Source organism: Microtus pennsylvanicus, chromosome 3 (assembly GCF_037038515.1).
Source record: "Microtus pennsylvanicus isolate mMicPen1 chromosome 3, mMicPen1.hap1, whole genome shotgun sequence".
In the NCBI taxonomy this organism is placed as follows: Eukaryota; Metazoa; Chordata; class Mammalia; order Rodentia; family Cricetidae; genus Microtus; species Microtus pennsylvanicus.
This window is the reverse complement of record NC_134581.1, coordinates 99,018,616-99,121,633: the sequence shown is the minus strand read 5'-3', so window position 1 is coordinate 99,121,633 and position 103,018 is coordinate 99,018,616. Positions and strand designations below refer to the sequence as shown.

The following is a 103,018-nucleotide window of genomic DNA, read 5'->3' as shown; positions in this document are numbered from 1 at the left end:
TAAGTCTGAGGCGAACCTGATCTACAAAGCAAGTTCCAGGACAGCCAGAGCTATACAGAGAAACCCTGTCTTGAAGAAACAGACAAGCAAACAAGAACAAACAAAAAGAGTTTTTGAGGGGCTGGAAAGATGCTCAGGTTAAGAGTAAATACTGCTCTTACAGAAACCCCAAATTCGGTTCCCAACTCTAGGGGGGTCCAACACCTGGCCTCCACCTGCACTGCAGGCATGTGCCCTCCATATGCAAAACGTACATATACACATAGGTAAAAATTAAGAAATAGGCCAGGCGGTGGTGGCACACGCCTTTAATCCCAGCACTTGGGAGGCAGAGGTAGGTGGACCTCTGTGAGTTCGAAGCCAGCCTGGTTTACAAGAGCTAGTTCCAGGACAGGCTCCAAAGCTACAGAGAAACCATGTCTAGAAAAACCAAAAAAAAAAAAAAAAAATAGAAATAGTTCATTCAAAGCACTTCTTTGATTTTATTTTTATGAATTCCCATGTTTCCAGTATATTCCAAGCCATCTCTGCATCATGAAACCTGGAGCCTGACCTCCTATACAGCTGCCTACAACAAAAGGACACTTGGTAGGGTGTGGACCAGCTCCTTTTCCGTCCCACCCACTTATCTCTTCCGCCCAGTTGCTGCCCTCTGATCCCTTTGCTCTCCAAGGTGGGACTGAAGGTAGCTCCCCCAGGCCTGGTTATGGTCACAGCCAGGTTCCTTTCCCAGCATATGCACTGCCTTCTCACCCCTTCCAGTGGCCTGTGGATTTACGGCCTGAGTAAAAGGCTAAAAGGTGTCCGTGCAAGTGTGAGTGACAATCCCCTGTATCCCTGGCACTAGAGACTAGAGACAGGTGAATCACAAATTCAAACTAGTCCTTGGGTAAGTAGCCAGTTGAGGCCAGTCTAGGACAAGAACCTTACCTCAGAAGCAAACCAACGGAAAATGTTACAGGGGCTCAGTAAAGTAGTTGCCACAGATCTGAGTTCAGTGCCCAACCCCCAAGTAAAAATCGAGGTGGATGTGGGCCAGTCACACAGCTTTGTGGGTAAAGGTACTTGCTGCACAAATCTGGCAACCTGAGTTTGATCCCTAATACCATTAAAAGGTAGAAGGAGAGAAGAGACAGCACAAAGGTGTGCGCTGACCTCCGCACACACACTGTGGCCCTCGTGTCCGCGCGGGCACCCGCACACACAGGACAGTGACACAGGTTGTTTCTCCGGTGTATTCCGGACTTGCCCGTCAGTTCACTGCAGATAAGCACACACAGGGATGGCTGCCACCCCCACAGCGCAGCTCCTCCCCTCCCCCTTCCGGAGCAGAGGCAGAAGGCAAGAACAGCTGGGCCTTCTCCAGCAACCTCCTCCTCAGTTTCTGCTCGCTGAAAAGCAGGAACACAGCTCTGGTGAGGGAAGTGGTCTAGGCAGCTCCTACCTCCATTGGCTGCTCAGATGCAAACATTTAATCAGCAAAGATGAGAACAGGAAGCAGGGCAGGAGACAGCGAAGCTATGCCAGGGACACAAGAAAGACAGCACAGGCTAAGTGAGAGCCCCTGCCAGGCTCTGCTCAACTCCTGAATTATCTATTCAACCCTAACTGCCTCTCTAAGCTTCCTTGAGTCCTGCTGTCCGGGGCAGTTCCTGTTGGCTTTTATTTATTTATTTATTTATTTATTTATTTATTTATTTATTTTCTTCCTGAGACAGGATTTCTCTGTGTAGCTTTGACTGTTCTGGAACTTGCTTTGTAGATCATGGTGGCTTTGAACTCACAGAGATCTCCTGCCTCTGCCTCCCAAGTGCTGGGATTAAAGGTATGCACCACCATGGCTAGGGAGCTGAAGTTCCTAAGCAAAAGACTGACAGAGACAGATTGTGTGCTGAGGAGCTTCTGCAAGGCTGTGGGCCTGAGGAGCAGTTCACAGAACCCTGATGGAACAAGTGAGGACGGTCAAGCCTGCCCCAGGGCTGGGTGATTATCCCCCTCCCCAGACTAAGGAGGCTGGGTGATTATCTCCCCCCCCCCCCCGACTAAGGAGTGTACATTTCTCTCCAGCAAAAGGTTATGTTAGGTGTGGAAATGGTTTGCCCAGTCAGGAAATTCTTGAACAGCCAGGAATGATGAATGGGGAGGCCACAGCCACTGTGCCAACCCAGAAAGCCTGCTGGTGCAGCAGGGGAAACCTGGACCACATTCACCTGTGGCCCTGAGTAGGTCTGAGCAGATTAAGACAGGCCACTGACTTGGTTAGGGTGGAGAGATGTAGGGTGGCTCCGTGAAGGAAGCAAGGAAGCAGCTGATACAAATGGACTTTTTTTTTTTTTTTTGGTCTGTTTGTTTTGTTTTCGAGACAAGGTTTTTCTGTAGCTTTGGAGCCTGTCCTGGAACTAGCTCTGTAGACCAGGCTGGCCTCAAACTCACGGAGATCCGCCTGTCTCTGCCTCCCGAGTGCTGAGATTAAAGGTGTGTGCCACCACCGCCCGGCTTGGATGGAACCTTTCTGTGCTGTTTTAGACCTTGCTTATGTTTGACTTTGGTGTCTTCCTAGTTGTGAATTCCTGAGATCACCTGGCACTTGCTGAGAACAGGTGACAGCAGACTTTCAGAGTGCTTCACCACGGTTGTCTTTGTAACCCCACAGTTTGTTGTGCGATGGGGGTTTGGGATGTTGCCTTGTCTCTAGAGGAACAGAATTTACATGCGCGTGTGACTATATATAATATACACATACATATATAAAGGAAATTATTAGAATGGCTTACAGGCTATGGTCCAGTTAGTCCAGCAATGGCCATCTGTCTGAAAATAAGGTCCAAGAATCCCGCAGTTGACAAGACTGGATATCTCAGCTGGTCTTCAGTGTGTGCTGGAATCCCAGAGAAGTAGGCTCTAATGCTAGTGAAGGAATGGACTTGCCAGGGAGAGTGAGGGCCAGCGGGCAAAGACAGCGAGCTTCCTGCTTCCTTGTCCTGTATAGAGGCCGCCAGCAGAGGGCACGGCCCAGATTAAAGTTGGATTTTTCCCACTTCAAAGATCTGGATTAAAACTGGGTCTTCCACTGGGCGGTGGTGGCTCACGCCTTTAATCCCAGCACTCGGGAGGCAGAGGCAGGTGGATCTCTGTGAGTTCAAAGCCAGCCTGGTCTACAGAGTTCCAGGACAGCCAGAGCTGTTGCACAGAGAAACCCCCATCTTGAAAAGCAAACAAACAAAAAATCCCTCACAGGTGTGTCAGTCATTTAGGTTTTAGTTGACTACCAAGAAAGCATCACAAGTCCGCTCCTTGTCAAACTGACACAATCATATCTCCTTATGGCTTGCTTGATTTTCAAGTAAAAACAGTAACCAGTCATAATTGTGCTTAATATGATATAGCTATCCCTCATACAATCGAAAAAGTATAAATTTAGAATGGGTGGCAATGTCCCTTAAGGTACATATTTTTTAGTATCTTAAACTTAAATGATAATTATTGATATTCTCTTAAGTAGTGCTACATTACACAATAAAGAAATCATGGAAAGAAAAGACAGATATCTGCACAAACACATTCTTAACAAACTGCAACAAAAACAGTCATGTCATACAATCTTTTCTTTTTCTTTTTTTTTTTTTTTTTTGGTTTTTTCGAGACAGGGTTTCTCTGTGGTTTTGGAGCCTGTCCTGGAACTAGCTCTTGTAGACCAGGCTGGTCTCGAACTCACAGAGATCCGCCTGCCTCTGCCTCCTGAGTGCTGGGATCAAAGGCGTGCGCCACCACTGTCAGCTGAGTTAATATTCTTAAAGAATTCTCTGTTACAGGCCAGGCCATTATGGACATTGCTTTGTCTCTACTGCCCATTCTGATAACAGTCGCCCTGCCTTTGGTTATCTATGGCTCCCAGCTGCCCCCTGCTACTTCATGGCCCAATTAAACCCATGGTACTTAATCCATCCAACCCTAAGGTGTGGTACAAGTGGGAGGGCAACCACAAAGCTCTTCAAACGCCCTGGCGCCCCTCACCATTTTATGTCCTGTGGGACTAGTGAAGGCCATGTCTTCTGGGCCTTCCCATTGAGGAGGATTAGGTTTTACACAGCGAATCCATTGGAGCGTTGCAATTTCCCTGAGCCTAAAATCCCCTCATCAACGCTAAGCCAAGGGAGATCAGGCATCTCCAGCTCCTTTTCAGTAGGCCAGCTTTTGGCAAATACTTCAGCCAACCATTCAAGCAGACTTTTGACGCCTTTTTCAACTGTGGGAGCTTCCATATTAAACCTAGAATCTCCACTCAGAGGGTGCATATTAATAAACTCAGCTCGATCTAGTTCCATGTTCATTCTCTGGAGAAGTCTTTGTTATGCAGATGACATGAAGCTAACCACTGAGTGTTTTGCAGATTAGGAAAGCCATGAGAGGGGGGCTGGAGAGATAGCTCAGTGGTTAAGAGCATTGCCTGCTCTTCCAAAGGTCCTGAGTTCAATTCCCAGCAACCACATGGTGGCTCACAACCATCTGTAATGAGGTCTGGTGCCCTCTTTTGGCCTGGAGACATACACGCAAACAGAATATTGTATACATAATAAATAAATAAATATTTAAAAAAAAAAGGAAAGCCATGAGAGACAACCAGGCACAATGGTGCTTCTGACTGCCTTGCAACCGGTTCTACTGGGGTCGGGTTAATTAAAAGAAATAAATCCAATGCTGAGCATTGTGGTGCTTTTGGAAGGTAGAGGCAGGCAGGTCCCTGAGTTCTGAGGCCAGCCTGGTCTACCCAATGAGTTCCAGGACAGCCAGGGATACACAGAGAATGCTGTCTTGAAAAACAAACAAGAAAAGAATCCAAAAGGTACCCTAAAAAGGTGAAAAAGGACATGCCTAAAGGCCCCAAAGTTATTGAATGGAAACTCCCAGTGCCAGGAGTGGACTTCCTGTAAGGGTTACAACCCTGAAGGAAAAGGTGTCCCGGCAGTCAGGAGCCAAGGGCGACCACAGTGTCACCTTTGCACACAAACCTCACACACGCAGGAGAGTGGCTGCCTCTGTTTGGGGAGGAAGCAGCAAGGCTTATATAGGGTTTCTTGGGGCAGAGAGTTCGAGGGCGGAGATTTCCAGGGTGGGAATTGGTAGGATTTCAAGTCATGCGCTTGGGACAAGGCCAGGGACAGGTGGAATTTCGAGCTCAGGGGTTGGTGGGTTTTCAAATCTGGAAGTGCGCTCAGACTATTTACCCTACACTCTTTCCCTGTGAGTTGTTGATGGGAAAGCCCCTGAGGTTCCACAAGCCGAAGTCTTTGCTCCTGCTGTCGGTTGTATGCCAGGACTAAACATGACACCCTATTGCTGAAGACACCGCAGTTCGTGCTCCGACTGTAGGCCATGGGGAAACTAAGCTGGGACTGGACTGCAAGCTCCCATCTGCTGCCTGCTCACACAGTGCCAGAAGGGGCCACATGCAGGCTGCTGGTGGGGTACTGTCCTCAACATTCCTGAGTGGCTGTGGACCCTGTGTGCTGAAATACTGACGCACAAGGCAGGATGGGCCTGATTGTGCAGTAGTTGCTCAGTCAATATGGGCAAGAACAATTGGACTTAAGGCCAGCTCCACAAGAGACGTACAAGTACGTCTGGTACTGTAAACCAGACATCTGCGTCTGGGGAGGTGACTTGTATGGTTCTTCTAGACGGATGTGATGTGCCCGTCAGACGGCCTTCGAAACGTGTGATGACACCATAGATCACTGTTGTCACCCTCCACTCATGACTGTGAAGCTCCTGAGAACAAGTGACTTCCTGCGGCGTGGTGGCCTGTTTCTTAGCCACAGGTGGACACCTACAGTCACCCCCACCGAGGCTCAGAGGTCTTTGCGGAAGAGGGGCAGACAGAACGGAAGAGCAAGGGGTCAGGTCGTGTTACAGTTTTCTCAGAGATTGAAACATCCCATCCTGCCACTAGTTAAAAAGGAAGGTAAACAACCCAAACCAGCCTCAGGAAGTCCCTTAAACTGACCAGATTCACTAGGCCCCTCCTTGCTAGAGGAAGCAGAGCCATGCAGCAAAGATGTCTCTGACCAAATGGCTTCCAGAAGTAGCAACAAGCTGGGCTGCCTGGTAGAGGTTTAGACCAACTAAGGTACCTGGAAAGGGTGCTCTCTGACCTGGGAGATTCCTGCAGGCTGTGCAGTGTGAGGGGGGAAGAGAGGGAGGGAGAGAAGGAGGAAGAAAGGACGGACCTGAGTTCCATCCCCAGCACCGCATAAAGGCCCCAGCATGGATGAGTCTGCCTGTAATCTTAGTCCTGGGGAGACAGAAACTGAAGGGTCCTGGAATTCATTGGCCAGGCAAGTCTACCCAAACATTGAGTTCCAAGTTCAGTGAGAAATTTCATCTCAAAAAATAAAAGGAAGGGGCTGAAGAGATGTCTCTGTGGTTAAGAGCACTTACTGCTCTTCCAGAGGACCCTGGTTGATAACTCCAGTTCAGGTGATCCACTACGCGCCTGACCTGTGCAGGCTCCTGTGTGCACAAACACGTATACATGAAAATAGTGAATGTATGGAGTGGTGGTGCACACACACCTTTGATTCCAGCACTTGGGAAGCAGAATCATGATCTCAGAGTTGGAGGCCATCCTGGTCTATAAAGTGAGCTTCTAGAAAGCTAGGGCTTTGTAGAGAGACCCCGCCTCAAATACAAACAAAACAACAAGGAGACAAAACCAGGGAGGAACAGGAAGACAGGGATGATAAGAGCAAGTGAGACAGACAGTAAAGTCTGCTCACGTCTGGCCTCTAGGAACATGGTGGCTTGCCATGCGTACCCAAGGCTTTTGTCACTTGCATCCCATGTAGCCTCTCTCTTGGGCTAGACCCATAGTGACTGTAGCTTTTCTGTGCTCTTGGCATCATCCAATGCCCTGGGTGGCTCTGCTGCCGCCTTGGCTTCCCTCCCCCCCTGCTTCACATGGCCCTCCCCTCTCAGAGACTCCCCAAATGCAATCTTCCCTCTCTTGGTCACACCAATCCCCAGACTTTCCTTTTAGTCTCTGTGATGCTATAGTCCTTGCTGTGTGCATGCAGTCCAAGCCAGCATGCTGTGGACCATGCCAAACACTGGCACAGGCTTGAACAGAACCTTCATCCCTTGGACCATGGCTACATCAGCCTCTAAGTGTCTGTGTAGCTCAGTATTCCTCTGGTGATGCTTGAATGCAGGGCATCCAAAGCACTGGTCTCAAAGCAAAGCATTTCAACTGAATTAGAATTGGTTTTTTTTTCAATGTTTTATTTTCACTTGTATGTATATATCTGTGCAAACACACGGCACAAGCATGTGGGTCTGTCTTAGGGTTAATATTGCTATGACGAAGCATAGCAAAACATGACTGGAACAAGTTGGGAAGGAAAGGGTTTATTTGGCTTACATTTCCACATGGTAGTCCTTCATTAAAGGAGGTCAGGACAGGAGCTCAGACAGGGCTGGAGTCAGGAGCTGATATCAGCAGAGGCCAGGAGGGGTGCTTTCTCGTGGCTTTCTCAGCCTGCTTTCTCTCCCTCTCTCTGTTGTTGTTTTGTTTTTGAGACAGAGTTTTTTTGTTTTTGTTTTTCTCTGTGTTGCCCTGGAACTTGCTGTGAAGACCAGGCTGGCCTCAATCTCAGAGATCTGCCTGCTTCTGTCTCCTAAGTGCTGGGATTAAAGGTGTGCACCACCACTGCCCGGCTTCAGCCTGCTTTTTTATAGAACCCAGGGTCACCAGCCCAGGGATGGCACCACCCTCAATGGGCTGGGTCCTACCCAATCAATCACTAATTTAAAAAGTTCATTACAGTTGGATCTTATAGAGGCATTTTCTCAATTGAGGCTCCCCCTTTTCAGATGACTCCAGCTTGTGTCAAGTTGACATAAGACTAGCCAGTAAGTGTGGAGGTCAGGAGTGGGTGTAAGATTTCCCTGAAACTAGAGTTACAGGCAGTTGTGAGTCACTTGAACACCGCAGCAAATGCTCTTTAACTGCTGAGCTGTCTTTCTGGCCCCAAAGTTTAAAAGCAATTTTTATTACACACGTGTATGAGTGCACCTGCACCACATATACATGTGGAGTAAGCGTTCCCTGGAGGTGGGTTTGAGGTTTCAGATGGCTAAGCCAGGCCCAGTGTCTCTTTCTTCTGCTGCCTGCTGATACAGATAAAGAACTCTAGACTCCTCATCCAGTATCATGTCTGCCTACAGGCTGCCATGCTTTCTGCTATGACAATAAAGGAGTAGATCCTTGAGCGTAAGCCAGTACTGGTTAAAAGTTTACCTTATGGAGCTTCTGTGGCCATGGTGCCTCTCACAGCACTAAAATCCTGAGGCAGAAGTTGGTACCAGGAGTGGGGTGTTCCTGTGATAGCTGAGTTGGTACCAGGAGTGGGGTGTTCCTGTGATAGCTGGGTTGGTACCAGGAGTGGGGTTTCCTGTGATAGCTGGGTTGGTACCAAGTGTGGGCTGGGGCATGATTTTGTTTGGGGGAATGTGAGACACTTTGGGACTCTGGACTAGAAAAGCGATTGGACATTTTAAGCACGGCTTAATGAGCCATGCTAGTAGGAACACGGAAGACAGTGGTTCTGAGGATACTTTGAACTACAGAGGTCAAGTTCAAGAGGTTTCAGAGGAGAAGAATATTTGTATGTGGTTTAGAGATAGTTCTTGCATTATTTTGGTGAAGACTGGTTGTTTTTTTTCCCATGATATTTATTGAGCTCTACATTTTTCTCTGCTCCCCTCCTTGCCTCTCCTCACCCCCATCAATCCTCCCCCAAGGTCCCCAGGCTCCCAATTTACTCAGGAGATCTCGTCTTTTTATACTTTCTACTTCCCGTGTAGATTAGATCTATGTAAGTCTCTCTTGTCCAAATTGTTGTCTAAGTTCTCTGGGATTGTGTTTTGTAGGCTGGTTTTCTTTGCTTTATGTTTAAAAACCACGTATGAGTGAGTACATGTGATAATTGTCTTTCTGTGTCTGGGTTACCTCACTCAAAATAATGTTTCTAGCTCCATCCATTTTCCTGCAAAATTCAAGCTGTCGTTATTTTTTTCTGCTGTGTAGTACTCCATTGTGTAATGTACCACTTTTTTAAAATCTATTCTTTGATTGAGGGGCATTTAGGTTGTTTCCAGGTTCTGGCTATGACAAACAAAGCTGCTATGAACATAGTTGAGCACATGTCCTTGTGGCACAATTGAGCATCCTTTGGATATATACCCAAAAGTGGTATTCCTGGGTCTTGAGGAAGGTTGTTTCCTAATTTTCTGAGAAATCATCACACTGACATCCAAAGGGGTTGTACCAGCTTGCATTCCCACCAGCAATGCAGAAGTGTTCCCTTTTCCCCACAACCTCTCCAGCATAAGTTGTCATCAGTGTTTTTGATCTTGGCCATTCTTTCAGGTGTAAGATGAAATCTCAGAGTTATTTTGATTTGCATTTCTCAGAAGACGAAGGATGTTGAACATTTCCTTAAGTGTCTTTCAGCCATTTTAGATTCCTCTGTTGAGAGTTCTTTGTTTAGGTTTGTACTCCATATTTTTATTGGATTATGTGATCTTTTGGTGTCCAATTTCTTGAATTCTTTGTATATTTTGGAGATCAGACCTCTGTCTGATGTGGGGTTAGTGAAGATCTTCCATTCTGTAGGCTGTCGTTTTGTCTTGTTGACCATGTCCTTTGCTTTACAGAAGCTTTTCAGTTTCAGGAGGTCCCATTTATTAACTGTTTCTCTCAGTATCTGTGCTGCTTGGGTTCTATTTAGGAAGTGGTTCCTTGTGCCAATGCGTTCAATATACTTCCCACTTTTTCTTCTATAAGGTTCAGTGTGGCTGGCTTTATGTTGAGGTCTTTGATCCATTAGGACTTGAGTTTTTGTGCATGGTGATAGATATGGGTCTGTTTTCATTTTTCTACACGTTGATATCCAGTTATGCCAGCACCACTTGTTAAATATGCTTGCTTTTTTCCATTTGATATTTTTTGCTTCTTTATCAAATATCAGGTGTTTGAAGATGTGTGGATTGATATCTGGGTCTTCTATTTGGTTCCATTGGTCCTCCTGTCTGTTCTTATTCCAGTGCCAGGCTGTTTTCAGTACTGTGGCTCTGTAGGAGAGTTTGAAGTCAGGGATTGTGATGCCTCCAGAAGTTCTTTTATTGCCCAGCATTGTTTGGGTTATCCTGGGTTTTTTGCTTTTCCAAATGAAGTTGAGTAGCGTTCTTTCAAGGTCTTTGAAGAATTTTGCTGGGATTTTGCTGGGCATTGTGTCGAATCTGTCAATTGCTTTCGGTAAGGTTGCCATTTTTACTATGTTAATTCTACCTACTCAAGAGCATGGGAGGTCTTTCCACTTTCTGGTGTCTTCTTCAATTTCTTTCTTCAAAGATTTAAAGTTCTTGTCATACAAGGAAGACTGGTTGTTTTGAAGAAAATCCTTGTCTGAAAAGTCTTAGGATGAATTGCTTTGGAAGAGATTTCAATACAGCCTAGTGTTGACTGTGTGTGTGATTATTTAAGCAGATCTATAATGAAAAGGAGCAATCTGAACAAGGGAAAATAGGAAATGTACAGTTTAAGCAGGAAAGAGGCACCAGGAAGTGTGATTAGATTAAAGAAAGAAAAGGCTGAGCTAAGTGGGATAAAGGGAGTGGTGACCTCAGGGCGAGATCCCACCCAGCTAAGTCTCCAGTTTGTGAACAGAAAGTAAAGAAGGGCTTCCGGCCAGGTGTGGTGGTGCACACCTTTAAACGCAGCCCTCAGGAGGCTGAGGCAGGTGGATCTCTGAGTTTGAGGCCAGCCTGGTGTACAGAGTGAGTTCCAGGACAGCCAGGCTTAGGTAGTGAAGGAATACATGGAAAACAAAGAGCTGGTGAAAATGTCTTTCAAAGAGGGGACCATGTTCCAGCCCCAGCAGTCAGGAGAATTTAGCATCCTCGGCTATCTGGTTCTGGCTTAAGAGTCAAGGATACAAGAAAGGAGTTTTATGGAAAGACCCTGTCCCTCTTACCCCCATGACTAAAGAAAGCCACCTGAGGTCAGGCATATGTCAGGGGGTCCCTGCATGGAGACCTAGAGAACTGTGCATGAAGCTATGAAGGTGAAGCCTGAATTGCCTTGAAGACCCCAAAATGTAGGAGATTCTGGAGTTGTAGGATACCTGCCAAGGAGAGCTGCTAACAGGGAGTGGAACCAGCCCAAGAGAAAGAAAGAAAGTGTGTTGCAGTCAACAAAGCTGAAAGGAGTTGGAGAGGCAGAGTTTGGCATTTGCCCAGCTGGTTTCCTGTCCAGTATTTCCTCACTATGTTCCCTTTCCACCCTTTTGGAATGGTAATGTATATCCTGTGCCATGCTATGTTGAAAGTATGTGATCTGTGTTTTTTTTTTAAAAAAACAACAACAAAACTGATTACAGTTAAGAGATTGCCATGAGTCTCAGAAGAGACTTTGAACTTTTTTTTTCTCTGAGACAGAAAGATTTCTCTTTGTAGCCTTGGCTGTCCTGGAACTCGCTCTGCAGATCAGGCTGGCCTCCAAGTCACAGAGAGCCGCCTGCCTCTGCCTCCTCAGTGCTGGAATTAAAGGCGTGCACCACCACCTCCCCACTTTCTTTCCCTTCTTAACATAATCTTGCTGTGTTGAGCAAGTTGGTCTCAAACTCCTGGACTTAACTCATCCTGCCTCCACCTGTGTACCCCAGGGCCCACTTCTCATAAATATGCAGATTTGTATTTTAATTTTCAAACATTGCTGCTTGGCCTGGAACTTACTGTGTAGACCAGGCTGGCCTCAAAGTCACAGAGATGCACCTGCCTCAGCCTCCTGAGTGCTGGGATTAAAGGTCTGTGACACCTGCCCTGCCTTCACATGTATGCATCGGAGGGAGAGGTCAAGCTGGGTGTCTTCCCCAATGGCTCAGTCTTATTTATTTATTTATTTCTGTGTGTGTGTGTGTGTGTGTGTGTGTGTGTGTGTGTGTGTGTGGTGGAACCAATGCCAAAGTGCACTCAAGTGGAGGTCAGACACAATTTTTCGGAGTCTATTGTTTCTGCTGTGTTCAGGAGAGACCCGTCTCAAAAAGTGAGGTGGAGGGCCAACAAGATGGTTCCGGGAAGAAAGGCCCTGACTACGAAGCCTGATGACCTGACTCCATTCCTGGAACCCACACTGTAAAAGGAGAGTGCTGATCCCCAAAGCTGTGTGTCCTCTGACCTCCACAGGCATGCTGTCGCATGCACCTGCACACACACAATTAAAATATCAAAACGGCTAGGCGGGGAATGGTGGTGAGTATCTGCAATTTTAACACTGGGGAGGTAAGGCAGCCACACAGAAAATAAAAGAAAACCAAGTATCGAGACAGGGCCATACTGTGCAGCCCAGGCCAGTCTAACTTTATAATCCTTCTCCCTTGACCTTCCCAGTTCTGTGTCTGTAGATGCCTTGGGCGTTTGTGCCTCTCATGTGAGTGTGCAGGTGTGTGGGTCACACTACAGGTTACCTAGGGGAAAACTCAGATGGCCAGGCCGTGTGTATGTGTCTTTCCTAGATGAGCCATCTAGCTGGCTGCCTTGTTAAAAAAATTACTTGGGGCCGGGCGGTGGTGGCGCACGCCTTTAATCCCAGCACTAGGGAGGCAGAGGCAGGTGGATCTCTGTGAGTTCAAGGCCAGCCTGGACTACAAGAGCTAGTTCCAGGATAGGAACCAAAAAAGCTACAGAGAAACCCTGTCTCGAAAATCCAAAAAAAAAAAAAAAAATTACTTGGTTTTCTTTTTTTTTTTTCTTTTTTTTTTTTTTTGTGGTTTTTCGAGACAGGGTTTCTCTGGTTTTGGAGCCTGTCCTGGAACTAGCTCTTGTAGTCCAGGCTGGCCTTGAACTCACAGAGATCCACCTGCCTCTGCCTCCCAAGTGCTGGGATTAAAGGCGTGCGCCACCACCGCCCGGCTATTACTTGGTTTTCTAAAGTTAAGCTGAAAAATTTTTGTACGTGTATGTATATGGGTGTTTTGCCTGTGTGTGTGTCCTATGTATGCCTGGTGTCCTTAGAAGTCAGAAGAAGGCATATGATCCCCTAGAACTGGAGTTAGTGATGGTTGTGAGCTGCCATGTGAGTATTGGGAATTAAACCTGGGTTTTCTGGAAGAACAGAGCCATCTTTCCAGCCACCATTCTCCCCTTCTAAAATGCAGTTCATTCTTGCTTCAGACTGACTATATATACAATCCATGTTGGTTTTGTTTGTTTTATTGAGACAGGGTTTCTCTTTTAACAGTCCTAGCTGTCTTGGAACTCAATCTGTAGACCAGGCTGGCCTCTAACTCAGAGATCCTCCTTCCTCTGTCTCCCGAGTGCTGGGATTAAAGGCGTGCACCACCACTGCCTGCCTACAATCCACCCCAAAGAGGAAACACTTCTTACCTTCTCAGGCTCTGGAGGGATGCAGAGATACTGAGGGTGGCTCAGCCTCAGCACAGTGTTAGCGGTATTAGTGAGAATTTCCTCTGGTTTGTCGGATAACCGAGCAGCTAAGGATGTTTGCAGCCAAACCCAATGACCTGAGTTCAATTCCCAGAATCCACACACAGCTCGTGGGAGGTGAGAACCAACCCCTGGAAGTCGTCCTGTTTTCTGAAACCACTGAAACCACACCATGCCTGAATGTGCGCCTGTGTGCGCACACACGCACACACACACATAAATGTAAAAGAAAATCTAAAGTAAAACATAATTAAAAATAATCATTTCTGCAGTGATTTCTTTTTATTTGGGGCACAGCCAAGACTGAGTGGAAAAGGGGGGCTCTGGACATGAGGCTGACTCTCCAACTGGGATTGCTGGCAGCAAGACAGGCTGGGCACTTCCAGGGGCTGGATTCTATTCTCCCCTGGAGAAACTGAAGCCAAACTGACTTGGCTAGGTAAAGAAGGGCTCACAGTTCCTGAGTTGGGTTTAGGTGGGAGTCCTGGGCCACCCCACATCTGCCACACAACCTCCTGGGCTGGACGCTTTTCCTTGGAACCAGCCAGCAACTGGAACAACGGGTGCCATATTTCTTGTACCTGGAGGTAAGAGTGAGGGAGTAGGGTGTAAGAAACCACCATTTAGGATGCAGTGGGGAACTAGAAACCACCAAGAGGAAAGCATTTTCCTCTCAATAGGTGGCTGTTTTTCTTTCCCTAGTTCCCACACCAGCCGAGTCCAGTCTGACGGCCCCACTCCCAACACCTCTGGGTTGAGGACCTGATGCCACAGGCATTGCAGAGAGGGGTCCCATCTTCGGCATCTCTCCAGAGTGGAGTCCTCTGGGTCCTACAAGAAGCACAGCGCCTGGGCTCTGGAGTGTCAGAAGTCAAAAGGCACAGGGTCAAAGGTCAGAAGTCAGTTTCAGAGGCCTGTGTGGGGTGGAGAATTCCAGGGGTGGCTTCTGTTAAGGCTTCAGTAGCTCTGCGTCTGCCTTGGGTGTTGGCAGAAAGAAAACGGGGAGAGCTGGGCACCGGGACAGATGGTGAGTCAGATGGCGTCTCTACCGAGGAGGAAGCTGGGGGTGGGGTGACTCAGTGCTGGGGGGGCTCTGAGCAGGTCTAAATGAGGAATTGGGATGAAGAAGGGGGCATGCAGAAAGACAGAGGATGTGAAAATGGCACCCTCGAGATATTTCTAGCTCACACCATCTTTGCCTCTCACCAAGGGCCTCGTTGCCTCCTGGGTTGACAAGGGCTTTGGAAGGGCTTGCAGGGAGCTTTTGTAAACAGCTTCTGCCAGGCAAGCTGCAAAAAGAACAAGACGTAGCATTGAGTGGATCTGTAAGGTGGTCCCCAAAATGAATACTTCCCAGGGCCTCACAAGCCCAAGCAAAAGTCACCATTGCCTGTTTCCAGTCCTCTCTATCTTTTTTTTTTTAAAAAGAATTTTATACAGTAATTTTAGATATATTAAATCAAATAAATTAAATTTAAAGTAAAGTAACATTGTCATAGAAAAAATAAAAATTAACAAATTCTTTCTACTTTTATTTTTCTGAGACAAGGTTTCTCTGTGTAACAATCCTGGCTGTCCTGGGATGCATTTATAGACCAGGCTGGCTTCGAACTCATAGAGAGATCCACCTGCCTCTGCCTCCCAAGTGCTGAGATTAAAGGCATGCAGCACCACCACCCGGCCTCTCTGTACTTTTGAAACAAGGTTTTAATAACCTGCCCTGCTTCGGCCTGCACTGTCTCTTGTTTTTCTTGCTGTTAAGACAGAGTCTCTCTGTGTAGCCGAGGTTGTCCTGGAATGTGCTCAGCCTCGTAAGTGCTGGGATTGCAGGTGTGTGGCATCACACCTGGCTGGAGATAATGGTCTCTCATGGATCCCAGGGCTGTGTGCATGCTAGGCAAGCATTCTACCCACTGGGTCACAGCCCCAAACTAAGATTCATTATCAAGGTTAACAGGCATCCCTCAGGGGCATCTGATGTCAAAGACCTGGTTTTATATTCCACTAGCAGCAATAAAATAATTAATATTGCATTTAAGTCAGGTATGTTATATTCCTGTAATTCCAGTCCTAAGGCGCTGAGGCTGCAGAGGGTGAAATTCTGGGTCAGCCTAGTCTACATAATGAGACCTTGTCTCAAAAATTGAAGAAAATAGAAAAAAAAACCCAACAACCAAACCAAGTAATTGAATAAAAATAAGCTGGATGCAACTCAGCAGTGGTGGCGCACGCCTTTAATTCCAGCACTCAGGAGGCAGAAGCAGCGGATCTCTGAGTTCTATGCCAGTCTGGTTGGTTTACAGAGCAAGTTCCAGGACAGCTTAGGGCTGTTACACAGAGCAACCCTGTCTCAAAAAACAAAACAAGATGGATTCGGTGGTGCCCACAGGTAATCCCAGCACTAGGGAGGTGGAGGTGGCAGGATTAGAAATTCAAGGCCATCCTGGGTTATATAAAATCCTGCTTCAAAAAACAGCATGAACAGAATCCAATTCAGGGCCTTTGAAGTAGCTCAGTAGATAAAGGGATTTGCTGCCACATCCAATAACCTGTTTGAACCTTGGAACACACACAATGGAGAGAACCATCTCCTGCAAGTTATCTTCTGACCTACACACAGACACACACACACATGCGCGTGCGCCATGGTACATGCGTACTCCCAAATAAATAAATTAATAAAAATAAAATTTTTGCATGTGTGTAAATTCTAAGTAAGCACAAATAATAAACCTTTTTCATATTTATTACGTCTGTGTGTGTATGCTATAGTGTATGTCAGTGTGTGTATGTGTGTGTGTGTGAATGGAGGTCAGAAGACAGCTCTTGGGAGTCAGGTCTTTTCTACAACACTGGTCCTAGGGATGGAGCTCAGGTCGTCAGGCTTGGCTGCAAGCTCCTTTACCCACCAGGCTGGCCTGAAACTCACAGAGCTCCGCCTGCCCCTCTGCTTCTCGAATGTTGGGATTAAAGGTGCCCAGCAATCTGTGTATTTTTTTGAGCTGGGTCTTTAGCCCAGGCTAGCCAGCTTGCTTCCAACTCAAGGTCCTCAACTTCAGCATCCCAGGTGTTAAGATTACAAGTTTTTCTCTTTGGGGTGTGTTTTTGTTTTTAAAGTGGTTTTTGTTTATTTGCTTGCTTTTTTTTTCCCCAGACAGGGTTTTTCTATGGCATCTGGGTTGTCCTGGAACTCTCTCTCTCTCTTTTTAAAAGATTATTTATTTATTTATTTGATTTGTACTGGTGTTTTGCCTGTATATACTCTATGAGGTGTCGGATCCCCTGGGTCTAGAGTTACAGACAGTTGTGCTGGGAATTGAACCCAAGTCCTCTGGAAGAGCAGCCAGTGTTCTTAACAGCTGAGCCATCTCTCCAGGCCCAAGGCGTTTTGTTTTTTTAATTTTTTTTTTTTTTTTTTTTTGAGCAAGGGTCTAGCTATGTAGCCAGGCTGGCTTTAAATGTGCTTTGGTTCTTTCCCAACATGCCCCCTTTATACATGGCTCCCAGCCTTTTTCAATTCCATCTTGAGGCAAGCTCCTTAAGTTGCACGGGCTGGCCTTGAACTCACTCTGTAGCTTTGATCTTTCCCTGTCTTTCCTCGGTTTCCCGAATAGTTTGGGTGACAGGCCTCTAATACCAGCCCTGTCCTGTAAGTACACTTTTATTATACGCAGGCATATATTATCATGGCTGAGAGTCCCTACCTGTAGGTGGATACAATCTGGAGGCTAGAATCCGGCTGTATCTGAAACTTCAGAGTCACTCCCTTGAACGTGGGGTCCCCCTTCTCAATGCCCTTTTGGGGGTTCAGCTGCTTCCGTGATCTTCTCTGGAGTGAAGTTGGGGGAGCAGCACTAGACAGTTCCGGGTTGGGGTATTGTGTGCTCTTAGGATTCCTGGCCATACTTAGGGGGTCTGACATCCCTATGACCATCAGCTCCCAGCACGGCCCCAGGGCCTGGGAGGCCAGCGAAGGGGACCCCAGTGACCCGTTTTCTTTCTCTTGCAGGAAAGGCAATGCTGTGCTGACAGAGTCCTGGCACGCAGGCCACAGGGACCTGGGGGATAAGAAGCAGTAAGGCGTGGCCACCCCTTTCCTGGGGGCTTGGATTTGATAGGTATGGAGGGGGTGGTGAAGCACCACCCAGTTGGTGCCTCTGCTTTGGTAACCCTGTGCTTCACCTGGGGCCAGAATCCTGGGTTATTAGGTTTAAAAGTTGCAAAATAATTGTTAGCAGAGACTGAATCCCCCGTGGCTGGCTATCAGTTCCCATCAGCCACCCCCACCACTACTAACAAAGCAAGGACCCACCCTAGGCAATCTGCCCAATTCAGGCTAATGTCGGTAGCAACCATTAGTCAATCACCCCATCCACTGCTGTTTGTTAGTAGGTTACCCTCATCACTCCACGGTTGACCCTTCATTGGCACCTTTTTGGGTCGGTCACACAGCCACAGAAGGGTGGGTAGGATGGAAATCACCTGTCCCTTCCTGTATATAGGGACTAAAACGTCATCGGCGCCGGTAACTAAGAGGGGGAAGACTGGAAAGCTGGGGATCGGGACCCCGCAATCTCCGGTACTGGTGAGACATTGGCTAGGATGGGCGGTGGAGGAGTCTTGCCCCACGCACCTGCCATTGGGAGTGAGGCATCTCAGGGCTCCAGGCTCCCGTGTGGGGGGTCGGCTCTTACGGAGCGACTCGGTGTCCAGACAAGGTGGCGCCAGAAGTTCCTGCCGGCGGCGCTCCAAGCCACGGGCTGATGCCGCCTCCATGCCCACTCCGAGCCCAGCAGCAAAATGTCTCTGCCCTGCTCCCCCTAGAGATAAACCCGAAGGGTGAGGGTGATGACGATGGGCGCCACCTGGGCGGAGCCGGTCGGCGCAGGTCACGTGGGGGCGCTGTTTGCACCTGGGAGCACTTTTTGCAGTGGCTGCCAGGAGCCTCAGCTGTGTGATCAGGAAGGCCCCCCCGGGTCACCCCCTGTTTGCTAGCTATCTTCTGATCACTTAGCACAGCCTTGAAGGTCAAGGGGCGCTGTGGATCCCTTCTCTGTGGCTAGGGCGGGGCCTAGTCACGCAGGAGCGTCCCAAGGAAGAACGAAGTCGCGGGTGCTGCCGGGGTTGGGGAGCTGGACAGACCGGCCCCCCAAGGACACAAAACATGCCGCAGATGTGTATTACTCTTTATTGCAGCTCTGGTTTGAGTCCATCCCTAATTTATAGTTCGATTCTCCCTGGTGGACTGACACACCCAAGATGGAGACCCATCCCCCTCAGTGCCCAGACATGAGCTGTACCCAGCAGCGGCTCTGGTCTCACACTGTGCTTTCAGCTTCTCTTTCCCGGCCAGTCCATGCACTGGGACCAGAAGCATGTCTTTTCAATTCAGTGGCCCTGGTTGGTCCGGTGACCTCCTCTCAATGGGGCTTGGGGATGTGGCCATCCACGTAGAAGTTCCTGGTGACCTTGGGAAGAGCAAACTCGACTCCTTCCAGCTCAGGGGTCAGCACAATCTGGCAGCCCAGTCTTGAGTTCTCCTGGAGCAGCGGGGCCATGTCCAACATATCGTCCTCCCTGGGACAAAGGGCAGTGGTCAGGGTGGTGTGGGTGGAAGAACCCTGGGCACAGGGAGGCGGATGCCGGCAGTATAGCTGGGCTGCCCACTCACCTCTCCTCAGGAGGAGGCAGGAGATCCAGGTGGGTCTCACTCACATACACATGGCAGGTGGAACATGCCAGGGAGGCTTCGCAGGCCCCTGGGGACAGGAGGAAAGAGGCATCCTTAGTGAGGAACACGCTCCACCTCAGCTTCCTAGCCTCAGCCTTCTCAGAGCTGAGAAGGTTTCTAATTCGTCTGTAGACTTTCCGTTGTTTGAGACAGTCTTAGTTAGGCAGCCCAGGCTAGCCTTAAACTCACTATGTAGCCAAGGACAGCCTGGAACCGACTCTCCCAAGGGGTATGATGACAAACGTGAGCCACTATGCCTAGTCCTACGCTAACTTCAGTCCACCTCAGGGCCTCTGCCTTTGTACCCATGACCTACAATGTTCTCTGCTTTGCTTGCCACAGCATCCCTATGGACGTCAGAGGGCGGCTCTGTTGCTCTCCACCCAGAGGACTGAAATCAGTCACCAGACTTCTGCTTCAAGTGCCTTGACCCCCTGAACCACCGCATTCTCCCAAATCTGTAATTTTTTTCTGAGACAAAATTTCTCTGTGTTACAGCTCTAGCTGTCTGGAACTTGCTTCGTAGACCAGGCTGGCCTCAAAACTCAGAGATACACCTGCTTCTGCCTCCCAAGTGCTGGGATTAAAAGGCCTGCGCCACCACCACCTGGCTAGTCAAATCTAATTTTTGAGACTGAGTTATCTAGGCTAGGTCTGAATCTGGGCCTGGGACTAAAGGCCAATCCTTAAATGCTTTTTAAACATTTATTTATGGATGTGTGAATCTGTGTGGAAATGTGCACACCACAGCACACATGTTAAGGTCAGAGGACATCTTGCATTGCTTCTTCCAAGTCAATTTTAGGGATTGGACTCAGGTCCTAAGGCTTGGCGGCAAGTGCCCTTTAATCAATGAGTCATCGTGCCAGCCCAGATCCTCAACTTTCCACTCTCCTGGTTCAGCTTCCCAAGCAGATAGGGTTATAGGCCCGAGCCAGCAGGTCTCACTTGTTTGGATTACCCTGGGTTTTTGTTGCACTGCTTGGTCTTGAACTCTTAGACTCAGGTAGTCCTGATGCTCAGCTTCTGATGCAGCAAGGGCCACAGGAATGCCCACCATTGCCCAGGTAATCTATAGCCACCTTTCTATCCTCGAGTTGGCTTGCTGTCTGCTGATTTACCTTTCTCTCTGTTCCAATCGCTGCTCGGTACACCAGACGCTAGACTCACCAGCACTTTCCAGCAGCTCTATCCATTTTCACTGGATTTTTGGTTTGTTCCAAGAAAAAGTCTCACTGTGTAGCCCTGGCTATCCTAGAACTTGCTATGTAGAACGGGCTGGCCTCAAATCCCAGAGATCCACCTGCCTCTCTACCAAGTGCTGGCAGCAAAGGTGTGCGCCACCATGCTCAGCCACATCTAACCCGGCGCAGACCCTTCCAACTCATCTGCCAGTGAAACCCTAGCAATTTCTTTATTACTTGGCTCCCAGTTCCTGTTAGGCTCAGAGGGCCTGTCACTTCGGCACACTCAGTAGACAGTATTCACACAAGGACGCTCATCATTTTTTGAAATACAATTTTTCATAATTTGTGTTTTCATAATTTCATTATTTTTGAGACAGGGACTCTTGCTAAGTTATCCAGGCTGGGTATGAATCTAAGCAGACATTGCCATTTTTGTTTTTGTTTGAGACAGGGTTTCACTATATAGCCCTGGCTGTCCTGGCACTCACTATGTACACCAGAACGGCTTTGACCCAGAGATCCGCCTGCCTCTGCCTCCGGAGTCTGGGAGTAAAGGCGTGCGCAACTACATCAGGCTTCATTTTTTTTTTCTTTTTTTAAAGACAGGGTCTCACCAAAAATCCCTGCCTTGCCTGGAATGCACTCATTGGGTAAAGGGATTGCTGCCAAGTCTAAAGACCCGAGTTCAATCCTAGCAAAACAATATGGAAGGAGTGAATTGTGTGCCTTAAGCTGTCCTTTAACCTCTACAGAGGCACATGTATGCACATAAATAAATTCAATAAAGAAAATTCCCACTGATATTCGCAGAGAGCAGCATGGGAGGACTAAATGCCCCATGTATGAATCATGTTTTGCCGTGCTTCTCTTGCGTCTGAACCCACCTACCATCACACGGTGCACTCTCTCTTTCTGCAGGGTGGATCACCCTGCTCTAGTCACAAAGCTGCACGAGGAACTGCAATCAACACTCGCAGAGGACAGGAGAGGCCACAGGTGACAGGAATGAGGCAGATGGCAGAGAGCCAATGAAACAAACTTTGAGACCACGAGATACACAGACAGACATGAGCATGGGCTTAAGCTGGGGTGAAAGGGTGCCAGACACAGTCTGGAGAAAGAGGAGCCTGGCTAGCAATGTGCTGGGAAAACACTTCTGACACAGAACAAGAAGCACAGAGGTCTGGGGATAGTCCTGAGCGCTGCGGCCTGAAGAAGGGACAGAGTCACACACACACTGATCTCAGCACTGGAGGGCAGGGGTCAACAGCAAGAATCCACAAGCTACAAGAGAAGGCATATTCTAGTAGCCTCTAGTAAACAGTAAGAGCTGCTCCGGGACCAAGTTTTAGTTCAGTGTTAAGTTTTTAATTTTAAGTATTTATTTGTATGTCTGTGTGTGCTGGGCATGAGAGTGCAGTGGCCACAGAGGTCAGGTGAGGGTCTGAGCCGTGGAGCTATTGGTATAGAAGGCTGTGAATTACCTGGCACAGAGCGAATGGCAGGGACAGAGCAAAGCCTTTTGCAAGGGCCATATGCACTCTTCAGCACTGAGCAACCTCTCCAGTTCTATGATTGTCTCTAATTTGAGTGTGCTATTACTACGTACATGATGTGTGCATCTGCCGCAGCCAGCTTCTTTCCTGCCTTTATGTGGTCTCAGGGAATTGAACTCAGGTTGGTAGGCTTGTGTAGGAGCCATCCTATCAGCTCAAACTCAGAGGTGGCTAAACAGTGGAGACAGTCTGTAATCCCAGAACTGAGAAAGCTGAGGCAGGAGGATCATCCAGTGGGTTTAAGGCGAAGGCACAGAGACTGTCTTAACCTTAGCACCCAAGACGGGGAGGCAGGAGGGTCACTCCCGTGGGTTTGAACCTAGCTTGGTTAGTTACTTTCAAAACAGCCTGAGTTACACCGAGTCTATCTCAGCTCTTCCCACTCCCACCCCCTCCGCATATGGAGGTGTAGTAGCACATGCTTGTAGTCTCAGTACTCAGAAAGTGGAAGCAGGAGCATCACTGCAATAAGGTGCAGGCTACCCTGAATTACATATTCAAGTTGTTGGACAGCCTGAGGTAGAGCGTGAGGCCCTGATTACCGACCCACTAGTCCACACCAAAACAAAACTACCGGGTAAGGTGTTACTGTGGGGCACTGTCACACAGCACTAGGGAGGTGGAGGCAGGAGGGTCAGAAGTTGCACGCCACCCTCTGATAGTAATTCGAGGCAAACCTGAGCTATTATTATGAGACCGTCTCAGAAATGCAAAAAGGATGTGAAAGAATGGCAAGGGTCTCCAAGTAATTCCCTATGACCTACCTTCCAGGTCCACCCCATGGCGCTGGGCCAGGTGAAGAACATTGTCCCCAACTCTGCCCCTCACGGGGATCCGCCGACCAGAGCGGTCCACGAAGACCACGTTGACCCTGGGGACAGACAGGGTGCAGGCGCTGAGCCGAGGCCGGCCTGCGGCTGAGTGGCAGGGCGGGGCAAGGCGTGGCGGGCACTCACGCGTCCCGGGGCAGCTCCGGGCCGTCCGCCTCGTCCTCCCCTGCGCGCCGCTCTCCTGGAAAACACGAGTGGGTGAGCGGCTGCGGCCTCGCTGCCAGCCGCGGCCCGGCCTGGCCCTAGGTACCTGTACTCCGGAGAGTCCTGGATATCGCTGCCCCGTGCCCAGTCCAGTTACCCCAAGATCCCCCGGCGGCCCGCAACAGGACCCGGGCACTCACGCCGCGGGCCATGGAGGCGGCCATGATAGGCCACGTGACCGGAACACCGAGCATGCTCAGTGACTATGCGGCAACTTTAACCGCAGCCGCATGAGGTCAGAGGTGATGTACCAGAATTCAGTCTGACTTCCGGCCTGGCCCTTTGATTTCCTAAGCCCCTTCACCCCCGCCTTAAGCCATGTGTGTTCTGCTTGTATAAATGAGCACCTTGAAGTGGGTGCCTGGTGTCTGTAGAGCCCAGAATTAGCGGGCTGTATGGGTGTTGGGAACTGAAGTCCGGTCCTCTGCCAGAGCAACATTTGGGACCAAACTCTTGAGCCCTTGAGACAGTCTCACTCTGTAGGGGAGGCTGGAATTAAGTCTCTCTTTAAACCCATGCCCAGGGTTTAAAGAAAAAAACTTTTTTGGGGACAGATTCTTTCTATATAGACTAAACTGTTGTAGAATTTGCTATGTAGACCTGGTTGACCTGGAACTCATTCTCTTGCCTCTGCCTCCCAAGTGCTGGGATTAAAAGCTAGCGCCACCAAAGTCCAACTTAAATTTTAGAGACTGTGTGTGAGCACATGCTTGCCCATCTGTGTTACATGTGTAGGTCAGAGAACAACTTACGGGAGTCATTTGGGCCCCAGGGGTAAAAATCGGGTTGTCGGAGTTAGTGGTAGGTGTCGTTCCTCTAACACGGAACTATCTTGCTGGGCCCACAGTTTATCTCCAAGAACCAGCCAGCTCTGATTTTTTTTAAAACCGTTTACTTACAAACTTTAATTCAGCAAAGGTCTGTGTGGGAGGAAGGGGGGAAAGGGATACCCCCCTGGAGTGGGTTTGGGCCATCAGATTTGGGGAGGGAGGCTGGTGGCTCAGCTGGCCAGGGGCAAGATTCCCTGGGTCTCCTCAGGTGGGCAGGCTGAAGTAGAATTTGTGTGGGCAGAGAGGAGGCCAGCTCCAGTGATCTGGCCTGGGGGGGGGTGGTGGTGATCTGGGTTTGGAGGGACATGGCAGAGGCCCAGTGACCTGGGTACAATGGTCAACTTTCGCAGACAGCAGCAGGGACGGTTGAAGCCAGCAGAAAACACTGGTTTCTGTACTAAAGGGGTGGTTTGCCAAGACCAAGGCTTTGGCCTTCTGTCCACAGGGCAGACACCCTGGAGAAAGGACGATCCCTAGGTCAGAGCTCTTTGGTCCTGAGTCAAGCTTCCAGAGCCTGGCATCTGAGAAGCTCTGACCTAGTAGGACCTGTGGCCCAACTTTAAGGCATCAGAAGGCAAGAAGAGTATGGCAGGGGAGTGGAGATCCTGGGACTGGGGTACTGGCCAGAGCAGGCAGGCAGGGGCATGAGACAGCTATACCTGCAGCAGATGATTGGGAAAAGAGAACAGAGTTAAGCTGTTGGAAACCCAAAGTGGAATGGAGGCCCAGGTAGGCCAGATCCTGAAGGAATCAAAGTTGGGGTTTTCCTGGGGTGGGGGGTGGATGTGGTCATCATCCTGGTTGTCTTAAAAAATAAAAATTAGAAAAGGAAATCAAATTCAATTGTCTAAGTTTAAAAAGGGGACTGTCCCTGATCCTCACAGGTCAAGGACACCTCCAAAGGCACTCGAAAGGCCAGAACACAGGAGTGACGAGGCAGGCGAGGAAGCCTGGAGAGCCGGGCACAGGAGACCAGGAGTTGGGGAAGGAAAGAGAGCAGGCCAGGCCCCTCTCTCTTAAGGCTGCAGGATTTTGACTCCAGGAGCAGGCCCACAGGTAATGGTGTGGCCCCCAGACACCCCTACATTCCTTGAGCTCCTGCTGGTTGGTCAGCAAAGTCTTTTTCAGAGATTTCTCTATTACCCAAAGAAAGGACATAAAAAATAATAATAAAAATAAAATCCCACAAAACACAAATACCAGAAAAAACCCAAAAGCAATTTGGTGCAGGCCCTTGGAGCATCTCTGGCGCCGACCCCTTAGAAAATCCTCTTCCGCTTCAGGTAGGAGTCCGCGTAGTGGCCACCGAGGCCCTGGGAGTGCTGACCCACGTAGCTGCCCTCTGGGCTGGGCTCAGGCGAGGGCAGCAGGTGGGAAAAACTGCGTTTCTGGCCGCCCAGTGGGGTCTGGAGACAGATGGCAGGGGAGGCTGGGTCAGGGGCCTCCTAGGGGCCGGGGCTCCCCAGCCCTGAGCCTCCCCTCCCCTTGCCCGTACCTTTAGCAGGTGGCTGTGACCATTGGGCCCAGGGCCAAGGCCCAGGAGCCCTTCACTGGAGCCCATTGGGGAGGAACCAACCGCCTGGGGAAATCAAAGAGGTGGGACAAGTCACCCCTGAGGGTGTCTGCCACACAGAGCTACAAGAACTGGTGGTAATTAAACTGTTTCTCCTCTGTCCTTTGGGGATAAGACCACCCACATCTTAGGTGAACTTGAGATGAGGGGAAGCTGATCAGTGTTGAGCTCCACACAGCAGGGAGTCAGAGCAGACCATTGCCACTTCAGCAAGCAAGACCGAGCCCTGCCACCAATGGAGCCAGACCTGAGGCACCTTGGATGACAAAACCCTAGAAAGAGACATAGATACACAGGACCCAGTCCTCAGTGGGCCTAGCTTCTTACCTTATTGAGGTGGCTCTGCTTGAGGCCAGCCTGTAGGCCACTGGTAAAGTAGGAGGTGGGTGAACCAGAATAAAAATGAGAAAGGGATCCCCCAGTGCCTCCACCACTCCGAGGCTCATTGAAGCTGCTGGGTGGCGGGGACATCTGCAGAGAAAAGTTCAGCCGAGTGAGGAAGATAACAGTGAAAACCCTACCCCACCATGACCTGGCCTGATCATGGCTATCTTCGGGGACCTATGGAACCACCTACTGCCCCAAGGTGAAAAATAAACTCTTGAGCCTAGAGATTTGAGTTGGGCAACAGCAAGATTGCCTCAAAAGTTTGTGAAGTCAGGCAAAGGTGGTATATGCCTTTAATCCCAGCACTAGGGAGGCAGAGGCACATGGATCTCTGAGTTTGAGGACAGCACGGTCTAGAGAACAAGTTCCAGGACAGCCACAGTTACAGAGACCCCAACTCAAAAAAAGTAAAGAAAAGAAAAGAAAAGAAAGCCGGGCGGTGGTGGCGCACGCCTTTAATCCCAGCACTAGGGAGGCAGAGGCAGGCGGATCTCTGTGAGTTCGAGGCCAGCCTGGTCTACAAAGGGAGTTCCAGGACAGGCTCCAAAGCTACAGAGAAACCCTGTCTCCAAAAACAAAAAACAAAAAACAAAAAAAAAAAAGTTTGTAGAGTTCAGCTTTGTTCAATAACTTCAGTTACACAGCTAGTGCTGACCACAATATTCACTGTGGGATACTGAGGCTGCAGAACATGGCCAGTGTCTTGACTCTTACCTTGTGTCGGCTGGGTCCATGAGGCCCTAGGGCTGGCTCCCGAGGGTGAGAGAAGAGCCGTCGAGGTCCCATATCCTAAATTAAAGGGACAAAAGCACGGGGGGAGGGCTGTTGGTGTTTGCCATCCTCACCCTGAGTCAATTCCTCACAATTTAACACTAGGGATCCATGGCCCACAGTTGGACCTGCATGGACTTCAGTAGGATAGGGATAGCACACCAAACCAAGTAAGTGTGTACATGAGCTCCAGGATGGTTGTAGTGAAATGACTGTATTGTCGAGGGAGAAAGCATGCCCTGGGACTTAGGCTACACTTAAGTACCAACCCAGATAGCATGTATGAAGGCTGGTTTTCCATCCTCAGTACCACATAAACTGGGTATGATGGTGAATGCCCGAGATCCCAGTACTCGGGTAGTACAGATAAGTCATGGGGGAGGGGAGGCAGAGAAAAATGTATAGCTCGATTTAAAAAACAAACAAACAAACAAACAAAAAACAACATTCAGAGCCATCTCAGCTATTTAGTGAGTAGAGGCCAGCCTGGGCTACATAAGTCCTGTCTCAAAAAAACCCAAAAAACAAAAACAAACAAAACCCATTAAAAAGCCAGCAAGATCTAAAGTCTAAAAGATGGACATGGACAGGAGACTTAAGAAAAGGGAATGTGTTAGCCACAAGCTCCTGCCTGCCTGCCCACCTGATACTAGCTTTTTACAGAAGTGTCTGTAAACAGGAGTATTTCTGACTCGAGTTGCCTTGGCTTTTGAAATACCACATAAAGGAAAAAACGTGGAGGGGGAGGTCCCCTAAGTCCAATGAGAGAAATTCACCAGTGTCTCTGGTACAATTCACACCCATTTTTTTTTTTTCCGAGACAGGGTTTCTCTGTGGCTTTGGAGCCTGTCCTAGCTCTGTAGACCAGGCTGGTCTCGAACTCAGAGATCTGCCTGCCTCTGCCTCCCGAGTGCTGGGATTAAAGGCGTGTGCCACCATCGCCCGGCCACACCCTTTTATACTGTTTAAAAAAAAAAATTTTTTTTTTTTTGAGCCAAGGTTTCTCCATGTAGCCCTGGCTGTCCTAGAGCTTGCTTTGTAGACTAAGCTGTCCCTGAACTCACAGAGATCAACCTGCCTCTGCCTCCCAAGTGCTGGGATTAAAGGCGTGCGCCACCACCACCTGGCAAAAATTTCGTGCCCATGTGTAGCCATGTGTAGGTGAGGACAACTTCTGAGAGCAGGTCCCCTCTACCGTGTGGGACCAGGAACGGATCTACAGGCTTGGAGACAAGCACCTTTGCCAGCTGGGAATCTCACCAGTTCACACCTTCATTTTAATTTTGTTTTTCAGTCTCATGTAACTGGGGCTAGCTTTGAACTCCTGATCATCCTGCCTCCACCTCCCAGTGCTGGCACAACGCCCAACTGACAGGATATGGCCTGCTTTGTCCTGTGACCTACCACACAAGGTCAGATGTGTAATGTCCCACCTTATTTTAAAGTTTTGGGCCTGTTTGTTCATGTGTTTGGACACATATGTATGGAGGACAGAGGACGACATTCAGGATCTTTCTTCACCTTGTTCACTGAAGTAAGGATCCCTACTGGTACCTACTCATCTAGCTAGCCAGCTCCCTCCAGAAATGCTGTTTCCACCTCATACTCACTGGACTAGAGGTAAACTGCCATGCCTGCCTAGCTTTTACACTGGTTCTGAGGATCCAAACTCCAGCCCTTACACACTCTATATACTGAACCACTGATTGGCCAAGCCCTGTCCCCCTTTTAGAGACAAGATATCACTATGCAGCTGTGGTTCATCTGCAATATGCTGTGTAAACCAGGCTGGCCTTGAACTCAGAGCAATCCTCCTACCTCATGAGCAAACCCAGTTGAGACAGGGTCTCTCCACTGGCCTGGAGTTTACCTACTGGACTAGCCCTCTTCAAAACTGGGGTCACAAGCATGCTAATCCTCCTGGCTCTTTTTATGTGGCCTCTTAGAATGAGACTCGGGTCCTCATGCCTGTCATGTTTTGGATGTTTGGACCAGGGAAGTTCACCCTGCATGGTTTGTAGATGGACATGCTCTTCAGGTACAAAGGGCCACCCCTGAGACAGGCAGAATACAGGGCAGCCTGGTACTCACCGAGGGGTAATCAAAGCCATAGCTGTCAGGCAGTCCTGGCTCAGGGGGCAGGCGGTTACTGGCAATGGGGCTGAGCAGGCGGGACTTCATTTGGAAAGCTTTGCTGCCACTGTTGTTACCATTGCCTCCACCAGGAACTGCAGGGCTGGGCAAAGGGGGCTCAGCCGGGCGACGGCCTCTCCCCGAGCCTCCCCAGCCCCGGGTCTCCTTGCCTGCCAGGTTACTGGATGGAAGCAGGCTATGTAGATTCAGGTAGGGGTTCAGGGGGATGCGGTAGTCCTTTGGGGGCTCCCCCAACAGTGACACCTGTAACAGGAGGGTTGGTTTTGCTAGGGCCCTGGGCAGAAGGGACCTCAAAGGGAAGGGAGGCTGGAAACAGGGTGGTACCTTACCCCAGGGGGCGTTGGCAGGGGCCCACTGTCCTTCGGGAGGCCTCTAAGACTGGAGCCTCGGAGCCCCACAGGGGCTGGGGGTGGAGTGAGCTGGGATGCTGGGGGACCCAGACTCATGGGCTCCCGGTCACCCCCAGAAGGGCCCAGCAGTGGTGGTAGTAAGGGTTGTGGCTTTCCTCGGCGGGGTGGCAGTTCTGGGGCCAGGCCCCCCCCTAAAGAGAGAAGGAAGGTGTCAACTAAGGGCCCAGACCTTTAGAGACAACTCTACCCATGGTCCTGGGACAAGGACAACCCTGTGCCCTACAGGTAGTTAGTGACTCAAGGTCTCTTTGGACATCAGCATCCTAAGACATTCCCAGCTGCCCCATGAGGTGGGCACCAAGACAATAGGAGAATGACCCAGACAAATTAGGTCACCTGTCTAAGGCTACACCGAATTCACTGGGGAAGCATCTCTAGAGAAGTGGGTGGCAGGATCCAACTTTACCTGCAGATAGCTCCCCAAGGAGAGAATTGGCAGGTTGGGCCCCGGCCTGGAGGGTACCCAGAGGTGAGTCTCCTAGGATCCCAGGCTTCTAAAACAGAGTACAGTCAGCTGGAGGTGGGAACAGTGTGGCCTGGACAGCAGACACAAGCCATCCACAGTCCCGGCAGTCACAATACCCAGCACCACCAACTCCCAAGTTAAGCACAGGCAGACACACATGGAGCCCTCCAGCAACCCTAACCCCACTTATGTGGTCTATAGGCTCCTGAATGCCAGTCCTTGTTCTATGCACTGGGGATTTTTTTTAAAGATTTATTTATTTATTATGTACACAGTATTCAGCCTCCATGTATGCCCGAAGGCCAGAAGAGAACACCAGATCTTATTACAGATGGTTGTGAGCCACCATGTAGTTGCCGGGAATTGAACTCAGGACCTCTGGAAGAGCAGTCGGTGCTCTTAACCTCTGAGCCATCTCTCCAGCCCCCTGCACTGGGGATTATGTGGGAAATACTGAGCATGTCAGGGCTGTTACTCCACTTTCTACCATGGTCACACAGACACAATGACAGTCCTTAGCACCCAGGCCCTGTTCACCACAGAACAAAGCTGACCAAGGGTAACTACACCCCAAATGCACAAGGTCAGGCTTTCTTATTAGCACATTCATTTTGGAAACAGATATGGATGTCCTGGCCACCAGAGCAGACATCTCTCCAGAGCAGAGGGGAATGTAACTTCTGACATAAGGGGTGGTCTAGAAAAGGCGCCTGGTGGAATAGCCTTCACCATGAGGCTGTTACCTTTTGGCTCTGGGTTTGCAGAGCTAACTGGAGCAGCGCAGTGGACAGGGCAGGTCCACTGAGCAGTGGCATGGCAGGGGGCGCACCCAAAAGGCCTGAAACGAGACATGGATGCCTTGTGATAATGCACCACCCAGCACAGCCCCGAATTTTCAGAAGTGATGGATGGGCCTGAAGGATCCAGGCAGAGAAGGGTGGGTCTTTTTCTGATACAAGTTCCACTCTCCTTAGGGACCTCCATGCTCATGTCACAGATACTGACATAGGAGGAGTGGTCTCTGTATGATACCCCTACAAACGTGTGTGGCCCATCTTACCCTGCTTGCCACTGGCACCTCCATGCAGCAGAGGATTGAGCAGCAGCTGGAGGGAGGCAGATGGGCCCAGATTGTTCAACAGCTGCAGGATGTTTGGCTCAGGCAGGAGTCCCTTGCCTCGATTGAGAGCCTGAGGAGGGGATCAGAGGAAGGTTCAGAGCAGAGGCCACAAAGGGGAGACACTGGTGTCCAAGGGGTACCCCTACTCACCGTGGCCTGGGCAGCAATGAGTGCTGCCAGCATGCTGCGGCCAGGAGGACCTGGAGCACAGAAGGACACACGAAGGTGACTGCCACCCAGGGCCAGGCCATCTGCCCGCTGTTGTGCAGCCTCTGCCATCTCTGCTGTCTCATACTCCAGTACTGCAAAGCCCTTCAGCTGCCCATCCTGGCCACATGCCAGCTGTGGGAGATGCACTTATTAGCACCAGGCAAGAAACCATAAAGACCAGACACTGACCATAAGAATTGACAGTGAGCCCTTGGAAAGGGTGACTACTTGCTACTCACTGTTCCCAGCCTTGTGCCCATTATCTGGCCACTAAATCTGTGCAGTGGCTATAGGAGGCCCTAGAAGGTCAGCTTGCCCAAAGCTACAGGGCAGAGATAGGACCCACCTCAACTGAAGTCACTGTGCTGGTATTTGTGTTGACATGCTGGGAACCAATTCTGACGGGAACATCAGGAAGTAAGGATGGCTGCAAAGTGTGCCCTGAACACATACCTTGGGCCATAGATACCATGGCAGGGGACTGACTTGGGAAGAGGCACCCAGGCCGGTCAGGTAGCCAGGGCCCACAGGCTGGCTATTCAAGGCTGCTACCGCCAGGTGGATGTGGAGGTCACGGTGCTAGTGCAGAGAGGCTCTAATCACAGGCAGAGCTGTGTCATACCAGCTTCTTCCATAGCAGCCCTGTCAGTGGTTGGGTTTATATCCCCCCATCTAGAAGCTCATACTGGGTGTGTTCCAGCAGTGAGATTGGATGGAAGCTAGACTGGTCCAATGCTGCCCATAATGTAATGTAAAATTCCTATTAGACAGGATCTCACTGTATTGCTGGCTAGCCTGAAACTCATAAACCAGCATGGCCTTGAACTCACAGGTACCTGCCTGCCTCTGTCTCCCGAGTTTGGATTAAAGGCTTATGCCACCACACCCAGTCCTTCAAGAAAATAGGTTTTTGGAGTTGTGTGTTTTATCTCTTGCTAGTGTACAACGAAGGACAGTGTTCTCTATCCAGTCTTCATCCCTTTGAGACAGGCTCTCTCCCTGAACCTGGGGTTCACATTTTCTGGGCTAAGCTGGAAATCAGCAAAGAACCTTCCTGTCTTTACCTTCAATGCTGGCTGGCTGGCACTATTTTGAAAGACACTGTCTCAGAAAGAGAAAAGGAATATAGGAGGAAAAAAGGATGGGAGGAAAAGGCTACATATGTTGGCATTCCCTGTAACCGTAGCACTCTGTAAACATAAAGTCAAAAAAGTTAAGAGTTCAAAGCTGGCGGGGACTCCATAGCAAATTTCAAAACAGTGTTTGCTACATCATGATAACTTCTCTCAAAAGAAGTAAAATATCAGCCCTAGCTCTGCCAAAATAGAAAAAGAAGTCACTAGGTGGTGGTGGCGCACACCTTAAACCCAGCATTCAAGAGGCAGAGACAGGAGGATCTCTGATTTTAAGGCCAACCTGGTAACACAAGACTAGTTCTAGAATAGTCAAGGCTGTTGGATAGTGAAACCCCAAAACAAGCAATCAAAAAAGCAACTTAAGTCAACAGAGCAAGAGAGATGACTCAGCAGGTAAGCACCAGTCCATTAAGACCCAAGTCTAGTTCCCAGCTCCCACAGAGAAGCCAGGCAAGAAAAACAATGCGAATCTAAGCATAGATGGGCACAGTAAACATGTGACATGTCCCCACGCTGTTCTCAGCTGAGAAAGACTGTTCCTGAGTGTATTTCCACAGCAACTCTCCTGCCTGTGTGCATAGGCAGGTGAAGCCCTCACCCAGTTTTCTTACCTTTTTTAAAAGATAGGGGGTCTCCCTATGTAGCCCAAGCTGACCCTGAACAGAGAACTTCCTGCCTCTACTTCTGCAGTGCTAGGACTTAAAACTATATATCACAGCCTGGTTTGGTGGCGCACGCCTTTAATTCCAGTACTCAGGAGGCAGAGTCAGGTGGCTCTCTGTGGGTTCAGGACCAGCCTGGTCTACAAGAGCTAGTTCCAGGACAGGTTCCAAAGCTACAGAAAAACCAAAAAAAAAAAAAAAAAAAGAAAGAAAAGAAAAAGAAAAAAAAAGGGGGGGGTGATATCTGTCTTAGTTAGGGTTCCTGTTGCTGTGAAGAGACACCACGACCATGGCAACTCCTATAAAGGAAACCATGTACTTGAGGTGGTAGGTTTCTGTTTTAGAAGTTTTAGTCCATTGTCATGGTGAGACATGGTACTGGCTACGTACCATGTCTGGGATTAAAGGCGTGTGCCACCACTGCCAGCTAAGACACTTTTAATATTTAGCTTCTCTAGGCAAAGTACTGTGATGCATATCTTTAATCCCAGCACTTAGGAGGCAAATGCAGGTAGATGTCTAGCTTCCAGGCTAGTCGGGGCTACAAAGTAAGACCTGTCGCCAGGCAGTGGTTTCAGAGTTTGAGGCCGGCCTGGTCTACAAGAGCTAGTTCCAGGACAGGCTCTAAAACTACAGCGAAACCCTGTCTTGAAAAACAAGAACAAAAACAAACCCAAAACAAAACAACAACAAAAAAGGAGACCTGTCTAGAAAAAGGGTATGGGAGGACAAGAGAGAGGCAGACAGAGGGACTTGCTGAGCCCTGGCTTGCTGCTGGGAGCCCACAGAGGATCATGAAGCCGTTGATGAGGGCTAGGGCTGAGCAGGTAGAATACGTGTCTAGAATGCAGGACGCCCTAGGGAATTACAACCCCTGCACCACAGAAACCTAGCATGGTGGAGCATGCCCTACTTTTTAAGTAGAGCCAGGAGGATCTGGAATTCAAGTTCATCCTTGCTACATACCAAGTTCAGGTCAGTATGGGCTACATGAGATGCTGCCTCAAAAAACAAAATAACGAACACACATAAGCCAGGCAGTGTGCCACACTACCCATAATTCTGGCATCATGAGGTTTAGGCAAGAGGATGTTTTTTTTAGGCTAGTCTGGGCTACATGGCATAAGTACCGAGTGGAGCAGGACTCCCACCCAACTTACAATGGATGAGCTGAGGATTGCATTCAGACCTTTGCAACACACTTGGGCTTTCAACCACCATACCCCGGACCTTCTCCCAAGAGCTGCATTCAAAACTGTGACGGCTCCATCAAAGGACCCAGGACCTACCTGACAGAAAGTGGGGGTATAGACCGCTGACAGTGCCTGGCGCAGGGCATCCACATCATTGAAGCCAGGCGGCAGGTGGTCCACACAGAGGCACCGGGAGTGCAACAAGGCAGGGGTCAGCTGCCCAGCATCTGTCCAATGCACATACAGTGTGCGGGGGCCCAGTGGCTTACCCAGCAGATCAGACTTGGCCCTGGCAGCCGAGTCTTTCTTCATGTACTCTGCAAAGCCATAGCCCTTAGAATGACCTGTCCGCTCACTGTACACTAGGAAGCAGCGCTCCAGGCTGCCAAAGGGCCGCACCAGCTCCTCAAACTGTGCCTGGGTCAGGCTGGGTGGCAGGTTGGCCACACACAACAGAGCATCTGTAGGCTGCAACTGAACTGACAGCTCCCGCTCTCGAAGGCGGCTCTGGTGGAAGGCGTTAATGGCAGCTTCAGCCTGCTCTCCATTCAGCAGGGTCACGAAAGCTGCAAGGTACAAGAGGACTTGAGGTCAGAGTGGACTTATGACTCCCTAGCCGAGGCCCTCAAACCAGTAACACATCAACTGCCAATGGCAAGAACAAACTGGCCAGCCGGAGCCTTGCATTTCCACCAGCTCCTGTCCCTGACATCTCCCCAGAGCAGTTCATAACCTAAGCAGTTATTCACTGTGCACATGGCTCTGCCAGTGTGTCACTCAGGTGACATCCAAGTTAATGGTTACCTTAGCTGTCCTGCAGTTCTTTGTAGAGCTCAGAGATCTGCTCACCTCTGCCTCTAGAGTGCTGGGATTGAAGGTGTGCGCCACCACTGCCTGGCCTTTAAGTTGTATTTTATGTGAATGCTTGCCTGCATGTATGCCTGGTGCCTATGGAGGTCAGATGAGGGTGACAGATCCCCTGTAACTGGAGTTACAGATGCTTGGGACCTACCCTGTGGGTGCTGGGCACTGACCTGGGGCTCTGGAAGAGCAACCAGTGCTCTTAACCATTGAACCATCACTCCAGCCCCAAGCCCTTAAAAGTTCTGGCACCTCAACTTTTTCATCTGTCAAATGAGAACAGGTTAACCCTCACATCTACCACTTTTGGTAGAATAAACAGGCCCAGATTAGCAGCCCAAGAGCCAGGTTGTGGGTGGGGAACAGCAGCACAGGTCTGTGATCCCAGCATTTGCAAGACTGGGGACAGAGTTCAAAGTCATCCTGGGCTATCTAGTGAGATTCTGTCTTAAAAAACTCAGGGCTGGGACTGAAAACACAGCTCAGTTGGTAGAGTGCTTGCCTAGCAGGTATGAGGCTTGAGTTCTGTCTATAGACCAGGCGTGACAGAGCAGACCTTCTTCAATGTTAGACTGCAGCAGGAGGATCAGAAATTCAAGGCCATCCCTGACTACCTGACGCACGAACTGAGAGTTGGGGATGTAGTTCAGCATTAAGAATATTCATCTTTAGCACCACACAAGAGGCCAGCCCACCTCTAATGGCAGCATGGTCTACAAAATGAGTTCCAGGACAGGCTCCAAAGCTACACAGTGAAACCCTGTCTGGAAAAATCATTAAACAGAGAGATCAGGACTAGATAATATCTACAGTGCAGCACGTTTCTGGTGTACATAAGGCCCTAAATTTAAGGTCCAGCATCACACTCACACACCGAGCCCTCACAAAAATCAAGAAAAAAAAAAAGTTAAAAATACAGGCTGGGCAGTGGTGGCGCACGCCTTTAATCCTAGCACTCAGGAGGCAGAGGCAGGCAGATCTCTGTGAGTTCGAGACTAGCCTGGTCTACAAGAGCTAGTTCAGGACAGGATCCAAAGCTACAGAGAAACCCTGTTTCAGAAAAACAAAAACAAACAGCACTCCATAGCCAAGGAAACTGAGCTTCTGATCCTCTAGCCCAACTCTCAAGTGTTGATTCTTCTCCACAATACATTGTCAGAGATGGTTCTAGATGTTCTTCACACCTGGTCCAGCGCTGGGAAGCACAGACATGCACTGATGGCCTCACACAGGAGACCAACACTGCCAAGTCTTACCCTATGGACCTAGGGCTGACCATTCCATGCGTGTGCAAATGTGCCAGCCTCAGCCTACAGTGACAGAGTGGAGTGGCCAGTGGGCCTGGGTTATGAAGGGACACAAAGGACAGTGCGGGAACCGAGTACAGTGATACACGACTCTAGTCTGGTTTATGAGACCTGATTTAAATAAAACCAAAACTGGAGCTGAAGCTATGCCTCTGTTATTAAGAGCACTTATTGCTCTAGCAAGGACCTGGATTTGGTTCCCAACATCTACATGGCAGCCCACAACCTTCTACAACTTTGTTTCCACAGAATCTGGTGTTCTCTTTTGGCCGCCATGGGCACCAGGCATGCAAATGGTGTGCAGGCAAAATACCTATACATGTTAAATAAAGATAACTTAAAAACAAAAACAAAAACAAAAACAACCCACAAAACCCAAAGGAGTGGTAGAAGCTAAGGATTACTACTACACATTTCATGTTAGTTGGGGCTACCTCAAGAACTCCAGGACAACCTGAGCTACAGAGTAAGTCCATGCAACCTGGGCTAAAGAGTAAGTCCATGCCTTAAAAAAAGGAACCACCTGAGTTCCATTCCCAGACTCACGTGAGTTTATGCATACTCTCGTATGCACCTATAATCCTCGAACTTCCATGTTTGTTCCTCGTGTTCTCACCTACACACACTAAATAAATAAATAAGCTGCAATGAAGGTGATCTCTACAGACCAAGGCCAACCTGATCTACTAGTGGCTTTCAGGTCAGCCAGGGCTATATAGTGAGGCCCTGTCTCAAAAAATTAAATGGACAGCCAGGACAAGGATCAGACAGGAGTTCCTGTTGAGTGCATCCTCTAGGACGATATGGGACCCACAGATCAGGAGAACAAATGCTGAGCCAGGTCCCTCCTGTCACTACTGGGGACTGTCATCCTTGCCCTGGTCCACCCATGGCCCACAAACCTGTCCCTTTGTATTTGTCCACGAAACAGTACTTGAGTTCGTAGTCACTCAGAAGATCGTGTACTTCCTGCAGAAACACAGAAGTGAGGAGTCACTAGCCAGGCCTGCCTGTAGGTGGACCCGCCATACATGTAGATAAACAAATATCTGCATTTTACTATAACAACTATCTTCTATCCAAGGCTGTGCAAGGCAAGGCTGAAGACTACATGCTAAGAACACCCAACTCAAACAAATGTCTTCAGGGAAGTTACCCAACTTGTCTGATTCCCTATGGAAGGTCCCAACAATTTTACAGCTAATCACTCATCCATTTTGCACACAAGGACACTGAGGCTGTAAGAGGCTAACCACACAAGTTATCAGGCCGACAGGAGGCATGTTACCTGGGATATCTGAACAGGGATTCCATGCACTAAACGACCATACACCGTGTGGTTGGTTGCACAGGCCACCCAAACTCCCTCATGTTGACAGGGCCGCTGTTAACAAATGCTGGCTTCCTGGGCAAGCTGCCCAGCCTGCTTGCACCTGATGACCTATGTTTGAGCCCAATGAGATAGGGCAGCAGTTCCAGACATGCAGCCGACCATGCACACTGGTGTCTACTCCAGGTCTGTCCCCGTATCATGTTCCCCACACCTCTGGAGCTGCAATAGTCATGTGCCCACACAGGAGTAGGAACTAGGGTGAGCCAGTGAGCAGATTCTTAGCAGCAAGGAGAAAGGGCCTATCCCACCACCACCAGGCAGGGCAACATAGATACCACTTTCTTGGGTCCAAAGAGCACTGCACGCCCTGCTCCATGTAGGTCCCCATGAGAAGGGCACTCCCGGCAGACAAGATTAGCCATAGGGAAGTGCCACAGCACACACCATTCCACCGCCACCCCACACCCAGCCGGTTCCCATCGAAGGGAGAAGATTTTATTTTTTCAAATCAATTCTAGCCGGGCGGTGGTGGCGCACGCCTTTAATCTCAGCACTCGGGAGGCAGAAACAGATGGATCTCTTTGAGTTCATTGCCAGCCTGGTCTACAGAGCTAGTTCCAGGACAGCTAGGGCTGCTACACAGAGAAGAATCCTGTCTTGAAAAAGAAGTACTATCAAATCAATTCTAGTAGGCCTTTCGAGGGATGCAGCTCCAACTTCCGGGTCTACCTCTTAAAGGTGTAAAATCATCCTTGATAAGAAAGGCCATATTCTAATCCTGAAATCCGTATCTGAGCTCCTGCCACCCGATGGCAGAATAGGGAAAGTACTCCCTCTAAGTATGCGTGGGCCAGTTGGATTCTGTACTTCAATCAATCCATTCAGTCCCCCGTACACAATTCAGTAAGGCCACAGCTGCCCGCCCCCTGAAACTACCTGCCCCCTTCCAACACTTGGTCTCGCCCAAGCCCGGTAGTCGCCCCTAGCAACGTTGGCCCGTTGTTGGGTTTTTGCCCTTCCTGACCATGCCCTTTCCACCTCGTTCTGAATGTCTCCCGAACCCGGGAGAGGGTACAGTTCTGGGCAAAGCCCCGGGACGCAGCAGCTTTGGTATTGCCTGGTAACCCCCTGCGCACGCGCACCGTGGTATTTCCCGCCACGCTCTCAGCTCCCCCCCATACCTGGTTGGTCACGTCCCCCGGGAGGCCTCGGATCAGTATCTTGCGGCGGTTACGGAACTGGCGCTCAGTATGTTCCAGGCGTTTCCGGATCTCTTCCGGATCGAGCGGCGGCAGCTCTTGTTCAGGCGCTCGGCGATCGGCGGTCTCGGAAGTTTCCGCTTCGGCCTCCGCCTCCGGGCTGAGCGGCGGCCGGTGAGTAACGGACACGTCGGCCGCCATCTTGGGAAACCCGGCGCCTTCTGGGACCAGCGAGCTCAGGGCGGAGCGACATAGAGCGGCAAGGAGAGCGCGCATATTGATTGGTTGGTGGAAGTCCCGCCTCTATCCCAGCCCCCTTCAGCCTATTGGCTGAATCGAGTGCCGCTCTCCTTACCCATTACCCACCCACACTCTTGGCCCTTGAGTGGAAGGGCAGAACTGTCAGGAGGAGCTCTTGGAAGGCAGTGACGAAAATCCAGCCTAACCTGGCGGTGGTGGTGGTGCACGCCTTTAATCCCAGCACTCGGGAGGCAGAGGCAGGCAGATCTCTGTGAGTTCGAGACCAGCCTGGTCTACAAGAGCTAGTTCCAAAACAGGCTTCAAAGCTACAGAGAAACCCTGTCTCGAAAAAAAGAAAATCCATCCTATCCACAGAATCATCGAAAGAGCAGACGAGGCACACACCTTTAATCTAAGCCCTCGGGATGTAAAGGCAGGCGATCTTCTGATGTCATATTCTCTCTCTCTCTCTCTCTCTCTCTCTCTCTCTCACACACACACACACACACACACACACACACATAAACACACCACATACACACACCTTAATCCCAGCCCTCGGGAGGCAGAGGCAGGCAGATCTCTGAGTTTGGAGGCAGAGGCAGGCAGGTCTCTGAGTTTGAGGTCAGTCTAGTCTACAGAATGAGGTCCAGGACAGCCGGAGCTGTTACATAGAGAAATCTTGTCTCAAAGAAAAAAAAAACCCAAACAACAAAACCCTGCCATTGTCCCATCACTCTGAAGGCCTAGGCAGGTGAATCTGTGAATCCTGGCCAGCCTGGTCTACATAGAAAAACACAGTCTCAAAAAAGTAAAAGTAAAAAAGCACCTATTGCTAAGCTTAGCAACCTGAGTTTGAGTCCCCATAGTACATGGAGGTGGTACTAGAGATAGTTTAGGAAGCAGGCAGCATCGTGTGGTCGCGGTCCTAGAGACAGCCTAGGAAGCAGGCCGTATCATGTGGTGGGGTGCTGGAGGCAGACAGCCTCGGAAGCAGAAGGCTAAGCAGTAGCTTGAGAAGGAGCTGGCAACGTCACAACGGGAGAGAAGATGAGCAGCTGATAATGACAGACAAGGATCTCCAGCAGCAGAAAGCAGTTTCCAGGAGTGCATGGGCAAGTGCTAACCAATAATAATCACAAGTTTCTCAGACATTTTTCTGGATTCACTTACTGAAATAAACTGTTGTGGTTTTTTGTTTGTTTTTCAGAAAAAGAAATCAAACCACAAGCCATGCAATTTGAAGGTTTTATTGATGGAGAACCTGATACAGCCCAATCACCCATCAGTCTTGACCTAAGATTCTCCTAGCTCAGGACAACTCTGCCAGGACTGTGACTTCAGACTGCAGTGGCCTGAGAGACAGAAAGGTGCTTGTGTTTCTCAAGTGGTAGCTGCCACTCTGGTTCCGCAGATGTACAGAAAAGCCACTGCAACAATTACTACCTGTTGGGGCATGAACAACCGAATTATGATGCTGACCAACCCGGAGCTCTGATCTGCACAGAGAGACCCAAGTAAATATGTGTGCCCTGGGGCTGGAGAGATGGCTCAGAGGTTAAGAGCACTGACTGCTCTTCCAGAGGTCCTGAGTTCAATTCCCAGCAATCACATGGTGGCTCACAACCATCTGTTGTGAAATCTGGTGCCCTCTTCTGGCCTGCAGGCATACATGCAGGCAGAACACTGTCTACATAATAAATAAATTTAAAAAAATAATATATGTGTGTGTGTGTGTGTGTGTGTGTGCCCTGGGCTCCTGCTAAACTTCCACTGAGGAGCTGGCAGGGTCCCCTCTTACCTTGGATGTTAATCATTATGAGAATGATGTTCCTGCCCCTTGCCTTGGACTGACTGCCTGGCAGTGATAGGTGCCATTAATAAGGAATATTGACAAGGAATGGGGTCCTGATGGGCACCTCATGTCTGGAGCCCTCATGCTGGGACTTTGGGGCTGCATTGCCCAGGGCATGGCAATTTAAGAGGTGGCTGTAAGCACCTTGAGGTATAAGTGGTGGCCAGACCCAACCCCAGACAGCCAAGTTCTGCCCTACAAAGAAAGCTCAAGATCAGGTCACAGAATCCCACCAATTCTCAACACCCCTTGGAAAGTGCCCACCCCCCCACCCCCCCACCCCGCCGCTTACATAAGCTTGTCTCAGTTCTTTCCTACTTGTCTCCTGAGCAAAGGCAACTACCCTCCTGTGCTTCTTCCAGTAAATCACTTGTGTGAGTTTGTTCTGCTATATGATTTGTGGTATCACTTGGCTCCCAGCTGCCAGCATACCCTCCCCTCAGAGCTATAACACTGACAGTAGGTATTCCTGTCTTTCTGCACAAAGCACTAGGGATATTTAACACAGTCAGTCTTGGAGCCATCTGTAAAACAGCCATGTCATTCAACAGCCCAACACTCCCCGGAAGTGTAGTAGGCAAGGGACTTGACAGGGCATGGTGATGTACATTGTCATCCCGGCACTCAAGAAGTAGAGGCATGGGCTAGACAGATGTCTTCTTTTCCAGAGGACCTGGGGATGATTTCCAACATTCACATGGCAACTCAAACTTATTTTTAAAATTATATTATTATTTTATTTTTTTGAGATAGAGTTTCTCTGTCGCTTTGGAGCCTGTCCTGGAACTAGCTCTTGTAGACCAGGTTGGCCTCAAACTCACAGAGATCCGCCTGCCTCTGCATCCTGAGTGCTGGGATTAAAGCCATGATGCACCACCACCGCCCAGCATATTGTTTTATTTTGAAGATAAAGTCTCACTGTGTATCCCTGACTGGCCTGGAACCCACTATGGAGATGAGGCTGGCCTCAAACTCACAGAGATCCACCTGCCTCTGCCTTCTGAGTGTTGCTGGGGCTGGAACATGGCCCCCTCGTTCAACTTCATCTTCACCAGCTTTCTGTGTTAGATGGTTTCCTTCACTGCCTAAGCACGGCTGTTCTGGAACCTGCTCTGTAGACCAGGTTCCCACAGGCGCCACCACTGTCCAGCTTTAGCTAGGGTTTTATTGCTACGAAGAGTCACCATGACCATGGCAACTCTTTTACATCTTGGTCCTACAGGCAGCGGGCAATGATGTGAGACTCTAGATGTGGCCTGCGCATAATGAGACCTCAAAACCTGACTCCACGGTGACACACTTCCGCCAACAAGGCCACATCCACTACAGCAAAGCCTAATAGGGCCACTCTCTTTGGGGCCATTTTCTTTCAAATCACCACGATGACTTAGGAGAAGATCTGATGTGGTCTTAGTCACACAGATAGTGTAGAGGTCATCTGAGCTATTAGCCACCTCCAGTCCTGGCTGTGTGACCAGGACTCTTTTCTTTTTTTGAGACAGGGTTTCTCTGTATAACAGCCCTGACTGCCCTGGAATGCACTTTGTAGAGCGGGCTGGCCTTGAACTCACAGAGGTCTGTCTGCCTCTGTTTACCAAGTGTTGGGATTAAAGGCGTACCACTGTCTAGAGAAAAAATTCCATGGTGTTCTGGTGCCAGAACCAAACCTGCAAGAGGCTCCACCTCAAGCCAGATTTTAAGCAGAGATTCCATGCTCTCTTGGGCTGGAGCGTTGGCTCAGTGGTTAAGAGCATTGTCTGCCCTTCCAAAGTTCAATTCCCAGCAACCACATGGTGGCTCAACCATCTATAATGAGGTCTGGTGCCCTCTTCTGGCCTGCAGACACACACACACACACACACACACACACACAATATTGTATACATAAAAAATAAATAAATACAGATTCCCTGCTCTCTCTGGGTGGTGGTGATGCTTACTTTTAGTTCCAGCACTCTAGAGGCAGAGGCAGGCAGATCTGTGAGTTCAAGGCCACCCTGGTCTTCAGGGTGAGTTCTAGGCCTACGCTACACAGAGAAACCCATCTCAGAAAAAAAAAACAACCGACCAACCAACCAAACAAACAAAAAACAACAACAGAAGATTCCCTGCTCTGTGTGGTGAATCCAGCCTGGTGGCAGCGGTCAGGAGGGGGCTGAGGGCAACAGCTCAGGAGGCTGAAAAAGCTTCTGAGCAGCTTCTGAGAAGACGAGTCAGCTGGGGTGGTCCACACCTTTGATCTTAGTGCTTGGGAGGTAGCAGCAAGTTGTCTGTGAGTTTGAGGCCAGTCTGGCTCTCATAGACCAGGACTATATAAGACTCTGCCTCAAAAGTAAAATGAGGGTGGGAGAGGGAGCCCAAGAAAATACTTGAGGAGGGGGTACTTCTGGAAGAGGAGAGGCACAGAAGGCAGGCTTGGAGGATCAAGCAGTTTTGCCAAGTGAGCCAGAGCATTTTGGCAGAGGGGGCCGCAGTGGTAGATGTGGGGTGTGTAGAGGCAATTGGGAGAGAGAAAAATTCAGGTGAGTAGACTCCACAAGCAGAGTGGGAGGCCAGGGAGCTAAAGCTTTCTCCTGGAGAGCCATTTATCAGATCTGAGGTATTGGAAGACTTCCCAGTGACCAGAGTTGCAGGATGTGGGAGGTTCTGCTTTCTTCAACCCCTGAACCCCAGCCCTGCCCAGGGGACCATTCTCACCTAGGGACAGCAGATCAGCAACTGGAGGGGTCTCATGGTGGCTAAACTGTGAGAGGAAGTATCCTGTGAGCAGGGCAGTGGGGACAGCAGGGAGGCAGGAGGCAAAAGCCTGTGGACAATATTTCACAGGTCCAGGTTGAATCTTATTTTGGAGACCCTAGGATTAGGACCAGGGCCAGATGAGGACCAGAAAGTGGAGAGGGTTCTCAGTTGTACAGCTATGTCCCAAATGTGCCCATAGGAAATGCTGACAGAAGAGGTTGATCGCACGGAGTGTGTGTGTGTGTGTGTGTGTGTGTGTGTGTGTGTGTGTGTGTGTGGTGTACATCTTCCAGTACAGCTTAGGTGCAGTGGTGATTTCAGGGCCCAGACAGGAACTTCAAAGGAAGAGGCCACACTGACCTCAGGGGCATAGGGGCCATTCCTTCTTCTTTTAAATCTAAACTTACAATGTAGAAAACATTGGTCTCAAACTTACAGCCATCTTCCTGCCTCTGCTTCCTGGGTGTTGGATTATAGGTAGGCACCACCATGCCTGGGTTTTTTCTATTGCTTTTTTCTTTCTTTTTTTTTTTAATTTTTTTTTTCCAGACAGGGTTTCTCTGTAGCTTTGGAGCCTGTCCTGGAACTAGCTCTTGTAGACCAGGCTAGCCTCAAACTCACAGAGATCCGCCTGCTCCTGTCTCCGAAGTGCTGGGATTAAAGGTGTGCACCACCATGCCTGGCTGCCTTTTTTGTTTTTTGGTTTTTTTTAATTTATTTATTTATTAAAGATTTCTGCCTCCTCCCCGCCACTGCTTCCCATTTCCCTCCCCCAATCAAGTCCCCCTCCCTTGTCAGCCCAAAGAGCAATCAGGGTTCCCTGCCCTGTGGGAAGTCCAAGGACCACCCACCTCCATCCAGGTCTAGTAAGGTGAGCATCCAAACTGCCTAGGCTCCCACAAAGCCAGTACGTGCAGTAGGATCAAAACCCATTGCCATTATTCTTGAGTTCTCAGTAGTCCTCATTGTCCGCTATGTTTAGCGAGTCCGGTTTTATCCCATGATTTTTCAGACCCGGGCCAGCTGGCCTTGGTGAGTTCCCGATAGAATATCCCCATTATTTCAGTGTGTGGGTGCACCCATTGCAGTCCTGAATTTCTTGCTCGTGCTCTCTCTTCTTCTGCTCCTGATTTGGACCTTGAGATTTCAGTCCGGTGCTCCAACGTGGGTCTCTGTCTCTGTTTCCTTTCACCGCCTGATGAAGGTTAATATTCAGGAGGATGCCTATATGTTTTTCTTTGGGTTCACCTTCTTATTTAGCTTTTCTAGGATCACGAATTATAGGCTCAATGTCATTTATTTATGGCTAGAAACCAAATATGAGTGAGTACAACCCATGTTCCTCTTCTTGGGTCTGGCTTACCTCACTCAGGATAGTGTTTTCTATTTCTGCAAAATTCAAGACGTCATTTTACTGCTGAGTAGTACTTTAATATGTATATAATCCACACTTTCTTCATCCATTCTTCCATTGAAGGGCATCTAGGTTGTTTCCAGGTTCTGGCTATTACAAACAATGTTGCTATGAACATAGTTGCGCATATACTTTTGTTGTATGATAGGGCATCTCTTGGGTATATTCCCAAGAGTGGTATTGCTGGGTCCAGGGGTAGGTTGATCCCGAATTTCCTGAGAAACCGCCACACTGCTTTCCAAAGTGGTTGCACAAGTTTGCATTCCCACCAGCAATGGATGAGTGTACCCCTTTCTCCACATCCTCTCCAGCAAAGGCTATCATTGGTGTTTTTTATTTTACTGGCTGCCTTTTTTGTTGTTATGTTTTGAGACAGGGTCTGGCTGTCCTAGAACTCACCATGTAGACCAGGCTGATGTTGAAATCACAGAGATCCACTTGCCTCTGCTTCCTGAATGCTGGGATTAAAGATGTACGCCACCATTGCCCAGCTTCTTTTCTCATTTATTTTTAATTCTTTTTTTTTTTTTTTGGTTTTTCGAGACAGGGTTTCTCTGTGGTTTTGGAGCCTGTCCTGGAACTAGCTCTTGTAGACCAGGCTGGTCTCGAACTCACAGAGATCTGCCTGCCTCTGCCTCCCGAGTGCTGGGATTAATCTTTTCTCATTTTTTAAGTGAGGTCTCATACAGCTCAGGCTAGTCTTGAACTGTGGCCTCAGCCTCTTCAGGGCTGGAGTTACAGATATGAAAACTCACTGGCTGTTTGGTCTTTAAGATTTAATCGTGTATGTATGACTGTGTGTGAGTGTGTGCACTGGAGTGCAGGTGCCCAGGGAGTCATGGTCTCTGGATATGGAGTTACTGCTGGCTGACAGCCACCTGACATGGGTACTGGGAACTGAACTCAGATCCTCTTGAAGAACAGTGCACACCATTAAGCTGTCTCTACATTCCTATGACAGGCTTCCTTCTTTATTCATCCTGATCTCGTTGTGTTGGATGAATTGAGGTTGAGTGCCTGGACTCAAGGAACCCTGACTCAGCTTGCTGAGAGGTTCAGTCAACAGATGAAGACAGCACCCCCACAGGGGATTGAATAGAGTCTCACAGGTGGGGCCATGCTCAGAGTCCATAGGTGGAAGATTCTAGGCAGGGGCTCTACCACTAATCACGTTTAGCTCCTCACTGGGAGATTCTAGGCAGTGGGAAATCTACTAATGAGCCATGCCTCTGTTATGTCCAGATCACAGGATCCCCCAAAGACCACCAGAGTCTGCACTTGCATGTAAAAGGAAAGAGCCTTTAGTCACGCTTAAGCTTGGACCCTCGGTCTGACACAGCTGTTGAGAGCAGAGAGTGCCAAGCCAAGTCAGGGTAGCGCTTTTTTTTTTTATCATAGTAGAGGTTGGGGTGAGGGGATTTCCAGGGTTCAGGACCCTGATTGGCTGACATTTGTCTAGGGGGCTTGGCAAAAGTAGAATAGGTGATTCCTGGGCTGACAGACATCAGGTGATCTTATCTGATGGTTGGAATGTCAGGTACTTCCCTTTAGATGCTGGCCTTCCCTGGATGGTGTCAGCTTATGGATGTTCCTGGAACCCAGTGCTGCCTACCAGGGCAGTTGTGCGGCCTGGGCCCCGTGTGTGGTCAGGCTGCCCTGGGCCCTACACCTCCAGCTCCTTTTCTTCACCCACTCTCCTGTATCCTTGCTAACTAGCCCAGGTAGCCGCTCTCTTCTCCAGAGAAGGGCCCAAGGGTCCAGGTGGGCATTCCTCTCTCTCCCCTCCCCCACCCCATCTCAGTCTTCTTTGGGCTTTCTGAGTCTCTAATTGAGAGGGACATCTGGTGGGATAGTGAACTGTAGGCTATCCCTGGCTACAAAGAGAAAGCCTGCCTCAAAACAGAGAGAGTGAGAGAAAAGAAAAGGCAGGCCAGCAGAACGGCTTATCAAGTAAAGCCATTTGCTTCAGAGACTGATGGCCCAAGTCCCATCCCCAGGACACATATAAAGGCTGAAGAACCTACTCCTCAAATTGTCTTCTGACCTCCATTTGCTCACCTTGGAACAGATACAAAATAAAAAATAAATTTCTCTCTCTTTTTTTTTTAGATTTTTATTTGTTATGTATATAGGTTTCTTCCTTCATGTATCCTGCAGTACAGAAGAGGACACCAGATCTTATTACAGATGGTTGTGAGGCACCATGTGGTTGCTGGGAATTGAACTCAGGACCTCTGGAAGAGCAGCCAGTGCTCTATTCCTCTGAGCCATCTCTCCAGCCACCTTTTTTTTTTTTTTGGTTTTTTGAGACAGGGTTTCTCTGTAGCTTTGGAGCCTGTCCTGGAACTAGCTCTTGTAGACCAGGCTGGCCTTGAACTCACAGAGATCCGAGCGTACCTCTGCCTCCCAAATGCTAGGATTAAAGGCGTGTGCCGCTACCACCACTGCCTGGCTAAGATTTATTTATTTCATGTACATTGGGGTTTTGCCTGTATGTATGTCTCTGTGAAGGTGTCAGATCCCCTGAAACTAGAGTTCCAGGCAACTATGAGCTGCCATGTGGGTGCTGGGAATTGAACTCGGGTCCTCTAGAAGAGCAGCCAGTGCTGTTAACCACTGAGCCATCTCTCCAGCCCCTGTAACACATGTTTTTAATTTCAGTGCTTCTACGGCAAAATGGGAGCGGAGTTGGGAGACTCCTAAGAAGCTGGCAGGCTACTGAGCCCTGGATACACAGCAGTGATCAAGAGACACTATCTCAGACCAGGCATGGTGTCCCAGCACTCGGGAGGCAGGAGCAGGAAAATCTGTGATTTCCATGACAGCCTGGTCTACATGCTACATAGTGAGTTTCAGGATAGTTGCCTACATAGAGGGACTTTGTCTTTTGTTTTTTTAAAAAAAAGAACGCTGTCCCCTGCCTCCAACAAGGCAAAAAGTTAGGACTACGCAACATTGTCACAGAAGTGGTACAGCACATCCATGCACAAATCACATGCACACACACATGCACACAGCAGCACACACACATCACTCCTGCACACATGACATGCGCACAAGTACATGCATATTATCACATGCACACATTACACACATACATTACTCATGCACACACATATCCACACAAGCACACAGCAGTACATATACACATCACACATGCGCACACACAATGACTATTATCACACATGCACACTTGCATTCAGAAATCACATGCACGTGTACATCACATGCACACAAGCACGTAGCAGCAATGCACATTATCATATGTACACATCATGCATGCATACATCACATGTATGTACACACGTATGCACACATTGCATGCACACACACACATCACACAAAACATTCAGATTAAAGAATAACACTAGAGGGCCGAAGAGATGGTTCTAGAAGTTATCAGCACTGGCTGTTCTTCCTAAGGGTGGGGTTAGATTCCTAGCACCCACAAGGCAGCTCACAACTGCCTATAACTCAAGTTCCAGGGGATCTGCTGCCCTCTTCTGGCCTCATCAGGCATAAGGCATTTGTGTGGTACACTTTTACATATATGCAGGCAAAACTCTCGTACACATAATAAAAATAAATCAATCTTTTAAAACCTCTTGCAGGAGCTGGACAGTGGTGGCACATGCCTTTAATCCTAGCACTCTGGAGGCAGAGGTAAGCAGATGTTAGTGAGTTCAAGGCCAGCCTGATCTATAAAGTGAGTTCCAAGACAGCCAAAGCTGTTACACAGAGAAACAGTCTCAAACAAACAAAAACCTCTTGAAGTTAAAACCAAGGAAGTCTTGGGCACTCCCTGTGGAAGGAACCCTGCCCAGAAAGAAGTGAATGAGACAGGTGAACGCTGGCTGGCAAAATGCTGTGTAACAGACATGAAGCTGGCCTGCCGCACACCTGGTTCCAACCACAAATAGGTTGTGATGGAAAAAAAGAAACTAGTGCAACCGAGAAACAGAAGGATGCTGAAACGGCGAGGAGAGCAGCTTGGCATGAACAGGTCCCAGGCCTTTGGCAAAAATCCTGCATGCACCAAACTATAGCGGGCGAGTAAAGAAATGAGTCTTTGAGGAAATTGTCTTGGCACTGATGCAACAGTGACTTTGGTTTTCGGGACAGGGTTTCTCTGTAGCTTTGGAGCCTGTCCTGAAACTCCCTCTGTACAACAGGCCAGCCTTGAACTCACAGAGATCCACCTGCCTCTGCCTCCCAAGTGCTGGGGTTAAAGGCACGTGCCACTGTCCCTCAGCAATAGTGAATTTTTTTAGGCAAGGTCGCACTCTCTAGTCCTGGCTGACCTGAATATCACACAGACCTATCAGCCTCTGCCTTCTGAGTGCTGGGATTAAAGGCGTGCTCCATCAAATTCAGCTCTCACATTTTTTAAACAAGATTGTCCGTGACTGGGCTTGGTGATATGACCTTGTCTCCTGGAGGCTGGGGCACTGAGGTAGTATGACAGCGAGTTCAATATTTCTTGACAGAACCTGGACTGACGGACATGGTGCTCTCTCATGGTACCAACACCCCCAGTCCATTAAACAGCAAGCAATGGCACATGTCCAGGACAGCTGCAGCACAAGTGTGCTTCCCGCTTTGCAAACTAGGCCATCCCTATGGCTTTATGTGGCTGAAGAACTCATTTCTGGCTGGGCGGTGTTGGCGCACACCTTTAATCCCAACACTCGATCTCTGTGAGTTCAAGGCTAGCCTGGTCTACAGAGAGTTTCAGGACAGGCTCCAAAACTACAGAGAAACCCTTTCTCGAAAAACAAAACAAAAACCCCTCATAGTCCATTTGTGGCCCTTGGGACAGAATCAAGGGCCGTGTGCACAGCGGGCAGGAGCTCTACCTCTGAGCACACGGCCAACAGCCCATCCTGCTTGCGAAGATGAGGAGTTTGTGTTGCCACGCCCAGCCTCCATGATGTCTTTAGAAACCCTTGGGGAGCAGTTATTTCTCTGCCGCTCACAACTGCATCTACTCCTACTGCCTGTCTCAATCTCACCTCTTCATCGAAAACACCAGAATGGTAATAAACATTTATTAAACACTTATCTGTGTCTCCTCCTAAGCAGTTTAAGCACAACCATCAGTGCTCTTCATCAGTCCTATGAGGTAGAAAGGCTGACCATCCCCATAGTTGAGACATGAGGCCCAGAGATCAAGACATTTACCTGAGGTCACACAGGACCTCCGTGTGTGACAAATGGCCCTCCTGTGAGTGTGTAGGCAAGTGCATACGCAGGTGTGTGGCCATGTGTTTGTGCAGAGGTCAGGGGACAACTCTGGGTACTCTTTCTGAGGCACTGTCACACCCTGTTTGGAGGCAGGGACTCTCACTGGCCTGTGTCACTGAACGGACTAAGCTGCTGGTCAGTGAGCCCCAGAGAGCTTCTGTCTCTTCCTCCCCAATACTGGGACAAGCTGGGAATTGAACTCACATCCTCATGCTTGTAAAGCAAGCACTTCTGTAAGTGCTTCACTGACTGAGCAATCTCCCCAGCCTCCAGCAAGCAGTTATCGGGTGCCTTCTGTCTATTGGGAACTGATCTAGCTAGTGGCTTGGTTGCTAGGGAAGGAACCCAGGTCTTCCCCCCTGCTAAGCACAGGCTTTGCCAGTCACACCCCAGCTTGGCTGGTGGTTGAGGGGTGATCAGAAGTGTCCAGCTTCTTCTGAAGTCTCATTCTATCTGCACACCGGCTGTGCCACCTTGCTGAATGTGGACCCTAAAGCCCTCAGGCGTCCAGCAAAGCAAACAGTTTCCTCCCAGCTGGTAAAGATGATGGGTCTCCACTGTGACAATGAACAGACCCAAATGAAAGACTCGAGGATCCACTTGGACTTTTTGCACATCCAGGGTCCATTCAGGTTCATGGTCAAGGAAGGAAAAGTTGTCTGTTCACTGATAGGGGTTTCCAGGCAAGAGTAAGGTGTAGAGCGTGTGGAGGCTTCTCTGTGGGGCCCATCTATCCCGACACCCTTGACCGTCAGCACACACTGAACACTGAAGGCACCTGGCCTTGGTACTTCTCCTGGGCTGTCTTGAGGATAGGCACAAGATTCTGGAATGTGGGTCGGAAGGAGGCCTCTGCCTCCCAGCAGTTCTTCATGAGGAGATAGATCTCACACGGACACCTGTCAGGCCGAGGCAGCCGCTCTCCTCGCTCCAGCAGCTCCGTGAGCCTCAGCACGGTCATCTGGCCCTGGGTGACGCCGATGAGCTCCATGAATTTCTGCGGCACAATTGACAGCAACTATTGCACAAGCCACAAACCCGTGTCCCAGATATGGAGTGTGCACAGGCAAGGGGAGGCTGGAGGGCAAAAAAAATAAAAGTCCCATTCTATCTATCCCTCTCTGTCCTAGTCCTTTGAGACAGGGACTAAAGGCCTGCGCCACCACCGCCCGGCTTCCGTGGCTTCTTGGGATCATCTCTCAGTTAACTCTTCTCTTTGCCCAGCACCATGGCCCAGTTTAGTCTACTGGACATGTCTAGTCCTGTTTTCTTCCCCTGCTCTGGACTCTTCCATAGGCCTCATGTTTTCAATTAAAAACCTTCCCCTTGGGCTGGTGAGATGGCTCAGTGGTTAAGAGTACTGACTGCTCTTCCAGAGGACCCGGGTTCAATTCCCAGCACCCACATGGCAGTTCACAGCTGTCTGTAACCCCTGTTCCAGAGAATCTGACATCGTTATATCAATGTACATGAAATAAAGTTAAATAAAAATTAAAAAAAAAAAACAAACCTTCCCCTTGCCAGGCGGTGGTAGCCAGCCTGGTCTACAAGAGCTAGTTCCGGGACAGGCTCCCTCACTTTATATATCTGGTACTGAAACACCCCCGCTTATCCAACCTCCATGTGTGTGCTGTGGCATGTGGGCGCACACAACAACACACAATAAACAGGTGAAAAAGAACCATTCAGACAAACTCCATGGAAACAAAACAGCTCCCACACTGCCAGGCAATACCTTCACAATCAGGCAAGGCTGAACAGGCTAGTGAAGAGCCTGCCTGTGTTGAGGGGCTGAACTTGAAATGCCTGCTTTTCTAGAAACGTCCCCAGCAAACACAAGGGTAGAGTTGGGTAGCTGTCGCTCACCGTGGGGGGGCTCTGCCTAGAGTCACAGTAGGTCAACAGCTCGTACAGGGTCACCCCGAAAGACCAGACATCTGACGCATAGTAAAATTTGCACTCCTTCAGACATTCCGGGGCATACCTGGAGACAGAGGAGGCTCAGGACTGGCTGGCTAGACCTGCAGTTCACATCCAGTCAGAAGAGCCCTGAGAATCTAGTTGGGTTTCAGATTTAACTAAACCAAACCAAATTGCACTGCAGGGCTTTAGTCCTGCCCCTTCCGTACCTCGGCCCCGCCCAACTTCCCTCTGCATCCCAGAGTTTCCTCCTTCTCCCCCCCCCACTTCCCGACTGTATCCACTCCTGATCACCAGAACACTGGGCTGTCCCCGTCCTCGCGAACGCGGTAGTACTCATGGCCTTCAGGCACTGCCTTGGCTAAGCCAAAGTCTCCAATCTTGACCAGCCTGTCATTGTCCAGAAGCACATTGCGCGCGGCTAGGTCTCGGTGAATGTAGTGTTGCCCGTGCAGGTAGGCCATGCCCTGGGGTGGGGCAGGGCGAGTCAGGCTCAGCTTCGGTCTGAGCAAGCAAAAGGAGCCAGAGCGAGGCTTGGACGAGGCCAGCAAGGAGGGTGTTGTAAGGGGTGGGATCAAGCAAAGGTGGGTGAGTTTAGGAATGTGCAAATCTCTACAAGGTTAGGAGTGGGGCTTTGGGGGTAAGTTAGGCTAGGGTGCAACTAAGAAGAGGTGGGACTCGGTGGGCGGGGCCAAGCAGAGCTAGACGGGTCTAGGGTCTAGAAATATTCAATCCTCTACAGGGTTTGGGATGGGGCTTGCAGATACTAGGCCAGGCAAGATAGGCTAAATTGGTGGTGGTGTTGGGGAGGATTAGTGGGAAGAGCCAAGAAAAGGTGAGTGGGTTCAGTCATAAGGAAACTAGGGATTAGGGGTGAGGCTTATGGGGGTGTGGCCACAAAGTGAAAAGAGTCCAGACCGAGAGCAAGAGCATGGGCAGGGATAGACCCCTTCAGGACCAACAGAAGCAGGGGTGGTCTGCTCTGGAACGAGAGGCGGGGCCATCCCACCTCGCAGATCTGCTGGGCGAACAACAGGAGCTGAGCCAGCCCAACGCTGTGCCGTGGCAGGTAGTCCCGAAGGCTGCCCAGGGGGACGTATTCCATGACCAGCTGTACAGACTTCTCTCCTGTCAGGAAGAGACCATAAGGGCCGGAAGTTGACAGAGGGTTGGAATCCCAGTATCCTGGAGCTCTGAGCACTGCACAGATCGGCCCGGGGGAGGGAGGGGGACAGGACCAAGACCCGTGTACCCCGTGTACACTAGGGCAGGTCCATGGATGAGAGGGACCCATGTAGAACCCTGTTCCTGTGCTAGGCAGGTGGGGGTGGAGTGGGGGGGCTCCTGTTCATCCTGGCCCCAGTAGGCAATACCCTCAACTAAGAAGGCTACTTAGCCACACCCCTACGGCAACTGAGCCAAGATGGTTAGGCCCTGCACCCACACACCATGGCCTGGCACACCTTGGTCCTCACAGCAGCCTTTGTACTTGACAATATGTTCATGGTACAGGGTCCGCAGGATTTCGATCTCCCGCTGCCAGCCTGAGCGGAGCTGGGGACCACAGCCCTCCTTAAGGGCTTTCACAGCCACCATCTCGCCGGTGCCATCATTGGTTGGATCATAGCAGTACAGGCTGACCTTGCCAAAGTGACCCTGGCAGAAGTGGGCAGGACAGTCAGAACCAGGCGGTAGAGCTTGCTAGGCCCAATGAACTGCCTTCTCCCAAAACCGAGGAGTCTCCCCATCTTTCTCTCTGTTTGTTTGCTTGAGAGAATCACACTATGGAGCACAGGCTGGCTTGGAATTTGATACACAGATGCTGGCCTCAGACCCAGCGCTCCACCCGCCCCTGCCCCAATGGTGAGTGGTGAAAGCCTGCCTACCATGACTGGCCCTCCAAACTGTTCTTAAACAAGACTTCCTTCAGATGCATCCTAGCCCTCCCCCTTCCTCCAGCTCTCCAAACCCCACCCCGACATCGCTAACCTATGCCCCAGCCATCCGCTCCCACCCAGCTCCCCAGCCTAGCTCTCACCTCACCCAAATCCCGGATCTTTTTCAAATAACGTTTGTGGAAAACCGTGGGGTCTGATGCTGCTGAGTCTGAGTTCACAGCCGAGATACCCACTAGATCTGGAAAAGCCAAGGCCTTCAGTTAGACCCTTCAGTATCACATGGCTGGTCCCTGCTCGCCAGCATCCCTCTCACCTGGACACCTTTAGGTGAGTCAAAACCTGCCATGCTCTGTGCCCCCGTGCAGATTTTGGATGGGCAGTGCCTGCACCGGCAGGAACTCCAGCTGCGCACCCAACCCCCAGGGCCCTGGCTCACTCTGTGGCTGCAGCCTGGTGAGGTCCCGCAAAATGGTGCGGAATGATGGCCGCTGTGCTGGTTCGTAGGTCAGGCACTGGCGGGTGAGTGTGGCCAGCTCCGGGCATGAGGGCTCAGGCAGCTGGTGCTGCTTTGTGTAGAATCGTTCTTTCTGTGGGGGTGATGACCCCAGACAGTGAGCCTCCCATTCTGCCCACACCTTCCCCAAAAGGCACAGCCAAATGGTATGGCTGGCTCTGCAAAGCTGGAGCAGGTTCCCCAAGCCGTTCCATCTCTCAATCTTTCCTCCCTGCCCTCAGCTCAGCCCCTTTAATGCCCCCAGGCCTCTGCAAAAGCTGTGCTTGGAACCAAGGTTGCACTTCCTAGCCCTGCTCATGAGCAAAAGTCTACATTTAATGAAACATTCTCTAGGAAATCTTTTCAGCCACTTCAATGAACCAAAGAACCCTTTAAGAGTCCACCGAAATCCTTAGGACATACCTCGGAGGGGCGACGACCCTGCAGGGGTGCCTCCCCATCAAAGCAGATCTCAAGAAGGGTGGCACCAAAACCCCACATGTCCGTGGCAGTACCCAAGCTACTGATCTCTCCAGACAGGCACTCAGGAGCTGTCCAGGGGATGCGTTCCACCCGCTCTGGGAAGCACAGGTTAGAGATCAGCGAGGGCAGAAAGAGCAGGGGAAGGCCTCCCTATGCCCCACTCCAGAACTCACCCTCTCTGGAGAGGGCACCTTGGCCCACGCCAGGATCACTTAACTTGATGAAGGGGCTGGTACCCTCCTCTAGCCCCAGCCGCGCCAGCAGGACGTTCCGGCCACATACATTCCCGTGAACCAGATTCTTGTCCTCCTGAGTGGCAAAGGAGAAAAAGGGCGTGACTCCTAGGGCTGGGTCCAGATTCCACCACCACCCTATCCATAGGCTCCTCCCCACAGGGATAGCTGTGTGAAAATGACAATTGTCAAACTATTGGGATAACAATATAATGTTATCAGTACCAGGTAACACTGGGAGCTGAGTGTGTAGCCAAGGTTCTTGGCCAGGAACAAAAAGCTAGAAAGAGGAACTGGAGAGATGGCTCAGAGGTTAAGAGCATTGCCTGCTCTTCCAAAGGTCCTGAGTTCAATTCCCAGCAACCACATGGTGGCTCACAACCATCTGTAATGGGGTCTGGTGCCCTCTTCTGGCCTGCAGGCATACACACAGACAGAATATTGTATACATAATAAATAAATAAATAAAATAAATAAATAAAAAACTAGAAAGACCTCACTGTAAGTCTCCAAACACCACTGCCCCAGGACCTTTGCACAGACTGTTTTCACACATCCCCGAATATGATCTTCCCAAGACTCCCTGGCAGCAACTTTCCTCTCCTGTCAGGTGAGGCCAGCTCAGTCCATCTCTTTCCAATTCTGCTCAGTCCCAACTCCTAACTGTGCCTCCTGTCCACGTCAGCTCATCTGGCCCTCAATTCTGTCTGCATTGTGTGTGTGTTTTGTGCTCCTGGGGGAGTATGCCTGTGGAGGTCAGAGACCAGGTGGTGTCCTCAATTGCTCCTCGCCTTATTCTCTGAGACAGGGTCTCACACTGAGTCTGGTGCTCCCTGATTGGGTAAGCCAGCCCGTCAGTGAGATCCAGGGACCCTCCTGTCTTTGCCTCCCTGGTGCTAGGGTTACAGACATCTGACTTTTTATGTGGGTGCTGGGAATATAAATTCAAGTCCTCATGGCTGTACAGCAAGCATTCATCACGATCTTCCCAGATTCCCCTGCTCAGTTCATACTGCTTCCTAACATTATTTTGTTACTGCTCTAAGCACAGTTATCCCTCTCTCAACACAGGACATCTTCAGATGGAGCCAAGGTAAAAACTGAAGTTAGGTGTCAGGCATGGTAATGTAAGCCCGTCATTTCAAGAGGCGGAGGCAGGAGGATCAGGGGTTCAAAGCCAGTCTTGGTTACATAATGCATCTGGGACCAGCCTGGGCTACATGAGACGACTTGGCAGCATGTGCCTGTCTGTAACCCTGGAGCTGGGGAGGTAGAGACAGGTACACACTGGGTTCCACAGGCTAGTTAGTTTAGTTGTATAGGTGAGTTCTGGGTTTGGCAAGTCCCTGCCTCAAGAAATAAGAACATCTTATTCTCCTTAAATAAGGAAGACATCTTGGTTCTCGCCTGGGCACGCACACACAGCTTAGCAGAGGATGGCCCTGAGACCCCAGTGCAGCACTGCAAGCACACATCACACCCTCTTTATACAGAGCTAGGCCTGGAATCCAGGGCTTTGTCTGAGTTAGGCAAGTGCTCTACCAACTGAGCTACAGCCCCAGCCCCTTCCTTTCCCAATGCTTGCAACAGGGTGTTGTGTAGCCCAGGTTAGCCTCAAACTCACTACATAGCTGAACTCCAGATTCCCCTGCCTCAGTTCCTACACACAATGATGGCATGTCTGTGTTGCCATACCTGGCTTCACTGCATCCCATTTTCTTTCTCCCTTTCTTTCTCTCTCTCTCTCTCTCTCTCTCTCTCTCTCTCTCTCTCTCTCTCTCTCTCTTTCTCTCTCTCTCTTTGACACAGGGTTTCTCTGTGTAGTTTTGGAGCCTGTCCTGGAACTCACTCTGTAGACCAGGCTGGCCTCAAACTCACAGAGATCCGCCTGCCTCTGCTTCCTGAGTGCTGGGATTAAAGGCGTGCGCCACTACCACCAACACCTAGTTTGTACCCCCTCAGGTCCACATACCAGGTAGCTGAGGGCACTGGCCAGCTGCTGAGCCACAATCATCTTCCAGGTCATAGGCACTCGGCCCCTGTGTCGCCGTAACCACACATCCAGGGGACCATGTTCTACGAACTCTGTCACAATGATATCTGCAAAGATTCCGCTGCTGGAGGGGCAGTCACCTGCCTCTTCCTCCAGAGACCAGGACAGATGGTACTGGAGGGGCAGTCACCTGTCTCTTCCTCCAGGGACCAGGACAGATGGTACTGGAGGGGCAGTCACCTGTCTCTTCCTCCAGGGACCAGAACACATGGTACTGGAGGGGCAGTCACCTGTCTCTTCCTCCAGGGACCAGGACAGATGGTACTGGAGGGGCAGTCACCTGCCTCTTCCTCCAGGGACCAGGACAGATGGTACTGGAGGGGCAGTCACCTGTCTCTTCCTCCAGAGACCAGGACAGATGGTACTAGAGGGGCAGTCACCTGTCTCTTCCTCCAGAGACCAGGACAGATGGTACTGGAGGGGCAGTCACCTGCCTCTTCCTCCAGAGACCAGGACAGATGTAGGGCCAGGCTGAGTTTGCATTGTGGTTGGGGACTTTACGAGCAGAGCAGAGGGCCAGGCAGAGGTGAAATGGGGAATCTAAACACAGAGTAAGTATCCACACAGAGGACAAGCACAGGAAGGAGAGAGAAGGTGGGAGGGGGATGGGCAGAGGTGAGCAGCAGGAGGCCAGGTACAGGCTGGAGAGCAGCATCAGGGACACACATGGAACACTGCAGGGTCACAATCGGGGACAGGCAGGGAAGGAACAGAGGTGTCTACGCAGGGTGGGAACACAGGGTGACTGAGATCACAACAGGTCTGGGATCTGCCTGGGGCCACTGTGCTGAAGAGCTCAGAGTATGGCAAAAGGAATTATGGGATGACTTCGACAGAGCCAGACATCATGGTCTGGGTCAAGGAGACTGGGCAAAGCAGGTATAAAAAGGAGTCAAGGGAAGGGGGAGGCTCAGAGTACAGTACAGCATCCAGAGGCCGCTCATCCGTGTGGTGAGGAGTGGGCACGCTGAAGATGAAGGCCTGATCTCAGACTACAGGAGGCAGTGACAGATGGTTTCGGTGTGGCTCAGAGGCAGAACCCTGCCTGCAATCCCCCAGTGAGGACCTGGAGGTGTGGCTCAGCGATAGAGCCCCTGCTTGGAATACCATATAGTGAGGAGCTGGGGGCACTGCTTAGGGGCAGAGTGTTTACCCCACATGCCAATGGTGACAGCCTGGGTTCCATCTCCAGTACCACCAAAAATAAAAAAAAAAAAAAGATTGGCGAGTCAGGATGTCAGGATACAGGCCAGGGAGAGGGTACAGAGGGGTGGAATTCAAACCCAGTTGGGTTTTGGGGTGAACTCACTCTCTGAGCCACGCACGCAGACACCATGCAGGAAAGCCAGGTGCATGTGTGCCACCTGGCTCATGAGGCTGGCTGTTTCATAGAAGGCCTGTGGGGACAGGGCAGGTCAGGCTCCTGCAAACCCACCCCATCCTTCCCAGTCCTCTCAGACACCCCAGGGCCAGCCTTGTATAATTACCAAGGCGATGTCATGGTGACTGGGGTCCAGGACTTTAAGCACCACTCGGAGCTGCTGCCCACTGCCCCCGCCAGGCTCAGGAGGGCATCCACTGTCGGTTTTGCCTTCGTCAGGGCCTCCCACTCTTAGAAGGCCCTCATAAACATTGGTCCTCGTGCCTTGACCCAAGTGGGACAGCTGCAAGAGGAGCTACTGAATGTAGCAGTGCTGACTCCGCCCCGCCCCGCCCCCTCCACATGCCTTGCCACAGAGGACCCACCTGCGTGATTTCATTCTGGTGAACTCTGTGGAAGCTGAGCTGGCTGAGGTTGAGAGGCCGGGTGTGGGCACTGGACCCCCGCATGACCAAGAGGTTGGAGATTTCTAGGCACAGGAGCAGACACTGCCCTCGTGGGCTGGCTTCAGGGCACACGGTGTCAGCCCTACCTGGTGCCTCCGGCTGTCCTACTCACCTCCTGGCCGGGGCAGGCAGCAGTGGTGCAAAGGGAAGCAGTCGTCACCAGCCCGCAGCGAGCAGCCCTGCAAGGCGACCCGAAGGTCCCCCACGCTGTCGAAGGAGCGACCCCAGCCATATAGCACAAAGGCTCCAGGTTGCTGGGTGATGGGGAACTTTCGGAGGCGCAGACCCTTGGGGCCGCTGTTGGGAGCCTGGGAGAGTGGGAAGGAGATGTGAGCAGGGGTCAGGCGGAAAGGTGCACCTCTCTAGCCTCCACCCTGGCTCCACACCCACTGAGTCTCGATGGGCCACAGTGAGGATCAGACGGTGGAGGTGGCTGGTGCTCCACTGGATCAGGTAGAGGCCATCCTCCGGCCACAGCTTGGCTTGCACAAATGGATCCCTGGGAGAGGAAGAGGACGGGAACACCATCAGCCTCCTGTAGTCACTGTGGAACCCAGCTAGGCAATGAACACAGAGACCTGCTCAGAGACACACACATCAGCCAGACACAAGTCAGGGACAGGAGATGGCAGTACATACCTGTAATGCCAGCTCTCAGGAGGATGAGGTCACATGATCACTGAAAGTTCAAGTTCAGCCTGGGCTACATAATATGAATATGTCTCAAGGAAAAGTGGAGGGAATGGAGACTTTGGAAGATCAGGGCTCAGATCTCTGCACCCTTGTGGGACTCTGGGAGTAGTAGCATGCACCTGTAATCCAGCCCTAAGGCTACAGCTCAGCTAGTCTAGCCAGTCAGCAAACTCCAGTCTCAGAGACCTGCCTCAAAAACTAAAGCGGTAACAGGGCTTGCTGTTCCTGTAGGGGACCAGGGGTTCACTCTTAGCACCCACACCTCACACCACCTGTGACTCCAGCTGCAGAGAATCCTATGGGCACCACATACATGTGGCGTACACTCAGATACACATATATAAACATGAAGAATAAAAAGAAACCAATGGAGAGCGACTGAGGAAGACACCCAAGGCCACCTTGGCTGCCTTGCACACACACACATGCAGATAAAACCTTCAGGGAGCCTGCAAGTGGATAAAGGCACTTGAAGCCTGATGACCTGAGTTCGCCATCCAGGACCCACATGGTAGAAGCAGAGAACTGACTCCTGCAGGCTGCCCTCTGCCCTCCCCATATACACTAGGACATGTCTCCCTGCACATAAGTAAATGTATAAAAAAATCTCAGAACTACTGACAATAGGTGAATATATACATGTATACATACATATGACCACTGACATAGATACATGTAAAAACAGTCACCTGTGCCTAACATCAAACACAGCCACTGACGAAGTGACAGATGCTGAGACAAGAAAACAGTTGCCTGATGTTACACGGGTCACACCCAGACATGGCCACAACAGGACAGAGTTACTTCCAGTGAAGAGATAGTCATTTGGCCCCAAAACACAGATCATGTGTGCAGTTGGTCACCATGAGTCACAGAGCCATGTGGGTACACCATTTCCATGTGTTCTGTCTCCTCTGAGGCTCATGTCAGGTCCTACACCCAGTGATGACATGTCAGACACGATGGGCTGCAGAGATGGCTCAGGGGTATTTGCTGCTCTTCCAGAGGACCCAGGTTCAATTCTCAGCACCAAGAAGGGGGCTCTCACCTGTTCTGTAGCTCCCAGCCATTGTGGGCACCAGATATGCACATTGTGCAGGCAGAAAAACAAGACAAACACACACAAAAAACATACATATAAAATTAAATTACAAAAAAAACTTAAAAAAAAAAGGTAGACATAAACTAGGTATGATAACACAATCTCTAGTCCCAGTGCTGGGAGGTTGGAGGCAGGGGGACAGAGAGTTCAAGGTCACCCTTGCAGAATTCAAGCCTAGTCTGGGCTTACTGAAACCCTGTCTCAAACACAAATCAAGGGGCCAGGGAGATGGATGACTCCCAATCTCATGACCTGAATTTGTTCCCCAGCACCAAGATGGACTCCGGGTTGTCAGGTGACCACCACACACGTGCTGGGAGTACTGGTGCACGCCACCACAGCCAAGTCAATCAGTGCTTCATCCACTAGCAAGTACTACTACGGCTCGCTACAGCTGAGCTACAGCCACAGATCAGTGTGAGTACGGGTGTGCATGCCACTGTGCGCATGTCAGAGGTACCAGTCTTGGCCTTCTGTCCTGTTAGAGGCAGGAGCCTCCAAAGAGTCCTCTACCTACCATGGACTGTAGGAGTGCTGGGACTCCACGCACCAGCCGCTGAGCCACGTGTCTTCTAGGGTCACATTCATACCCTCACAGGAGAAGGCAGGCACTCTATCTGCTAAGTCATTTCCCAAGTCCCCTAGACAGTTTTCCTACAACTTAATTTTGAAGGCCTGAGAGATGGCTCAGATGTTAAAGGAGCTTACTGCCCTTCAAAAGGATGCAAGTTCAGTTCCCAGCACCCACACTGGGTGGCTCACAACCATCTGTAATACCAGTCCCAGGAGGATCTGATGCTCCTGGCCTCTGTGGGCACCTACACTCAAGTGTACAGACATACCACAAACATAATTTAAAATAATAAAAAACAAATATTTAGATTTAATTTTGAGCTGAGCAGTGGTGTCACATGCCTTTAATTCCAGCAGTCGGGAGGCAAACGCAGGCAGATCTCTGGGAATTCAAGACCAGCTTTGTCTATAGAGTGAGTTCCAGGACAGTATGGCTACAGAGAGAACACAGAGAAACCCTACCTCAAAAAAAAAAAAAAAAAAAAAAAGAAATACAATTTAAATTTGAGATAGGCTCTCACTATATAGCCCAAGCTGACCTGCTTGGTTTGGGCTGTGCGCTACCACAGCTAACCTTTCTTCTTAAGAGTCCAGACTAGCCGGGCGGTAGTGGCGCACGCCTTTTAATCCCAGCACTCGGGAGGCAGAGGCAGGCGGATCTCTGTGAGTTCGAGACCAGCCTGATCTACAGAGCTAGTTCCAGGACAGACTCCAAAGCTACAGAGAAACCCTGTCTCGAAAAACCAAAAAAAAAAAAAAAAGAGTCCAGACTAAGGCATTTTATCATAGTAATGAAAAAATAAACTAGTAGAAGGGCCTTGACATCTCAGAAGTGACAACAGCAACAACAAAAATGAGGACTAAAAGGAGGCATACACAGAGGCCAGACAGTCAGACACAAACATGGTGACACTCATGTGCCCACAGCTAACTGGGCTGGCGGCAGCACCTCGGTGTAGTGGCAGCTGCATGAACACATACTAGGTGGACCATGGACGCAGCCTCTGGCACGGCCAGCCCTGACACCCTCAGGCCACCATCACTCACATCAGGGGCCCATGGATGCCATTCTGGATGCTGGTCAACAGCCGCGGGGGTGCCACCTCATGGCACAGGTAGTGGCTGGAGTCGGCGGTCAAGCGGAAATAGCCATCCACCAGGGCCACAAAGGACAGGGCTTCAGCCCGGGAACGGAGGCACAGCAACTGTGGGCCAGGGGGCATGGTCAGGGAGCCTGGCAGGACAGGTCCGAGCCACCTCCACCAGCCTGCTGCCCAGGGGCCCCACCATGCACTTGTTGTCCTGAAGGTGGATGCGCACGTGACAGTCCTTTAGCACTACATGGGAGATGTCCTGGAAGTCGCAGAAGTAGGTCCAGGATGGCTCCCCAGGACTCTTGGCCAGCTGCTCGGCAACCTCAGGGGCCTTGACTTTCTTCCCAGATCGGTTGCCTTGGGGATTCCCTCTGCTGTTACCTCTTGCAGATTCCTAAAAGCCACGCCAGGGAGTCGGGGTGGAGGTGGGGTGAGGCAGGGGACACACAGGACAAGGATAGTTTATAGTTTACTGTATGTGCATTGGTGTTTTGCCTGCATGTTGAGTCAGATCTTGGAGTTACAGACAGTTGTGAGCTGCCATGTGGGTGCCAGGAATGGAGCAGTCAGTGCTCTTAACCACTCAGCCGTCTCTCCAGCCCTGGCAAGGTTAGCTTAATTTCCCCTCAAAGGACAGAAGGAAGCTGGGCTTAAGCTCTCAACTCCAAAAGTCAGAAAGTTGCAGGAAGATCGACATGACTTAAAGTCCAGGCTGGGCTACACAGCTGAGCTCTGGGTCAGCTAGAATCCCAGTACATAAGACACTAACTCAAAAAATAAAAATAAGCTGAGCAGTGGTTGCACACACCTCTACTCCCAGCACTCAGAAGGCAGAGGCAGGCAGATCTATGAGGTCAAAGCCAGCCTAGTCTACAGAATGAGTTCCAGGATAGCCAGGACTACACAAAGAACCCTCTTCCAAAAAACAAAACAAAACAAAAATAAATAAAAAATAGACTCTCAAGGGTCAGGAAGCTGTCTCAGCGGGCAAAAGTGCTTGCTTCCAAACCTGACGACTGGAGTCTGATTCCCAGAGAGAAACCCGCTTCCCCAAGAGATCACCTGACCTCTATGTGCACACCCTGCCCTGCCATGCCTCCACGGTCAGACGAGGACAGGGCTCACTTGAGCTACCCTGAGGAGCCCACAGCTGAGTGCTCACCTGGATCTGTAGTGGACGCCACTGGATACCTCTGGTGCCTGTCACCAGTACCTCGTGGGTGGGAAGCCTGGTGGCCAGCTCTGGGCCTGGGTCTCCAGTAGTCTGCCCACTGTTCTGGATGTAGCAGGGGTCCCTCTCAGGCTGGTCCAGCACCTCCAGATGACACACCGGTATGTGCTCTGAGCCAAATCGAGGAGCCAGCCGCTCCAGGGTGGCCAAGTACTTAACCATCACAACCTGCTGGGAGAGGTGGCCAGGCCGAAAGGCCCGCAGGAATCGCCGGAAGACTCTGCGGAGACGCAGGCGCGTGAGCGCATTGTGCTGACGGATGTGCTGGCGGAAGGAACGAGGGATGCAGTTCTTAAAGCTGAAAGAGGACACAGGGGACATGTCAGAGCCTGGGTAGCCAGAAAGGCTGGGTGACATGGGGTTAGTGGCTGAACCTTTCTGCTGCCTCATCTAGACAGCAGGCCTATGTCATGAATGCAGGAATAAAGACCCTAATCCCAGCACTATACAGTGAAATTCTGTCTCAACAGTTTTTATTTTTATTCCTCATGTGTGTGTCCCCACAATAGTCGGAAGAGGGTGTCAGATTCCTTGGAACTGAAGAGTGGGTGTGAGGCTCCATGTGGGTGCTGGAAACTGAACTCTGGTCCCCTGCAGGAGCAGCCAGGAGCACTCAGCCATCTCCAGCTCCTTACCTTACCTTTTATAGTAGCCCAGGCTGGCCTGGATCTCACTGTGTAGCCCAGGTTGACCTCAAACTTGAAGTAATCTTCCTGGATCTACCTCAAGTCCAAGAATAATATGCATACCACCATATCTGGCCCTATTTTTTTTTTTTTTGGTTTTTCGAGACAGGGTTTCTCTGTGGTTTTGGAGCCTGTCCTGGAACTAGCTCTTGTAGACCAGGCTGGTCTCGAACTCACAGAGATCCGCCTGCCTCTGCCTCCCGAGTGCTGGGATTAAAGGCGTGCGCCACCATCGCCCGGCTTGGCCCTATTTTTTAAAATTTATTTGTTTGTATTTTGTGTGAATTGATGTTTTGCCTGCATATGTCTGTGTGAGGGCATTGGAACCCCTGGGACATGAGTTATAGACAGTTGTAAGCTGCCATGTGGGTGCTAGGAATTGAACCCAGGTCCTCCGGAAGAGCAGCCAGTGCTCCTAACTGCTGAGCCATCTCTCCAGTCCCTGACCCTAACTGTTTGTCTTGTAATTCTTCTGTCTCAGTGCACTGGTGACTATGGCTACACATCTGTGCCACGTGCCTGGCCAGAGAGAGGGCCTTCTGAGCTTCCAGAAACTGCCTTCCAGAAGTCTATATCCTGTACCCACAGGGAACCCCACTTCTAAAGGCTGGGCTTTTATAGGTTTTTTTTCTTTTTGAGATAGGGTCTCTATGTAGCCCTGGCTGTTCTGGAACTCATTATATACAGTAGGCTGTCTCAGATGCACAGAGGTCCTCCTGCCTCTGCCTCCAGAGGACTGGGATTAAATGTGTGTTCCACTGTAATCAGTCTGAAGTAATGTCTTCAAAAACAGAGTAGGCTGGGGAGTGGTGGTATACTCCTTTAATCCTAGTATTCAGGAAGCAGAAGCAGGAGGATCTCTGAGTTTGAGGCCAGCCTGGTCTACAGAGCAAGTTACAGGACAGCCAGGGCTACACAGAGAAACCCTGTCTCAGAAAAAAAAGGGGGAAAAAAGAAAAACAAAGTAAATAAACAAGCAACATAAATAATGTATACTCTCTGAATCCACTCAATTCTTCTACATTTCATGTTTGTATTTTGTTTAAGACTGTATTATTTGCCAGGTGGTGGTGATGCACGCCTTTAATCCCAGCACTTGGGAGGCAGAGACACACGCATCTCTGTGAGTCTACAGAACCAGGTCTACAGAACGAGTTTCAGGACAGGCTCCAAAGCTACAGAAAAACCCTGTCTCAAAAATAAATAATAAAGACTATATTATTATATTATTTTTTATGTGCATGCTGTGTGTGTGCCTGTGCATGTGCGTGCCAGTGAAAGCCAAAAGAGGGTTTGGTCCCTTGGGGCTGGAGTTATAGACCATTGTGGGTCATCCAGTCAAAGTGCTGGCAACTGAACTCAGGTCCTCTGCAGAGTCAGTGTTTGCATTTCCTTTAGTACCCAATCTGCTTTACCAGATGTGAGCTCCCAGAGGTGGCCCTGTGTGAGTCCACAGCTAGCGATCAGTGTTTGCTGGATAAACCAAGGCAACATGAAAGGTCCACCCCGGTGCCCTGGGCGTGGGGGGCTCCAGCCACTTACTCCATTGCCACTCACCTGATCTCTCTGGCCATCTCCTCCAGGGGGACACCGCGGCAGAGAGCAAGGTGGCAGAGGTGCAGAAAGGCCATGCCCAAGCTCTCATTCTTAAAGTGATGGATCTCTTCCTCACTAGACAGGTCCCGCAGCGACACCACATCATTCATGAACTCGTGTTTTCCCTGAGGGGTAGAGGGATGCATAGGAAAGGGGAGGGAAGGTGTTTGCTTTATTGCAAACAAACTCTAACTCCCTGCTTCTAGCACCTTGTGGGGAAGGGAGAGACAAGTATTTTCCTAGAAAGAGCAAATGTACATCACAGAAACACCATGTACACCGCCTCCTCATGATTTGGAGACCGTGTCAGACATTATTAATCACACGGAGCACTCATTCACTCCAACTTCTTTTGGTAAAGACAGCTAAAAGACCCCAGCTAGTATGGGCTGAATCATATTAGCTGCAGTGGAGTGGGAAGTGGAAGGGAGTCCTTTCCGTCCTTGCTCATACCTGCTCAAAGAGGTATTCAAATGAGGCAGAGTCCAAGAGCTGCACACCCTGCTCTGACCCCGGGGAACCATATCGGTACACAGCTGGCTCTTGGGGACTCATGCCGTGCCAGTTCCGGAAGTAAAACCTACAAGAAGGGAAGGAGAAACAGAGCCAGGCAGGAGGCCTGATGGGTAATTAATGTTGTGTTCCACCTGAGAGACTGTGGCGTGGTGGATATCCTGCACTTCCCTCTACACCTGTGCTGTGGTGCTCGTGAACACACACACCTTCCAAGAGACCTTCACTTACCTCATTCGGAAATACAGCCTTAGGCTCACATCTCGGGATGTGTCTAGGATGTGGTTTGGGGGCAGCCAGACCTTGGCCTGTGCATCATAGAGGGCAAAGAGATTCAGGCAGGGTGGAGTGATGCCTGGAAGACGGAAGACGGGAGGGATGAAGTCAGAAGCCCCATCAGCTGCAGACCTTAGCTCTGAGGACACTGCAACTCACTAACTCCTGTCACATACTCTTCCCACGCCTCTCCTGTCTATGACTTATCAAATACTGAAAGACACACAAGGCAGTTCAGAACTTCCACCATGTCAATGCTTCCCAGAACTACGTTTCCCAGATTCCTTTGCAGCTAAGATAGGAACATTGGACTAAGTGGCATGTGATTTCAGAACTCTGGAGGCTAAGGCAGAACAAAAGTCATTATCTGCTACATATAAGTTGGAGGTCAGCCAGAGCTACATGAACCCGTCTCAAAAACAAAACAAAACAGGTGGCACATCCCAGCACTCGGAAGGCAGAGGCAGGTGAATCTCTGTGAGTTCCAGGTCACCCTGGGCTACAGAGTAAGTTTCAGGACAGCCAGGGCTCCACAGAGAGACCTTGTCTCGGCACACACTTAACACACAAACAAATAAACAACAAGAACAAAGGTTTCACCTGCAGACATACAGACAGAATATTGTATACATAATAAATAAATAAATATTTAAAAAAATGGGCTGGAGAGATGGCTCAGTGGTTAAGAGCATTGCCTGCTCTTCCAAAGGTCCTGAGTTCAGTTCCCGGCAACCACATGGTGGCTCACAACCATCTATAATGGGGTCTGGTGCCTTCTTCTGGCCTGCAGACATACACACAGACAGAATATTGTATACATAATAAATAAATAAATATTTTTAAAAAAAAAGAAAAAAAAAGAACAAAGGTTTCAGCCTGTAAGATAAACACAAATTGCTCTCCAAAGTTATTACACATACCTTCACTACAGGTTTGATAAGATAAGGTACCTCGCTTGTGAAACAGCTTTCTTTTTTTTTTTTTTTTGTTTTTGTGACAAGGTTTCTCCCTAGCTTTCGTGCCTGTCCTGGAACTAGCTCTTTTTTTTTTTTTTTTTTTTTTTGGTTTTTCGAGACAGGGTTTCTCTGCAGTTTTGGAGCCTGTCCTGGCACTAGCTCTTGTAGACCAGGCTGGCCTCGAACTCACAGAGATCCACCTGCCTCTGCCTCCCAAGTGCTGGGATTAAAGGCGTGCGCCACCACCGCCCGGCTGGAACTAGCTCTTGTAGATCAGGCTCGTCTCAAACTCACAGAAATCTGCCTGTCTCTGCCTCCCGAGGGCTAGGATTAAAGGCATGCGCCACCACGCTTTCTAAGACGCCAACTGCTTTACTCTCTGCCTCAACCATTCCACGACTCCCTATTACTGCCCACTGAGAAATCCCAACCCCTTCAGTGCTGAGTGACCAGGACCTGGCTTCTTTCTCTGATGCTTGATTTGAGATGGGCCTCACAGAGCCCAGGGTGGTCTCTAAGTCCATATGTAGCTGAGGTTAGCCTTGAATTTTTTTCTGTGCTTCCTGCCTCCACTTCCCAGAGTACTGGGACGACAGATTTGCACCATTGAGCCTGGCTCAGCGGTGCTGGGGATGGAAGCTAGGGTTCTGTGTGTGCTGGGTAAGTGTTCAACCAGGGTGAGTGCCAACTTCAGCCCTAAGCCTCAACTTTTACTTCCTTTTCCCAGTTCTTAGAGCCGCACCCCACTCAGCCTGAAGGTCTTTTGGTTCCTCAAACAGGGTGGTACCCTGGACCTGTGCGGAGGCCATTTTCTCCATAGAGTTCAGGTCCCATTGGTCACATCAACACAACAGAAAGTCGGGCAGTGAGAGATGTCGCAGTCAGATTGCCAGCACACTCCCTGTGACGGTCTGAACATGTCCTAGCATTTACAAGCTGGAATCTTAATCGACAAAGCATGTGTTAATGGAATTCAGGGCAGAACTTTGGACGCGTGACTAGTCTAAACGAGGTTGGGGGTGGGACTAATGACAGCTTTAGTGCCTTTATTTGGCAGATACAGAGGATAGAAATTAGAACTTTGCACAAACTGGGCAGGTTCCACTGAGCCACACCCTGACGTCTCACTGGGGGATTCTGGGAAGGGGTTATAACACTGGGTCACATGCCAGCCCCTCACTGGGGGCTTGTTTTTTTTTTTTTTTGAAAGATTTATTTATTTTTATGTGCATTGGTGTTTTGCCTTGTATGTCTATGTGAGGGTACCAGATACCCTGGAATTGGAGTTACAGACAGTTGTGAGCGTCCATGTGGATGCTGGGAGTTGAACCCGGGTTCTCTGGGAGAGCAGTCAGTGCTCTCCAGCACTGAGATGAGCGTTTCTAGGCAAGAGCTCTACCACTGAGCCTCACACGTATTTTGAGACAGGGTCTTCTTGTGTAGTTAGTTTGGCCTGGAACTTGTGATCCTCCTGCCTCAGTTTCCCAAGTCTGGGATCACAAACACCCCCGGCTCAGCAGCGTTTTCTTCCCTTGCCCTCTAGAATAAGAGCCCCCCACTGGCCCCAACTTAAGCTGGCACTCAGACTCACTCTTCTTTGTCCAATGAGTATGAACCACACCACCAGCTGCTCCTCCCCAGGCTCCACACTCACCGACTTTGTGTGCAATCTGGATGCAGATGTCCTCGGCAGTCAGAGCCGTCTGGCTGAAGGTGACCCAAGGCTCCCCGCCCTCCGGCCCAGTCCAGTGCAGCAGCACCATCAAGCTTTCCGTGGGTACCAGGGGCTGAGCTTCGGTGCCATCTGCCCTGCTGTCTTCTGACATGGCTCTCCGCCCACACAGAGGCATAGTTGCCACCATTCACTGCTGGTTAAGGACAGGCCGTTAGATTCGGGCCACAACCCAGAGGACTCTTAACTCCTCAGCCTCCCACGCACCCAGGCTGAAGTCCAAAGGAAAGAGCGGGGGTCTTGCCCTCCCTCAGCCTCAATACATACAGTTGTTTGCGGGCAGGAATGCTGAGTGACTTGAGACTGCCAGTTTTAACGGTAGCAAAGCCGACTTACAGTTTTGTTTAATTTTGTGTATTTAGACAGTCTCATGTAGTCCAGGCTCGCCTCCAACTTAATACTGTACTTTTTCTTAAAGATCTGTGCCGTATGTTGGGGTGCCCACGGGTGTGGGTGCCAGAGAAGACATCTCCCATTGAACTGGAGTTCCGGGCAGCTATGAGCCACTCGATGTGGGTGCTGGGAACCGAACTCCAGCTCAGCCTCTGAACCTAACCATATAACTAGGCCCCATTTGTGTTTTTTTTAAACAATTCTCACTCGGGAGGCAGAGGCAGGGGATCTGGGTTCAAGACCATCTGGTCTACAGGGCGAGTGCCAGGCTAGCCAGGCCTACACAGAGAAGCCCTGCCCCAAAAGAAACGAACAAAAAGCAATTCTCAGGCAACTCAGGCTGGCCTCAAATTTATAAGTAAACAAGGATGTTCTTGAAGTCTGATTGTAATGTTTGAATCTCAAATGCTGGGATTACAGTTGTGCAACTGCGTCTTTGGCTTTTTAATGTACCTTTTTAAAATTAATTAATTAATTAATTTTTGAGGCAAGGTTACACTGTGCAGCTCTGGTGGTGGCCTGGAGCTCACAGAGTTCTGCTTACTTCTGCCTCCAGAGTCTGGCCTGTGTGTCAGCCCAGAATATTAGAGCATGCCTTGAATCTCAGCACTTAGGAAGCAGAGGCAGGCAGATCTCTGTGAGTTCGAGGCCAGCCTGGGCTACAGAGCTAGTTCCAGGACAGTTAGGGCTACACAGAGAAACCCTGTCTCTAAAAACCAAAAATGAATAAACCAATAAACAACAACAAAATAAAAACATGTGTCACCTACCGCCCACGAAGTATTTATTTAGTTTGAAACAAGAGCTCATTATGCTATTTCCAGACTGCTCTTCAATCCCTACATTCAATCAATCCACCTGCCTCAGCCTTCCAAGTAACCGGGACTACAGGTGTACAGAGTGCCAGCAGACCGACCCCTCCTGTCCTGTGTTTGGGAGGGCAGAGGTTCACAAGGTCTGTCTACAGCTGCTGGGGCCTCTTCCTCCAAAGCCTCCTGACTGCCAGAACCGCAAACACGAGTCACCACAGTCCGCTTTCTCCTTCAGTAATCTTATGGCAGTGTGAACAGCCACTCTGAAGTGCACGAGGAGGGGAACATTTGCCCGCTACCCCAGTACTTCAGAGGGATCAAAGTCAGGCTCACATACCTAAGGTAGTGGAGGCCAGCCAGGGATACATAAGATTCTGTCTTCACGTAAACAGATAGTGGCCTGGGAGATGGTTCTGTGGGCAAAGGCACCTGCCGCCAAGTCTGGAGACCTGAGCTGTACCCCTGGCCCCCACATGATGGAAGGAGACAAGTGGCTCCTAAAATTGTCCTCTGGGCTACACCAGTGCTCTTCATACCCTTATAAAAACAGCATAACAGGGCTGGAGAGATGGCTCAGTGCTGAAGAGCACTGACTGCTCTTCCAGAGGACCCAGGTTCAATTCCCAGCACCCACGTGATAGCTCATAACTCTCTGTAACTCTAGTTCCAGGGGACCTGACACCTTCACACAGATATACACGCAGGCAAAACACCAATGCACATAAAATAAAAATTAAGAACATAAAAATACCATAAGAATACTAAATAAAAATAAAATAGGGGTGGTGGTGGTGCATGCGCCTTTAATTGGAGCACTTGGGAGGCAGAGACAGGTGGTTCTCTGTGAGCTTAAGGCCATCGTGGTCTATAGCATGAGTTCCAGAACAGGCTCCAAAGCTACAGAGAAACCCTGTCTTGAAACAAAACAAAACAAAACCAAAACAAACAAACAAAAAAAATCTTTTTTTTTTTTTTAAAAAAAAAAGCCATTTTGCCAGGTGGTGGTGGACACCTTTAATCCCAGCACTCAGGAGGCAGAGGCAGGTAGATCTCTGTGAGTTTTAGAACAGCCTGGTCTACAAAGCTAGTTCCAGGACAGGCCCCAAAAGCTACACAGAGAAACCCTGTCTCGAAAAATCAAAAATAAATAAATAAGTAAATAATGAAATAAAATAAAACCAGGCAGTGGTGGCACATGCCTTTAATCCCAGCACTTGGGGGCTGGAGAGATGGCTCAGCGGTTAAGAGCATTGCCTGCTCTTCCAAAGGTCCTGAGTTCAATTCCCGGCAACCACATGGTGGCTCACAACCACCTGTAATGAGGTCTGGTGCTCTCTTCTGGCCTGCAGACATACACAGACAGAATATTGTGTACATAATAAATAAATAATCCCAGCACTTGGGAGGCAGAGGCAGGTGGATCTCTGTGAGTTTGAGGTCAGCTTGGTCTACAGAGTGAGTTCTAGGACAGCCAGGGCTACAATGAGAAACCCTGTCTCGAAAAACCAAAACGGAAAAAAAAAGTAATAATAATAAATTTAAGCCAAGCACATTAGTGCATGCCTTTAGCTCCAGAACTCTGTGAGTTTGAAGCCAGCTTGATCTAAGTAGTTCCAAGCTAGTGAGATGCTGTCTCCATCAGTCAATCAACCAATCCATGAATTTCTGCTCTGAACAAAGCTCCCAGAAGGTAGGCGGGCTTGATGCAACAAACCTGGTGGTGTGTCTAGGAACTTTGATATGACCTCAGGCGATGCACTTAACCTCTCTGGTACTCCATTTCCCTGTGTGAAGCAGAGATGCTGAGACCGTTGCTATAAAAAGATGTTCCAACCTGGTTCTGCATGGTACTGGGCCAACAGGAACCTGAACTAGGCAGGAAAAACAACCACCAAATATGACCCAAAGAGACTGCACTGGGGTGGAGGAGCGGCCAGCAGGGGCAGAGCAGCAGGCATCCTCCCTGCTCTAGGCCCGGGCTTCATCCCCAATACCACCAAAAAAGCACTACTGAACCACGGGGCTCAGCTGGAAAACCTGGGTCCAACCCTTCAAACTCACAGCGTGGAAGAAGAGCACCAACTGCTCTGAGCTGTCCTATGGCATGCATGCACACACAAACACAGTTAAAGACATGTGACTTAGCCAAATCCAAACGAGCTTCGCCATCACGACTTTTCTTTCCATGCTCGAGATCCACCCCAATAGGTGACCAGGGCTGCTCTCACTCCACATGGGGGGATGCTCACCTGGGATGCCACATTTCAGGGACAAGGTTCCACAATTTAAAAAACAATTCTGTGAGCATGGTGCATGTGTGTGTATGAATAGGTATATATGTACATGGTATATGTGTGTGCATGGTATGCATGTTGTATGCATATGTGTTCAGGCATATGTGTATCTGGCATAAATATGTATGTACATGAAGCATAAGTGTGCACTAATAGTGTATGGGTATATGAAGGTATATGAGTGTGTATGTGCATGGTATATGTATATGTGTGTATGGTGTTATGGATGTGTGCATAGTGTATGCAGGGATATATGTGCATGGTATATGCATGTGTGTACATGCATAATGTATGCATATATGTACACGCATAATGTGTGCATGTGTGTGCACACATGGAGGCCAGAAGTGTATATCAGGTACTTTCCACCTTAGTTTTTAAAATGCGTGTGAACGTTTTGCATGTATGTCTGTGCTCTACCTCATATGTGCCTGGTGCTGATGGAGGCCAGAAGAGGGTATCGGATCCCCTGGAACTGGAGTAATACATATGGTTGTGAGCTGCCATGTGGGTGCTGGGAACCAAGTCTGAGCCATCTCTCCTGCCCCTTCACCTTGTTTACTGAGACAGGGTCTTACTAAACCTAGGGTCACTGTTTTGGACCCCTAGGACCTTCTTGTTTCTATCCCCTCGTGTTGGGGTGACATGTGACCGTTGCCACACTCCACTTTATGTAAGTCCTGGGAGTCAAACTCGGATCCTTCTGCTTGCAGGCACTTTACCAACGGAGGGAATATTCATTCACCCTTTATTTTATATTGGTCTGTGTAGCCCAGGCTATCTTAGAATTCACCCTGTAGCTCACACTGTCCTCCAACTCATGGTGATCCTTCTGCCTCAGTCTTCTAAGTACAGCATTTTATTATATATATGTACATATACACATGTGTACACTTTTTTGAGGCAGCATTTTACTATATAGCCTAGGCTAGCCTAGAGCTCACAGAAATCCCCTTCTCTGCCTCTGTTGAGATTGCAGGCATACGTACGCCAGCACACCCGGCCTTGAGCCCACCAGCCTTAATGATTTATGTTACTGTAAGTGCCCTGAAAATCAGATCTGCCGGTACTTGTCTCCTCTCCGGGCCAGTTTCCACACGCGGTAAGAGAGTAACCAGTGGCTACTTCAAAGGCTCAGTGGAAAGTGTCTGGCAAACAGTAAACGTTTAATAGATGTTACCATAATCTATTCACGTTCAAAACACCATCCCGGGGACTGGGGCCTTTGGGAGAGCTCACTTCCTCCTTCCCGGTTCCCGAAGATCCCGGCCCAGCTCTGAAGACGAACATAGGGTCTGTACTTGCAGAAGCTGCATCTGTCCCCACCCATCGCCCGAAAACCTGCCGACCCATCTGGCTCAGGCAATAACAGCACTGTGCACTCTACAGGAAACCGACAAGTACGGAGACAGCGGGTGCTCCTGGTCCAACTCCGGGGAAGTGCTAGTGCTTGCAAGGCCCCAGCCTCCTCCCGCCTGCGTCCCAGGGGCGGAGGGGAGCCCCTCCGCACTCACCCTTTGCAGGGTACTCAGGCTCGGACCCTGGACCCCGCCCCACTGCCGCGGGGAGCAGCTGCAAATCCACAACCGACGCGCAGCGGGCCATTGGCCGCCTGAATCGCGCATGTCCTTTGGCCGCAGTCCGGCCCACTAGGCATATGATCCTACGTTCCTATTGGCCATCGTACAAGAATGGCCTCGCTCTGAATGGTCGTAGTGGTGGAACCTCCTAGTCATGATTTGTTGGAGCGGCAAGCGGAAACGCTGAGGCCTCTGCGATTGGATGTGCGAGATGAGGGCGGAAACGCAGAGCAGGACGGCAGGGCCGGGCGGAAGAGTGAGGTCTGTGGGCAAAGGGCCTGGAAGCCTTAAGTTTCTGCAGGTACACACCTGTACTCGGAGGCTGCAGTCACCCAGACTTGAAGTTCCTGGTCTCATGCAGCCCAAGTACCCCCCTTGGCAGAGGAAGGGTCAGAAATCCAACATCATGGGGGGTGGGGTACGTCGTGAATAATTTAGACAGTAGGAGACCAAGTTTTCGTTTTGTCGAGACACGGTTTCTCTGTGTAGCCCTGGCTGTCCTTGAACTCAGATTTACCTGGCTTTGCCTCTGGAACGCTGGGATTAAAAGCCTGTGCCGCCACCACCCAGCCAGAGCCACAGTTTTACAAAACAGTGAGAAAAAGTTACTCCTCAATACTCTTCTCCATGAGACCCCACTTTGACGATGGTCCTGTCCTTGGTCTGTCCAGCCCCATATTAGCCAAGAAACCTACTAAATCATACCCCAACCCTTGATCCCTGACCAAGTCTCCTCACTTCTGACGTGGGCCTGTGTCTTTCTCTCTAGGAAGGTCTGGCTCAGCACCAAGAGCGCTTGCCGCTTTTCCAGGTGACGCAAGTTCAGTACTCACCGCTTACACAGCAGCTCACAACCATCCATAACTCCAGTTCCAGTTGATCGATACCCTCTTCTGACCGCCGCAGGCACCAAGCACAAACGTGGTACACAGATATATATATATATGCAGACAAAACACACACAACATTTATTTACAAAAACAACACCAAAAACTGGCACGGAAGCACATGCCTTTAATCCTGGCACTTGGGAAGCAGAAATAGGTGGATCTAAATAGTTCAATACCTGCTTGGGCTACAAAGCAAGTTCAGGCCAGCTTGGGCTACCCAATGAGACCCTGTCTCGAAATAGAGAGACCATGGGGGCTGGAGAGATGGCTCAGAGGTTAAGAGCATTGCCTGCTCTTCCAAAGGTCCTGAGTTCAATTCCCAGCAACCACATGGTGGCTCACAACCATCTGTAATGAGGTCTGGTGCCCTCTTCTGGCCTGCAGGCATATACACGGACAGAATATTGTATAAATAATAAATAAATATTAAAAAAAAAAAGAAATAGAGAGACCTCTCTGGTCGATATTAGAGACTGACTTCCTCCCTCCCTCCCTCCCTTCCTCCCTCCCTCCCTCCTTCCCTCTCTCCCTTCCTCCCTCTCTCCCTCTCTCTCTTGGTAGCTCAGAAGATAAAGGCATTTGCTGCAAAGCCTGAAGACCTGATGTAAAACCCCACATTCCCCATGGGAGGAGAGAACTGACTAACTCTTGTAAGTTATGATCTGACACATTCTGCCTTCACATAAACACATACACACGTATGTGTGCACACACACAATGTATGTAAATAAGAGAATATCCAGGAAGCTACATGATACCTTTTTTTCTAAAAAAAAAAGTATATGACATATATATATATATATCAATATATATATATATATCATATATCTGCATGTATGTAAATGCCCTGTGTGACCTCAGAGGCTGGAAGAAGACTTCTGATCCTCTGGAACTGGAGTAACAGACAGCTGTGACCCACTGTTTTAGGGTTTCTATCGCTGTGAAGAGACACCATGACCACAGCAACTCTTATAAAGTAAAAAATTTAATTGGGGTGGCTTACAGTTTCAGAGGTCTAGTCCATTATTGTCATGGTGGGACATGGTGGTGTGCAGGTAGACATGGTGAAAGAGGTGATCAGTAGGCAACAGGAAGTGAACTGTGTCCCATGCCAGGCATAGCTTGAGCATATAAGACCTCAAAGCCTACACCTGTGGTGACACATTTCCTCCAACAAGGCCACACCTTGGGCATTCAAACATTTGAGTCTATGGGGGTCATGTCCATTCAAACCACTACAACCACCAAGTAGGTGCTGAGAAACTAACCCTGGACCTCTTTGAAAGCAGTCAGTGCTGTTAGTTGCTTGGCCATCACTACAGCCTACTTCTTTTTGTTTTTGTTTTTTTGAGACAAGGTTGCTCTGTGTAGTCCTGGCTGTCCTGGAACTCGCTCTGTAGATCAGGCTGACCTCAAATTCAGTGATCCACCTACCCTTGTCTTCTAAGTGCCTTTAATAAGTATGTTCCACCACCACCTGGCTGAGATGCTTTTCTTAAAATAAATTTAATATAAAAATAAAATCCAAGATCAGCGCTCGTGTTGCACGCCTTTAATCCCAGCACTCGGGAGGCAGAGGCAGGCGGAGCACTGAGTTTGAGGCCAGCCTGGTCTACAAAGTAAGTTCCAGGACAGGCTCTAAAGCTACACAGAGAAACTCTGTCTCAATAATAAAATAAAATAAAATCTAATCATGGTGGCACATGCCTGTTACGTCATCCAGGAGATAGGTAAAGAAAGGAGGATCAGTATTTAAGACTGGCCCTCTCTGACTGCCTTCTAAATAAAAAGTTAAGGATGTTTTTCATCAAGCTAAAAATATCTCAGTCCAATCTATACATTCTGAACAAAATAAAAATGCTCTATCTTTTAACCCAAATCCATAGCTTTTGCTCTTATTCAAAGGCATGATTCTAGTCCAGCTGTTTTAGAGACACTCACTGACTGCTTTTTCTATAATATGGATTTCAATGTATATTACAGGCTTCAGAGAGTCAAGAAAGTCTTAAGACTTGGGTCCAGGGCTGGAGAGTTGTCTTAGCAGTTAAGAGCACTGGCTGCTCTTCCAGAGGACCCAGGTTCAGTTCCCAGCACCCACACGGCAGCTCACAACTGTCTGTAACTCTAGTTCCAGAGGATCTGGCATTGTCCCACAGACTAACATGCATAAGAAAGATGACTTGGGTCCACCTCTCACAAAGCAAATGGATTCCAGGTAGGCACTCTTGTCAAGCAATAGCCTAAGCTTCCCGGCCTAATGTTCATTCCCGAGGGGAAGTTCCAAATTTCTGTTTCCTTTAAGTTCATTAACTCCGGTCCCCATTCTGTATCTATCTCGGCAGAGTTCCACTTGGCTGGGGGACACCATCCAGAAATTGGCTGCAGACCACACAGGCTCCAAAGACGAGCCCTAGCCTTGCAGAAGGCCCCGTGAATCAGTGCAGCTGATGAGATTACTTCCTGTCTCTTCAGCTGGGGCAGCAAACCAGATGCTTGTGATGAATGCCCCACTGCCCTAATCTCCTTCTGCCCTCTGACTAATACATCCTTCCTGGGCCCTGACAATGGTGTCCTAATTTCAGCAGGAAATAGTTACAGAGTAGAGTACTTCACCCACTTCACCCCTACTCCTCCAAAGGGCTGGAATGTTAGATCCAAAGGAAAGTCCCTGGCAGCAGGGACAAATAGCTACCTGTAATACCCATTGTCATACCAAGATTATATGTGCTTAAAAATTTGTCCTTTCAGACCGGCAATAGTGGCGCACCTCCCAGCACTCGGGAGACAAATGCAGGCGGATCTAAGTGAATTGGAGGCCAGCCTGGTCTACAGAGTGAATTCCAGGACAGGCTCCAAAGCTGCACAGAGAAATACTGTCTCAGAAAAAAAAATGCTAAGACCCTATCAAAGATTTGACAGGGACACATAAGACACAAATCTTATAATAAAAGCAAACTAGGTTCATTCCTGTTTATGATTAAATTTATTTTTCTCAAGGATTGGGCTATGCCCAACCTGTAACCTTAACTAAAAATAATTCTGTACTGCCTGTTCCAGGAAATGGCAATCATGTCTTTGTTTCAAAAAGTTGCTGGGTGGTGATGGCACACACCTTTAATCCCAGCACTTGGGAGTTCAAAGCCAGCCTGGGCTACAGGTTGGAGAGTGAGTTACAGGTTAGCCAGGACAGTTTCACAGAGAAACTTCGTCTTGAAAGAATCTGAAGGAAAAAAAATGTTGTAAACATCTTGCAAACCTACCATTGTTTCAAAAGGCTGTTATGACTACCTGTTGCTAAGATCACCTTGCAGTCACGTCTTTGTTTGAGGTCATTATGACTAACTTGTTAATGCCTGTGTTCTGCTCTTAAAACCCTGGCTCTTTTGCCTGCAGATCCCCCATTTGGAAACCCCCTTACCCTGAGCTGTAAAGACCTTGTCCTCCTTATGTCCAAGGTTGACCTCTCAAACCCCACCTTAGGGAGAGGCAGCCTGTGTACACAAATAAAAAAGTTTGCTTTAATTAATTTAGTCATGATGATTTGGTTTTTTTCTCCCATCTTTGGGATTAACATTTTTAGTTACTTTTCTGTTTGTCTTCCTTTCTTTCCTTTTTCCTCTTGAGGCGGGGTTTCTCTATGTAGCCCTGGCTGTCCTGGAACTCACTCTGTAGACCAGACTGACCTCGAACTCAAGAGATCTGCCTGCTTCTGCTTCCCGGGTACTGGGATTAAAGGAGTACATCACTGCCTGGTTTTTCTTTCTTTTTAAGATTTATTTATTCAAGCCGGGCCGTGGTGGCGCACTCGGGAGGCAGAGGCAGGCAGATCTCTGTGAGTTCGAGACCAGCCTGGTCTACAAGAGCTAGTTCCAGGACAGGCTCCAAAACCACAGAGAAACCAAACCCTGTCTCAAAAAAACAAAAAAAAAAAGATTTATTTATTCAGTATGTATACACTGTATACTGCCTACCAGAACTCATTACAGATGGCTACCATATGGTTGCTGGGAATTGAACTCAGGACCTCTGAGCCTCTGAAAGAGCCAGTGCTCTTAAACTCTGAGTTATCTCTTCAGCCCAGAATCCGGGCTCTTAGAGTACACCCTTGGTGATGTACTTCTTCTAGCAAGGCCACACTTCCTAAGCTTACCCAGACATCTACAACTGGGAATCAAGTATTCAAATGGTAGCAGGGCTTTGGTGGCACACTCCTTTAATCCCAGTACTCGGGAGAGACAGACAGGCAGATCTCCGTGAGTTCGAGGCCAGCCTTGTCTAGAGAGTGAATTCCAGGACAGGCTCCAAAGCTACAGAGAAACCCTGTCACAAATAACTAAATAAAATTAAAAACAAAAAACAAAAAATAGAAAACAAACTATTCAAAGCTCAAGGTGATGGGTGACTTCATCATTTAAACAACCAAAAATAATAAACCAGACATCACACTAAGACATACAAGCTCAGATCTTTTTGTAGCTTTGGGCTAGAACCTTGTTCTTCTTTTCTTGAGCCCTTGTCATAACATGGAGGCCTTTTCTTCTCCACCTCTAGTGATGCCACAGAGGGGACCTTGGACCCAGAGCCCCGCACTTGCCAGCCAAGCACTTACTGCTTACAAACATGCTAAGCTCACTGGGAATTTCTTTTTACCTCCTCCTCCCCTCTCCTTTTTATTCTTTTTTAAATTATACTTTAAGATTTATTTGTGTGTGTGGGTACTTTGCCTACTTGTGTCTCTGTACACCACATACATGCTTGGTGCCAATGAAGGCCGGAGAAAGCACTGGATTCCCTGAAACTGGAGTTATAAAGGGTATGCACCATGTGTGCTGAGAACCCAATCCAGGTTCTCTCCAAGAGTAGCCAGTGTTGTTAACGGCCGAACCATATCTCCGGTCCATAGCCATCTCTTCTTGAGACAGTTTGGCCTGAAATCCCCCATGTAACTGAGGATGACTTTGAACTACTGGTCCTCCTGCTGAAATGGTGTGTGTGTGTGTGTGAGCATGCGTGCACGCACGTGTGAGGATGGGACCTGACAAGCAGTGACACCAGGTTCGTTGGTGCTGAGGATGGAACCTGGGTCTTTGTATACACTAGGTATAGGCAAGAGCTTCACTCACTGAGCCTTGGCCACTACAAGTCTGAGTACCCGTACTAATACCTCTCTCCTATTCTAGAATGTCTGACCACCAGGAGGGGAAGTGGGTAGACATTGAGTAGTGTAAGCTGGAGACCCAGGTTGCTGTCCTTCCCTGCTTCTGAAGGGCTGGCTGTCTTCTCCTCTGTGGAGATCAGAATGAGAATGGCCCCCATAGATTCATATATTTAAATCCTGGCCCCCAGTTGCTGAATCTGCTTGGGAAGGATTAGGAGATATGGCCTTTTTTGAGGTGTGTCACCGAGGGTAGGCTTTGAGATTTCCAAAGGCCATGCCATTCTCAGGTAACTCTTTCTGCCGCCTCCTGCTTGTTTATCTATCAGGACGTAAGTTCTCAGCTATTGCTCCAGCAGCATGCCTACGTAACGCCATGCATCCCACCATGATGGCGAGGGACTCTAGCCTTCTGGAACTCTGACCCCCCCAATATGTTTTCTTTTATAAATTGCCTTAGTGCATGCCTTTAATCTCAGTAGTGAGGAGGCAAAGGTAGGCAGATTTCTGTGAGTTCAAGGCCAGTCTGGTCTAAAGAACTAGTTCCAGGACTGGCTCCATAGCTACTGAGAAACCCTGTCTCGAACCTCCCCCCCAGCCCCCCCCCCCCAAAAAACACTGCCTTGGTCGAGGAGTCTCTTCATGGCAATAAAATTAAGACAGTCTCTTCTGTCACTGCCCAGGGCCACCAAGAGCTCAGTAGCAGGAAGCAAAGTGTGCCAAATTCAAGAGCCAGCTCAGATGGGCATAGCCCCCCCTGGAGTTCTGAAGCTAAAATAGAGCCTGGGATCCTGTATCCAGCACTTCAGATGGTGACTCATAGCAATAATGATCATAATAGTCACAGTAATAATAAACAATAGCTCATGCCTGCCAGGGGATGCTGAGTCATGGGCCAGAGTTTGGCATTCTCCAGTGGTCCTGAGGTTTGTCCTTTCTTCATTGGTATTTGTGTGTCATATTCATGCAGGTGTGTATCTGCTTGAGAAGGGCAGGGGAAAACCTCGACTGTCATTCTTTAATCGCCATCCACCTTGTTTTTCTGCGACAAGGTCTCATTGGCCTGAATCGTCCCTGTTGAGTAGGGAAGTTGACCAACATTCTTCCATGGCCAGTCCGCGTCTGCTTCCCCACACGGGGCACTGAGTAGAAAGCACCCCACCTGGCTTTTTGGTGTATCCTGTGGCTCAAACCTTATTTCCTTCATAGTTCACGTTTTAGACTGAGCTACCTCTGAGCTGGCTGGCTTGGTTTCCTTCCTCCCTTCCATCTCCTTCCACCACCACCCCTGGTTTTTTTTGGGGGGGCAGGGTCTCTAAAGTTCACTTTGTAGGTTGGGCTGACCTCAGACTTAAAACTCTCCTGCTAGCTGGGCAGTGGTGGCGCACACCTTTAATCCCAGCACTCGGGAGGCAGAGGCAGGCGGATCTCTGTGAGTTCAATGCCAGCCTAGTCTACAAGAGCTAGTTCCAGGGCAGGCTCCAAAGCTACAGAAACCCTGTCCCGAAAAACCAAAACAAAACCCCTCCTGCTGCTGTCTCAGCTTCCCAGATGTGAGTGCCATCTCAAGCCTGAGGTTCATTCCACGCTAAATGCCCACTGACTGGGAAGAAGGTACCCTAGGCTACTGGAAGGGCCTATGTTTACTCCTCAAGGCCCAGAGGTCTTGTAGATCTTCTGCATCTTAAATCTGGCCTGGCCAGGGATACCCAAGGGGTTTCCCCAACAGGGACTTTCCACCCTAGCAGCGGACAAACCCAGTTAGTTAGACAATTTTCAGAAATGGCGTGGGGGGGCTTCCCCCTAAGCAGGGCAGGCTTTTCTGGGAGGGGCTTCCCTAAAGTTACCACCAGGTCTGGGAAAAGCCAATTAAAGAGATTTAAAACAAAACCCTGTCTTCTGAGCTGGGGGGTTCAGGGGACACTCAGGCCTCTCTCCTGAGAGCTGTGAGGTGACTTGCCATGAGACCGTTTCATGTTGGACACGAGTGTGAAACCACATTCTCTAGAAACTGCACAGCAAGCACAACAGAACAAGCCACAGGCGGCAGGGCCCACAAGAGACAGCTCACGTTCCAGCCACTTGGCTCTGACCCCCACACAGCATCTTGACCCTGCTGTGTTCTCCTCATCTGTGAGGGCAGCAACTAAATTAGCAAACGTGAAAAGCTTGGTGTGAGGGAGATGGCTGCCAGCAAAGGGCCTGCTCTGCCCTGCAAGGACACCCAGCTCAACCCCTAGGACTGTAGTAACATGTCTACCTCAGTGCTCAGGCGGCAGGGACAGGTCACCAGAGGCTCAGTGACCAGCCTCTAGAAGGTGCTGAGATGGCCCAGAGGGTAAAGGCACTTGCCACCAACACTGACATCCTGAGTTCTACATGGTGCAAACAGACAACTCCACAAGTGTGCGGCCACATGCATGTTCACAGTCACACACAGTAGATGCCAATAAAAATTTTAGACCTATATTTGTGGAATTATTCTTATGAAAAACACCATAGGTTGAGACAAGATACCCAACCTAAGCTGGCCTTAAACGCTTTCCATGTTCTTGCCGCAGTCCCCCCGAGTGTTGGGATTATAGGCATGAGTCCCTTTCCCAGTTATGATAGCTCATGGTACTAGGATGGTAACACAGTAAATCAGCTCAACTCATGGTCATCAGACCCTGCGAGGATGAGGCAGGATTGCCACAAGTTTGAGACTAGCCCATGTTACAGTGAGTTAGCCCCCCCCCCAAAAAAATCATTGGAGTTGAAGGAATTGCTTAGTTGTTAAGAACAGTGATTGCAGCTGGGCGGCGGTGGCGTACACCTTTAATCCCAGAATTTGGGAGGCAAGGGCAGGCGGATCTCTGTGAGTCTGAGGACAGCCTGATCTATAGAGACAGTTCCAGGACAGATAGGGCTACAGAGTAACCTTGTCTCAAAAAACCAACACTGATTGCTCTTAACCTGGCTCAATTCCCAGCACCCACAAGACGGCTTAGAATCCTTTCTACTTCAAAAAAAATATATATATATGGATGTGCTGTCTGTATGTCTCTACATGCATTTGGATCCTCTGTAACTGGAGTTACAACACTGAGGCGGCAGAGCTGTGTGGCTCACTGCTACCCCCTGGTGGAAATTCACTCGGACAACAGCATTCAGGCTAATTCATCCTTCACTGCTTGGCCGATCTTTGCTGCTGGCCTACTGTGGCCCAGGCCCAGTGCTGTCTGGAGGAGAGCGTGTTAAGTGCTGAAGCTGTTTATAGATCATGGGATGTGATAGTACCCAGGTTGGTGAGGCTGTCTGGACAACTAGGTGTTGGTAGGCTCAGAGAGGTTCTGGGACATTACTGGAATGTGGTGGCACTGAGTCTCAACCAGTTAAATGTTTTTTTTTTCCTTCTTTTCCTGATATAGGGTCTTACTGTGCAGCCCTGGCTGGCCTGGAACTCATCATGTAGACCAGGCTGGCCTCAAACTCTGAGATCCGCCAGCTGTTGACTCCCAAGTGCTAGGATTTAAGGTGTGTGCCACTGCCTGGTGCTGAACTGGGTTCTGAGTGTCAAGCAGCTCCCAGAGTGCAACGTACCCTGGAAAGGAGGATGAAGGGGTCAGACATCTGTAAAGTCATGCCTGTTGCTGATGTCAGCTGAAGCAGTTCACATACAGTTTTTTCTGGTTTATTCATTTGTTCACCTATCTCTTGGAGTATGTGCACGTGTGTGGGGCTCAGAGTACAACTTACAGAGCTGGTTCTCTCCTACCAGGTGAGTCCTGGCAAGTGAAACTGTGTAAGCCTGGTGGCAAGTGCCTTCAGCGGCTGGGCCCTCTTACCAGCTGATTGACTTCCTCTGACGTGCTGTGTATTTGTAGGGTCCAGAGGATGCTGAATGTCCTGCTCTGTCATGCTTTTTATTTCCTTAGAGTCTCTCACTAAATCTAAAGTGAGACTAGTAGCCAGCATGCCACATCTCAATCCCCAACAGCACCAAGGTGACATAAATGCACAGGGTCATATCCAGCATTTTCTAGTGGGTTCTCTCAGGCCTCGGCACCAATAGCCACCTTCCCAGTCAACTGGTCCGGGACCTCGGGTCCTGAGGTTGCAGGTGTGTGCCACACCCAGTTTTTGCAGCGTGGGGCTGGAAGTCAGAGCTTCCTGAAACAGGCTCAATTTCCACTGAGACAGGGTCTCACTGGTCAGCCCAGCCTGGCCTTGAACTCAGGACCCTTCTGTTTCACACTCCTACCTGCCGGATGATAGGTGTACGTACAGTTTTTTGTTTGTTTGTTTGTTTTTTTAACAATGCTGGACTGGAAACCACACATTAAACTAAGCCCTGCCGTAGAACTGCAGTCTGAGTCGCATTATGCTCTTTTCAACAGCAGAAACACTTCCCAAATGCTTGACACTGCTTCTCCAGTGGACACGGACAAGGGTCAGGGCTGCAGAGGACACTGGTTCCACCGGAAGAAGCCATGTGGTGGGCTTCCAACACCTGTAACTGCAGTTCCAGGAGACACTCCATGTGCTCACACAACACTCACACACATAAAGTAAAAAAATGAAAATTGAAGCTGGACGTGGCTTGTGCTTTTGATCCCACCACTTGAGAGGCAGAGGCAGGTGGAATCTCTTTGAGTTTGAGGTCAGCCTGGTCTCTATAGTGTGTTCAAGGACAGCCAAGGTTACGTAGAAAACCTGTCTCAAAAAGATACATGCATGCACACACTCTCATGAGCACACATATGCACACAAACAGAAACATACAAATCAATATTTAGAATAAGAAGCTACGTATTTCTCATGTAGCCCAGGCTGCCCTCAAACTTGGGTCCTTTTGCCTCCACGGAATGCTTGCTAGGTGAAGAGGGGAGGAAGAGGGAGGAGAAGAGGAAGGACAGGCTGAAAAAGACAAGGAGGTAGAGGGAGACTGAGGGCCAAGAGCATGGCTGTCAGGACTCCCGTCCTCCCCATCTAGTTTCCCTCTGCCTCAAACAGCACTGAGCCATTGGCATCCAGCACCTGGAACTGTTTATTAGACATTGTTGCCAGTTGCAGGATAGAAAGCTAGACAGAAGAAAAACAGTGATCACAGATCCATAGGGACAGACCCTGCCCATCTGGGGACATGTGTATACCCAACCCAGTGGACCAATCTGGCAACTGTTGCCCCTCCCCAGACCCCCAGGACTTTGGCATAATGCTGATGGGGGAGGGGCTGAAGACAGTAGAGCCCCTCAACCCGAAGCAGGAAGTCTGATGAGTGCTGGGGACAGGCTGGAGGAGAGGGGACATGGGGCAAGCCAAGGGTTGGGATGTGAGGGGCAGCAGAAGTGAAGGAAGTCAGGAGCTAGGAACATGGTGTCTACGTTTCCTTTTCTGGAGAAGGGCCCACAGAGGCCTGCAGGCCAGTGGCAGTGGCTGGGGCAGGTCACGCACTGATGTCTTTCTCGTTGCCCGCTTTGGGGACGGCTTCCAGCAATGGGTCCCCGGGGCCCGCCTCCTCCCCCTCCTTGGCCTCACCAGACTTGGAGTTGGGGACCCAGAGGCCAGAATCGATGCAACGTTGCATGTGATACTTGGCATCCTGTGAAGATAAAGCACAAGCAGGTGAGGCTATGAGAGCACCATGGCGGACCCACTGTCTCCAGCACCTCCTTCCAAGGTGGTTCAGCACCTACTCTACCCAGAATTGGCTAGAAGAACAACAGAAAGGACTGGTACTGTGGCTCAGCTGGTAGATCACTTGTGTTCCTGAGGCTCTGGGTTCCATTCCAGCACCACAGAAGACCAGCTATGGTGGTGTGCACTTAGGAAACGGAGGCAGGAGGGTCAGGAGATCAAGGTCATCTAGCTACACAGATATCTGAGGTCAGCTTGGGCTACATGAGACCCTGTCTCAAAAGAACACATACATGTACACAAAAAGGAGTAGAGGTAGCTACTGAGTAGGTGGCTCAGCAATTAAGAATGCTTTCCCTCGCCGGGCAGTGGTGGCACACACCTTTAATCCCAGCACTCGGGAGGCAGAGGCAGGCGGATCTCTGGGAGTTCGAGGCCAGCCTGGTCTACAAGAGCTAGTTCTGGGACAGGCACCACCAAAGCTACAGAGAAACCCTGTCTCGAAAAACCAAAAAAAAAAAAGAATGCTTTCCCTCAAATCATTAGGACCAGAGATTAGATCTCAGCACCAAAGTAACAAAACAAGGGAGGCTTCCTTTTCCTCAGAAAACAGAGGCAGGAGATCTGTGAGTTTGAGGCTAGCCTGGCCTAGATTTCAAGTGCACACTCCCTAAGCTGACCAATGCTGCAACCCATTCACTGTGAAGCACAACTGTAAACAGAAAGGATCCAGAAGCTGGAAACAGACAAGATGGGGCCATGTCTCAGCAGACATTTATCTGTGGTGTCTACCACTGAGGCACAGTTTGTCAAAAAATTAGTTTTTACACTTCTTTGTTTGGCAGTGCATGCACATGGAGGTCAGGGAGAATCTGTGGGAGCCAGTTCTCTCCTCCACCACGTGGAAAGAACCTGTGGGAGGAGTTCTCTCCTCCACCGTGTAGGTCCCAAGGATGGAATGTGGCTGTCAGGCTTGGGGGCAGGCACCTTCTTCTGCTGGGGTACCTTGTGGCCTTCACTTGCTTGCTGAGGCAGGGAATCAGAATGGAGCCCACACTGGTCTCAGCTCACAAGCCTCCCGCAGCTTGAAGACTGTGGCAGAACACCTGTTTCCTAACGAACTCTGCTTCTCTTTCAAACCATTTTGTATGTATGGGTGTTTTGCTCACATCTCTGTCTGTGCACCAGCTGCATGCCTGGTGTCCACAGAGACTAGAAGAGGGCACAGGATACCTTGGGACTGGAGTTACAGGTTGTTGTGAACTGCCATGTGGGTGCCAGGAATTGAACTTGGGTCTTCTAGAAGAGCAGTCAGAGCTTTTAACAACCAAACCATCTCTGTACTCCTTCTCTTTTGGTTTTAGTGACTGGCATTAATGTATCCCAGGCCTCAGTATGTTAGCAGACCTCATTCCTCGTCCTGAGTGCTGGGACTGCAGGTGTGTACTTGCCACTTGGCTTTATGCAGTGCTTTGGACAGAACCCAGGGCATCCTGCATGCCAGACAAGTGTTCTGCAACTGAACTGTAGCCCCAGTCCTGGCCACCAAACTTTTCCTGTTTGTTTTTTTGAGACAGGGTTTCTCTGTATCTGATTATCTTAGAATGTGCTCTGTAGACCAGGCTGGCCTCAAACTCAGAGACCTGCTTACCTCTGCTTCCCAAATGCTGAGATTAAAGGTATGTACCACCACCGCTATTTTGATTCTGTCATAGAGTGTTGGTCATAGAGACTCTTGAGGTTGTAGCACAAAGAAGCATGGGGGCTGCGGGGGGCAGCCTTTCAATTACATTTGCTCTACAAACGTAACTGGCAAGTCTTCCACTGCAGTTTGTAAACTCTGTTCTACATATGCATTCCCATGGGAATTCTAGAATCCCTAGTACTGGTCCTGTGTACAGAATGTTTCCACAGATAAGAAAACTAAGGTAGCTAAATTAGAAGCCAGCTGATAGAACTGGCAACAAACCAAGCTGGATGCCTGATTCAACAATCATCCAAATTCAAACCTGGTTTGGATGTCTGGCTCAGTGGTAGAGCCCTGCCTAGAATCCCCCAGTGAGGGGCTGGGGTGTGGCTCAGTGGTAGAGTCCCTGCCTAGAATCCCCCAGTGAGGGCCTGGGGTGTGGCTCAGTGGTAGAGTCCCTGCCTAGAATCCCCCAGTGAGGGCCTGGGGTGTGGCTCGGTGGTAGAGTCCCTGCCTAGAATCCCCCAGTGAGGGCCTGGGGTGTGGCTCAGTGGTAGAGCCCCTGCCTAGAGTCCCCCAGTGAGGGGCTGGGGTGTGGCTCAAAAGCAAACTGAGTGTGTAGGAAGCATTGGATTACATTATCAAGAGTCACTGAAAAGAATAAAAGGAAAAAGCTCAACATTCACTACTGATGACGAGTGTACAGCAGGTACTCAACAAATCGTGCCTCTGTCAGGAGTGCGGGGCCTCTCCTGTCTTAAGAGAAGCCCAGGAGGGACACTACCCTGAGTCCCAGATGTAGGAGGCAAGGACTCTACCCCTGAGCTACACCCCCATCCTTCTATTGTCACTCCAAGATAAGGTTTCACTGAGCTGCTCTGGCTCATCTTGGCTTTGAACTTATAACCCTGCTCTTAGCCTCTTGAGATGACAGGCTTGCACCCCTAGGCCCAGCCAAGAGGGCTACTCCTCTCCATCTTCTGCAGAATCTTGGGGACCAGGTCTAGAACACAAGCAGCCTTCAGGACCACTCATGGGAACTCACAGTAGGATCCATCTTGCTGATGGCGTCTTGCAGCATCTGCACGTCCTTCACATCAAAGCATTTCTGCAGGTCCTGGGGTACAGAGGGGCAGAGTGAGGTATGGGGGAGGGGATGGAAATGCTCACAGATCACTCCCCTCCTCCCAAGTCCTGGAGAGTCGTACCTCGGGCAGGGACTCGTAGACCTCCACAGGGTCCAGGCCACCAGGGCCCAGCCTCTTCTTGCGCTCCTCCTCCTCATATTCCTTCATGGCCTTCTCTATACGCAGCTTGGCGCGGCCCCGAACACGCTCCTTAAAGGCCTCCAGTTCATACTTGAAGCCCTCCATGTACTGGTGGTCGGCGGTCTGTGGAAACAGGTGGGTGCTGTTCACTGGACAGTTGACACCCAAGTGTTTGGGGGTGAGGCCTGTCTGCAGCTCTTGGAAGCCTTCTGTGGCTCCCTGAGGCTTTTCCTGAACTACCCATGGGCACCTCAAGGCTTTGCCTTGCTCTCCTGTACTGAGAGCCCCTTCCTACCACCTTGTGGCCCATCTACTGATGGCCAGCTGCCTGGCCAGCCAAACAGCGCAGGCCTGGTACCACACCCACAGGTGTCCTCCAGCAAGGTCTTACAGGCACCACAGTTCTGGATTATTCTACTACCCTTCCCTGCTCTCAGGAGCCTCAAATCTTTCAGAGGACCATGTTCAGTTCCCAGCATCCACATGACAGCTTAGAAACACCAGTGATTCCAGCTCCAGGGATCCAACACCCTTTTCTAGCTTCTGGAGACCCCTGCATGCACCGTCAACAAGAAATAAAGGAATACCCAGGCGGTGGTGGCACATGCCTTTAATCCCAGCACTTAGGAGGCAGAGGCAGGTGGATTTCTGTGAGTTCAAGGCCAGCCTGGTCTACAAGAGCTAGTTCCAGGACAGTATCCAAAGCTACAGAGAAACCCTGTCTCAAAAAACCAAAAAAAGAAATAAAGAAATAAAGGAATAAATACAAGAACAAATCTTCAAACAGGGTCAGCAAGGTAAGGTTCAGTGGGTGAGAATATTTGCCATGCAAGACCAACAGCGTGTTTGAGCACGGGAACCCACATAAAGGTGGAAGGAGAGAATCAACTCAAACAAAGCTGTCCTCCTATCACATGGGCCCACACACACATCATAGATACATACCATACAGACATGTCTACACACATACATACACACCACACACATAAACATATATATCACACACACACACACAATCTTAAAAATAAAAAAGAGCCAGATAAAAAGCCAGGCTGTGGAGGCACATGCCTTTACTCCCAGTATTCAGGAGGCAGAGGCAGGTGGATCTCCGTGAGTTTGAGGCCAGCTTGGTCTACAAGTTCTAGTTCCAGGACAGACTTCAAAGCTACAGAGAAACCCTGTCTTGGAAAACCAAAAGGAAAGAAAAGAAAAAGAAATGAATACGATGACCATATTCAGTCACTGTGTTCCCACACCACCCTGAGCCCTTCTGATAAAAGATCCGACCCCAGGTCCCTAGTCAGTGTGGACACCTGGTAGTACGGGAGCCCATACCTTGATCTTGGTGAAAAACTGCCGGAAGCAGGCGCGGGGGTCGACCTTCAGACTCTTGGCTAACTCCAGGATGAACTGCATCACCATGGTCTGGTGAGCCACCTGCTCCATCAGCGCACACTTCTCCTCCACTTCCAGGTCGATGCACCAGATCACCAAGTAGTTGGCAGTCTCCTCGCACACCAGGTGGACGTTGTCCGACAGGTACTTCTGGCTGTCATCCCAGCGGTGGAGCATGCCTGCGGGGAAGGATGTTGCAGAAGCCACTGGAAGCCCTTCTGTGGTCTTGATTCCCAGCTGGAGCCCTGCGCAGGAACTTACCAAAATGTTTGATTTGTTTCTCGTACTTCTCAACGAAGGTCTTGTGCTTCTGCTCTCTCGCCTCCTCTGAGTCCTCCTCTGCCTTCTCAGGCTTGGTATTGACCATGCTCTGTGACAGGGCGAGAGGGCAAGTGGGCTGGGGCAAGGCACGGGTGCGCCCGGGGTGCGGGGGCCGTGGCCGCCGCGCCCATCCTGTCCACATCGGAGGCGGTGGTGTCGCTAAGTGCATCAAGGTGGCAGAGGCGTGGCCGCGGGCCTTCGGGCAGATCAGAGGGTATGGGTGGGCTTCACTGGGCTCCACCAGCCAATCCCAAGCTCAACCTGTCCCCCTTGTGGCTTTGCCTGACTCTCACTGTCAGAATTCTCCTAATTTACAGGAATGGGGAGATGGGGGGGACCGGGGGCCTTCACAGTTCAGATAGGTCTAGCCCCCACCATCAAACCATGCTCAACCCACATCTAACTACACTCCGCAGTGCTCTCGCCCGTGTCCCACCTTGCTGAAGCCATCTTTGCTGAGGGTGTCCACGTTCCAGGGCATGCTCTTCTCCTTCTTGCGCATGTCCTCCAGCTTCTGCTCCCAGCTTCGCTCCTCCTTGCGCAGCTGCTGTGCCTCAGCTCGCAGACGCTCAAGCTCCACTTGGCCACTGCCCTCTGCCACTTCCAGCTCCTTCAGCTTGCGCTGGCACTCAGCTACCTTGCGTTTGCATTCACGGCAGCCCCGGTCCAGTTCCTCCTTCTCCTTCTGAAACTGCTCCATGCGCTCCACTCGGGCCTGCAGGCAGGGACAGGCAGCAGTTGGTCACTTAGAAAGAACAACTTTGGGAGCCAGGCATGGTGGCGGTCACCTTTAGTCCCAGCACTGGGGAGGCAGAAGCAGGTGGATCTCTGGGTTCTACAAAGAGAGTTCCCGGACAGCCTAAGTTACACAGAGAAAAACCCTGCTTCAAAATAAACAAACAAATCAAAATGAGAGAAAGAGAGAGAACAAACAAAAGAACAACTTTATCCCCTGACCCCTGTCTAGCCCTGGGGTTTCAATCTCTGCACTGGATACAACCCCAGGATACGTATGACCAAAGTCTAAGCCCTGGCCTCCCAACTTCCAGCCTGGTGCCCGGATGCCACATTTTTAGTTTTTTGTCTCATCAGCATCAACTTCTCTATATAGTTGAGAATGAATATAAACTCCTAATCCTGCTGCCTCTCCAGTGCAGGTGCAAGGTAGAGCAACAGGAACTGGTCATGAGGCGAGTAACTCAACAGTAGAGGCCTTGCTTAGCATCTTAGTTTGAAAAAACAGCTTTATCCGGGCGATGGTGGCCCACGCCTTTAATCCCAGCACTCGGGAAGGCAGAGGCAGGCGGATCTCTGTGAGTTCGAGACCAGCCTGGTCTACAGAGCTAGTTCCAGGACAGGCTCCAAAGCCACAGAGAAACCCTGTCTCGAAAAACCAAAAAAAAAAAAAAAAAAAAAAAGAAAAGAAAAGAAAAGAAAAAGAAAAAGAAAAAAGAGCTTTAATCAATCAATCTATTTATCTATTTATTTATTTATTTCTGTGTGTGTGTGCTCACACAAAGAGAAAATGTAAGGGTTCTACCGTGTGGGTGCCAGAGATTGAACTCAGGTTGTCGGGCGTCACCCACTGAGCCATCTTGCTTTGTTGTTAGCCCTACTTACCATCTTAAGACATCTTGGGGGCTGGAGAGATAGCTCAGAGGGTTAGGAGTACTGGCTGTTCTTCCAGAGGTCCTGAGTTCAATTCCCAGATTCCCAGCAACCACACGGCAGCTCACAACCCTCTATAATGAGACTTGATGCCCTCTTCTGGCATTCAAGCAGACAGAGCACTGTATATATAACAAGTAAGCAAATCTTTTTAAAAAGACATCTTGGGGGGCTGGAGAGATGGCTCAGAGGTTAAGAGCACTGATTGTTCTAGAGGTCCTGAGTTCAATTCCCAGCAACCACATGGTGGCTCACAACCATCTGTAATAAAATTTGGTGCCCTCTTCTGGCCTGTAGGCACACATGCAGACAGAACACTGTAAACAAAATAAATAAATAAATCTTAAAAAAAAAAAGACATCTTGGACTGCACCAGCACCATAAACAAAACCAAAGAAAAACCCAAGTGGCCATCATGGAGTACTCAGGTGACCAAGCACTCAGGGAGGTTGAAGTAGAAGACTGAGTACCTACCAAGCCAGCCTAAGAACTCAGGAACACCTGTCTTGAAGTAAAAGTTAAGGCCAGATATGGCAGCAAATGCCTTTAATCCCAGCAATGGGCAGATGGAGGCAGGTGGATCTCCATAGGAAGTTGGAAACGATACAGGAGACGGCGACAGTGAGAATGCTTTAGGAGGGAGACAGTTCCCAGGGAAGAACACTGTGCAAGGACAAGCCTGAGTTCAGGTCCCCAGCATTCAAGAAAAAAGTATGCTGCCTGTAACCTCAGCACTGTAGGGAGCAAAGACAGGAGGATGGCTGGAACTTGTTGGCCCCAGCCTGGCTCCAGGTTTAGTGAGAGACCCTGCCTTAAGGGAATAAGGCATAGAGTGATGGGGCATGACCCCGACATCCTCCTCTGTCCTCTGCACGTGAACCCACACTCTCGCTCACACACGACAACAAAGTCCCCTTCTGTAGTAGCCCTGGCCTGTGTCATGTTCTCCTAGGGCTCTAAGGTAAGCGCCTCACTAGCCTGACAGCGGCAGGAAGCTGCCAGGCTGCTGGTATTCTGGACATTCTCCCTAGTGTCCTCTGAGTAGCTGCCAGGGAGGCTGAAGCTAAAAAAAAAAAAAGTGGGGTGTGTGTGTGTGATGGTAACAGCTGTCACCTGCCCAACCAGGCTTACACCTTCCACATGGCAAGGACGGCAGCAGGCTGACCCAGGCACAACTAACGGGGTGGAGAGAGTGTTCCTTACAGAAGGGACACTGAGGGTCTCAGAATTTTGACACCATAAAGCTCACTGGAAGGAGCCAGAAGGAACTCCACATGGCACATGTCTGGTCACAGAGCCTAGGAAGTGGGGCTGGGAACTCACTTGCCCCTTTCTCAAACCTCCACATCTGTATTTTCTGGTGGTAGCTCTACCAGGGCTGCACCAGTGCGCCACACCTACGCTACAAGCGGCCTTTTTGTATTTCATAGTCTGACATAGTTGTCTCCTTACATCGCTGAGGCTGGCCCTGACTTCACTCTACATTGTTGAGGATGGCCTTGAATTTGTGATCTCCTGCCTCAGTTTCCCCAATAGCTGGAAAAATAGGCCTACACCACTGGACCAAGTTGGGATTTTTTAAATTTCACTTTTTAGTTCACCATGTATGGTGGCAGGAACAGATGTGTGCCACAGTGTGTGTGGAGTGTGGAGGTCGGAGGACCTTGCTGACCGGTGCCCTTACTGTTCAGTTTTAGACAAGGGCTCATGTAGCCCAGGCTGGCCTCCATTTGCTACGTGGCCACAGACAGCTTTGAATGACAACCATGCACCTATCATGTCTGGCTTCGAATATGTTTGGAAACCACAAGGCAGACCTAAACAGTGATGACAGTAACTATTACTCCACAAGACACCTCAACAGCGATGACAGGAAATACTAACCCAAGGGAAACCTTGCTAAATACTAGGAAACTTACACCAACCCTCTGGGTCACACAAATCCTACCCACGTTCTCAGACTGAGGCCCTGAGCAGTCGAGCAGAGCCTGCAAGACACAGCACATCAGGACCACAAACTGGGAACACAACCTGTCGGGCTTCTCTGCTCAGAGCTTACGAATCCAGCCCCATCTCAGATGGATGGGGAAGAGCCTGTCTGTCCTCTCCCATGTGCGGGTGCAGAAGACCCCACTTCTCTCCTGGGGATTACAGTCACAGCAGTAAGACAGGAAGCAGGCTCTGGACTAGTCAAAGGAGGCCTCCCTCCTACCTAGCAGCCCCCAACTGTTTTCCACGTTGTAGGAAAATGAACCTCCTCATACATCAGAAGTAGGTGCTCCCGAGGGGGTCTTCAGGGCTTCCTCACACAATGCTGAGAGGATGGATGCCGTGCTGGCACCGGTGCCATGCACTAGTGGCCTGCCTGGAAACTGGATACATGTGCACGTGGGGTGGAGAAATTTGGGGAAGATGGGAAAGGACCTTCTAAGAGGTTCTATATAAACAGTCAGGAGCTACCTATAGGAAGGTGGAGTGCAAAAGTCCTAACTGGAAAGGACCTGCCCCCAGCTTGAGAGAATAACAAGCTAAGGAGCCAATGAGAGGACACAGTAGGTAAAGGCCTGCCTCCAAGCCTGAAGACCTGTGTTTGATCCCCAGAACCCACATGGGAAAAGTTATCCTCTGATCTCTGTATCATGGCATACACAGGTACATTTACACAGACATGCATATACACAAATGAATAAAATGTAATTTAAACACCCAGTATACTGCTGGGCGGTGGTGGCACACGCCTTTAATCCCAGCACTTAGGAGGCAGAGGCAGGTGGATTTCTGTGAGTTCGAGACCAGCCTGGTCTACAAGAGCTAGTTCCAAAAAAAAAAAAAAAAAAAAAAAAAAAAGAGCTAGTTCCAGGACAGGCTCCAAAGTTACAGAGAAACCCCATCTCGAAAAAACAAAACACAAGCCGGGCGGTGGTGGCGCATGCCTTTAATCCCAGCACTCGGGAGGCAGAGGCAGGCGGATCTCTGTGAGTTCGAGACCAGCCTGGTCTACAAGAGCTAGTTCCAGGACAGGCTCCAAAACCACAAAGAAACCCTGTCTCGAAAAACCAAAAAAAAAAAAAAAAAAAGAAAAAAAAAAAGAAAAAACAAAACACAGAGTCTAACACACACAGGTACGTAGACATAGATGCTTTGATTTGGGAGGGTAGGTTAGATCATCTGTTTATGGTGTGCTAGGGATGGGATCCAGTACCTTCTGCATGCTTGGCAAGTGCTGTCACCAAACCACATCTCAGACCACCCTTAGGTCTTGGCAGTACACCACTGTCCTGGGCAATGATGGGCAGAAAGGAGAGGAGTGGAAAACATGGCTCAAACACACTTGGGATTCTAAGGTCTGAATCTGCGGGAATCTGTTCTGGACAGATTTTTAAGAAAATGTTTATAATCTTATTTTATTTGCTTGGTTACTGACAGAATTCCATGTAGCTCACAACAGCCTCAAACTTACTATGTGGCTGAAGGCTTTGAACTTCTGATATCCTGCTTCCATCCCCCAGTGCTGGGGTCCAGGGCTGTCCTACCATGGCAAGCTTTTAAGCAGTCCCGGGGCAGAGAGCAAGGCAATGGCACACAACTGAGTGTCAGCCTATTTGGTTTTTGAGACAGTGTCTCATGTAGTCCAGGCTTGCCTAGAATTTGCCATCCTCCTACCTCCATCTCCAAAGACCCGTATTTACAGGTGTGTGCCACCATGCTCGGCAATAAAGTGACATTGGTATAAGACACAGGAGGTCCCCAGTTAAGTTGGGTGATCTGAACCCTGGAGAAAAGCCAGTGAGGCTTGAGGGGACAGGATGGGTTTGGGGTTCTGAGTTTGGTGAATTTCTTTCTATCTTTTTTTTTCTTTTTGGATGTTTGTTTTTTGAGATAAAGTTTTGCTGTGTAGCCCTGGCTGTCCTGGAACTCACTTTGTAGATTGGGCTGGCCTCGAACTCACAGGCCTCATTGTTCCCTGAGTGCTGCCCAGCTCCCAGTTTGATGAGTTTTCAGTGATGACCAAAGTTCATACAGACGCCAAGGTGGATATGATGGGGGTCTAGTTACTATAAAAGAGCAGAGGATGTGGCCGGAAGTTGAGTGGGTGGGGTTTCCTGGAACAATGGGAAATAAGAGTCTACAGGAGGTGAGAGTAAGGAAGGGCACTGGAATTGGATGGTGGGCAGGAGCGGAGCTGGAAGTCAAATGAGGAGAAGGGGGCTCCAACAGTTAAGTCCTAGGTAGGACCGAAGTCCCTAGTGAGGCTCTGCTCTATAATCCAGGGAAAGGGGTCCTGGGTAGCGGAACCCCAGCTGAAAGCTAAGATCGTGAGATTAAGGGTAGGATGCAACCTCATTCAGTCTGGGGGGTCGAGGGTGTCTCTGGGCCTTAATGGAAATTCATGTTTAAGATCGTGGGAAGTAGATGCCACAATCAAATCAAAAGTGTTGTGCATCTATTCTAGGGGGTGAGGAGAGGCCGAAGGGAGACGTGCAGTCAGAGTGGATGCAAGGCTAGGATAAGGGAGAACCTAACAGAACCTGAGGTCTGGACTCCGAGAAAGAATTCTGAGGAGGAAAAAAAAGTTCCACACAGGTCGATGGGGACCCCTACACACAAGAGTCAGCGCTGGTGGAGTGGAGACTCTGATGAAAGTCTTAAGAGCTGGTAAGATGGGGCAGGATGGGCGCTTGTGGCAAAACTGAGGTGACCTGAGTTCCATTCCCTGTTTCAACGTGGTGAAAGGCGAGGCCTGCCTTCTGCCAATTGTCCTTTAATCTACAAACGCATGCTGTGCCGCACGCACACGAGACACACACAATGAGTAAGCTAACAAATAAACTAAAAGAAACAGCAGAGGCGGGTGGTAGGTATATTCCTGTAGTCCTGGAGTGGAATTTAAAGGTCCAGTCCCACACGACCCCACACGATAGTGCACGTCTTTAATCCCAGCGCTGGGGAGGCAGAGGCAGGCGGATCTCTGTGAATTAATGGCCAGCCTGGTCTACATAGCAAGTTCCAGGCCAGGCAAGGCTATAGTGAGATCCTGTTTCAAATTAAGAAAAAAAGAGAGAGACAGAGAGAAAGAGAGACAGAGAAGAACCAGATTGTGGAACAAGAGGCTCCAGATGTCAATAATTGAGGTACCCCACACCCTAGCCTGGGCCAGGCGGCCAGGGTAAGAGGTCAGAACTCTAGAGCGGGGGTCCCGGGAGTGGGGGGGAAGGGGAAGCGCGCGCACAGCCCCACCTGGTGCCGCCAGCGGAAGAGGCTGGCCGTGTCGATGTTGGGGTGCGTCTCGTCCTCATCGTCCGACACCTCGATATGATCCCAAACGCTGTAGTCCACCATCTTCGCCTCGGAGGCCCGGATTGGCTCCCGGCTCTACACACGGCCGGGCGCTGAACAGGGACCCACAAGGGATAGAGAGTCCGCTCGCAGAGCCCCGCCCCTTCCGCTTCCGGCCCAGAACACTGCGCATGACAGCCCCGCCCCAGCACCGCGCCTGACCTCACGTCCTTAGCAACGGGAGTCGGCGGCACTGACAACCAGCGGTGATTCTTAAAGGGCCAGGCTCACATGGTGAGGCCTTATGGGAGTTCCCGCCGAAACCCAACTGAGCTCATTTGGGAACAAAAAAATGTAGTTGCCTAGGGTTTGGTGGCCCGCGGTAATCCCAACACTTGCGAGGCTAAAGCAGTTCTAGGCCAGCCTGATCTACATAGTTCCTGGCCAGCCAGGGCTACACAATGAAACTGTGTCTCAAAAAATCAAAATTGGGGCTTCAGGGGTGGCTCAGTGGTTAAGAGCACTGACCGCTCTCCCAGGGAACCCGGATTTTGTTCCCAGCACCCACATGGTTGCTCACACCATCTGTAACTTCTGCCTCAGGGGATCTTATGACCCCCTCTGGCCTCTGCCTACACTAGGTATGCGTGTGGTGCCCAGACATACTTGCAGGCAAAACAGCAATATTCACTATGTTTTTTTTTTCTTAAAAGGATTTTTACTCTTAATTTTTTTTCCCGAGTCAGTGTCTCACTATATAGCCCTGGGTGTCCTAGTACTCACTATGTAGACCAGGCTGACCTCGAACTCACATATCTGCCTGCTTCTGCCTACCAATGCTGGAATTAAAATCATGCCCCACTATGCCAGGTCTGCCCTTAAAAATTTTTTTAAGTTATATTTTAGGAACTGAAGAAATAGCTCAGCAGTTAAGAGCACTGGCTGCTGTTCCAAAGGACCCAGGTTCAATTCCCAGCACTCACATGGCAGCTCACAACTGTAGCTCCAGCTCCAGATTTAATACCTACATGCAGACAAAACACCAATACATATAAAAATGAATAATAAGTTTTATAAAATTACATTTTATTAATTGTGTGTATATGTACACATGTGAATGTCAGGACAACTTGCGGAAGTCAGTTCTCTTTCTCCATGTTACAGCCCTGTCCTTGCTTCGGGATCAGAAGTGGATAGTCTTTAGACTCTAACACCATCTCGCCCCACTTGTAGGCAGGAACCTCAGCACCTGCAGCCCTCTGGAATCATCCAGAATCCCCCACCTGAAGTATCTCCTTTCACAGCCTCTGGGTGTCGCTGATGTCTAAACCAGCGACAGCGTTACCAGTTCTGAACCCAGCGGGAATTGGAAGGCACCAGAGGGGGCTTTCCTCACCATCGGGGCTACCCACAGCCTCTTCCAGCTCACCTGAGCCCCCTGAATTTCTGCTGGAGTTTGAGGAAATCCAGTTTTTCTGAGCTTCAGATACTTCCCATGCTTTGATACAGGATCTAGAAACTGGCGCTGCAGCCGAGGGCCAGCATTATCTCAGATTGAAGGGTGCTATTTGAGATGGGGTCTGGTGGAAAGAGAGAAGCATTATACATATGGCCTGGCGGGGGGGAGGTCCTCTTCACAGCTCGGGAACTGTTGGAGAGGGACTGTCTGGAGCGAATAAAGGTCTGCAGATTGGGGGGTGTCGTGGGGACAGTGGTGGGACAGAGGGGGAGAAGTGGTGGGCGTGAAAGCGTCTTCCCGCTATGACCCCTCCTCCTCTCGCTTATTCAAAGTCCATAGTGGGCGGGGGCGGGGCCGAGGGAAGCCCGTTTTTCTTCCCCTCCTCCCCCAGTTTGGCAATCCACCACACCAGCAGTGGTCTATCCCAGCCCGGGCACGCGCATGACGGACCTATACCCGAAGGGTCTCCCAAACACCTACGCACACCAGCAAACAAAGAGCCTGGACACTGGTCCCCTCCCGCTGTCCCGACCCCAGGTCCGAGAGGGCGGGTCTCCTCTCTCCAGCCCCTTTTCCCAGCAAGGTAAGTTCTGGGGATGCTAGCTATGTTGGGAAGAGGGGGAACCCAACTCCCGGGAGGAAGGACATTAAGATCATGGGGTTCCCCTAGCTCTCCATGAAAGCTGTGATCCCTCCACCTATGCCTTGGTACGTTCTTGTAGGGTCTCCATCCCACCACTGACTCTGTATGTGTGGTGTGGTGTGGTGTGGTGTGGTGTGGTGTGGTGTGGTGTGTGTGTGTGTGTGTGTGTGTGTGTGTGTGTGTGTGTGTGTGTAGGAAACCCTGGCTGTTGAGAATTTTCTGGTAGGTGAGGGGATGTCCCCCACTAGGCTTCTGACGATGAGGGTGCCTAACGGTGGGGGACCTGGGCCACGGCTCCCGGAATTCTCATCAAGCGTTCCTAATCTGTTACCGGCTGTGTCCAGCCCCTGGGGTCAGGGAGAGACACAGCCCCGAGTTACTGAGAGTCGTTTCTCAATCTCAAATCCCTGATAACCCACCTTCCCCACCGGAGACCCCTAGAGGCTGTTGGTGGGAATCCCTACCGCCAACACCTTTCCATTTCAAGGATCCCAGCGGTCCTTGGGTATTTCTGAGCTTCTATTTCTTCAGCTACTTATAGGAGTAACTACAGGCTGAGACTAAGGTAGACCAGGAGCCCAACGTGCCTTAATTTTTTCCTTCATTTCCTTGTTATTTCATTCCTATTCCCTAACTACGTACTGTAAATGCCAGCCACTTTGGCCAGACAGTAGTTGCAGCAAAGGGGAGACACTTATAGGTCCCTGTTCCTGGTTGGCCAGGGAGCAAGATCCGCATATAAACAAGTCTTTGTATATGAACTTGACCATCACAATGGAAATTCTGCCAGTAATGGAGGTGTTGAATGCCTGACCTCAGCACTTGGCAGGTAGAAGCAAGAAAGAGGATCAGGAGTTCCAGGCTGACAATGGCTATAAGGGGTTTGAAGCCAGCCTAGGTTGCAGGAGATCCTGTCTTAGAAAACAAAAATCTGTTTTGGGATGGTAACTCTTAACTTTAATCCCAGCACTCTGCAGGCAGAGGCAGAACAACTATAAGTCAGGACAGCCTGAAAAAAACAAGTTCTGATTAAGTGAAGGAAATTAAAATTCAGACTAGATCCAGATAATTGGGCAACAGGAAAGAGGGTTATCATGAACCAATTATTCGTGAACCCCCCCTTTTCTTTTCAAGTCAGGGTCTCACGTAGCCCCTGATCCTCCTGCCTTTACCTCCGCACCCCGTCCCAACTGTTGGCATAACAGATCCTAGTCATCCTGACTTGCTGTCTTCCATAGGAGTTGAATCTTTTTTTTTTCTAGACAGGGTTTTTCTCTGTGTAGTCCTGGCTGTCCTGGAACATGCTCTGCCTGCCTACTTCTGCCTCCCCAGAGCTGGCACTAGAGGCTTGCGCCACCACTGCCCACAAATCATCATTCTTATAAAAATGAGGAAGGGGCCACTGAGATGGCTCAGTGAGTAAAGGTGCTTGAGACCAAATTTGAAAATCTGAGTTACATCTCCAAGACTCGTGTCTGTGTGTCCACTATAACATAATGACTGTGCATGGCCATCTTCCCTTCCCCACATAAATAAAGAAATGTCATTTTTTTCCTTTCCTTTTTTTTTTTTTTTTTTTGGAGACAGGGTTTTTCTGTGTAGATCCTGTAACTTGATTAGCGGGTTGTTTCTCTCCTCCTACCACTCTGGTTCCCAGGCTTGAGCTCCAGTCTCAGCAAGCACTTCTATATATGTTAAGTAAGCCATCCCGCCCACTACAATCCACATCTTTAACCTCTGGGAGACACCGCTTCCTGCTGCAGCCACACACATGATCCCAGCAAGCACACGGCAGGGTCACGCGGCCATCTAGCTAGCCTTATGCCCAGTCCACTGACACCGTGCTTTTCTGTCCATTCTGTAGTTTGCATAGCTGTCCTGAAGCTGAGATCAGATCTCAACTGCACTGCACATGTCTGGCTAGTCGGGAAGCTGCATGCAATGTAAACACAAGTGTACATGGCTGCGGAGGCCTGCTTCAGCTCTAAAGGTGGAGCAGAGGTGTGAGCAGATGCACTGGGCTATGGTGTGAATAGGGGCACCACACATGGGGACTGGCTCTGCAACTGAAAAGGACAGTTGATAATAGTTCCTTATGGTGCTCTGCAGTGCAGTGGTTGAGGGCAAATAGTACCTAACTGCCATGGAGACCTGTGATCCCAGCTACTCAGCAAGCAGGACACACACGCAAAGCCCAAAGCAGCCTTCTGTACATCAGGACACGTGTCCCCCACCCCCCATTCAGGGTACTGTCCCGAGAAGGAAGCCTTGGGATTGTCAGTGTTCTTCTCTAGCCTATGATTGCAAACCTTTATATTTGAGTGGACAGAGCTTGATGTGGCAGCTGACAACTCTGATCCCAACACTCAGGATCAGAGTCTGGTCTACACGCTGAATTCTAGATCAGCAAAGAGGTCCTGTCTACAAAAACCACTGGCATTTATTTGGACAATAGGAGGGGGCTGGCCGCCTATAAATTGTTCTGTGGCTCCTGCATGTGGGCAGTGAAACCCACACACACACTCTTACAGTTTACACACACACACACACAAATAACAAGGCAATTTAAAATTTAAAAGTTAACTAACACCAGCAGTAGAAAGGGATCCAGGATTGGAAAGAACACAGAGTGTCTTGAGATACTTTCCAGGCGGCAAGAAGAGTGTGTGCAAAGGCCCTGAGGTCTGGACACTTTCTGAGTGAGGAACAGCGAGGAGGCTACTGGGGCCAACCTCTCTGAATGTCTTATAGTCTCTTGAGTACATCTATAGCTCTATGAAGCAAAATTACTATTTTTCTTGTCTCTCTGGCTATCCTAAAACTCACTCTGATGTTGTATTTTTCATTGTTTTGTCGTTGCTGCTGCTGTTTTTGAGACAGAGTTTCTCTGTGTAGCTTTGGAGCCTGTCCTGGAATTCACTCTGTAGACCAGGTTGCCCTCAAACTCACAGAGATCCGGCTGCCTCTGCCTCCTGAGTGCTGGGATTAAAGAGGTATGCTACTATGCCCGGCTCTAACAATTACTGTTACAGTGAATAAGAAGATGACCAGCGTTTTCTGAGTGCCTGAAGATGTGTTCAGAG

The 103,018-nt window shown here is 49.8% G+C and overlaps 5 protein-coding genes across 15 annotated transcripts; all 5 read right to left on the bottom strand.

The window, feature by feature from the left end:
- Positions 1–13,774: 13,774 nt before the first annotated feature.
- Zglp1 (zinc finger GATA like protein 1) lies at positions 13,775–18,558 on the bottom strand. The gene is made up of 5 exons (XM_075966679.1): positions 18,137–18,558; positions 17,208–17,561; positions 14,710–14,792; positions 14,266–14,359; positions 13,775–14,084 (listed from the first exon to the last, which is right to left on the bottom strand). The coding sequence occupies exons 1-5, from the start codon at positions 18,277–18,279 to the stop codon at positions 13,955–13,957; spliced, it is 804 nt and encodes a 267-aa protein (XP_075822794.1). The 5' UTR covers positions 18,280–18,558; the 3' UTR covers positions 13,775–13,954.
- Positions 18,559–18,677: 119 nt separating this feature from the next.
- Positions 18,678–23,214, bottom strand: Fdx2 (ferredoxin 2). The gene is made up of 5 exons (XM_075966680.1): positions 23,058–23,214; positions 22,934–22,988; positions 22,742–22,848; positions 19,175–19,262; positions 18,678–19,080 (listed from the first exon to the last, which is right to left on the bottom strand). The coding sequence occupies exons 1-5, from the start codon at positions 23,203–23,205 to the stop codon at positions 18,924–18,926; spliced, it is 555 nt and encodes a 184-aa protein (XP_075822795.1). The 5' UTR covers positions 23,206–23,214; the 3' UTR covers positions 18,678–18,923.
- A 672-nt stretch (positions 23,215–23,886) lies between these two features.
- Positions 23,887–38,860, bottom strand: Raver1 (ribonucleoprotein, PTB binding 1). The gene is made up of 13 exons (XM_075966678.1): positions 38,606–38,860; positions 36,994–37,060; positions 34,020–34,489; positions 30,873–31,064; positions 30,663–30,792; positions 30,346–30,440; positions 29,543–29,630; positions 29,056–29,267; positions 28,664–28,969; positions 26,516–26,590; positions 25,742–25,885; positions 25,337–25,420; positions 23,887–25,247 (listed from the first exon to the last, which is right to left on the bottom strand). The coding sequence occupies exons 1-13, from the start codon at positions 38,822–38,824 to the stop codon at positions 25,101–25,103; spliced, it is 2,229 nt and encodes a 742-aa protein (XP_075822793.1). The 5' UTR covers positions 38,825–38,860; the 3' UTR covers positions 23,887–25,100.
- Positions 38,861–50,755: 11,895 nt separating this feature from the next.
- Positions 50,756–74,616, bottom strand: Tyk2 (tyrosine kinase 2). Of its 10 annotated transcripts, none has more exons than XM_075966669.1 (24): positions 74,488–74,598; positions 72,394–72,463; positions 69,397–69,607; positions 66,742–66,865; positions 66,451–66,577; positions 65,959–66,122; positions 63,647–64,013; positions 62,678–62,878; positions 62,438–62,595; positions 59,413–59,521; positions 59,135–59,330; positions 58,942–59,045; positions 58,683–58,859; positions 58,505–58,592; positions 57,115–57,242; positions 55,083–55,218; positions 54,850–55,004; positions 54,370–54,520; positions 54,074–54,171; positions 53,484–53,691; positions 53,045–53,163; positions 52,330–52,502; positions 51,982–52,099; positions 50,756–51,112 (listed from the first exon to the last, which is right to left on the bottom strand). In XM_075966669.1, the coding sequence occupies exons 3-24, from the start codon at positions 69,602–69,604 to the stop codon at positions 50,867–50,869; spliced, it is 3,555 nt and encodes a 1,184-aa protein (XP_075822784.1). In that variant the 5' UTR covers positions 69,605–69,607; positions 72,394–72,463; positions 74,488–74,598; the 3' UTR covers positions 50,756–50,866. The 10 variants fall into 10 exon arrangements, with proteins under 10 accessions (XP_075822784.1, XP_075822783.1, XP_075822782.1 ...); XM_075966668.1 differs by having other exon boundaries at positions 72,394–72,545; positions 74,488–74,595; XM_075966667.1 differs by having other exon boundaries at positions 72,394–72,550; positions 74,488–74,592.
- Positions 74,617–85,603: 10,987 nt separating this feature from the next.
- Positions 85,604–98,020, bottom strand: Cdc37 (cell division cycle 37, HSP90 cochaperone). Of its 2 annotated transcripts, none has more exons than XM_075966666.1 (7): positions 97,795–98,020; positions 91,325–91,603; positions 90,829–90,937; positions 90,508–90,746; positions 89,113–89,295; positions 88,950–89,021; positions 85,604–86,182 (listed from the first exon to the last, which is right to left on the bottom strand). In XM_075966666.1, exons 1-7 carry the CDS (start codon positions 97,894–97,896, stop codon positions 86,027–86,029), a joined length of 1,140 nt encoding a protein of 379 aa, XP_075822781.1. In that variant the 5' UTR covers positions 97,897–98,020; the 3' UTR covers positions 85,604–86,026. The 2 variants fall into 2 exon arrangements, with proteins under 2 accessions (XP_075822781.1, XP_075822780.1); XM_075966665.1 differs by having other exon boundaries at positions 90,829–91,084; positions 97,795–98,007.
- Positions 98,021–103,018: the final 4,998 nt, after the last annotated feature.

Excerpts from the sequence above, each read along its gene's own strand:
- Zglp1 (XM_075966679.1), bottom strand. The coding sequence starts at position 18,279 with ATGGAGGCGGCATCAGCCCGTGGCTTGGAGCGCCGCCGGCAGGAACTT. Across the intron at positions 14,793-17,207 it reads CAGATTGTATCCACCTACAG|CTTGCCTGGCAGAAGCTGTT; the intron begins GTAGGGACTCTC and ends TTCTTTTTGCAG. Across the intron at positions 14,085-14,265 it reads TGCAATGCCTGTGGCATCAG|GTACAAGAAATATGGCACCC; the intron begins GTCCTCAACCCA and ends TCTTACCTCCAG.
- Fdx2 (XM_075966680.1), bottom strand. The coding sequence starts at position 23,205 with ATGCTCGGTGTTCCGGTCACGTGGCCTATCATGGCCGCCTCCATGGCC. Across the intron at positions 22,989-23,057 it reads CAGGACTCTCCGGAGTACAG|GAGAGCGGCGCGCAGGGGAG; the intron begins GTACCTAGGGCC and ends CGTGTTTTCCAG. Across the intron at positions 22,849-22,933 it reads CCGGAGCTGCCCCGGGACGC|GGTCAACGTGGTCTTCGTGG; the intron begins GTGAGTGCCCGC and ends GTCTGTCCCCAG.
- Raver1 (XM_075966678.1), bottom strand. The coding sequence starts at position 38,824 with ATGGCGGCCGACGTGTCCGTTACTCACCGGCCGCCGCTCAGCCCGGAG. Across the intron at positions 30,441-30,662 it reads AGGTGCCAGTGGCAAGCAGG|GCCTTTTGGGTGCGCCCCCT; the intron begins GTAAGATGGGCC and ends GTCTCGTTTCAG. Across the intron at positions 29,631-30,345 it reads TGCAAACCCAGAGCCAAAAG|AAGCCTGGGATCCTAGGAGA; the intron begins GTAACAGCCTCA and ends ACTCTGTTTTAG.
- Tyk2 (XM_075966669.1), bottom strand. The coding sequence starts at position 69,604 with ATGGTGGCAACTATGCCTCTGTGTGGGCGGAGAGCCATGTCAGAAGAC. Across the intron at positions 66,578-66,741 it reads AGGCTGTATTTCCGAATGAG|GTTTTACTTCCGGAACTGGC; the intron begins GTAAGTGAAGGT and ends CCCTTCTTGTAG. Across the intron at positions 55,219-57,114 it reads CCAGTGCCCTCAGCTACCTG|GAGGACAAGAATCTGGTTCA; the intron begins GTATGTGGACCT and ends TTTGCCACTCAG.
- Cdc37 (XM_075966665.1), bottom strand. The coding sequence starts at position 97,896 with ATGGTGGACTACAGCGTTTGGGATCATATCGAGGTGTCGGACGATGAG. Across the intron at positions 91,085-91,324 it reads GCAAAGATGGCTTCAGCAAG|GCCCGCGGCCACGCCTCTGC; the intron begins GTGGGACACGGG and ends ATCTGCCCGAAG. Across the intron at positions 86,183-88,949 it reads TCAGCAAGATGGATCCTACT|GATGCCAAGTATCACATGCA; the intron begins GTGAGTTCCCAT and ends TTATCTTCACAG.